This window comes from Calonectris borealis, chromosome 15 (assembly GCF_964195595.1).
Source record: "Calonectris borealis chromosome 15, bCalBor7.hap1.2, whole genome shotgun sequence".
Lineage (NCBI taxonomy): Eukaryota > Metazoa > Chordata > Aves > Procellariiformes > Procellariidae > Calonectris > Calonectris borealis.
Window position 1 is genome coordinate 18229830 of NC_134326.1, and position 121896 is coordinate 18351725.

At 45.4% G+C, this 121896-nt stretch overlaps 5 protein-coding genes across 13 annotated transcripts; 2 read left to right on the forward strand and 3 right to left on the reverse strand.

Annotated features, from left to right (window-relative positions):
- Nucleotides 1-29362: 29362 nt before the first annotated feature.
- On the forward strand, nucleotides 29363-30274 carry SPRY4 (sprouty RTK signaling antagonist 4). The gene has a single exon (XM_075163915.1). It carries the CDS (start codon nucleotides 29375-29377, stop codon nucleotides 30272-30274), a length of 900 nt encoding a protein of 299 aa, XP_075020016.1. The 5' UTR covers nucleotides 29363-29374.
- Nucleotides 30275-60117: 29843 nt separating this feature from the next.
- NDFIP1 (Nedd4 family interacting protein 1) lies at nucleotides 60118-79314 on the reverse strand. 2 transcript variants are annotated; one of them, XM_075164479.1, is made up of 8 exons: nucleotides 79129-79314; nucleotides 68774-68861; nucleotides 67456-67586; nucleotides 66380-66467; nucleotides 66084-66208; nucleotides 64161-64227; nucleotides 63450-63555; nucleotides 60118-61109 (listed from the first exon to the last, which is right to left on the reverse strand). In XM_075164479.1, exons 1-7 carry the CDS (start codon nucleotides 79171-79173, stop codon nucleotides 63452-63454), a joined length of 648 nt encoding a protein of 215 aa, XP_075020580.1. In that variant the 5' UTR covers nucleotides 79174-79314; the 3' UTR covers nucleotides 60118-61109; nucleotides 63450-63451. The 2 variants fall into 2 exon arrangements, with proteins under 2 accessions (XP_075020580.1, XP_075020581.1); XM_075164480.1 differs by having other exon boundaries at nucleotides 60118-61132; nucleotides 79129-79302.
- A 6901-nt stretch (nucleotides 79315-86215) lies between these two features.
- GNPDA1 (glucosamine-6-phosphate deaminase 1) lies at nucleotides 86216-91368 on the forward strand. Of its 2 annotated transcripts, none has more exons than XM_075164486.1 (7): nucleotides 86216-86289; nucleotides 86359-86500; nucleotides 86575-86676; nucleotides 87782-87964; nucleotides 88597-88781; nucleotides 89461-89635; nucleotides 89923-91368. In XM_075164486.1, the coding sequence occupies exons 2-7, from the start codon at nucleotides 86377-86379 to the stop codon at nucleotides 90018-90020; spliced, it is 867 nt and encodes a 288-aa protein (XP_075020587.1). In that variant the 5' UTR covers nucleotides 86216-86289; nucleotides 86359-86376; the 3' UTR covers nucleotides 90021-91368. The 2 variants fall into 2 exon arrangements, with proteins under 2 accessions (XP_075020587.1, XP_075020586.1); XM_075164485.1 differs by having other exon boundaries at nucleotides 86241-86289; nucleotides 86339-86500.
- A 1422-nt stretch (nucleotides 91369-92790) lies between these two features.
- RNF14 (ring finger protein 14) lies at nucleotides 92791-101090 on the reverse strand. Of its 4 annotated transcripts, none has more exons than XM_075164484.1 (9): nucleotides 100920-101090; nucleotides 99985-100188; nucleotides 99359-99539; nucleotides 98667-98818; nucleotides 97798-98325; nucleotides 97141-97369; nucleotides 96296-96468; nucleotides 95587-95717; nucleotides 92791-94342 (listed from the first exon to the last, which is right to left on the reverse strand). In XM_075164484.1, the coding sequence occupies exons 3-9, from the start codon at nucleotides 99510-99512 to the stop codon at nucleotides 94285-94287; spliced, it is 1425 nt and encodes a 474-aa protein (XP_075020585.1). In that variant the 5' UTR covers nucleotides 99513-99539; nucleotides 99985-100188; nucleotides 100920-101090; the 3' UTR covers nucleotides 92791-94284. The 4 variants fall into 4 exon arrangements, with proteins under 4 accessions (XP_075020585.1, XP_075020582.1, XP_075020583.1 ...); XM_075164481.1 differs by having other exon boundaries at nucleotides 99359-99521; nucleotides 100920-101089; XM_075164482.1 differs by having other exon boundaries at nucleotides 99359-99521; nucleotides 100913-101089.
- Nucleotides 101091-102577: 1487 nt separating this feature from the next.
- HSPA4 (heat shock protein family A (Hsp70) member 4) lies at nucleotides 102578-121235 on the reverse strand. Of its 4 annotated transcripts, XM_075164489.1 has the most exons (20): nucleotides 120971-121217; nucleotides 116699-116756; nucleotides 115753-115931; nucleotides 114812-114952; nucleotides 113964-114086; nucleotides 113396-113495; nucleotides 112851-112984; nucleotides 110723-110967; nucleotides 110241-110317; nucleotides 109785-109936; nucleotides 108665-108771; nucleotides 108195-108328; nucleotides 107542-107723; nucleotides 107038-107127; nucleotides 105829-105981; nucleotides 105204-105329; nucleotides 104087-104194; nucleotides 103661-103780; nucleotides 103110-103271; nucleotides 102578-102838 (listed from the first exon to the last, which is right to left on the reverse strand). In XM_075164489.1, exons 5-20 carry the CDS (start codon nucleotides 114081-114083, stop codon nucleotides 102632-102634), a joined length of 2217 nt encoding a protein of 738 aa, XP_075020590.1. In that variant the 5' UTR covers nucleotides 114084-114086; nucleotides 114812-114952; nucleotides 115753-115931; nucleotides 116699-116756; nucleotides 120971-121217; the 3' UTR covers nucleotides 102578-102631. The 4 variants fall into 4 exon arrangements, with proteins under 4 accessions (XP_075020590.1, XP_075020588.1, XP_075020589.1 ...); XM_075164487.1 differs by lacking the exon at nucleotides 115753-115931 and having other exon boundaries at nucleotides 120971-121235; XM_075164488.1 differs by lacking the exons at nucleotides 105204-105329; nucleotides 115753-115931 and having other exon boundaries at nucleotides 120971-121235.
- Nucleotides 121236-121896: the final 661 nt, after the last annotated feature.

The window sequence follows — 121896 nt, forward strand, 5'->3', positions numbered from 1 at the left end:
CTGGAGCTCTGTGCAGCTCCCCAGTAACTAAGCTCACAACTGCATAAAGCAGGGGAACACGGTTTAAGCAAGAGCAAGAAGCCTGCTCAGTGCTGGCAGTCACTAAGAAACACTTGAAAATAATGCAAGTGGGGTAGTTGCTTAACGTGGTTATTCCACTGACACGCCAGGAAGCCTGAGCACCGCATGGACACCCGGTGCATGAACATGCATCCTGGGTCACGGAATAGGAATCCCAACGGGAATGAGAGCCAAGTAACCTGCCATAGCAGGTATCAGAACCACCAAACGAGTGCTTATCCTGGGCAAAGCCCCGGACCTCGCCTGGGCAGGCCTGGCTTTGCTGCAATGAACCCTGCTGACAACACGGCCTGGCTTACAGCCATCCCAACAGCAACGAGCAGCTCTTGCACCAACTCTGCTAAAGAGCATTTCTGGGATGGGGATCTGGATGAGTATTTTTCTCAACGTATGTTGAGCTTAGCACATAAAACTATTTCTACTTTTTTCTTTTAAAAATACCATTTCAAAGGGAATCAGTATCAAGCAATCTGCAAAAAAAACGAATACAACTATTGCTGACCAAACTTCGGCTGCTACATCTTTCCCATGTTGACAAAGGAAAACAACCTGTTCTTGGGAAAACGCGATGCCACAACCCACTCGCCCTCCCGGCACCTCTGCGGGGGCTCCACCGTTCCCACCCCGATCCTCAGCAGGTGCCTGGGTACCAGCAGTCCCGTCCAAAATGCTCTACTGACTAGCTTTGAGACAAACTGTTGGCTAGATATTTGGAGACTTATGAAAATATATAGGCACAAGGAGCAGGGAGCGATCAGAGACACTCATTTCACTGCAGGTCTGAGCTCAGGGCAGGCTTTTAACGTACAGGGAGTGCACTGCAAAGCCTAATGAGCGAAGTTGTTTTGAGAGCACAAAGTGTCCTTATTCTTCGCAAAATGGAAAATTTGTAAGATGTCCGCAGGCAAGCCAAGGAAAACACAAGCTGCGTGCCTGCCGTGGCACGGGGGCACAAACGCTGTCATTGTTAATGTGACAAAGTCGCACATCTAGTCACACATACTACCAGAATGCAGAATTCACAAGTTTAAAGAAGAAAAGCAAAAGTACTGTCAAAATGAGCCACACTTGGGGCCTGGGCAAGCTTGACCGCATTCCTTCCAATAGTATGGTGCTTCCTTTCTTTTGGGAGAGGGAGGAAATGGGATCCCACTTACTCGGTATCAAGCAGTATCTATAATTTAAATGTACAACAAAAAAAACCCCACAAATGTCTGAATAGGCTCCAACTGCCCTGGATAACCCATACCTCCCTCCAGACATCCAAGGGCCCAGCCAAAAGCCACCAGCATCCAGAGCCGGCACTTGTCACCGACCCCTCACAGACGCAGCACCACGGTGGAGCACCTCTGCCATCTCCACATCCAACTGCACAGAGAGGGTCCAGAGGACATCCAGGAGATCAGAGGCTAAAGATTATTTATCTAAAAAGAGACGTATTTCTACAAAGCTTCCCCACTCAGGGCAGAGGTAATGACGTTTAAAGCACGTATAGCCCACCCAGAAGCACTGGCCTTGCTCTACTACGTCAGCAGGTAGAGTTGGGCTGTGTCTATGAACACCCATGTACATAGCCCAGCTGTGCATTGCAGCAGTATTTTGACAGCAGAGCCCTTTCAGGATTAAAGATGTCCAACTTGAGAATGCCCACATCCATGTGTATTTAGGACCAGGAGGACACAGATGCAGCAGGAATGCCGGCTGAAGAGCGATGCGGAGAGCAGAGGTCTCTCACGGTGTGTCAGCAGATGGGTTTTTTTATGCCACCCATTGTTTATTCCCATACCTTATTATTCTCTGGACCCCTCTGTTTTGCTGTCAAGAAAGAGACTACCTAGAAATACAGCTTGGCGTAGGTACGCCTGTAGCCCAATGACTCCGTTATCACAGAGCCACAGAGGTGTAGGACCCTGCTACACCAGGAGCTGCGCAGTCACAACGACAACCCTGGCTTCAAAGAGTTTATGAAGGAGAAAAACAGGAACATTGAAGATTTAGGATCCTCACATCTGGATTCTGTCATTGTAGCAGGATAAAACAAAGCTGTGATCCAACCTTCTTTGGTCAAGTGTGGATCAGAAGATGAATGTACACATCTCAGCTTGGCGTGTCATTATTTTCTAGATGTACAGTCCACTGAGAGATTGTCAGGAGCAGAGATTTCAACATGAAAACTAAGGCTCCAGGACATCAGGATCAGAAATGTGCTGGTAACTGGCAAGATATCAGAACGGTTTCCTTGGCTGGAGCCGAAAAGCAGCGATTTTGCCTTGGAACTGTTTATAAATCCCAGCTCCAGAAAAGCTTAAGAGACTCAATGTGATCATTCGCACAGTAAAACGAGCCTGCGGGTTCGCAGGACGCAGGTGTCAGTTCCGGGGACATCCAATAGCATGGTTCTTCCAGGGGAAAAATGCTCTTCCGTATGCCCGCGCACATTTAGTCATGACTGCAGCTCTCATGTTACTGGATCCCGGCTTGAACACAGTCTAAGAGCTGCTCCAGCCCAACAATTAATTACTTAATGTTTTTCAGAAAATTTCAAAAGGTAGGAACAGGGGACAGACAACATGAGGAACCTCCCCTCCCTTCCGAGAGCAACCTTTAAAGAGCAAAATGACCTTTACTTTAGGAGAATGTGCTTATGTAGGAAGAATGTTATATTTTTTTAAATGATCTCTTTTCAAACAATTAAAATACACACCCACATCATGTGCAAGTACGCAAGTCAAAAATCTCTGCTTTACATCACGCACAGCACTTTTAAATGACATCTCCTTTTTCCGGGGTGGAAAATCACAGTCAGCATTTGTATATAAATATTATTACACAGCTTGAATGTACAAGCCAGGAAACAGAGAGTGCTGCATGACAACGTGCTAAAAATTCCTTGCTGCATTTTTTTTATGTTAAGAAACCAGCACTGTTTGTACAGTAATTCCATTGTCACACACAGCGTTGTGCTTACAGCAACTGCCAGTTCACACAGCTACAGAACCAACACTTCGTCCTAAAACCGAAGTACAACAGCACATAGGAAATCGTCTCCTCATCTTGTGATACTGATGAACTGCTCTCCCGAAAATTACAGATTCATTTAACTTGTGCATACATTAAATCCCAGGCTATTGTCATGTGCTGACTACACATATGCCTATGAACAGTAACATTTTAATTAGGAGTGTGAGCATGTCCTCCAAAAAGAAACAGGTGAAGAGACCATGCTGGCACGCATTCCCTTCAAAGTAATAATAACATTTCTTGCCTTAACAATATTACTTTATTTTAATAACAAAAGTAGTTTTTATTAGACAGATTTTCAATCACAACAATCCTCTTTCATAGCCTACAGGTGACTAACAGGGCCAAAGACGAGGACTTGACTTTATTTTGGGCTAAGATCAAGCTTAGGATCAGCTTACTGTGCAATAGCTTGAGCCTGTCTGTTGAGTGGCATGAGATCCCAGTATCTCCTGGGAGATTTTAACTTGCTATTCCAGGGCTAGAGAGACAGTAGTTTAATAGTCCAGGGCTTTTCCATCTCCAAGCAACAAATGACAAAACCTGAAATTGAGATCCCCAGACTTCAGTTCATCAAATCCTAATCCCCCGTATCAAATGGTGAACTCTCTACTGCTAAAAATACACCAAACTGGCCTACGCTAGCTGTTTAAGCATCCATAAATAGTGGTTTGTTTTTTGAAAGCCACACACATCCATGTGTCCACAATGTGCTGTTTGACTTTGAAAACAAAAACACTTCCACTGGAGATACACACTGTTCCATTAAAAAAGTCTACCCAATCCCTAAGGCATGAAAACCTTAAATGGGGATAAACCACATCCAGAACACGCCTATCACAAATATCCTACTGACAAAACGTTAGGCACTTTTTGGGATACTGCAGCATTCACATTAAATAATTTGTTTATAAGCACTGAGATCACCAAATAGAGAGTCATAAAAGAAACTCCGTTACTAACGCAGATACACCGTAGGAATTAGCAGTGCAAGTGCAAGATAGTTAGGGTTGTCCTTAAACAATCTTACTAGGTTCCTGCTGGACAAAGCAAAAGTAACCTTAGCATCTTTGACAAGTCATTTCAGGCTTAATAAGAGAGCCTGGGACAAAAAAGGGACACGTGACATCCCCCTAAATTATATTTTTTTTTAGAAAAAAATGTGGCTGAGTGGTAAAGTCCTGCTTGGGATGCAGGAAACGGGAGAAGTGGAATAAGGTGGTGGTTTCCATTCACCCTCTGGTTTCTCTACTCTACAAATTTCACTATAAATTGCTGAAGAGCCACAGCAAAACTTTCCCCACACCTTTTGGAGCTCCCGACCTCAGAGCCCTTCAGCTGAGTCCACAGCAGCTGGACGAGAGCCTCCCATCTAAGATGCCCCAAGGATCTTATCAGTAGGACGAATCCACAAAATTTCATTAATCATATCACTGAATTTGTCTAGATATAACAAAAAATTATAAGGGGTCCCTGCCCCTTTGGCTGCCAAGCTCCTGTCAGGGATATCAATTAGCAGATCAAAAACCAGAATTTAACACGCCTGACAATTCTGGGGGCCAAAATTTGATTTGATTATGAAAATTCAGGGTCATTTCCAGACTGTAATCATTCCATTTCTAATGACTTTGATAATTAAGACAAGTTTTGAGGTGAAATCTCAAGTCTCTTTCAACACATACTTTAATGAAAAGGAATTCACAAAACCAATGAATAAGCAGGTCAAAATCTCTATAAATAACTTTTCCCTTCTAAGATCAATCCTTACAAAGAATATCGGACATAACTCAATAGCCTTGGAAAGTGTTAGCATACATTAGATGGATAGGAGAGTTCACTTTTAAACTGAAAAAGTGGGGGTTTAGATTGGACTGAAATACAAATCTCATCATTCCTATACCTCTGGGCCAATAAGCCCTTACATATTTTTACATCAGTTTCCCTTCTCTAGTTTTCCATTTCCCAAACATTTTCTGTTTGTCCCAGCGCTCCTACACCACACCACAACTTTTGCGAAGATGTGCACAAGGACTTCAGAGTATTTTCCCTCAGAGGAACTTGACCGTCACATCCCATTACATTTGAAATTCAGGCTATTTTTGCCCATGTGCATCACTCAGCGCTTGTCCTCATCGGCTCTCGCCTGCCAGGGCGATGACTAACTTTCTCCCTTCACTTGCTCCCTCCACCCCTGAGAACATTCACATCCATCTGGAGTTTCTCACAACAAAATATTTTTAAGCTAACCAAAACACCGTAAAACAGGATCAGCAAACTCCACTCGCTCGTCCCCACGTCCTCCCGAGTCTCGGCACACGACGGCACCGGCCGGACGGTGCCGGGCTGGAGCCGGTGCCCCAACCTGGGGCTGGTGGGGGCTCCCATTGATCCCCACGCAGCTCTGCAGGGTACCCTGGGCAAGAAACCCTCTTTGAATCAGGGTCTGTACAGGCCTTTTCTTAATCAATTAGATCCCGTTCATTGTCTACTATTTAATTTAACTTCCCATTTCAAAAGAAACGAAAGAGAAGCTCCCCTTTCCTCATGCTCCAAGCTATACAGCCTCACTGCAACTCCCCATCCCAGAGGGAAAATGAGGCTCAGGAGGACACTTTACACAAACTACCCATATTCTACCCGAAAAATAGAGAGCTAAGGAGGGACAGAAACAAAAGGATGCTATCCACTGGACATGAATTAATTATATTAATTAGCAAGCGGGAACTGAACAAGATGTAACAGCGTTAAGCTGCAGCAGAGGACACAGATTTTGAGGTGCAGGAAAATCCTGATAACTAAGAACAGTGTGGCAATGAGACCAGGGAGAAGGCAGGCCGGCCCCGTCAGGGATGCCCAAGGCTGGCCTGGAAATGCAGCTGCTGGGAAGGGCTGAGCAGTAACTGCAACCTACGGAGAGGTGATGTGGGGCCGGCAGCTCCAAAGCCCAGCAAGCCCCGAGCTGCCGGCACCCCTCACCCCAGTCCTGTGTTTTCGCCTTTCTGCACATCCTCCTCCGAACCTTAAAGTCAATATTGCATGCAAATATTTAACAGTTTTCTTTGGCAAAGAGATCCAAGGCTGACCACTTCCTACCCCCAAATGATACCAGCTTGCAAAAGGGCTTCACATACATCCCCCTCTGTCGTATGCGGGTTTCTCCGAACCCAGCCGGGTCCTGAGCTGTAATCCTCCCCCCGTCCGCCCCGGACCGATGCGGCGCTTCCCCGCCTCCCTTCTGCAAGGTCAGAAAAACAGGTCTTACAAGAGCAAAATCTTATTCATTTCAAATATTATCTGCTTTTGTTCATCAGTAGCTGGGGCTAATTACTATGCCGAGGAAATATGTCGCCTGAAATTTGTTGCCCAGACTGTTCGTCTTCAGGCTGCGAGTCTCTGACATCAATAAGATCATCGACTCGCAGGAGGAAAGAAAAACTCTGAAAAGAACCAGTAACAGCAGAAAGGAAGAACATGAAGGTGCCCAAAGAAGATCTCATGAGTAACAAAGCCAGAAAAAGAAGCTTTTTGAGATCCATTAAAGGCAAATCATTTAACATTTACTTTTCTTTCTGTCTTAAGGTTCCACATTACTGCACCATTAATTAGGCAAAACTACAGGAACTGATGGGTATTTTGACAAAGCGTAGACTGCTGGACGCGGCCCAGCAGAACTGTCATAACATTCTGATATATAACATTAGGAGTGCTGTGGGTTTGTGGTTTTGGGGTTTTTTTAAAGAAAAAAAGAAAAAAAAAAAAGAACATTAAACCCCCAGTAATTCTGTGAAAGATAACAGGTTCAGGCCACAAAGAAAAGTGGGTTTTAAGTGTTAAAAAAAAATTCCTTTGAAATCATATATTTTCCAGTCTGTAACTTTTAAATGGATGTAATCTGGGTATTTTCAAAGCAGGGACAGGAGGAAATTAGTCAGGAAAATATTTAAGTGTTAGAATATGGTAATTATATACAAATATGGGACTCTGCAGTACCCAGCAATACTTCAAAGAGGGAAGGGCTGAGTTAATTTTATTCTACTGCCGTACTCTGTAGAAGAGTAAATGCATGAGGGATGGAAAAATAGGGGGATCAGATCCTGCAAGGAGAGACAGACCCCCCCTCGCCTACGTGGGTCTGGGGGCGAGGCGCAGACCCCCCACCCCGCAGCCCCCACCAGGGCTGGGGGCTCCCCGTGCACCAGCCCATCAGGAGAAGGGAACGGAACCACCAGGTGAAAACAAAATGCCTCGGCTGCTTTATTTTGATTTCTCGTTTGTGAATACACTTGACGAGTTCAATCAGCACCTACACCGACTCGGCTCCCCCCCCGCCGTCGAAGCTCGGATGCCGAGCTAGGGAAACTCTCCCAAGGACAGCAGCGTGCTGCAAGGGCGTCATTTTATAAAGCTGCTGTGTGCTAAAGCTTGGCTGGGAGAAGTAAGATAATTTATTAGACCAACAGATACAGCTGGAAAAAGCTTTGGGGAAGGCAGTGCCTTCAGCGGGCGAGCGAGAAGCCGGACGGGCGCAGGCATCCCGCTCCCGCTCCCGCCGCTCACAGGCTGGGGAGGGAGAAGCAGGACGTCGCTTGGCTCCTCTTTGTAAGGAGCTATTTTGATTTATGCATTCTCCGAGGCTTTCCTTCAGCAGGGTGCAACAGCAAAGCTGCCCATCACCCAGCCAGGGCGATCCGGAGGGGAACACACACCCGTCAACCTGCTCGAAAGTTCACGCTAAATGTGAATTCGGAACCAACTCGCGCCAGTTGCTTGAGCAATGTTACTTTCCTGAAGGAACTTTAACTTGGAGGAATATTTCAGCTTGCAATTTATTTCAGAAGTTATAAGTCATCGATGAATGACTACATTTCATCCTTTTCTATTGTAATGTGTGTTATATATACATATCACATCAAAATCAAACCCAGTCAAAAATTACTGCATGGGGATGGAAACAGGAGCCATATCGAACCACATGAGTGTTACAGGGCCCAAAGGAGCTATGGTTAAAATATGCATATGGTTAAAATAATCATCACCAATCCTGGGGAAACAGCAAAGAGCTACAATACAGAATGGTTTTATAGTATACAAAAAAAACCCCAATTGTTTCCCATCAGCACAGGCACCTAGCTAGCCACCGCGTACAGACACCACCTCCAGTGAAGTTTTTGCATTTTAAACCTTAACATCAGAAATAACAGAAATTAGTTAACAGAAATACTGTTAACTGCTGCAGTAGCTAAGTTGGAATTCAATATATTCCTTTTTGCTACAAGTTTCATAAACTTAAGTCCAGAAACGCAACAGGAAAGAAACATTTGCAGTGCCTTGGCAATCCAACAGTTGTAAGCTCAAGTGATTTATACATTTGCATTGTAGGACTTTAGCTCTTTTTAAAGAAACAGCCCCAACATCTTACCCAACAAATCAAAACTAATTGCCCACGAAAAATATTTTAAAGCTGAAAACAGATTATTTAACTGAAGAGACCTGGGAGATCATTTTGCTGTAGACTTTTTTCAGGGAAATCTCAATTCTACAGATGGCGGGGGCGGGGGGAACATAACAGTAACTTATTTGGGTTTTTATGCTGATACAATTAATTCAGTATGGCTATTAGTGATCAGTATCCCTGTCTATATCAGGTGGGAGGTATAGATCTTATTCCTGCCAAAATAAAGATGGATTTGCTGTCTGCTTTTGATCACTTCATTGTAATATACATGCTAAAAAAAGTTGATATTTAAGTGTTTGCTTTGCTGTTCATTAATTACATCATTTATAAGTGGAGCCTTGCAGTGAAAAATTACATGGCTTTTTAGGAGAGAGTTAGAGCTTTTTTTATTCAAAATGTAGCTGGGTATAAGCGAGGGTTTCAGGGAAGGATGCAGCATTTTTTCAGGCTGCTGTCAATAATTTGTAGCTCTCTTTATGGAGTGGTGCCAGAGAAGCGAGAACAATCCCAATACTTGGATTTTTCAGGATCAAACTGGCCTGCTATAGCAATACGAACACCAGAAGGCCCTTAAAGCAGTGCTTTATAGACACTATGACTTTTAATGTCAGTACTTTTCCACAAGGTTGCTTTGTTTGCCAGGGAACACAATTTCCTCCATATGAAAATTCATTTTCTTAGTCACAAGTAAACTGATAGGGTTTTGAGAAAGGTGTGCCAGCAGGTAACAGGCTGGTAGCACCCGTCCTTCCTTTGCGTTTAAAAAAAATATATATACCAACGATCAGAAGCCTATGAATCCATTAGGAAAGCCAATCCCCAGCTGTTCCAGACCCATCAGAGACAAACAGCTGTGCCATGCTGGGGGACCACCACCTTCCTCCATCAGCGGCATCAGCCACATCTGGCAGCAGCTGGGCAGATTAGCCCAAAGGGGCAGTGACAAAAGGGACAAGAGCAAAGCCCCGGGCAGGCCCAGGGAGGGTTTACATGATTTGAGGTACTTCAGGAGAAGATTCATTAAAACTTTCTGAGCTGAATGCCACCATCACAGCCTGGGCTGCTGGGAGAGAGGAGCTGGGGTACCCCCATGGCCCCCTGCGCTCCTGCGTCCCCATCCAGCGGCCACGTAAAGCTCCACGTGTCCAGTGGGGACATGGGACAGAGAAAGCATTATGAAGTTCCAGGGTGGCCAGTGTCCCTGTGCCTGCCCTGCACAGACCAGCCATTTGATTGCAAGCCCCCCCTAGACACGGGACACCGCAGAAGGGACCTCCTCCTCCTCGTCGCGTTTCAGGAGACCCGGGGCCAGAGCTCCCAGGCACTCGGAGAGAATGCGAATAGCAACACTTCCACCGCCCTGAAAATATGTTTGCATTTGTTCACTTAGTTGCTAAAAATGCTCGAGTCACATGGGAACGCCTGGGAATGCAGCCCAGGAATTTCGTTTGTAAGCAGAATTGTGTTTCTGGAGATTATTGACCTGAACCGTAAATAAATATTCAGGAAAAAATAGAAAGATTCACAATTTATGGTCCTTGAGATGATCTATTCGATCAGAAACAGCTGGAAATATTTCCCATAGGGCCCTCACCGATCTACTATCAAGCGGCTGAGTCCTGTAGATTGGAAAATAATCCACAGCCCTTCCACGGAGGCTGAATGGATCCAGTTTCAGACCTGGAGCCTGTGATGGGAAAATCCATATCTCAGATTTACAGAGCCTCTGCCTGATAACAAGCACTGTTACTCTGCCAGCTGGGCAGCAGGAACGATCACAGCAGCTTCAGAATCCTGTTTTTTCATTACAGCCAGGCCATATCTGCTCTCCACCCCAAGGATTTCTACCTATGCAAACAGCAGTTACACAGAACAGTTAGTTTAAAATCTTTATTCTGGTAAGGTACCAACTTCAGAATTTGCATTTACCTCAATGGAATTTTTTATCACAGTGAATGGCAAATTGCTCTGATATACCGAGTTCAGATTTTGAGAGCGAGAGACAGCCAACACACAGCAATCCTTAATTAGCTTGGTATCACTTAAAGAAAGGAAACACATCAGAAAACTTCTTCAAACTGGCAAAATTTTGAAAAGCAAGTGCAAAAGACAGGTGGAATTAAAGTTGCCAGACAAGTCAGATATAATTGCAAAAAATAAAGTAGTATAATACCTGATCCTTCAAAAAAACCTTATATGCAAATCTACCCAATAATCCAAATAATTCCCAACTGGGAATTTTATTGCATCAGTGCCAGTTAACTGCAGATGTCCAGAGATTTAAATGTGCCAGCATCATCCTGTCACTTTAATACTGAGCAGTTAGATATTCTTTGGGATTAGAGGTAAAATAATGTGGTTCTCCTCAGTTCTATGGTAGACACCTAACATATCATGCTGAAGTATAAGGTAAATATTATGCTGAAGTATAAGCTAAATATTATATACAGATTTAAGTGAAGGAGAAAAAATAGTAAAATAATTCTTGCCATTGAGTGGTGGTGTCAGTCGAACAATTGCATCTTATGAAAATCCCTTTACGAGGGAAGCTGCTTAGCGAGAGGTTGTTATTCTGCCAAGCAACGCACCTGAGTGAAGAAACATCAGTTCTGATCTTGATTTTTTACTTGATAGCTGCAAGAATTACATTTTATTTCCTGCTTGTAGCAAATCTGAGTGAAAGTGAAGGAAGAAACAGGCCAGCAAGAGGCAAAGGAAGGAGCTCCTGTTGGCCTTCTCCAGAGAGAGGGCAAATCACGAGTGACTGGATGGGATGTGGAAGGACAGGAAGAGTTTTTGCCCTGAATGCTCTTCACTCATTCAGGATCTCCTTTTTTTTTCCCCTCTCCTTGAAAAATCCCATTTTTTCATCCTCCTCACATAGACCGTCTTTCCAAACTCCTCATTACCTTTCACTTTACACTTTATGCACTTTTATCCTACCTCGCTGAGCTCACGGTTTAGTTAATGGTGTAGGTTCAGTCACTACAATTGTTCATAAACACCAAATTATTCATGTAAAATCAGGTCAATAGTTATTAAAAACTGAAGTGAATAACCAAACAAAAGTCCTGGCATTATGGTTCCCACCTCAAACCCTGCTGCCAGGAGCCAGGTGCCAGTGCTAGAAATCACCCGAAAATAACTGACAGTGACACAAACGTTGGAAAACGATTCCCCTTGGTACCATCCCGACCCGCCTCGGAGCGTGTCGCACAGCTCTCCATCACCCAGCTCGGTCCCCTGAGCTGACGGAGATGAAGGACTTCCCATTTTCTGAGCACAACTTTCCAACTGCGGCAGCAATTGTTGCACAGGCTTTTGTTTAGGTTTGCTTCATTTGTTTTAAATCACTCATAAGGAACTGGTACAGAATTTCACACCGCAGACCGTGGCCACAGCACCAGTTCAAGACTAAAGAGCATCCCTTATGCCAGATTGAAATATTCTCATCTTTCATAAGCCAATGCCCCCGAAGCCAAAGCTGATTTCCACTCCTTGTGTTAAAACTCAAAAATAAGACAGAATGTTTCCATAGCCAGGTAAGGTCACAGAGCAAAACTGCGAGGGAAGGAAGGAAATGAAACACAGTTGGTGTTAATTATGCAAAACAAGATGTGACTTAAAGGATGTGAGTAATGTCTGGAGACAAGCAACAGGTGCCTGATAAAGAAAGGAGGAAACCCAGACCTTTCATCTCTGCCACAGAAGCGGACAACCGTGATAGCTTCGTTTATAACAGAGATAACGATACTTAGTCACCTCCAGGGTGGATTACAAAGTTTATGAAGTAAGCTCATCACAAGAAGAGGGGATGCGCTGCCCCCGTGTCAGGGAGCCTGGCTGCCGGGGAGAGGCCCCCGCTACCTGCTGTGGCATTTCAAGGCAGCAAGATAAAGCTCAGGAACACTTTCATGATATATCACTGCATCACGATATACCACCAGCACTCCCCTTTACCCACCAGAAATACAGGGTCTGCTTCAACACCCATCCGTCCCTTTCTGGGTTACAACAACGGTGGGCTTCTCTCTTACTTCCCATGGAGGCTGGGGCGTTGTGATTCAAAAGGGAGCCCCTGAGAAGCGGTATCTCCTGGGGAGCAATAGGCTCAATCATCTGCAATCCTCCCAGATTCTTAAAAGCTCACAAACATAGCCCTGCAAGAGCTACACCTAAGGCTAGTATCTCTGCATCTAAGCAGGCACTTCTGTTTTCTGTTTGGCATCTGTTTTGTAGCACCTGATTTCTGTTTGGCATCTCGACACTGGTTCAGGCTGTGACTGATAGCCACGATACCACTGCCAATGTGGCAGTCACCATTTTGCCAATATTTTTGTCATTCCACACCTACCGCCTCTTATTTATTTCCAGGTATGATAGACCAGCACAGTATCTGCTGTAACACACAAGGGGAGGAGAATTCCTATAGCAACATCCAAACAATTTATCTGACATATGTATGACAAATATTTGACACAATACGTCAGTAAATTTATCACTAGGTCCAATTTTTCCTACTCTGCCTTCGGCTAGAAGTATCACAAACATCAAACACATCAGAAACATATGATGCTGCCCTAGATGGATTTTGCAGCAATGCATTTCCATGCAAGGGGTATATCATTTCAGTGGATTAAAAGACAAAGATCCAGTTATCTAGGTTTTATGAACTATTTCTAAGAGTTAGGTGATAAAAAACTGAAATTCCCTTTTCTTATTTTAATAGGAAATTTTAATCTACATTTTCCATCCTTACAATGTACACAGAAATGGTTAAGTAAATAATGAGAAGGAAGAAGTTTTCGTCCTTGTATCACCAACATACGGCAAAACCACCCATAAGGGCACCCTTTGGTTTCAAGAGGTAAGGCCAATTTTAAAAACCACCTCTTCTGTGATACCTTGAACCCACTGCCAGCAAATTACAAAATTCCACATGCAATATCAGTTTAGACAGGGAATTATCTACTTCTTCACACAGGAGTGCTGCTTGCACGCTGACTTACTGTAAGCCTACAAACACCAGCCAGAAAGGATTTGGAGGTACAGGAAAACCTCAGCAGATAAAGTCTACACATGCGCTCTTGATCCAGCTTAAAGATAGTAAACTGCCAAGCGACCAAAGATTTAAGACAGAACATGGCTACACGTTCCAAACGTCTCAGAAGCACAAGTTACGCATTCCCCAGGGGGTTGCACTTTCACTTTACTAAATTGCCTGCATATTTGCCTTTTTCTGATGGTAGATTAGGAACCATGCATTTCCTTAAACCGCCAGCTTTTGGCCAAGACACACACGCCCTCCCTGGAGACCTGCCAGCCCACACTTGCAGAAGAGGCAGATCCAGAGAACCATGCTCCAATGTGAGCCCAGGAGCCGGCTGCTGGCGACTGCCAGGCACTCGCCACAGACCCAGCTCTCTCGGGCCGGGCAGGCGGGAGCGCAGTTAAAAAGAAGAAAGCTTGCCTGAGTAGCTTGACCCCTCTGAACAAGCCCCAGTGTTCAGCCTATTGCATTTTGTTAAATCTTTATGCAATAATTTTGTGACTGTGAAAAAGTGCAAATTTGAAAGCCCGGAGGAAGAAGTGCATGTTCCATTCAACATGCCTGATTGTAAGGGGAACTGCTCTTTTTTTAAAGGTAGGGAAAAAGGAATATAACCTTAAAAATATGGGTAGTAACACACATTCCTCTAAGGCAGACCCAACTTCTGAGTCTTGAAACGCCTGCGTGCTTTCAGAGGCAGGTTATATGTATGCTGCACAGAGCAGATTATATAGCCTTAGTGTGAAAGCCCCCTAAATATTCTATACCTATGGCTATCTGCTCAGTGCTCACTTACACACATGGCTTCTCCATGTAACGTCATCTCCTGCTGCTGGCAGTCGGGAAGAAAACTGCGTTCCAGCTGTCCCCAGGTGCGAGACGCTGACAAACCCCGTCCTCCAAAGTGGCCCCGTTCCCCTCTTCCAGGCACGCACACACACCTTGGATATTTGACCTGCGTCGTGCACAGTTTGGTGGGTGGGTTATGGCCTTGCGAGGCACAACACGTTTAAGGGATGTGACCAGATGGGCATCTGTCATCTGAACACGCTCGTACAGCCGGCACGGGTGACGAGCAGAAGCAACGTGCGTGCTCAGCACTGCCCGGGCGATGCCGAGATGGGCTGTCAGAAGGGGTACCTGTATCATGCTCCATTATTTTAGCAGGGTGGTAGCTGGTAAATGCCCAGGACTCTCAGGGCTTTACAAACAGTAACTAATAACATGGACTTTATGGAATCATCAGTGGTGGCACAAAATGTCCATTTCAGACGTCATCTTACTGTAGTCTGTTCATAGAATCATAGCTCTTCTGCTAATTGCAGGACATATAAAAGTTGACTGCAAAGTGTTTAGCTAGATGATGATGATGAGTATTTTCTGTCCTCATTGGGAAGGAAAAAAAGACAGGCAGATATTGGAGGTTCCAGGAACAGGCAGTATTAGCTGAACAAATATTTTGCTGCTCCATATAGTTTCAGTAAAACAAACAATATGACCTAAACCTGACAATCAAAGTAACACAAAGTCCTACAGAAGATAAGGATGTAGCCTCTATCACAAAGCACAGGCAACTTTTCAGCTTTTCCAAGGATATGCAAGAACAAGATCGAAGAACCTACTTTAGAGGCAACGCAATTGTGGCAGTGCCACAATTCACCCCAGTGAAGAAATCACATTCAAAAATCTACAGCCATTTCAGGGTTTAAATGTGCATGAAATGAATAAGCAATTAATTTCCTGCACAAGAAAGAAATGTAGAGTTCTGTATCACTGGTACTGCCAACACATATAAACATTTTACACGTCTCAGGATAAGTGGTATTTCTCTTAAAGCCTCAGCTTGCAGAATCACACGATGATAATGTGATGCTCCTCCCTGGCACTCTTTATCAACCCCACAGAGCCCTCACTACAAGGACAGTCTCGTCCTCGTAGGCAGTAGCACAATCTTCTTCTTCCAGAAGAAGAAAGAGATTTGCAAAGCAGAGTAGAGCACCAGGCGGGCAGCAGAGGTGGGGAGAGACCCCAGGCCTCCCGCGCACATCCCAGCCCAGCACGGCAGCGTGTGCATCCTCAGCTCCTCCTGTTTGCAAAGAGAAGCCAAAAAGAGCCAGGAGGTTCCAGAGTGCAGACAACCAACACACCGCCCTCGTGCTGGGGCTTTGCTTCAGTGACCCACAGCTCAGCTTCTGAATCTCGACCCAAACCAGGGCCCGCTGGTACAAACGGGAACGGCGGCTTGGAGGAATCCACACGCAGTTCCAGTCCAAAGCAGCCTTACATGCCTGAGCACAGCAAACATGATAAGCTGTAGTAAGAAACACTTCTGTCCATAGGGAAGAATGACAATTATGTTTTAAACGTGTTAGGGATAGAGGCAGAAGGAAGAAGAGATGGATTAACTCAAAGATTTACCATTTCAGAATTCTATGCTTAAAAATGTTTCATACAATTTGCAGTGATACTAGCAATATTCTGAATTTTCTCATTCCAAGTTTTCTCTCCCCAGAACCATATGGCCAGATCACATTTCCTCCTCACCCCTCCACATACACACAAATAATAATTTTTATTTCCTCTTTTCAGTTTCATTGCTAGAGCTTTTGTCAAGAGTGCACGGTCTAGCTAGGCTTTGCCTGTAACTACTGCGTAATTATAGTGCCAGCCTTCTTTGCTACTACATAGCAGTTTGCAGTTGCCACATAGGCGGCCGGGGTCTCGTGGGGAGATGCTTACTGTACTGCAACAAAGGACTGCCCCTGTCTGTATTGTACATGTGGCCCCGAAATACAGAACTCGGCATCCATATATAAAAGCCTTTAATTCTGAGATGCTTGACACTCACACTACTGCAATGTTACAGCACACTTGCAAAACTCAAATCAAGGTTCAGAATTTATGCACACACTAGTGTTGAAAAATGATGGGATCAGAGCAGGGTTTTTTGCCCAGGCATTTGAGTCTCTCAGCTTTGAGCTGGTTTCCAGCACTAAAAAGAGTGAGATGTTATTTTTTCATTTTTTCCTCTATATAAGCTTTTTTAAATTGCATTTTCTTCCATTATCTATTTATTTGCCAATTTTCAAAATCATAGACAGAATTTCTACGCTTGCCTGTCCTTCAAACAGTATTGTATTGTAAAAAACGCGACCAATAACAAAGCAACATTATTAACAACCATATTCTATTTATTCTCAAAAGCAAGCATCAGTCTTGTATATTTGAAGTCTAGTAATATTTTATGTACCACTTGGATAAGCTGTTCTTTACAGAGTCTCCTTCTTCTGTCCTTTCCTTGTTAAATTGCGTTTGCCCGTGACCCATGAACACTGCTCCCACTTGGAAAGGTCTCTGCCCTCAGAGACAAACACATACGTAACTAAACAATCAGTCTTAGAGCACACGCTCTTGGAGAGAGAAATCTTTTCTCTGGGGCGTATCTGCAATAACATACAATGGTCATATTAGCACTAAATAAATAAATAACAGACATTTTTTCAGTGCCATGCAAGCTTTTAAATATATATGCCATAAATATGACAGGAAATGAGAAGGGGCTTGGTTTGTACTCTGAAGATGACCCTTCACACATATTAAAAATACATCATTATTCTTAATGCATTTTCAGCGTAAAGTAACCTGCCCCTGAGGATCCTGGAGCACCGTGCGCACAGAGACCCAGCCTATAGCCGCTTCTGCACCAGCTGAGAACTGAGATTCTCCATTTGCTGAACGGGAGCTGAAGCACATAAGGACATTTCGGAGCTCTCAGCATGCAGTTAGGGCAAGGTTTTCAGGGGACCTCAACACCGAACAGCAGAATAGCAGTTGTTTGCTAAAGATAATTTGAAAATCTGGCCCTAAGGGCCTGCCTCGGATTGCCTGCAGAGCACTTGGGATGATGTCCAACAGGACTTACAAAAATCTAAACATGGAAAAAATTGCAACGCTCAGAACAGCACATAAGTCACCTCACTTCCATGAAGCAGGACCATCTCCTTGCTCTTGGTGGTTTTGTATAACCTGCACAGCTCTATCCTACCTCCTCTACCTTCTCAAGAGACAAGAGCCATAAAATAAATCTACATGCTGCATATATGACATGCAAACACAGCGATGGTTTTTGCTTGCATTTTCGTATAGACATTGCCAGCAAAACGCATAAGCTGTAATGCACAGTGGAAGGACGCGTGTGTGTGACGATACTGCAGTGAAAGGGACGAACCGCAGGTCTAAATACAGGGAAATGAAGCCGAACGCTAAAGGAAAATCACGAATATCTTCTCACTGCACGGTCGCACACCCCAAAACCGGGGATCGCCAAATCCTCCAACCTAACGCGCCCCCGTTCCCCCCGCGGCCGCACAAAGCCGTCCCCGCACACGGGCAGCGCGGCTGCGAGACACCCCCGGCTCCCGGCGAGAAGCGCTGCCCGAGCTGCCGCCCTTCGCCCCCGCTCCACAGCGTGATGCAACCGCCCGGGGCCGCGGAGCGGGGAGGGGGGGGCCGGCTCCGGCGGCTGGGGGGTACCGGCTCTGCCGGGGGACTGGGGGCATGCTCACGGCTGCTCCCCGCTAAGGGCCGCGCTCGGAGGGACCGGGGAGAGGGGCGGCCGGGGAGAGGAGCGGCCGGGGAGAGGAGGGGGGGCGGCCGTGCCCCCCCGGCAGCCGGGAGCGCGGTGCCCCCCGCCCCCGCTTCCCCCGCGGCGGCAGCCGCCGTTACCTCCAGCCCCGGGAGGGGGGCGCGGTGCATGCGCAGCTGCCGCCTGCCCTCCATTCATAAAAAAAAAAAAAAAAAAAAAGCGGAAAAAAAAAAAGCGCGAGCCGTATCCGTCCTCCGCAACTCGCACCAAGTTCCTCTCCAGCCCCCCATTCATAAAAGGCAGCCGAGCATGCGCGCTGGCGCCCCGGTGCCCACCCATTCATAGAGTCGGGAGGCCGCGCATGCGCGGAAGGAGCCGCTGCCCTCCCATTCATAAAATAGCCATTTTCCCAGGCAGCGGCGGTTGCACCATCGCGGCTGCCGCTGACAGCGCCGCGCTCGCAGGTCCCTTCCCGCAGCTCCAGCGGCCCCTGCCAGGATTTTCCCAGGTCCGGCCCCCCTCGTCCGTCTCGGATTTAGGATTAACTCGCCTATGGAGAGATGGTCTTAGCTGAATTATTTAAAGTAAGTACGAAATCTGTGTTTGCGAGCAAATGTTAAATATTTTTAAGTAGAAAAAATAAAGCCTGCTCCCCGAGGGAAAATCTTGTGCTCTTTCTAGATGTATTCATCTAGTCCCTTAAAGATCACTGATCATAAGCATATTTCCGACTATGACTTTTCTAACAGCAATTATCTATAATTATATATAGTGGATAGCTGCCTGGTGCTTCACAACCTAAAGGAGACTTTACATTCTGAAGAAATATCCTGTTTCTTGCAGAATTTGCATTTGTGTTCCTGTGTTTCTTATTTATACTTCTTTTTTGTGTTCTTTCATCAACATCTGCATTTGGTGTATGTATATGGCAGGCAGGTTTCACCATACTTGCGTTGGGTTTATTTGCAGGGCTTTTATAGCAGAATAAGGCTCCTCTTGCTGTTGATGGGATGTCCTCTCCTTCATCCCTTCTTGCTTCCCCAGAAAAGGAACATAAACATATGGTCACTTGGGCTGACAAATAAGAATTAGATATTTCTTGCTTTGGAATATGAAAACTGATTATACGCATTTCCTCTCTTTTCCAAAGCTCTATGTCTTGTTAGTGTCAAGTAGTTCTGAGCTGTCTCCATAATAGGACACTTCAGAGATCAGCCACTGGTGTGTCAGATCTTTCCTGCATGACCTTTGCTCTTTAGCATTTTATTTCATACAACTGTCTTTTTTCTTGTTTTTTTTTTTTTTGGCCTCAGTGCCTTATTCCATCACTGTTCTGTTCCCTGTCTTGCTGTACACTTGGTTGCTTCAGTTTTAAGTCTGGATGGATTATATATTTTAAAGGCTAGATAAGTAATAAAAATGTGTATCTAGAATCATTTCATAAAGGTATATGAAATATATTATATATGGAGGAAAAACCTGTCCTGGCTGCTCTTCTCTACCAACTGCGTAGCAGAGATAAACCAGGATTTTATTTTCTGGTACCAGTCCTGGCGTCACAGGAGAAAGCCTAGAGACGACATGTTCTGAAAATTCATTATCAGAAGGGGAATGGAAAAAACAGAAAGGGGCATATAAAAGGCACAAAGGTCTTAGAGGAAAGCAGGACTGGAAATGCAGACCTTGGAAATGGCAGTGCAAATGAATATCAGCATTAATCACAGGAGGAAAATGCTTCAGTCTTTTTCTTCAAGTGACCAAGGGTCTGATTTCTTGATTTAAATCTTTTATAGCCCCGAGTTTTTCTTTAAAGGGTGAAGGAGAGAAAGAAAGAGAAAAGGAAAAGCATCCCTGAATTATCCAGAGTAGAAAAGGCATGTTCTAGATTCTTTAAAACTTCTTCAGCTGCTATCTTTCTTCCGTGCCATGCTAAGGATACAGTATGTCAAAAATCAGCTCAGGAATTGCTGTTTAATTAGGTAAAGAGAAACTCAGCTTTCCCAATATTAAGGCTTCCCCCCCCTCTTTATTTTTGGATTAAAGACTAAAGCTACAATTTGTGCACTGAATCACAATGATCCTGATGACTAGCTTCCCCCTTCTCCATATAAAAATGAATGATTGCAGGAGGAGGGGTTGTTCTCAGTTATTGGAACCCCACTGGGGATGTCTCATTGATAAATGTGCCATTTTCCATGGGCTACTGTGTTTTCTGTTGCTAGAAGGGACTCTATATTGGCATTATAAAATTAAAAGGACCATTTCTGAATACTGCAGTCCTTTTGAAATTCTCCATGAGGTATGTGCAGGGGAGAAATTATTTGTTCTCCTCCTGAAACAGCAAAACAAAAGCTGTTTTCATGGAATCATGACTAATTCCCAAATCATACTGGGAAATGCAACATCTCAAAAAGCAATCCTCGCCCTTCCACCCCCCCACCCCCAAAAAAAGTCCTGTTATCAGAATTCAGTGAAATAAAATTCACAACCCTTGCAACACTACAGCAATAATTAATTCACAGGTCTGATAGTTTCCAAATATTAACTGTAAAAGCAAAAAATTCATTAATCATATTGCTATACAATTTTCCAAATTCAGCCCAGTACTTCAAACTGCCTTTTCATAGGCAAACAGTTGCACAAGTATTGTCTGATTTTTATTCTTTTTAAATGCAACACAATGTATTTCCCTAAGAAAATATAAAATCCTTCTAATATAGTTATCATTTAGTACCATTAGCTTAATAGATCATATCCGAGCTTAGTTTTCTGGCCTTAAAATAAATGTTCTTGTCCAATAAAAAGCCTTGACTAAGAAATTTGAGTCCCTAGAGATCTGAATGTTAGTGGTCCAAAATGTGCTTTATTCACTCGCACCACAGGAACAGACTTTAGCTGGACAGAGACAGCTTCTTGGAAGTCTACAGGTCTCATTTCCCAGCTTCTGAATTTCCATGCTCTGGCAAGAATTTAGTGTCTCGTTTTAAAAATGGCAGGTTTCCCTAACAAGCTTTCTAATTTTTTTTCCTTATTACTCGTAGAGAAAATTCTAGCTGTCCTTAGATAGATAAGGCTGCTAAAGAGGGGAACAAAAAGAATTAGTATTAATATTTTGTTAATATTAATACACACTTTATGGAAAAGAGCTTTTTTTTTTTAAAGCATTTACAGCTTGACTCAAAATTCAGACAGCCTAATTCAGTCTTAATGAACTCCCAACATTATATATTATTCTTAATCACACATTAAAAACGTGCTTACTGAAAGGTCTCCTTTAACTTCAAGTGTAGTCTTCCCTCATTAAAAGCTTTTATTGAACCTTTTGACTTCCATCAGTAGCAGCGTGGCCCTTGTCACTGCTGGGAGGTCTGGACAAGAGGATGTCCTTCGTTCCAAACAAAGGCAATGGCAGAATTTGTTGCCTTATCATCAGCTCCCCCTCCACTGGGACTCGGGGAAGCGAGTCCTTTATTGATCCCTCTCGTTTGCTCTGACGGAAGCGAGCCCCGGCCAGCAGCACCCTGCCTGGTCCCAGGTTCCTCCCCAGGTCCCTGCTCCGCCATGCCTGCCCAGCTGCCCCACCTGGTGCATATACTGCATGAAGCCCTATAGATCTTCCCTTTGCAAGTACTTTTTGATAGCAAGGATAGCTCTTATACCAGATACCCTGGCTTCGTTTTCAATGCACGTCCTGGGTATTTCCCTCTTTTTCCAAATGGCTGGAGGGAGGAGCTGCGAATTGCTGGTGAGTCCTGGCCCCCAGCACCATGCCGGAGCCAGCAAGGCAGGGTCTGTACACGTCCCCAAAGCACGGGACGCGGCTGTGATCACCGCTCTCTAGATAAGGTTTTCTAGACTGTGTAACCAATAGGAGGGAGAACAGTCATGATTGTTCTAAAAGCAGGAATAAATCAGAGGAATTTTGCACTGGTTACCATCAGTTCTGAATGGTGCTGACTTCCACAGGCCTTGGAATGTATGGCCTCCCAACAGTACACTACTACAAAGTATATTGTTTTTGATTATGATAATTTCTTTGTATTCAGATTTATCTGTAAAGATTCTATTGCTTTTTTTATTTTCTTCCTGTTGCCCTATTGTCTCAGAAATTCATGTGTCCCATATAGCAAAGAAAATAGGCAAATTTCTGCAGTAGGTTTACTGCAACTGTTACTACCCGTATGTTAATCTTAATGAGGTGAGCGTCACATCTCTTTCAGAGACTGTAATTCAGCTTTTGCATGGATAATAACAGGTCTAGTGTCATAGTAACCGAGAGGAGGTGTGATCCAGCTGTTAGGTGATTCAGAGGTCTCTGGCCTGTGCCCTCACCATCACTGACCCACAGCAAAGCTCCAGGCGAGTAGTTCAGGCCTTACCACAGCCTGCACGGCTCCCACCGGCATCAGCCAGGGCTTGGCCTTTCGTCCCTCTGTGGTAATTTTTCTATCCCTTCTTCACAAAAGCTTGTGACGCTTCAATACTTGGAAAATTCTTGGAAACCTGGGATCGAAAATTCTTATTGAAAAGTCCAGTTTGCTTTACTCTGCTTATGGTAAGAAGGCAGAAGGTGGCTCTTACCGTTACTCTCCATCCCATCTAGTACCATTATAACCATTACAGATGTCTCGGAGCCGGCCACCACCGCCACAGCGATGGGCAGCGATGGCTGCGTGTTCAGCGGCTCCGCAGCATTGCAGGGGACTGAGGTTACCTTCAGGGCGCAGGTCCAGGCTTAAGAGAGGGGGCACCAGCGACGTTACAGAACACGCACAGGACAATCCAGTGCCTGCAATCCCAGGAGCAGGCTTGGTTTGCTGAGGCAAACAGCTCTTCCTTGACACTGGTACCGTCGGGACACAACGGAAGGCACAGGCTGCTCATGAGGTGTAATTAAGGCGTAATTCATTAGAAGGAGGTAAAGTGACCCCTGATCTGGTACTTGCAGCTTACAAAGGATAGAAAGAGTTGATGGTGGCTACATTACTTCTCTGACCATACCGGTGGTCTCTCTGTTAGCAAACGCACGCCAAGCAGCACGTTTGGGGCTTTTCTTTCCTACGACATTTAAGACTGAGTTCAGACGTTTGCACATCAGCATCTGCACGATGAAATTTTCTGCATCTTTCAGAAACAAGTTGGGCAAACTGTGGTACCTTGTACCTGGTGCTGGGTGGACAGGAGGTGGGTCGTGGGAGCACGTTTCCCAATTTTCCTGTTGACTTCACAGGACCGTGAGCACTGGGAACGTGTCAGAATCACACCAGGGCCGGGATTTGCAGGATTGCTTCCACGCAGGACCTGATTCTGGACCCTTAAGTCCCTTATTCTCATTATTCTTTTGTTACTGCATACATCTAGAATGTTGTTGAACATGTGAGAAAGAACTTTTTAAAATTGTTAACTAACTAATAGGTAACTGAGACAGTTATAAACATTATTTATGTCTGCAGTCATTAGATATTTAAGTCAAGATCCATTTTGTTTTTCAGTAACTGGAAGACAAGTTATCGAACTCCACTTTGAAAATAAAGATACTAGAACCTTACTGCTTCAAAAATTGCTTTGAAGACATTAATGAGAATGAGCTTTCCTGGGGGTTTATATGACTTTCTCACGGAATTGCCTCCAGGGATGTAGCTTTCTATAAAATTATGTAGGCAAGTCCAAAATCCTATTAAAACATAAGATCACTTTTGTTTTAATTTCATGTGACTAAAGAATCTTACAAAACTTTCGAGTTTGAAATAATACCAAAACACTTTAAAATAACAGTTGGTTTCCTACAACTTTAGGACTTGTAATTATCTAGTACAATAGTAATTTTAAATTGGCAATATCTTGATGAAGAGATGAATCAAGGACAGCAGCACATTTATGAACTTGACTTTTGAATCCAATTTTACTTGGAAGGAAGTATATTTTGACTTGAAAATTGTATGTGGTGAGCAACCATAGAGCGCCTGGATGGCATGGGGGAAGAGAAATTTTCTCTACATGGGAGTTTGTTGACATTTCTGCCTTGAAAAGTACTTCATTGTTTCACCGTCCTCTAAAGAATGAATAAATCCCAATGTAAGAACATAGTCATGAATTTTTCTTCCTGTCGTCTACTTTCAGAAAATTGCTGTACAATTGCAACCAGTGAATTTGTGCCTACGTTAATGCTATGTCTGTAATTACTGATGATCAAAGATTAACTAGTTTTGTTTACAAGTATTCTGTATGGCATTTTTTCTCAATTAAAATGCAATTTACAGTCCGCTGGATTAGTGCAGTGGACAACAAAGGTACTACATAAGGTTTCGTAGCTTTTGCAAAGTCATGGTGCTTAAGTATCTTACATGTCCTATTCTGCCTTATTGTGTCTATATTATTCTATTTTTCTTTTTTTTAATCTACAATTTTCTTTAAATGACACATCTTCTTGTATTAAATCTGTTCAATCTGAGCTGTTAAATCAGTATCTGCAAGCAGTACCCAACTGCCTTTGCCAGAAAGAGAAGATCTGTTCACAACACTGGCATCACAAACTTCAGTCCTTTCTTACCACAGCAGATGAGCCCTACGAACAGAAATGTTCTTTCTTAGGGGGTTTGACATTTGCAGCTCATCTCCAGTAACCATCCCCTTCTTGGTTAGCCAGGGTGGCTGCCGCAGGCAGCTCAGGCACTCTCGGTGAAGGCGGGGGGGAAAGGGGAGGTGGACAGCTCAGCCTATTCTTTCTTGCCTTCCCTCCCAACCGAAGGGCTCACATTTGTCACCACTTCTAGCCAGGGCTGCTTCAGACACAGTGGCCAGTTCCATGTGCCGTACGCTGAATTAGGGCACTTCAACATCTGAGCCAACAGCAGCAGCTACAAGATGGAGTCGTCACTCTGAACCCCACCTTGCTCACCTGCACAGGCCTTCGGAGCCAATGCAAGAGCCCCAAGGTTACACCCCTTCAGCTCTTGTCCTTTTTCAAGGTCTAAAGTTCTGCCAGGTCACCCTGAAAACTAATTTTGATAGGAGATGTGGCTGGAACAGAAGATGCAATTTCTAAGATAGCAACGTTCCTGCTCAAGGCAATGTCACCCTTGCTGACAAGCACCCGCGTGCATGATGGGTTCCTGGTGGGGAGGCGGAAGGGGAGGTGAAGAAGGGCATGGTGTCCTGCTTCTGCAGTGGGAATGAGCTTTCCCGCTGCTGAGCGGACATCTTACCTCATGATCGTTTACAGGAGTATCTGGTATCCTTATATCTGCCTGCAAACCGACTGCATTTCAAAGGATGACTTGCTTGTATTGTTCCTGTCATCCTGGAACAGTTTCAGACTGGTTGCAGCTGCATATCTCCCTCTGGAGAACACACCAACCAAAAAGCGTCAAGTTCTGATGCCTCTGGGGGTCTTCCAGGGAAGTCACCAGGATCCATCCATGTACCCAGGCAGGCACACCCCAGCCTGCAAGACTTCAAGGGAGCAGTCTGGCTTCTTGACTTGCTTCTGATCCAGCACAAGTCCTTAACCTGAGAACTTCCCTGGATTCCTCTTCTCTACCACGAGAGATGGAGTGCTACCTAGTAACTTTTGCCGAAGTCTTTCTTTTCATGGGATGCAGACATAAAGCTTAAAGCAGAAACAGCTCAGGGAAAGATGTGCTCAAGGCAAATGCCAGTGGAAGCACGCAGACACAAAAACTGAAGCAACCACACCATAAAAAATTGTCATTGTTGTCATCTGGGCGGATCCCAATGGAGGAGAACCTCCTTGCAGAATGAACGCCACCCAGCCCGCTCTCTAGTTCAGCAGTCGAGATGTTTGACCTGGATCTGTCACCAGCCATCTTATTTCACTGCTGAAACTTCTGGCGGCAAAACCATCAGCAGCAATGTAGTCACGGTCCTCGGAAAATTCCATAAATATAAGAAATTTATGTCGCTTAAGTGTAGTTCAAAAGGTAGGAGCAGTTAACTGTGGAAACCCTCTGCTCAGGAGTGAGAAGGCAAGGCAGAAGTTAAAGGACCACGAGTAGCACTAGCACTAAAAACTGGTGGGGTGTGTATCTATGGTGTTTTAAAGGTGATCTTCAGCAAGAGAGACGTTGTGCCCAGAGCAGGGATCTGGGAATTAGGAGGGCTGGGTCTTATTTGGCTGTCTTCACTCCAGAGGTTTTATCCAAGTAGATCTTGTGCCCAAATATCTGCAGGGTCTTTGAGTTCGCCGTGCCAGGGCTTCCATTCCCCTTGCTCTGCAGTAGTGTGCTTGTTTTTGAAACAGTATTATAATGAAAATGGATGATGAATAATTTTCAACATTAACTATCCCGAAGTGTGGTGTTCAGTCCAGGGTTCATCTCCTTTCTGTGATAATTAACTCTGAAATCCTGATTAGCCTTATCACAGTTAAGCCATCTTTTAATGTCTGCCTGCGTATGGCCATGTCTGTGTACCAGGGGTTTGGGTGTTTTAAGAGTGCCTGTGGCTATAATCCTTCTCCAGATTAATCTGATGACATAATTTCCATGTGATGTCATCGCTAGTTCTGGACCATTGCAGACCGTGCAACTACAGAGTTAATATAAAGCCTAAATGCCAACTCCTGTGTGCAGCTCCTGTCCCCCGGGGTGCCGCCCTCCCGCTTGCCGCTCTCCCGTGCCGGGGCGCGGGGCTCCCGTGCGGTGCCGCCGGCGATGCGGAACCCTCAATGTGCCACCCTGGCTCAGAGCTGCCTTATCGGGGAAAATCAGCATCAGACCCGCCTCGCTGCCTCGACAGAGGCGGCGGATGCTGCCTAAGGGCTGCACAGCTCTCCTGCACACACGTGCACCTTAAAATAAATAATGATCCAGTCTAAACCTTCTGCGAATGGACCAAAGAGACTTGATAACAAGCGGGACTGAGTTCAGGCCAGAACACAGAGCCCCGTGCTAGAGCTTATTTAAAAATTTCGGAGAGGCAATGACGGCAGTGCTGCCAGTGGTACGAAGGGCCAGACAGATAGGCTTGTAACATCGCTCAGTGTGCCACCATTTCTTCCAGCTACCTTCCACCTACTATCAGCTCTGCTGCACTTACTCTTGCCAGCCAAAACAGCTGCATCTCTCTCCTTAAAAAAACAAAAAAAACCCAAAAAATTGTGAAATCAAAGTCTTCTTGCAAACATAACACCTAGCTGATACAGAACTGGGTATTTTGCTAAACTCTGGTTTGCAGCAAGTACTTTTTATATCATGACGCTGGATTCTCATGTACGAAAGAAAATCAAATTTTTTTCCCTCTGCATGCCCCATAGTTGTCAGAATCATTGCTGCTTTTTATTTTTTAAATACAGTAAATAGGAATAGATGCTTTAACAACTCTCTTGTTTCTCAAGTCAGGATGTCAATGAGCTATGAATAATGAAAAAAAAATCTTGCATGAATGGCTAAGACCCAGCAAAGAATTTTAACTAGTGAAGAGTAACAGCATAAGGACTGCATTACAATAATCATCCTTACTGCTAGATAAAGCACTTCTTCCTGCTCGTCCTGTGCAGCGGACAAAGAGCCCGGCAGGCAGGACGCGGTGCCAGCGTACAGAGGCGGCATGTGCCGTACTGACCACGCGTTGCTGCTCTGGCCCCCGTCCGGCGCCAGCCCTCTCTCCTATTGATCTCGGGAGAACTGGCAGATTTTCAACCCCTCAAATGCCAAGTGATCTATCAAAGCAACGATTTACAAATGTAATAGTGGACTCTCGTAACATTTTTCAGTGGTTAAAAATGCACTTCCCTTTCTCCTTCCAAAAATGCATAATTAGTCCATGCTCCAATTTTTGTAGCATTGTGTTCAATTTGGGGGGGGGGGCATGCTCTTGCAGGAGAAGTGCACGCATTTGCTCTCACACACGCACTTCTCGGGTGTGACTTAGTTGTAGTTGGATGCAGTTTTTTCCTGACTTTTTTTCAGACCGCTGTAATATTAAAATCTTTCATGCTATTGGAAAAGGTTAATTTGTTTGTCTGAACACAAACAACTGGCAATGCCTTAAGCTGTTCACTATTTCCTTTTTCTTGATACCAGAAGCTTCCCCCCCACGCCCCCCCGCAACTTGCTCTGAAGCTTTACTCACCGCTTCTTTAAACTGATCTCCAACATTATATTATTTATGAATAAAGGTCACCCCGTGAGGAAATGGCACATCTACTAGAAAACAATGTGCACTTTCTAAATTTGAACCAAGTCGTTTCCGTTCTTTGATTTAAGTTTAGTTACTTCCTGTGGTTTCTTGTCCTGTGCCGCTGCTGAATCTTTGGATCGACTCCAGGATAAATTGCACTCTTTCAATGAAATTAGAAACTGCGGCAATAGACGGCTTAGCTAGTTTAGCTAGTAAACAGCACTTAAACTAAATATTAGTCCACTTAGTGTTTTGAAGACGAGTGCCTAATTACCTGCGCGAGGTGACATATCAAGTCTGACCCGTGTGTGTGCTCTCTCCATAAGCTGTACCCATCCACCCTCACGCTGCTTTGCAACCAGACAAGCTGCTGAGCAAGAACTTCCACCTCCCGCAGGAGGGCTGAAAGCAGCCTTTGAAACCAGCAGCTCCCGATGGAGACGGGACACTTCCTCGCCGAAGCCGAGCCACCCTCCCACAGGCAGATTCTGGGTTAGCGAGGACAAGTGCTCAGCCCCGCGCTCCGAAGCATCTTTGTACCAGGCCAATGCTTCTGCGAGCCACAATTTTGCATCAGGTTTTTTAGGGATCAGGGTCAATAGGGGAAAACCCCCAAACCTTAGATAAGTCATTTCAGGCAGTTTGCTGTCAAAAATACATGTGGATATACACCAGTAACCCTAAGATGTGCTTTCCCTCAGTAAAAATGATGAATGGGCACTTCAGGAGCCCGCAGTAACGGTAGCCCTCCCAGGACCGGAGGAGCTATATACGGCTAAGGTTAGGGAGAGGAACACCGTAGCAAAGGAGGAGTGATGCGCTTTATACCTGGGCAAGTGCTCTGACTCCCTTGGACACAAGTTTACCTTATAAGACCTTCTGCATAATAACCAGCCTCAGTAAACAGCCCCGTTTGGGCTGGGGTTGCAGGGTAACTCAATAACGATGCGTTCTTTCTCTCCCCCGCCCCTTTTCTTTCTCCTTTCCTTCCCCCAGGATACTTAAGAACAGATTTTTCACCAGTAATCAGACTGCTTTATCAATGGAGCCCCGGATTCCCCACAACATCACCGTTGTCCCCAACTCTGTGATGGTCCAGCCCTTGCTGGACAGTCGGATCCCCTATGGGCGGCTGCAGCATCCGCTCACCATCCTGCCGATTGACCAAATGAAGACAACTCACATAGAGAACGATTACACCGACAACCCCACCGCTTCCCAGCTGGCAGCCCAGAAGCGGCCCCGAGGCCCCCATGAACTGGTCTTGACCAACCAGCACCTACAGCGCTGTGAGCAGGATGTCACCCACCCCTGGATTTCGTTCAGCGGGCGCCCCAGCTCCATCAGCAGCAGCAGCAGCACATCTTCAGACCAAAGGCTCTTGGACCACATGGCCCCGGCGCCCATGGCAGAGCAGTCCTCCCCCAGAGCGGTTCGCATTCAGCCCAAGGTGATTAACTGCAAACCCCTGGACCTGAAGGGACCTGTGTCTCAGGAACTGGACAAGCACTTTCTACTGTGCGAAGCCTGTGGGAAATGCAAGTGTAAGGAGTGCGCGCTGCCCCGGACTCTGCCTTCGTGCTGGGTGTGCAACCAAGAGTGCCTCTGCTCGGCACAGAACCTGGTCAACTACTCCACCTGCATGTGTCTCGTTAAGGGCGTCTTCTACCACTGCACCAACGAGGATGACGAGGGCACGTGTGCCGACCACCCCTGCTCCTGCTCCCACTCAAACTGCTGCGCCCGCTGGTCCTTCATGAGCGCCCTCTCCCTGGTGCTCCCTTGCTTGCTCTGCTACCTGCCAGCCACCGGCTGTGTCAAGCTGTCCCAGAGATGCTACGACCAAGTGAGCCGGCCCGGATGCAGATGCAAAAACACAAACAGTGTCATTTGCAAGGCGCTGCCGGAGAGCAAAGGAGGCAGGCCAGAAAAGCCCTTTTGACAGTTTGGGAGGACGGGGAGTGGGAGGACGCTCCACGGAGGGGGGTGGCGTTGGCTCTTTTTAATAACCTGTGTTCTGAGGATAACGTTAGCCTTTTGCCTTCGGAGAAAGCAGAAGCAACTATTTCCACGAACTGAAGCACTTCGGGTTATTCAGGGTTTTGGAACTGGTCAGAATTTAAATAGATGGGGCCAAAGGAGGAATCTTAATAATGTAGAGTGAAAGCTGAAAACCTATGTATATCATGAAGTACAGCTGCTTAAATACTCCTGGTTCGGACGGACGGCTGCTCACCATGCCTGCATACCACAAGAACCATTAACTGCTCGCTTGGCAGGCACGGCCGCACAAGCAATACCCATTCCCGGCTGCAGAAAGCTGCATTGGATTTGTCGTATTCAGGGTGGGCTTCTTGTTTTCGCTTTCCTTCCAAACTCTGATTTGCTACCAGCAGCCTGTTGAAGGTGACGGGTTAACTCCCTCCTTCCCCACCTGCACACCGTTAGAAGGGCCGGTTGCACACAAAATACAAGTTTCTCAAAAGCTTTCTGTGTCCCTCAAAGATTTTGAGCCAGAAGTAAAGATACACGTCATTTGTTTAAGGGTCCCTTAACATTTAGGCATCTTGCTTTCTTTGAACCCAGCTGACCACATTGATTTGGACCCTCCTTTTAAAAGCAAGATGGTAGCAGGATTGCTCCCTCCCCGGGAAGAATAGCGGCAGGATGTGTTCAGGCAGTTGTATAAACACGGTGTTGTTCTGCCTGTAAGCTGATCTGTAGCATCAGGTTTCGGTCAGTGGAATATTAATTCTACATCAACAGTACACACCCGCTCCAGAAGGATGTTGGCCGAATCCCCTTTCGCCAGCGCGCGTGCTTGCTCCCCCAGTGCCGGAGCGAAGGGGATCTTAACTTACACCACAAAGTTAAGACGTTCAGTGTTTGTTTCTCTAAACCTCTTAAGCTCTGTTAAGAAGTCACAAAAACCTAAGTGTAGGATACACATAGGTGTATTTTTATAGGTATATCGATCCAGTACCTCCTCTCCTGGAACAAGCTCTTCTTTGCTCGTTAAATATTAAGATTTTTTATTTTTTTTGTCTCGGGGATGAATGGCATTTTCTTGAAGTACAGCCCATTCCCCCGTCTCTATTGCTGCTGTTCGACTCTTGCCTCCTCTGTACAGAAGTGTGTCTTTTTAAAAGTAGAGAATGCTTTTAATGTTTATTTTAGTGTTAAATGCTAAGGAAAGCCAGGGGAGGGAAGAGAGCATATTTAAGAAATCTGCCCATGGTTTTCAGTAAGTGAATATCATCGGCTTTGTCCGTGCGCTCATCCTAGGGCCGGTTCTGCATTCCCTTAAGATACAGTAACCCCTTTCTCTTGACAACTACAAGGTGCTAAATAAAAAAATCTTTGTCCAAACATGCAACACTGTAATAAGTAGGTAGGTACTTGTTGCATGCAGAAAACCCATCTAGTGTCTCTCTCTCCTTTTTTTTTTTTTTCCAGAGGAAATTTCCTCAGTAAATGCACAGCAGTGACAGTGAAATGTCATCTCTAATTAGATAAGCAATAGGCAGAGCTCATGTAGCATTTCCAGGAATCCCATTTGCTTGGTTGCAATACAGTTGCTGCGTAGGGGTTGGCAGGAGGGTACTGATGGGAGTTCTGGTGTCTTTTGTTTTAAGAATTCATTTAACCTGGATGACTTGGAGTTTAGTTAAGCTTAATTGTAGATATTTATTGACTGGGGAATTTAAAAAAAAAAACCAAACTTTCTATATTTATAGCATTTGCTAGCTTGTATATGATAAATCATAGGAAAAGGGATACTATATCTGTCACCAGATACCAATTCCTATAGTTTATCCTCGTATTGACCATATGGGGACACCAGAAAGAAGGAAGCAGGTGGGGATCCAGAGCTGTATATATTATCTTGCACAAATGAGAGGGGAAAGGGTAAAAGGAAAACCAAACCCAAACTAGCTGTTGGTTGAATGTATAAGGTATTGTATTTAATAAGAGAAATCATTTTCCTAAGATACAAAAAGGCTAGAAAATGCAGCAGGAGAGGTATTTACCTGCTGCCCTCCTCTCTTGGGACCATACGTATCCAAATGGCCTCCACCTATGGTTGTTTTGCCTTTTTGACCCTCTGTCCTTGGCTGTTCCTGGGGGATCTGTGCTGAAAATCTGCAATAGCAAAGCCCATGGTTTAGACACATGGTCCTTGCAAGCAAATACAACGCTGGAGTGGTTGCCACTGTGCCAATCTACACTCATGTATATACACCCAGCAATCCCATATGGATTTCCTTTCATTGTACATAGTTGTAAACTATTTCTCTGTTGGTTTCTTTTAATATATAAATCCTGCTATGGTGTAAGCCGCTCCCATGCTGGAAGACTGTAAAGCGTTAGTGGATGTGTTAGAGCAGTGGTAAACGTAGCAGAGCCACCCTCCCTCTTCTCCTCGGCCTCTCGGCACAGGTCGGACGCTGCTCCATCATGGCCCAAGGCACGGCAAGAAAGCGCTGAGCTCTTTGCAGAGCACTCGGAAAAGCTCGGGGTCAGCCGAAGCCGGGGCTCTGCCGGCGGCCCTGCGCCACGGGGCTGGCGGAGGGTATGTCTCCAGTCAACAATGTCTTTATTCCCCTCTCATCCCAACGCCTCCATTCCCCCATCCCCTTTTAAGGTACTTGGGTCTCCTGCCACCCCTGAGACGTACCACGGGCACGGTGCCGTGTAACCTCAGCCCCGACAAGGGCACGGAGGCGGCAGCCCTGGCCATCCTCCCTGCGGGCCAGGTCCCCCCTTGCAAATTGAGGAACGGCTGCTAATTAGCACAAACCTCGGGCATGATGTTTGCTCTCCGGCCGTGTCGGTGCGGTGGGGTGGGACACGGAGGCAAGAGGGGAGATGAGGGCAGGTTCCCCCCGGACCAGCGCTGTGCCATGGCAGAGCGGCTCTGGAGGAGGAGGAGGAGATGGCAGGGCGCTCTGGACCGCTAATTGCTATTAACTGCTAAAAGCTGCCGGGTTTTGTTCTCTGCCCACACACAGAAGCAAAGGCCCAGCGAGCCAGAAGGGGGGACTTCACGGTGTGCTGGCAATGCCACGCCGTGTCCCCAGCTGGAGCTCCCCGTCAGCAGAGTGGCTCCAACAGACAAACCGTCACCGCACCCTCTGTCCCAGTGCCCGCCGGGTACAAGGAGTAGATACTAAATTCACGCTGTTGCTCCCCGGGCACTGGCTTTCCCTCCCAGATGAGCCCTCGCCCTTTTGCAGCACTGGGTATTCCCCCTCCCCTGCCACGCTCAGACACGCTGATAAAGGTTTCCCCCTTCTCCTGTTACCACCCCACCACATATACACCCTGAAAAGTTACCACAGAAGGTTTTCTTTGTATAGAATATTTATTTTGAAGCTCTATTTTAATAGTATTTATTTTAGAAAGTCTATTTAGAAAGTCTTACTATTGTAAGAGTTCTTCTGTTTGTGAAGAAAAACAAGTACTGATGAATGTACTGATCTAGAAATTATATATATATATAAAAATATATATTGTTAAATATATAAATGGCTGCTGTGGTTTTTAAAAAAAAAAATCCCAAAGAATGTTTATAGCAATTATTCTAAAAATACAAGCAGAGAGTAGCCCAAAATTGGTTATTTGATACTACCCACACCAGGAGCAATTGAGGGAATGGAGAGCCCGGGTGGGATAACTCCTAACACAGACGGCACGCTGGCCCCAGGGACGCCAGTGCATGGGTGCAGACACCCCTCACCCGAACGGGAATCACAGACCCCGGTACGCACCATTGATGGTTGGGGTATGCACTGAGCGGCTGCTGCCTCATCCGTGCAGGAAAGCCTGGCCGGGACAGTGCTTCCCGGGAGAAGGGGCACCCCCGAGCCCCCAGCACAGCGGGGACCTCCTGCACCGACAGCCAGAGCCGGGGGCTGCCGCCGGGAGCCCCAAAGGCAAGTGGCCCCTCACCGGGATGCTCTCCGGCCCCACCGACTTATTCCAGCCAAGGAACTAGGGGTGATGCCGGGGTTGTTCCGGCTGCTTATCGGGGGCACATCACTTAAATATCCCGCAATTCACCTGCGGCGCGGGAGAGCTAGCTCCTCGGCGAGGAGAATACCCTACTCTCTCCACTTGTAGGAGCAATTCTCTCCTTCCCTCTGCCTCTAAAATATGCCAGGGAGATTTGCATTGAAGTCAGGCTGCTTTTTCCACAGGGCTAGTGCTCAACTTGTATTATGAAAATTTGGCTGGAGATTAAAAAAAAACCCAAAGTCAGCGGTAACCACCACGTAGAGGGATTTTGCCAAGAGGCACGTCCTACAGAGCCTCCCTCAACATTTCAGACCCGCTCCCTGCTGTCGTGCTTCTCATTTCTAGGAGCAGAGCCCATGCTTTTTGTACACCGAGCAGTTAGAGACGGGATCTGCTCGCCACAGCCACACCGACGGGGTGAGCACGGACAGACCGCGCGGGACAGGGATGGAGGTCAGAGGAAAAGGCCAGGAGGGCTCTCCCCTCCCATCGCCTCGTCTTGCATTCATCCAAACATTAATAAAAAAATAAGTACCTGGCCTCAGGCAGGTGTAATTTCCATAATTTATGAGTCTCCGGGACAGGAGGGGAGCTCCAGGCTCTATCATGTTTGCACGCTTGATGGCGTTTCGGCTGTCTGTGGGGTGTTCTGCGGGGCTCCGCATCCCCCAGCGGCGCGTCCCCCCATTGCTCACCCACGCCTGCCGCCCTTGGGCGCCCATAATTAGGGGTATCTCTGCACGCAGGGAGCAGGAGGGGACTGAACACCCCCCAAGCCATTAGAAAAGACTTCCCGCGTTGACACCGATAGCAGCTCTCCGCAGCTACAGCCCTGACCCAAACTCCTCCCGAGGGAGGGCAACGCGGGGCAGGATGCGAACCCCAGCCCCGTTTACCGGCGGCGCGCAGGGTAGGACGCAGCAGCCGGCACCGAGCACACAGCGCGCCGAGGACACCGAGTCGCTCACGTGTGAGTGCGAACGGCCGCTCGCTTACAGCCGCCTCGCCAAAGAGCGGGGCATTGTTTCCTTCACAGCTATTTATTTTTAGAGAGAAAAAGTCGGAGCTGCTCCTACGGCGTGATTTACCCAGGCGGGGCTGTGCTGCCGACACCGGCAACGGGCACCGCCGGGGCCCCGGCTGGACTTGGAGCATCCCCGGCTCCCATCCACCGGTACACACCTCCCCGCCTCCCCCCGGCTTCGGCTGCTGCCTCGTGTGTCACCAGCGTCACGTTAGACTGCTAAAAATAAACTATCCAGGTTATTTTTCACCATTCCTGTTATTTATTTGCACGCACTATGGAGCTGTGACTCATTAAAAGACATGCCATGTTCGGTGTCATCCGCAAAGGTAACCCGAGTGCTTTACCTGGCCTGAAATAATATTATTGAAACAATAATGCTGAGTTAGTCACTGGATCAGATAAAGAGACAATAACTACACTGTACAGATCATGACATCTAATGCCAAAAAATTTGCAATAAGGAAAAGATGCTGAATTTGTTATGCTGGTGGTGGTGTTTTTTTTTTTTAAAACAAACAGGCTGAGCCAGGATGTATAAATCTAAATCAGAGTTTGGCAACACTGACTGATGTCTTGCACATAAAGCTTTAAAAATATCAACTCGGCATTCACGTCTCTCTGCTGGAAGCAAACCAAAGCACTCTTGTTGATTTGACTAGTACATGTTAAAGTAATATTTTTTCAATCAGAATTACCACCTTTTAAAAATCATTTCTTACACCATTTTCAATAGTTGACCATTGAAGGAAACCAATTCCAACACCACGAGCACAGGTTATACGATGGCAAAGAGATATACAGAGCTAAAAGTGTAACAGACTTCCCAGGTCACTGTCGGGTCCAAAGCAACCACAGCTCTTGGAGGTCAGACCAGAAAAAGAATTTCTAGTGAATCAAAGCATCCCAAATACCCATTAAGCAATGCATTAATTCTGAGTGAATGGGCTGAAACTTACAGAAATGAGATAAAAAGCTAATTTTGAAATTTCCTTTAAAACTGTTTTGCTAAAATATGTACTTAATAAACATGCCGAGATTTTTCCAAGGGTTTAAAAAACACCCTCGATGAGATGTGAGATTTGTCAGCGTTGCCAGCAGTGGGAGGAGGGGACAGGGAGAGCAAACAAGCAACGTTGGGCAAAAGTTACATCCATCCTCGAAGACAAACACAGCGATAATATGGCTTCACACCAAAAACTAAATAAAGCCCCTGAAAATGGGGCTTTTTATTCACTGGCAGCTCTGAGGTGGGGTTTTTTGTGGCTGGGGAGCACGATGCATTCTTCCGTGGTGAGACGCTTCTGCAAGAGCGAGGGGAACAATAGACACGACGTGATCCAGCAAAAGGCAGTAACTGCAGCGGGCATCGGATGCCCAATTCAAAAGCTGGGGCTCAGGCGGTGCAGGGCTTGCTCAGCACCCTGCCATGGTGGACCCAGCAGGATCTGGCCCTCCCAGGCCATGTGCACAGCACCGCTTGCTCTCAGCCCCGCGACCAAGGCAGAACCTGTCCCTGACGCGCGGCTCATCAGGGGCCGTAACACCAACCTGCCCAAGCTTCTCCAGTAAAGGATTTTTTTTAATTCTTTGCAATTACAGAAATGTTTTCCCACCATGTGTACACACGCAGGTGCAGAGATACACACGCACACACACACAGCGCCAGGGGATTATTTGGTGCCGTTCCCCTTAGTGAGCACCTCTGCTCTGTTTACTTGGAAACTAGATACGGGATTCAAGGCCTGGTCTGTATTTTAAAAAAAAAAAAAAGTTATTAAAAGTCAGCAGATCCACATCCATGATCATGCTGCTGATACAGGAGATTTTCTTTCATTTCTTGAATTTGCAGGTGTGATGCTGGGGCAAGCGTGGCAAGCAGGAGCCCAGCGGCAGCACGGGAGGGCTGGGCTGCTCCCACGCGGGTACCACCTCCCACAGCGCTTCTTTCCCAGTAATAAATAATTTCCATCACTGGAATCGGATGCCAGTGGTGTGTGAATGGGCACGATGGCAGCTGTGCCAGGATGGAGAGCCCCGTGCCCCGGCCAGAGGAGGAGCTGGCTCCTCACAGGGGATCCACAGACCAGCATGTCACCCACAGATGAAGTTTGGCCTTTTGTGAGCAGCAGACAAATGGCCTGATAAAGATAAATTGCCTTCACATTTTGTTTTACTTCCTAATGACAATAACCTCCTGTGTGAGACAGTGAATCACCGGGCTGCCCGCTCCGACCCCCGCCGAGCGCCGTAAAACTTTAGGGATCTCCTCAAAGAGCCGAGAACAACCACGACCCTTCAGAGGGCACCTGCGCTCCCACACAAAGCGGATGCTTCCCTTTCAGGGAAATAAGGAGATGGCTGGAAAGGTCAAGGCAAAGCCTTGCAGCAGGGAGACACAGGTCTCGCCCATCCTCTTGCACCCCACGCTCGCTCGGGGCTCAGCCTCGACAGGCTTTGGGGTGGAGGGGCACGGAGCCACCCACGCCCTGAACGCCCAAGCTGGATGCCGGGTGCTGGGTTTTGAGGCGAAGGGGAGTGAAGGGGGTTCACAGAAGCTGCTGGTCATGCCCAGGCCACCGGAGCTCATCATGGCCCCGGGGAAAGCAGCCCTGGGCACCCAGCCCGAGCACACCACGGCTTCTGCTGCTTCCTCAGGGATTGTTATTACAGGGAAAAAAATAACCAGCAAGCTGAGAAACAGCACTCAAAGGCATGACTGGAGGAGGTATTCTTCATAAGATTTTTTTTTTTTTTAAATAGATTTTTAAAAACTCACCAGGGTCTCCCTGGTGCGTCTATGTCAGACAGGCTCAACAGCCACCCAGCAGCAGCTGGGGCTGAATGACGGCTCAGAGCTCACCCCCACCACCCATTAAACCCAGAAAATAGCAAAGGAGATTGTGGAGAGTTTCTGAATGAACCAGCCAGGATTTCAAGTCTCTACGGTTTCTGTTTGCTTCTACCAGACCATCGCCCCACCAACCTACGCAGGCGGTGGGGCAGCATCCCTGGGGTGCAGCCCCAGAGAGGGACCGGGCAGGGCGGGCGTCCCCCCAGCATCTTCCGCTCGCTTCCCAGCCCGGCTGGGCTCTGCAAACCCAAGCGGGAGCTCTGCTCCCAAGCACAAAGATCCAGGAATTTCTCAATAAAAAGCCTGAAAAAATTTACTTTTCAGTATACCCGAATAGAGGGAAGATCGAAATGCGTGCTACCCGTTTGCTCCATAGCACTGCAGCTTTCATTGACATTTTTCTCCCCTTACAACAGGGAACAAATAGAAGATTATGCATGAAGAAATTCTTATGAATAAATCATAAAACCAAGTTCTGCTCGATGCCAGGTATGTTTGTGATTATGTGATGCAGTTATGTAACTGGGTTTTCCTAATCAGAAACATAATATTCTCGGAGCATGAAACTGGGACGTTCTGCACCACGTCCCTTCGCTCCAGTTACTGCACTGGAGCATCTGACCGTGTGCGGAGCAGCAAAATCCTCCACTAAGAAACGTCCTGCTCTGAGCTGGGAAGGAAACGGTTCACGTTGCCTCTTCAGTGGAGCCGTCTTGTCCAAACAGATGCTAAAGCATGAATGTAGGAATAAAGAATCCATTATTGTATTTAACTGCCTTTCATGAAAAGGGTGAGCTATTAGCACAGATTCTCCACTTTAGACCCTACAGGGGTCTATGGTCTAAAGTGCCTAGGGCCCCACCAAAACCAAATTTTTATCATCTCTCATGTTTGAGGACGAGGAGTTACGATTCTGTTTTCACCAGCTGCCCCTTCCCTCCGCAGCAACCTCATCACACCGCTGCACTATTGCAAATAGGGCATGAACCAGCTCCTCTGATATTCCTGTAAATAATCCTTATAAAGACAACTACCAAATTTATTTTTTCCTTTACATGGGTGTCTGTATCCACTGCTAAGAAACCTCCAGTCCGTATTTCAGAGTGACTGAAGCGCAGCAAAGGACTCGCGCCTAACCGAGTGGGATTCAGTTAGTGTGAATTACGGACAGGATAAATCCCAGCTCACCAGCACAGATCTGCCTAAAGCTCTGACAAAAGCAATGGCACCTCCGCAGCCGCGGTGCCCCCGGCAAGGTCCCTGCCGCCCCCGGCACCTCTCCTCGCCGGAGCCAGGGGAGCATCGGGAAGCGGCACCCACCCGCTCTCAGCCGGGAGAGAGAGTTTTGGCCGCACAGTTTCTGAGTGAATAGCAGGTGGGGGTGTAAAATAAGGCCCGAGAGTGCTCGCTGAGGTCCAGAGATTAAAAAAAATGAATTGGAAAGACCCCATGCTGCTGGGAAGCGATGGCCTTTTCTGCCGGTCCCAAAGAAGTGGGTGGAAAATGCGGGTTAGGACTCCAGCAAGGCAGCAATATATCTTAACGATCCCTCGGCCGGCTCCTTTTCAGGGTTAGCCTGGCTAAACGCTGTAAACTGCAAAGGAAACCCAGAATGACAAACAATTGTAGGAACCTGAAAAACCAAGTTCCTCTGGATTTCATGGGAAGTGCGATTTTAAATACTCCGACCTGTCTGTCTGAGGGGAAGTGGGCAATAAATAGCAGCCTGGTTGTTATCAAGAGGATGTGAGCTATTTATAAAAAATTCTTGGGCTTTTTGAACTCTGTTTAAAGAGGCAATATCCTTCACTTGGGTAATTGGGGGACTAAAATGCTAAAGCAAACAAGATTACTCAGCCACCTTGGGAAAGTTTAGTGCTTACTTGTGTGTTTCTGAAATTTCGGGCATATTTAAACAGCTGCGCTGTTATTGTCCCCAAATCCAGAGGAGAGCATGAAAAGGTCTTTCAGACCGCTGCGTACGCAGGGACGCGCCAACAGCCGGGAGCTGCTCCTAACACACGGGGATTTGACCATCGCAGTTCAGCGATCCCGACAGCTGACAGCTATGTCGCTTAATTAAATAATATCTTACATCAGTGAAATGCCTCGTCTGAAAAGGGGCTTCTACATGCCTTATAACACGCTGGCTTCCCAGCAGGATTAAACTATCTCCAGCTCTGAGACAAAGTGCGGGTATCAACTCATGCACATTGCAATAGCAGAAGAGGGGGAGATTTTGGTGGGAGGGCAAGGGGAAGAGGAAAATGGGCACCCTGTGTAAGGCAGGACGCACCCGACAACACAGACATCCACACAAAGCAATAAAGACCACCTTGCTCAAGGGAAACTCATCCCACCCCTCTGACAAGTAATTGTTTTTAAATAAATTAGGAAACTCTGCCGCCTTTGCTAGGGCAACCACCTCCCCATCCAGCCTCTGGCAGCACACGGGATGCACCCAACCTTTAGGTGCTTTCAGAGAGCTGACAGCCCACGGCGCCGAGAGCCACCGTAGGGCACGGCCATCCTAGAAGGGATGGCTAAACGCCCAGGTCGCGTTGGCCACCTTGCCCTTACCCCCCCAGTGCCATGTGAATGACCAAGGAGTGATGGATTCAGGGTTGTTCAACTGGGGAGCTTTGAGTCCAAGCCTCTGAGCTGCTCCCATTTGTGAGGTTCTGACCTCCTCGGTGCAAAGCAACAGCTGACGCACGCCAGGGAAACATCCCTCCCGCTCCTTCTCACTGTCCCGTGATCCGCGTGTCAGGATGTGGCACCAAATGGAGCCCTCAAGGGTTTCCACTGGCTGCTTTTTTTATTTTTCTGAACACAGCCATCAGGCAGACAACATTGCTCCTGTGTGGGAACCACACACAAAGTGTCCTGACAAAATGATGGCATCGTCTAAAATATACAAACATGCTCAAAAGAAGGAAAACCATGAAATTAAGGATAACAAACAACAAAGAGAAACTCATACACAGAATCTGTTAGTGTTTATGAGTCACTAAGGCCTTCCTGTCTCCTCTTATAAATTGTGGGAATCCGCTGTGGTCCATCCTCTCCTTGAAAACCACCGAGGTGCTATTTTCCTCACAGCCCCAGCGCCCGGGGCGGGGGGAGCCCGCTGCACAAATGAAAGATTTTTTCCCTTTTTTTTTTTTCCTTCAAAGTAAGAAACCAAATCTGAGGAGCAAACGCTGCAAGGCGCGTAAACAGAGGCAACTGCAGAAGCCTTTGCGATGAGATCACCGAGCGCCTTGGCCCGGCGCTGTTTTCCAACGGCGGAGGGCTTAACAATGGAATGGATGGGAAATGCCAGGAAAAGTTAAAGAGCTTTGGACACGAGGGCTTTGTAAAAGCTTATTCTTTATTATTAACAAACAACTTCTCCCCATCCTCCTTCCTTTCTCCCTTCAACAAGTGAGGATTTTCTTTCCTGAATATATTTTTTTTTAATTCTTAGCGTTTTTAACCTGTCCCGACATACCTGTTCTACTCAACCAGGGTGCCCCGCCATGCCGGGATGTTGGGAAGCCAACCGCTGCATCCACACACCACCACCATCACCCCGAGTTGTGCTCTGACTTCAGAGCCAAGGTTTCCCCTCCCCGTTGCTGGTGGGTTTGCAGGATGGCGCAGTCCCTCCCCTCCAGCAGGACAGAGGCTGCTCAAGCACCCAGGTTCTCCCGGGAGCAAAGACCATCACCCCTTGGTCAGGCAGAGCCTGTGCAAACGCCTTCTTCCATGCTCAGCCCATGCTTCCTGGCTAAAACTGGAATACGCAAACTAGAACCAGGAACAGCAAGCTTTTTTGGGTTTTTATGTGAAAGCCTCACACAACAGAGGATCTCAGATGGCTTCAAGAGAAGCCGCCCAGACTCACTCAAACCAGGGCCAGCCTTGAACAGCTCATCCAAGCTGCAAGTAAAACACTGGCTAAACACATTTGTATATTTAGGGACTTTCAGTACCAACTTTGTGTGCAGAGATAAAAATACAAATAAGGATTGTAAGATGCTTTAAAGTGGCATTTGATAGCAGAACGTGATACCCAACCTTTGGGAGAACGGTACATAACCCTACGCAGCACCTCAATGTGAGAGTGTCAAGCACTGCCAAAAGCTCAAGGGAGACTAAATTTTGTGTGTTTACAATCAAAATTCTCTCATTGCCTTTTTTCTGTGGAAAAACCACTGGCCACTGACGGGTTATGTAGTTTCTAGAGCTTTAATGGAAGGACAGATGGGAGCAGGAGCTGTGCTGCTTCCTCAGCCTGGAGCAGGTCCCGCGAGTCGGGAGCTCTCAGCAGCTCACCTCCACCGAAATTTCTGTTCAGTTCACACGATTCATTCTGTCAGTTCACAAAACGGTTTTCCTGCTCCCTCTGGATTTCTTGGTTTCCACGCCACAAGCACTGGAAATAAAATTATTATAATAATGATTATGCTACAACAAAAAGGCTACCCCCAAAATTACATACTTTGGAAGAAACAAGGGAGTTAAAAACCCTGAAACGTCAACCATAAGTGTTATAATTTTATGTTTGCGCTAACTGGAGGACATGCTTCAGCAGCCCCTTTCATCACCAATAACATCTCCCTCGCCTCCCTGCCGAAGGAGCCCGGTGCCCAGGACAGCGGGTGGGGGGAGAGGCAGGGACCCTGCTGCCGACAAGGCTAAAAGCACCGACAGAAAAAGATTTCAGTACTAACAGTGTGAGGTATGGAGTGGAACCAAAAACGGATCTTTACAGCTATTTTGTACCAGTACAGACGGCTGCAGAAGGAGCAGAGCATCTCAAGGGCACCGAACCCGCTGACCCAAAGCGAGGACAGTGCCTCCATGAGCCGGGTGCCTGGAGCTGAAGTTTTCATTCAGATTGAATCATTCAGAAAGTTGTACCCTTTGTGTCAAGAAAGTCTCTTTCACTCATATGTGCACTGTAAAAATCTATACCATCGCTCAAGAACTCCTAGGTGGGTACAATTTACTGCAAAAACCAGCCTTAGCATCCAGCCTGGCGCCTACAGAAAGTGAGCGGTGGTGGAGCTGCAGGCGCACGTTCAGCAAAGAGTCAGCAGCACCACTTGAAACTTTCAGCTTTATACAGACCGTCAGTTATTGGGAAATGTTACAGAAACCATCCCCTGAGGTTATTTAAAATGAAATCAAAATAATGTAATTTTTTTCAGCATCCCCACAAGTTGCAATTTCTTTCAATATATGATCACTTGTGTATAATTGAGAATAGAACCAGGGAGCCCAATCCCGTAACCCTCCCCACAACCCGAAATGCCTCCAAAGTGTTTGGTGCAACCCACGTCTGCGGGGAGCCGCCACGCTCACGAGCCCCGTGTCTGGCAACGAGCAGAGATGTGGGCACGGCCCTGGGGCAGGGGCTGTCCTGCCTGGCACCGAGCATCAGCCTCGCCGGCAGCTCCTGCCACCTCCACCTACTTTTAAGCTGTGGGAACAAAATAATTCCCTTTTCCACCTCTCAGCCTCAGCCAGAGGCAGGGGAGCTGAAGCACCACTCGCACACAAAAAGCCCTCCTCCTCCTCTTCTAGTTTTTATTTGCTTTTTTCCTATTTCCTACAAAGCTGATCAGGCGTTAGTCCCACAGCAAAAGTGCCAGGAAACTTGCCCACGCGAAAACGCATCTCCTGCTTCCTTGGAAAGCAAGAGGACGGCATTGCCCACGCGACGCAGACACAAGGGTGGCATTGCTGGAGACTCTCACTCAAGGCGCTGAGCTTGTGCCGCTTGCCCCATCCCTGGGCCAGCCTGAAATCAAAGCCAGGGCCGTGCCCACAGGCTGTGCTGGCCGTGCCCGCGCTGGCCCTGCCAAACTGGCTTCTAAGTCCCAGATTTATATATAACCCCATGGAAAAAAAAAAACCTGGTCTGGGTCCCCTGGGATCTGCCCGTGTCTCAAAGCCCCTCTCACACGCGGCATCAGACACATCCCAATTTCAGTACCTCGGTAACGCAGAGCATGTGGCAGGCACTGGGAAAGGCAGGGCTGACGGAGAGCATGAATAAAACAATAGGTACCACTCATCGCCCTGAGGGCTTCCCCATACCGGGACTTAATTTCCCTGAAAAACAAAGAACAATTCCCTGCATCGTGTATTGATGGGTCTTGGGTTTGGTCCCCAGTACGAACACACACACACACACAATTTTTTCTTTTACATTTTTGCGTGATGACTTGCATGACAAGCCTAATAAAAGCCTAGACAAATAACCCAAAACACACAAAAATGTAATACTGTTTCATATTAACTTCCAAAGCGCTTCACTGGCTGTAGGAAGAAGCTGCATTAAAACATCAGAACAAAAAATCAACCATGTATGGAAAAAATATATACATAAAAATGTCCACTTAAAAATCATCCACTGTTACGGAGTGGACAATGAGCAAACGTATCACGGTGGGCAGAGCTGCTCTTGGGGCACCTTTGTGCGGGGGTGGCTTTGATCTGGAAACACAGACTCAGGCAGCTGCAACGCTGCCGCCCTCCCGCAGAGCCCACGGGCACGAGACATTTAGGGAAAAAAAAAAAAAAAAATCCATCAAGAGCTCTGCTGCACCCGGGGCCTGTATTTGGACAGCGGGTTCATGCTCTTGGGCCACTTCTGCTTCGCTCGGCTGCAGGCGGCGGCTGGAAGGTCGGGCTGCGGAGCCGGGGCGGGAGATGCTCTGGGGAGCACACGGGGACGGGGATGGAGGAGCCCCCGTGGGTCTTGGCACAGCGGTACAGCCACGCCGACACCCTGCCTGGTCTGGGGGAAGCCACCCCGAGTACAGGGGTGAGGTGGGAATCACGTTCAGCCCCGATGCAGGACACAGAGTCTGCGTGCAGGGAAGGATAACGTGGTGCCGGCCAGGGCTGCTCTGTGCACGGTGCCGGATGCTGCAGCTTCAGCCCCAGCCAGCTCAGCAGAGCCAAGATCCGTCCCTGCCTCCAAAGCCACCGCGATAGGACCCTAAGGAAGGCACCCGGTCCCCACAATGGGACCAGGGACCATCCCTCCCCATCCCGGGGTGCCCATGCGGTACTCGGCAGCAAAGGCAGCGATGCTGAGATGGGCCCTTCCACCACAGCCCTGCACATCCCATTGCCACCCCCTGCAGCTCATCCCCTCCTGCCCCACGGCCGGTCGCTGTCACCCATCCAGGGAGATCACTTTTCGGGAGCTGCTCCCCAGGGCATCACCCCACTCATTGCCAGCAGCAAGAGGCAACAGCTATAAACCCCCCAACACAAGCAGCAGCGTGGCCCTGGGGGGCAGGAGCCGTCCCCGTCCCTGACTTGGGAACAGCCCTCGTGGGAAAATAACACCCGTCCCGTGGGGGAGAGCGGGGCCACGGCAGAGTGAAAATCAGCCGGTCTCAGCAGAGCAGAGAGGACGTTCTGGAGAGGTTTTTCTTGGCAGGAGCCGATGGGGCTCTCGTTTCCTGCCCGGCGGGGGGACCTCCCCCCCCGGGGGACCCCCAGGCAGCGGGGACACCACATCCCATTTCACGTCCTGCCTCCCAGCCTTGCTCAACTCCAGCCCCGCCGGTGGAGAACAGGCTCTGCCCTCCAGCTGCATAGGTGTGCTGTCCAAAAAAGCCAAAAAACTACCAAAACACCACCAACAAAACATCCACACTGTAACAGGGAAAACAAACAGCATGCATGCTTTAAACGGGGATCTCCCTTCTCTTCCTCCCCCCAATATATTTATAATCTGCCTGGGGGTCTTGTAGGCTTTTTTGTTATCTAATGACCCTAATGGCTTTGGGAAACAGGCAGTAAAAATTTAAAAGCGTGATCTGTATCTACATGAACAGCTTCGTATAGAAATGGGAAAAGTTTTTCGAGAAGCTGATAGTGGACTGAAAACAACCTTTTCCAACTCTGATTGTGCCAAGCAGCTGCAAGAAAGAAATACCAGCAGGAACGGAAAAATGTTTCCACTTATTTTCCTAGGCCGCCTGCCATCACACAGCCCCCGGAGCGGGTGGGGGGCACGGCAAGACCCCCCCCAGGTGTTTGCACAATTGCCTTGGTCGGGAGGTAAACGTTTACAGCATCTTGCTGCAAAGCAGCAGGCAGCCGCTCGCAGCCTTGCCAGCCAAGCCAGGGGCAACCTGAGTTGGGTAAATGGAAACCAGCCCCTGCTTTGCAATGCAGAAACCAGTAGCTAAACTTTAAACCACTTCCTCTACCTCCTAACAATGCACAGAGGAATTTCCACAAATCCCAAGGCTGCCCTGACTTCCATTTCTAAACTTGGAAAAAGAAATACCAGGACATTCCTTTGTTGTTCCAGCTCACTCACTGTTTGATCTGGGGTTTTTTCTCCAGCTGAGCCAATTAAAGAATCCCAATTTCCCCTGGAAAAAAAGCATAAACTGGTAACAAACAATGCACTTGCTTCTTTGATTTTTAACTAATTTTTTTCGAGTTGGATCAAAACCTGCCACCTCATTCTGGCCAGCATGGTTTAATGCTTAAATAGTATTTTGGCCAGAGAGAGGAGAGCGATAGAGGCATTTATATTGCATTCCTGCCCTCTGGAAAGAAATGGTCTAGTGCTGCATTTATTGAACAGTGGCTATTTTCAATCACAGAAGCAGCTTGAAACACATTCCCCCCCCCCCCAAAACCACAGCCAGCCCCCCGCCGGTGCCCAGCACAGTCCTACAGTCCCGCACCGGCTGCAGGGGCAAAAACTCCTCAACGCTTATACACGCTCCTGGGAAACATTTCTATCCTTTGCTTTTATTTTCAGGGACTTCATCCTTTTGTTCCACCTGCTGTGCCGCCCACTCTGATCCCTCGCACCCCCGGGCACATTCTCTGCCCATTCATCCCCCAGTACCATCCCTGTCCCCACTATCCGACAGCTCCTCTCCCCGCTGTCTGTGGGCAGCGTCCCAGCCGTCCCCTGCCCCGCAGGGGCAGCCTCCTCCACTGGTGTCTGTGACCATCTGCCGTGGAAGCTCTGGGCACCAGCAGAAGGAGCTGGGAAGGAGAGCAGCGACGCTCAGCCAGGCAGCGGTCCCTGCCCGCCCCGCGGGGACACGATGTGCCCACGCGTGGTCAGCTCCCGCGTGGCCCCGGCGTTCGTGTCCTCCACTGGCCCCAGTGGTGTTTGCATGGGAAAATGCCATTTCCTTGAACTTACAAATAGTCTGTCGGTATAAATCACTGCGCTGAAAAACAAGATACACTCTCAGCTGTGAAGCGCGAGCCTTCGGTTTGCACCAGGAGTTTTTAAAGAGTCGTTAGGTAAAGTCAAGGGAGTTTTAGAAGCACTGAGGGTCAGATCTGGGTGCCTAAGCCGAGCAGAGATGAACACCTTGACTTGCAGCGAGTGTAACTGCTGATCAGAAACCCTACAACCAAAAATAATCCAAGCAGCCGCCTAACCACAAATAAATAGCAAAGCTGGTAGGGCGACTCTTGCCTCAAGTGTAAGGAAGCATCTATTCTTCTGCCAGGAAGAAAGAGAGACGCGAACCTTGAACTTGAGGAGGAAGGACCGGGATCCTGTTGTTCAGCTGGAGTAATTAATTGCATATGTATCGAGAGAGGCCAAAAGGGGAAACACGTGCTGTTCGTGGAAAGCCAGCACGGAGCCAGTGCCACCGGCTGGCGCTGGCGGGACGGGCTCGGGGAAGATGCGGCTCCTCCGCCATCCCAGCCGTAGCTCTGCCACGAGGCTCCGGGGGCCTGGCCCGGCAGAGCTGGTGGCTGAAGACCATCGCCATGGCCTGAATCCAGCTGTGGGCCCTGTGTGGCTGGAACGAGCCTCCGAGTGCGGGTCCGGTGCAGACAACAGACGATTGTGTCCTCAGCAGGCTGGAGCCCGAGCAGACCGTAAGAGAGATATGCTGCAGCACAGCATCAGAGTGGTGTTGGGTATCATTAGTGAAATTTTCTTCTCATGATACGACAGAGCTGAAGCGCAGACCTCTGTCTCTTTTTTTTTTTTTTTTTTTTGGTGGTATCTTATCATCCAAGAGCTCATTAGCCAGGAATTCCTCATGCTGTTTATTTTCCATTTGTCCATATGCTCCCCACAAACTCAGCCTAGTCTCTGTTTTAAGTTTATACTTAGAAGCAGTAATTGGAAGGGATGAACAAAGGCACGAAGGAAGGCAACACAAGCACAAACAAACTTACCAGATGTTTTGGATTCCTGCATTTCCCCAAGAAGCAGGATCCTTAATGTTTTGATCATGTCATCACAGTACAGAGCTGTTGCAGTCCAGAATACAACTGGCTCCTCTCTTCTGACTACTGGCCACAGAGACAGTAATTCAAGTCACCATAAGCAAGCCAAATCTGCTCTTACCGTGAGCAAAAGCAAAATCCTGGGACGTGCCTATTCGGCACCCATGCCTACAGCAGGATTGTCCCAGGGATCGATTCGGCTTTAGACTTTGAAACCGCGGGACAAAACTGAACTCCTCAATTCACACAACCTGCTTGTAAGGTGGACCAAGGGCTCACCTGGCCCCGCAAGCGCCGAGCCGAGAGCTGGAGGAGAGCCACAAAGCCAGCGCTGGCCACAGAACGGACCCCAGCCCAGCAACCCCCCCTGCCCCTTTTCTAAATTCCCCTACCCACTGAAGAGTAAATGCTCCGGGAAGAGCTGCCCGCAGGACAGACGGCTGACTGCCTGCCGCTTACCGGATCGGCGCGTGGCCACGTCCCCCCGCCGGCAGCCATATCCGCATCCCCTGTGGTTTTGGAGATGCTGTCACGCGCACCCTTCAGCCCCCCAGCACTATTAATTGAACTGATGCTGCCCAGAGACGCGGTGAGGCGTCCCCCCGTGCCGAGCCGTGCCACCGGGGCGGCCGAGGGCTCGGGCAGGCTCCGCGGCGTTTGGGCAGGCTGAGCCCTGCCCAGGGCACAGGCACGACCCAAGCCGCCCTGCTCGTGTTTACCATGTTTTAAATACACTTTATTGTTGGTTTATTTGCTGCTAGTGCAAACCCCTGTAACCACGCCGACCCCCCGGTGTCCCACCGCCCGGGCTGGGGCACCGTCCCCTCCACGGCTTTGTCTCGCTGCTCCCCCAGGGACACTTCACCCCGCCGAGTCCATCGGCATCGGGGATTTGCACCCTCAGAGACTGACACCGCTTTATCTTAAGAAGCGGAAGCAACCGGTTTAGTTGTGTAGGTGTGAAGTCTTTTGTGCGTTTTCTTATTTCAGTTCAAGAGTGCTTTTTTCCTTTAAGTTTTATGCCAATTCAAAATCGATTTAAACTTAACCAAAATAAAACAGTATTAATCTGAAACGGGGCTTTGCACTAGTTAAATTAAAATGGTATATGTTTGCTTGTAGATAAGGCCTTGTTTTTCAACACAGCTATTGCAAAACACTTGGGACAACATCACTGAGATACTCCACAGAATGGAAAGAATTAAAAAAAAAAAAATAAGGATACTGGCAATTGTGCACGGCCCGAGGAGCAGCAGACGAGAGCTGCTGGACCGGGGAGACGGCATTTACATTATGGTTAGCAGTCTTCTCCCCCATTCAGAGTGCAGCAGTGAAAACAGGCCATAAGATTAATGAGAGGAAAAACTGTGACCACAGCAAATAGAATGACTCATGCCTACTTGATGGTCTTAATTTCTAATCTGGAATAGTAATTTTCTGCTGGACCAGATTAAAAATATTTGCCCTCCTGCTGAGCCCATAGCCCGTAGGGAGCCAGCAGCCCACACTCGGAGCACCGGCCACTGCTTGGGTTTAATGGCTGAACGGAGCCAGCCTCAAAATTACCCCAGCTCTACCTCAGCGATGCACCACGGAACACAGGCTGGGGGACGAGAAAAAGCAACGCAAGGCAAGAAATCCCTCCTGTCTCCCTTCTCTTCTAAAAAGCAACAGAGCCCTTCAAACCCCACCACTGCAGGCTCCCAGAGATCGACTGAATACATGAAATTAATTAAAGGGAGAACACTAAAAGCAGACTAAATACTGGAAATCATGTACTAAAGCACAACTCGCATCATGATCGGAAGGGCAACTTCCCAATTTGATTGCAGAAAGCAATTTACTTCAATTAACAGGGACATAAACAGAGCGCTTGCTTAATAGAAGTATTGCATCTCCAAAAAAAGCAAACTCCCCTCGTTGCCTCCCTCCTCTTGGCACTTGCTGAACTTTCAAAGCCTGTTTTAAGAGAGAGGGGTTGAAATAACCCTTTGGTTGTCGGTCAGCCCTGCCTGCTGCGCAAACGCACCTCCAGCGGAGCAACACGTTCCTGTTGGGAGATTTAAGAGGAGACTGCCGAGGGGAAAGGTGGCAGGCAGAGCCTTCCTCTGCCTCCTCCTCCTCCTCCCGGCAGAGCCCTGCCTCGCTGCTCTCGCCTGCTGTCAGCTGGCTCAGGCTCTGCTTAACGTATGGATGAGGTCATGCCCAGCAGCTTTGGGAAGTTTGGGCCTGTAAAGTGCTTCATCCTCTTGTTTCCAGCTGGAAAGTTTGGGGTAATAGATCCGGATTGTCTGATAAAAGCCTTTCTATAAAACCGGTAATGAGGTAGGACCAACGGGCAAGGAGCTGCTGGTACCTGATCCATCTGCTCTCCACCTCACTGCCCTGCACCAGAACCCAGCACTGGATTTATCCCGAGTGCTTTGGAGCTGCTTTATGTCCTTTGAGCTGCAGATTGAGAGGGCAGTAAAATTCCTCCAAGAATTTAAGAGCTTTTGCTCCAAGCAAAGTAAAACCAGCAAGAGACGAGGACACCGACATGAACACTCAGGTAAACTGCAGGAATTAGGCATAAGCAGCTCATCCTGAAGTCCGGGTACAGGGCTCTGCATCCCACATCACAGGAAAACCATTCCCTAGGAACCATTTAAAATTGAAACTCCTGTCCATGCTGGACAAGGCAGCCAGGCAGCCCCTGCCCCGCCACCGAACCACCCTGGCACCGGGAAACAGCACTGAGACCTTTGCTTTTCGACCCTGATGCCCTGCGGGTCCTGGGCTGAGGAAGCAGCGGCTGGACAAGGCGATGGGGACTGTCCCTGCCTGCCTGTGCCAGCACCTCTGCTTGTGCCTCGGCTTCTCGCCCTGGGAACGGAGATGATACAATTTACCTGAATGTGCTTCTCAGTTCCCTGATAAAAGTGCTCCGCTATAACGGACAAAAGCGCTTTACCTAATCGGGAATATTTAGGTCTGAACTCGTGCTACCAGCCACGACGGAGCAGAGAAATGGATTTTCACAAAGGGCAGCTCAGAGCTGCAGACACCAGGTCCCGCACCCGACTAGAAATCGGGGATCCATCACTGCGCCTGAGGAGCCGGCTCTCACTCGCTCCGGGCACTCGCAAAGTGCTGCAGGGTCTGCAGCTCCACTTTTCTCAGACCCCAGCCCTAAAGCCAAGCCTGATTTGCCTCGGTGTAGGCGTTAGCAGAGACAGCTGCTTGTATGAACCGGACATTTAGGTCCCCCCGCATCGGTGCTGTGCTCACCTCCACCAGCTCAGCAGGATTTGGCAAAGCCAGGCAGGTCTGCAGCCCCCACCGCCGGGACCTGGCCCATCACCTCGCACGGGGCCACGGAGACACCTGAAAATGAAGAATTAGTGAAATCGCTGGTAGCATCCTTCAGCGACCTCACTGGGAAGAGCAAGAGGAGGCTGTCAGGAGCCGCAGCTCTGCGCTGGTGGCCCAAACCAAGCACTGGCCAGTGCAAGATCCCACCCCTCATCTCTCTCCTCTGGCACCTGGAAGAGGATTTACCCCTCCAGGCTCCTGGGTCCCCCTTGCCCAGCCCCTGGCCAGATCCTGAAACCAAGGGCTAGTCTGAGGAGAGACCAGTCCTGGCTACAACCCAGAGCGTTGGCACAAAGAGCTCCTGGCCGAACTCAGGAGAGCCAGCTCATATCTACATGGCTAATTATTCCAAAGTGAACCCCAGCTCTATCAACATCGCTGCAGTCACTGTCCTGTACTTTATATTTTAACCTACAGCTGTTTCAATGGTTTCAATTTACTTTTCTTTTGGGAGATTTAAAACATCATCTTGTCAAAGCCCAGCTCTGTGTTATTCTTTGCATTACTGATTGCACCTGCAGACTTCAAGCAATCTTTAGATTTGCTGGGCATTAGTGGGTTGGGTTTTTAGGGGTTTTGGTTTTAGGTTTTTTTGCAAAGTCAGGGTTAGGGCTTTGGTTAGAGTTAAGTTAACGTATTTCTGCTGCCCTTCTCCTGAGCTGCAGCGTGCTGCCACCAGTCGCTCCCCCCAGCAGTAACCCAGCCCCATCGACAGCTTCACCACCCAAACCAGCTCCCACAGAGGAACAAATCCTAACAACGCTCCATGTTAGCAGTAAGGTTTTGTGCTGGTCCCGCTTACCTCTATGCGACTTGGAGAAATAAAGCAGTAACTCAAGCATGCCCTTGCACAAATAAGGAGCACACCCTATGGCAAAGCATGGTGCTGCTGCAGGTTATAGCCTATTTGGGGGCCCCAGAGCCGGACCAGGGCATAGGGGAGCTGGCTTTCCCCCAGGCAGGGCTCCCCATCCTGCAGGCACGGAAGCCCCAGGGCAAGTAACACCTAGGTGTGGCCTGGGCTTTTGGGCACTCCCGCCCCAGTCGCAGCTGTGGGAGGGAGTGGGTAGCGATTGCAGCTGTGTTGCAGCCTTCCGTGGGGCCCGGGCGGCTCCCGCCAGAGCTGCTGCCCCAGCAGCGCTTCGGGGCTCAGCCGGGGCGGCTGCAGTTGCTGCCTCCCAGCCACGGCGCTGCTCGGCCTCGCACGGCACCCTGCAGCACGGCACGGCCCTGCACAGCACCCTGCAGCGCTGCACGTGACACTGCATGGCACGGCACCGCATGGCCTCGTATGGCAGCACTGCTCTCACACTGTTTCCATTTTTTGGCTGCTCCATGCACCCGTCAGAAGCGGTAAAGCCAGCGGCAGGAGTCGCGTGTGCAGTTGCAGCACTGCCCACCAGCCCCAGCCCTGGCACCGCACCACACCGTGCTCCTTTTGGCACCGGAGCCTCTCGCAAGGTGGCAGCGGGAGGGCGGCCTCAGCGTCTCCATCCCCTGACACCCGCAGCAGGAACGGGTGGTTTTGGGGCAGAATGGTGCTGCACGGGGGAGCCACGTGCTGCAACCCCAACGGAGCAGCCGGGGCAGCCACTGCCCTGCTCCCGGCCCAGGACTTGTGTTTCCATCCCATGCAGAGTGTGTTTGGTAAACGGCCGCTGCGGCAAGCTTGGGGCAGCCCCGGCTTTCAGCCGGCTGCAGCGCAGGGTCTGTCTTTGCATGGAAAGTAAACCCTCCAAATTAAACCTAGGGCAGCAACTCACCACCAGATCCCTTTAACCGAGCCAGTACAATGCGTGTGCGTGGGCTGGCAGAGCGGGGAGCAGCAACAAAGACCCCAAAAACATTAAGAGGATGCAATCTGTAGGCAAAAGTTACTGGAGGCATCCCAGCGAGGACGGGCAGACCTGCAGCAGGGAGGGATGGCCCCGTGCACGCCCGGCTGCATCCCGGCCCTGCGGTGCTTGACCGTTGCACATCTGCAACCCCTTTTCTTTTCTTTTTTTCTTTTTTTTTCTCCTCCCAGATCACTTTAAAGGTCCAGATTAGGGCATAATTAGAAAAGCAGTTAAAGTGGCGACCTGGCGAGCGCAGTGACCTTCGGCGGTGGCAGGAAGCGGCAGCGGTGGGTGGGCTGGGGGTGCAGCCCCGCACCCGCTCTGCGCACAACACCCGCCGGGCGCCCAGGAATTAGCACTCGGTTGCAAATGCTCCTTCTCCAACCCCCACCACAGCCTCAGTTTCTTCATCTGCTCAAAGAAAACAGGCATTTTGGTGAAACAGCTGTGCTGACCGATGCTGAGTGTCCCATGCACCATCCCATGCGCTGCACTGGCACTGCTCGCTCACGCACAAGATGCCCCATCCTCTCCCCATCCCCCAGCCCGGCAGCGCCGTGTCCGACCCATCGCAGGCGGACAGGGACTGCCCCGCTGTCACTCGTCCCCCGGCACCAACACACGGTCGTCGAACCGTCTCCCCGGTTCGCTGCGCCCCTCGGCGCTTGGCCGTCGGACCCGCCGGAGCCGGTGTTTCCACGCAGGGCTGTTTGCGGCCGCTGCGCTCCCTTATCGCCGCCGCGACCTTTGCTGGTTGCAGATTAGTGGCTGGAGCCAGTTGGATTTGTTTGATTTCTGTTGATGGTTATTAGGCAGAGGAAGTGCCAGAAGGGATTTTGACCTCGAGTTTAAACCTATTCCAATTAGAGCCACTGAGCCTTTAATTACCGCGCTCCAGCCTCTTCGGTTAAAGCAACAACAAAAACAAACACAAAATCTGGTCGAAGATGGGCTTTTCTTCTCATCAGCTCTTCAATCTGTCGCCTGCTTTGTCCATGTGCTGTGTGATGGCAGGCATTTTGCCCCACGAAGCCCCTCGTGCTGCCTCCGGACCCGGCAGCTGCCGCAGGTGACATCACTCCGGGGTGATTCCCGTGGGCAGGAGGCACGCTGCCCTCGCCCGCCGCCCCGGCACACACCCACCGCTGCCCGAAGGATGCTCCAAGGACCATCCCCTGGTGCCCAGATGGCTCCAGGTGACAAACACCCGAGGTTACGGTCCAGGGTCCCATTAGAGCTCGCTGAGAGATGATGGGTATTTTGGAAACACTGATTTCTTACTTAGCGTAACTTCTAGTGAGTAATTCAATTTTTAAAAAAAGCAGTCCAGAGCGCTCTTGTACGTCGCTCCACTTGGCCCTGGGACACAGAGGGTGTTTTACTTGCCCCCGGGGACTACAGCAGCTTTTGGCTCCCAGCACAGACCCCTTCTGATGCTCCAGACCCTGGACAGATATCCCCACCTTTTGCGTTATTTCTTATATCCATTGCTATTAGGTTTTATTAACATATTTTAAGCTTAGCAAAATAAGGCTTGTGTCTGTGTAGGTCCTACAATTTAAAAATAGTTTCTAGGATAAATCCTGTGATTGATTTTTTACATTAAACAGTGACTAAGCCCTGATATCTCCCTCCCCTGACTGGCTTTTGTCCTTTCCTCAAACATTTCAGAAAAAAAAGCAAAATGGAAATCCTCGTCCTGAGCATCGCAGCAGCGCAGGCGCAAGCAGCCGAAGTGGGGTGACAGCCCGGCTGAGCGCGGGGTCCCACGGGGGTCCCATGGGGACTGCTCCCCTCCCCACCTCTCCCGGGACCGGCTCGTCCTTGCAGGGTCGGAGCGGCCGTGGCCCCGCGGGGCCCCTCTCCGGCAGCACCGGTGTCACGGCGCTTCTCTGGAAACCTCTGACGTCTTTCCCAAAGGCGCTTTCTTTTACCCCAGCGTCTCCCTTACCTGGGGATGCCCAAAAGCAGCTCGACCTGCTGCAGCCCTTCCCTGCTCCCTGGGAGTTTCAATTCAGCGAGGTGGAGAAAAACCCAAAGCACAAACACACGGAGACTGGGTTATTTAGATATTTATGGATTAAGTCTACATTTTGGCACCTCATTTCTCCTCCCCAGCTGCTGTCGCAGGAACTTTATTGCAGAGACGGAGCAGGGAAGGGGAGTCCCATCGCGGGACAGGCTCCGTGTCCCCACCCTTGGCTGTGGGATGGGTGTAATCAAACCAGAGGCTGGGGCAGGACTACTCCAACGACAGCCACATCGTGTAGTGCTTTTATAAGCCTTACATTTTACTGTAAACCTCAGCAAAATCTGACCATTTTGATCACGTGGATTGTCTCTGGTAGTCGCACAATGCGAACGCTGTCGTATGGGGAAGCCTCTGAGTGATCATTTCCTGCACCTCTTTTCCTCTCCCCAAACTCCGTAAGCCTAATTCCGTGTCCGGAGCCAGGTCCTCGCAGCCAGCTCACTGTAATTTTGCATTGGGCGAAGCCCAGGCGCAGACGCGCAGCGGTTGTTGCACACACACGACCCTGCGAGGCGACCGAGGCGTTGCAGGAAGCTGTACCGGCCCCGAGCTGCTTCTCCTGGGAACGCCGGGATCGACTGGAAGTCGCTCTGCCTTCCCCATGGGAACACTGACGGACACGTCCGTGCCGGAGCTCGACATGCCCAGGTCCTCATGTGAATGGGAACTTCCTACAGAGATCCAACAGTTAATGGAAAAAAGAGAAACCCATGGACTTTCCTATTAATTGCTCTTGCATTTTCATACATTTATGAGACTCGTGAAGGTAAAGCGAGCCTAGGATGTTAATTAATGTGTTTCTTCATAGAGCACACGGACCAGAGGACACGCGGGCCTGAGGCTGAGACACTGGTACGCGGTCAGCACGCCCTGCTGCAGAGACAAAGTTGATGCACTCTCCTTGCGCCGGAGGAGCTCCGCTGCTCTACAGCAAACATACCCGACTGGATAAATCGCGAAAATAAGACACCCAGCTGATACTTTGAGCGTGACTTTTGTTGGTTTGAATTTAAAAATAATACACCAAAGTGTTCATTGGTGTTTACACGCAAGAGATTATCTAAAAAATGATAAACAATTATTTTGCAAGGAAACCAGCTAAGAACTATTTGCAGGAGAGAGAAACTCCTCATTGTCCAAGGTCACGGCAACTCTCAGCATAATATTTTCTCAGCAATACACATGATAAGAATGACTGCTAATACAACACTTTGGACAAAGGAGATACCTAAAATGAAAATATATGCAACTTTACTGACCTACTGTTGAGAAACAGATGCTGAATTGATGTAAACTTACCAGCTGGAGCACTGAATGGACTCAGGCGTTAACAGGACCGGGCTGGATGAGCTTAATGACCCTGCCGGTACCGTGAAACGTTTTTATGTGATGAGTAATAAGTATCACCACTAAAATGGCCTTGTAAATGTTCTGCATTCAAGGAGCTTTTAAAAAGGTTCATTAATCCAACTGCTACCAGGTTTGGCTTATCATATGTATTTTTGCAACACATTTGTTTCTCTTTCCTTCCAATTAAAGCTGTGCCATCTTTTAAACATGAGGCAATGAAAACAACAGTAGGCACTATGAAAACTTACTTCATCATGTAAAAAGACGGCAGCAAGTCCCACAGCCCCTCCAGAGAGAGTCTGGCTACACGGAGGCACTGCAGCCTTCCGCTGGCGTGGGCTGGGCTGGAGCTTTGGGCTGAATTTTGCTTTCTGACCCTTTCAGGTGCTTCCTACCACCCTCTGCTTCAGGGTCTCCGGGCCATCCCCTCCGCCATCACAAGTATCTTAAGAGAGGAGAGCGCACCAGCCTGGAGAAGAGGTCATGGTAATCCAGCTCGTGAATCATTTCCACTAACGAAGCCACCAAAAATGAGTCAGTCCTTGGCTTTGTGTGGCCAAAACACAAAGCAATGAATTCATTGTAGCGTTTTTCTTGTAAGAAAGGACTTTTGCAGTAAAGCAAAAAGGTTTATAGAAATCATTCCTAAATCTAGCAGTATTTATCAACTTCTTGGAAATATAATTGCGCATCAGCTAGAGCAAGAAGAATGGGGGAAAAGTCTTTTTTAGGTAAGTGGGAGGTCTCCCGATTAGTGTTTTATTCCCCAGCTTAATCCTCTATTTCACATGGATGCCACGGACAATTAGCACCAATCTTTTCACTGGAGGCCGAGCTCCCACCGGAGCAGGCGGAAGAGCATGGACAATGGACAGATCCCATTCGTTTCCTCCGCAGCGGTCCTACCTTCTCCACAGGCAGATTTGATTTCCTCCAGGACGTGCTGTTCTCCCTTTATCTGATCCTTCTCCCCTCAGGTTGCTTTTCCTTCTTCCATGGGAACTGGAAATAAGATCTCAAGGTGTGCTTCCTACAATACCTGGAAAAATAACCTTAGAGCAACTTTCAAATGATTGCAAAATATTTGGAAAAATCAATTGTACAAACAATTCTGCTATTTGGACAAAAAAAACTCCTCTGAGAGCTTTTCTGCATAAGACCATTACTGATGCCAAACAGTTTTTAACCATTTTGAGACTTACCATGGAATAACCCGCGCCAGCAGCCACGACGTCCCAGCCGGCAGCTCCCCCTCCTCGCACACGCCAACCTCTGCCTTCATCGGGAACAACCGGCACGTTTGCAGGGGAGTCTGCCCACCCCAGCGTCCGGCACAAGGATGGCTGCAAAGACCCCACCACCGCAGGAGAGACCTGGAAGCCCCCAAAGCGTCTCAGTGCCCGTTTCAGAAAGGAACGGCGAGCGCTGGGCCAGGGGCAAGTGCAAGCCCTAATGCAGGCAGCAGGGAGCAAGGTCTGTGTCTGTCGGAGCTCTCTTCCCTCCACGGGCAGCGTGCCCTCAACAGCACACACAGCCTCCATCCCTCTTCCAGGCACAGTTACCTAAAAGGAATACTAAAGAGCTTGATGCTTCTTGCATAGAAATGGTGAGATTATTCGATTTAGGGTGATTTGCTGCAGAATTTCAACCTCTATTAGCATTTCTTGTTATCCCCTCCAAGGGCAATGGCCAAAGGAGAGGTCCCGCGTTTGTTGGGATCACTCCCTCGCTCAGCGGCTGCATCGCAGCATTTCAATGCGCTAATCACAGCCTGGCCTGAGTAAGATTCAGATAGATGGTCAAAGTCCAAGAAATCCTGGGGTTATCAAAAGGTAAGCAAATCTAAAATGGGGGGGTGAGGGGGAGCAGTGATGCGATGCTGAAGTTTCAGAGATGCCATTTCAGGCGCACGCAGTACAAAAGGTGCGATGCAAACCCTCCCACCCAAGCAAGCTTCAGGAAAATCACATTGCCGTGTCTTCCGCAAAGGTCACCGGGTGAGGCAGCACATTTTAGAACCTCCATGGAAATCACAAGTATTGCCCATCGTAAGGGCCAAGCCAACACAGCCACCTCCCCTCTCCGGAGAAGGACGGAGCACGCTGTTTTCCCCAATCAAAAGCTGAAATCCATTTCTGGGAGATTAAGTCTGAATCCTGTCTGAACCTGCTCAGAGGTTCACAATGCTGGAAGGAGAAAACAACCTGGCTGACAAGATGCAGGCGGGAAGGCCAAAGGTATTTATTTGGTCACTGCAGATGACCACAGACCTGCCACTTACGTGGTATGAAGTGGCTGAGCTGTCACAGACCCAAAATAATTATTTGAGCTTGGAGTCAGTGTTAACCCACGCCGAACACAAACGTGGGTTTCTTCATCCCATCACCCACCCGCTTTCGGGAGCACATCCCTCCCCTGCGCTCCCAGAACCGCTGTCTGCAGAGGAATGATTGAGCTCTAGGTGTCTGCAGCTTCGGGCCACCGAATGAAGAGAAACAGGAATGCCAAATATTCCAGTTCTCTGAATATACAAGACCAAATAAGGCCCAGATGCCAAGAGAGTAAACACAAGGCTGATCTACCAAGTTTGGGTAAATGTGATTCAGAGTTCCCTAATGCTACAGATTTTGCCTTGCAGGATAAACTTAATAATTCTCTCTGTGTACACTTAGTCTTGTTTAAAAAGGAAGTCTCTGTGTAGCCTCCACCTATCTTTGTCAGCCCCACTGCTTGTTTGCGAGGACTATACAGTTGAGAAGTTCAGCCATGAACCAAAACCACGAACAAACCATTTCACGAGGCAGGTAAGTTATATGTGTGAGACTATGAAAAAACCCAACACACCCCCAAAAACGTATGGAATCGCTGTTTCCTGACCTGCCAGGCTGGCATTGAAGACTGTCTCAGGGCTTGAAAACCCGGTTACAAAAAGGAAGACAGACACCTTGAAGTGGAGGTTTGTGTTACACCTTCTGTGGAAAAGTAATGAAATTCCCACAGACAATCTGCATTTGTAATCAATAACCAGGTGCAATAAAGCATAGAAACTAAATTAAACACTGTTCTACAGCAAAAATTGCTACATAAGTGACATTTATTAATGTTCTGCTATATTTACAGTTTTAACATAGTAAAACTCCAAAGTGAATTACCACTTGGCAGAAAGCACAAAAGTGCACATTAAATCTACATTTATAACGCATCATAGTCTCTGCTAACACAAATTATAAAAGCAAGAATTACAGGTATGTTAGGAATTGTCTCAAAAGTCCCAAGCCAAAGAAAAAAAAGGCCTTTGTTTTGCAAGGTAATTTTTTATACAAAGTTGCAACTTGATCTTTCGTTTTTACACTACCAATGTGTACTGTGAAAATCCCTATATAGTCCAAAAAGTAGGTAGTATGAAAGTAAAGTATACTACAACATTGAGAATATAGACTATTAAAAAAATTAATACTTGTGCCACCTTCAAAATAGTACTCTCTCCCAATTACACCTCAAGAATCTGGACCGCACAGACCCATCTTTTCTTTCAGCCACCGACGGCACAGGTGCTGTTGGATTTATGCAGCAGAAAGGTGTGTGACATAGCAATGCCATCACTTCAACTTTTGAGATCATCCCTTCGGGCCGTCAGCACTATGCACGCTGTCCAGGACAGACCAGAGTCCAAACCCGCTCCCAGGATGGAGGAGGAAATAAAGCAAGCCTGTCCCCTGCTGGCTCCGGGGGCAGGGCTCATGCTACCGAAATCACTACAGAAACTATCTATATAAGGCTTTATTAGCACGTCACAGACTCGACTGCAATAGCTTTTTCAAACATTAGCCACTAATGATTCAATGATTACAGAATTCTGCATTAATTATTAAAATTTTACACCTAGAAACAAATAGAAAGAAATGCTTCTCCTTTTTTTTTTTTCCCCAACAGTACTTTTATTTATTTATTTTAAAGCAGGTGATTATTTTTTCTTCTGCTCCAGAGTCTTGATTCACTTCCTGCAGGTGTCCTGTTGCGTCTTGAGGGAGAATTCACTAACGCAGGAAGACATTTGCCAGAAAACATCTGTCAGAGAAGGATATTGAATACTGAAACTATAGTTAGACTGTTATTTTGGATAACAGAAGGATGTAGTTCACAAAGAGCGCAGGATGTCTACAGGCTTATAAAGTACCTCAGTACACAATGACATGACTCTAGCAAAACGCTCAGTACTTTTGAGTGTATTTTACAGTTCTGAAGAGTTAAAATTCCTTAGGGGAAAACAGACACTAGAGCAGACAATGCTCTTAGAAACACGGGCATAAAAACACATAGGTGTATGAAACTACACTGCATTTGCACTAGGAGAATAAAATTTTACTCGGTCTTTAGTTGCTGCATCCACCCAGGATTATGACTTTTGTGTCTTTTTATCAAGTGTTCTGGTACGAAAGAGACAGCAGCTCTCACAAATTGTCTATTCCAGCCATGTTGGCCAGAACTGTTTAAACCTGAGATCCAACACAAACCACTTGCACTTGTCATACAGCTCGTGTACTCTGCTGAGATACTGCCAAGGATAATGTCCACTACTAGCACACGCAGATTGAATAGCAAACACCAAGCTTTCGCCTCGATTCATTTTCACCGGTTATTATTTTCTGGTTTGCACTAATTATTCCTCTCCTCCTCCCCTCCTAATTTTCTAAAAATCCTCTCTGCCCTAAAATGAAAACGATCGTTCACCATGCCCTTTTCATTATGCCCTACAGAGGAAATCTAATCTTAAGAACAATAATACACTGAAAATCCAAGTCTTTTGTGGTTCCTTGCTCAGAATTTAGGATTAAAGATTTATTTTCAGGGGAAGTGTCAAAGTTGTAATATTTAGAAATTATTCTGGACATTTATCTCAATATATCTAAAAGAGAGAGTGATTTTTCAAAGTTCTAAAATGACCAAAAAAACCCCAAACAAATAAATAAAAATTTTTTTAAAAACTCTACACCTCCATCCTCACAAGCAATGAGTCAAGCAAGGTCTCTAAAATTGTAATTTCAAATTCCTAACACAGGAGAAGCCTGTGCAAGAAGAAACCACACAGTTCCTTTAATAAATGGAAAATTAAGTTCCAGTAAAGAAGCAAAATTTTAAAAAATTGTTCAGTGAGAACAAACTACAGATAATAAAGCTGATGCTTAAACGCTCACACTACGTGACCATGCAACTGGGGGAAATAAATCTTCTGGTGATCCAGCAGGAATTTGAGAGGATATTACAAATCCTGGAGGAGGTCATAAACCATAACTTTGTTAAACAGAACTGAAACACTTAAATAAATTGACTGAACTATTTTTTTTTTTTTTTACACACAATCACCAGTGGAAAACTCAAGCTGGAAAACACTGCACAATGCCCATTTTGTGCAGCACGTTCTCACTACAGACTAGAAAGGAAGCAGAATCTTACGCAATTTGCAGTTTCTAATAAAAGGAAAGTGCATTTGGAAAAATCAAGCCTCGGTTTTAAAATCTGAACAATTTAATGACCCCCAGTTTAAAGCTGGGGTTTGGTTTCTTTATACCACTGTCCCAGCTACAGTTGCTTCAACCCTGTCTTGGGGAAATCTAGTGTTATTATGATATTTCTAAAGGGAGCATCATGTTGCACTCACCATCTGGGAAGCAACCTATTACAGGATTTCCTTCCCCTCAGGGAGGGACATTTAATGTGAGGCCATTATCTGCTGTAAGCAGGAAATTATGCTAGAAGGATTCAACTACTTAAGCCTACTTCTTTAAAGTCCCATTAAGAAGGCAGCAACTTTAAGGTTTAGCCTTAAAGCGAAAGACTTTTAGGCATTAAGGTTTTTGAAAGATGTTCAGGCAGGACAGTATGTTCAAGTATGTGGGAGGGGTTTTCAAAGAGCAAAGATGTGCACGAGTTTAATTTCTTCAGGAACTTGGCAGAAAATTCAAACGGCATGCAAAATTCAGACAAATTATTCTTTCTGGGACATAAGCCAAAGACACTGGCACGATCTTCTAACAACATTTTGTGACCTTTACTCATGTTTAGGACATACCACGTGTTTCAGGCATGCTATCTATTCTGAAAGACACACCTGCTAAAGACAGTGCAATACTGAGGGCCAAAGATTTGTTCTTACAATTCAAGCTATGCAATCTAATGAATATACCATTCCTCAAAGCAAAAACTCAGGAAGAAATGTCAAGTATCTCTCTGCTCCCCACCAAGTCAGTCTGGACTCTGTAGAAACAGGAGCTGTGTATGGGATACCAAGAAACAACTGTTTTCTGCTGCCTTGTGTTTTAAAAATATTCAAGCAAAGTCTAGCCTAAAAGAGTCACTAAATAGAGTTAAAAACAAAACAGAACAAATTCAGGAAAGCAGAAAGTTTACCTTTAGTAAATAAAGAGAACTCTGGTTCTGGGGAGAGTGGAAAAAGTATCTGGCATCTTCCTAACCTTTGCATAATTAATAAATCCTCTGAGAAACAGCAGAAAACCTAGATGGAAGAAACACATTTGTCCAGTTAACACAGGTGTTGCTTCTTCAATTAGAGAGGGAGCAGTTCAACTCACCCTTACCAGTATGGAGGGACCTAAGTTGCTGGGATGCACAATAGCTGATTTAATACAAGAAATTTGTTTTTATCAATGACATCTAATCTTTCAATTTCGGGCAATCTCAAAAACAAACTTTCCTTAGCCAATCACAAAACTTTTGACTCCAAATGAGATCTAGTCACTCCCAAAGAAGGAGGGAAAAAAAAAAAAAAGACAGACCACAACCCACTCTTTCATTTAAGATATAAGAACAGATACAACATCAGTCACTATGAAGACAACCATTGTTCTCTTCTTTACTCCTCCTGGATGATAAATAGGATGCTGCCACCAAGAAATGACAACCAAACGACAGTGTTTATGTATACCTTTAAAACGTAGAAGGCATTCAGTAAAAGGAGTACTCCTCTGACGGTTACATTTCAGTTTTACATCTACATGCATGTATTTTAATAGCCTGTATAGCAATGCTCACAAAAGCCCTAATCGCACTTTACAGAGTTTTAAGCATGCATTCCCTGTTCTCCTCAGAACAAACACTCACCTAGTACAAGGAAGACCCACCAAAGCCAATACTGGCCATCAAAGTAACCAGGAAAATAGGTGGAGAACTAAAAAAAAAAAAAAAAAGAAACAAGTTAGAGCACATGGGATTTTCTGAATCCAAATCTCTTCTCACCAATTCCAGCAGTAACCAGATCAAGCCCGCTGCATACAAGACAGCTTACAGAATGCTACATTTCGTTAACTGCACAGACTGCAGGGAACCCGCTACCTCCACGAACTTTCATTTCAGGTTGTTCTGCAGCTATCAGACCAACTCTAACCAAGGGGAATGGAACAGATTCAATACCCAGCCATAAACTCCTGCAATCAGTGGAGCAGAAAGACACTACTGAGCAAATACTCCTATTTTCCCTGACGTCTTTGATGCTTATAAACCACAGTTGCAGTTTCTGAAAGGGAAGACCAGGTTTGAAACTAATTACACTGTAAGGCTGGATAGTATAGCAAACAAAAGTATGGTTGACAAAGAAATCCCAGATCTATGTAACCCTCCAACAAGATTTTCTATTGGGAAAATTACTGCCTATTGAATAAAAGGCACTGACACTATTAGAGCACTGAAGTTCACTACGTCAGTGGTAAATACAGTGTAATTTTTTTCCTTTCATTCTATTCAGGTTTAAAAACCTAACAAAAGGTAAGCTTGTTATCAAAGTTTAAATCAAATCCACAGTTAAGGTCACCTGTTTCTGTCACACCTCTTAATCCAGCAAATAGTTCTTAACACCACTGTTACAGGATGACCCCAAAAATCTTAACTTTCTACAGAAAAAGTTGACAGATGCTGCATTTACAAATTACAATTTCTAACCCAAAGAGATAAGGTATGAAGTGACAGCCCTAACACTAATGCTGCCCTAACTACTTATGCACAGCTAATGAGATTTTTTGCTTGAAATTCAAAATTGGGCCTGGGATCTCTGCGTGCCATTTTCACAGATACTTTCTTTTCATGGGCTCCAAATAAAGCTTTTCTGGTATTTTCTCACAGTCACTCCAAAAAATAGTTTGACTTTTTTTTTCCATTCCTTCCAGCATCAGCACATCTATAACCTTTTTTTTTTTCCCCCCCAGAAAGGTTTCTCTTTCTCCCCCTCCAAGTTTTAAAAATATTACGTCAGCCTTACTTGCTTCTGTAGGCAAGGTCTGTGCCCAGCAGGGGCATGCAGGCTCCCATAATACAAACCAGTTCTCATCAGTCACCTCCTTCCTCTCCCTGTGTGATCTGGTGGAGGGGAGCCCAGTGGATGTTTTAACAGCCTGGATATGCCCAGCGTTTATATGGAAATAAAACAAAACAAAAGCGTGCGTCCTCCTGATCCCCTGCTGCTTGTGCCGCAGGCATGTCACACCAGAGGGCACCAGCGGGCTTCTCCCATCTATGTGACAAAGCGGCGGCTGCCTCTTCTTCTTCCAGTGAAAAGCAAACCCCGCACTTCTCCATTTTCAAGTCCCTATTTCCCTCTCTTCATCAGTCATGTTCACGGTTATCCCACATTTTAGAGAATTGTTTTTTTTCAGAGGAGCACCTAAGGAACATCATACTGGAGAGAAACATCCCTATGCTGAAGGGCTTGCTTTATCTGAATAAATATTTTACAAAGATCAGATCATTGTTACTGCTCAACACACAAACACATTTTGATCCAATACAGAGGCTCTGTCAGGGAGAACCATACTTGGGTGTGCAATCTTTATTCTCTTTTGTTGAAGTAATAATTCCAGCACATAAACAGGACAGAATGATGAAAAAGCTCCGTTCTCAGTGAATAAGGGGCTCAAAATCTATTTTGTTATAAAAAGCTAAATTTGTAACTAACTTCAGCGTAAGTGAGATAAAAACAAGCTAGGGAAAAAGAGTACCAGTGTCTACGCACTGTTTTTGCACTACACAACTTACCCTGACAATAAGAATCCACTTAATAAGAGACAGACCGAACCCAGAAATGGCCCCATATCGTCCTGCAGCTGAAGTAGTCAGACAGAAAGACAGGAAAAATCCAATCCAGTTGAAGAGGAATGCCACTGAGAAAGCGGGAGAAAAGCAGCAGGTCAAGCCCTCTTTATATTCCAAGGAAAAAAAAAAAAACATAAAACCCTTGCACACAGGTTTTTCCTGGTGCGACATAAACATAAGTGAGAAAATAACTAGCTATTTTGGGTCGCTGCCTGAAAAAAGTTCCATCATGTACTTACTGAAGAAAGTTAGCATGAAAATGCCATCATTTCCTATCCTCAGCTGGTCGGTGTCGTCAAAGTCATCCCGTGTCACAAAGTCGTCATCCTGCAAATCAAAGGGAGACAAAAATGTGGGTGGATTTAAGTCATTCCAGTCCATACAGCGATCCCAATTCTGCGTGAGGCTCTTCAAAAAAAGGCCAGCAAATTGTATAGCCCTCAAAAAGCAGCGTCCAATGGAGGGATACAAAATGCTTCGTTTACATTCAAGGAAAGCCCCCCATGGGGGCAGGGGAGGATCCTAAATCTCAAAAGGCTCCAAATGCAAGCAGGAAAAATTCCTGCTTCTCATCCTGAGGTGATACAGGGCATGAAATATTATGTCACTAGCTGTATTTTATTTTTTTAAGATAGTCAAGATTGGGCATGTTCTTGTTCTCACTGTAAAGAATTCTCTTACTCGTCACAAAAATTAAACTTATCATCTCAGCAAGGAATGTGGCTTTTATGAAGAAGTATAATGAGCAGTAAATATCTAATGCTAGCAGGGGTGGAGGAAAAGGCTAACAAGAGATAATGTTGAAAAAAACAAAAAGAAATAAAAAATGAAAAAATAATTATTCTGACAGAATGGTTTTATCATCCTTTTATCAGCTACACTGACCTCTGGAAAAGTCAACTAAGTAAGCAGCAGGAGTATCAAGGATAGATATGCTAGATGGCTGAACAATTAATCCTAAATCTTTTTTTTTTGAAAAAAAAACAAACCAAACCAAAACACAAAAAACAACAAACAGTGACAGTGCACACAGATACAGTACAGTTCCTCTGTCAGCTTGCCAAATGAATCTGGATAGCACATGCTGGCATTACTGAGATGTCTTACATCATCATAGCCGCCCGGAGGAAAATTAAAAAAAAACAACAAAGTTAGCCACAGAAGTCTTGGGAGTGTGTAATATCACCACACCAGAAAGCTTTTTTTTTTTTTTTTAAAAAAAAAAAAAGAAGGCATGACACTTGATCATCAGGAGTTAAACCAGAAATTCTACAGAAGAAACGCGAAGGACATGCAGCCAGCCAGGCGTACTCACCCTTCCAGGAACCAAGGGAATTGTGGCTTCAGCCTTGGTTCTCTCTGCCTCATCATAACTAGGCAGTGTTGTGGCCACGTTGTAAGATGGAGGCTTAGGAAATCCTGACTCATCCTTGTAGTCAAAATAAGCTGCAAAAAAAAAGTTATACAGAAGGTAACTTGTCAGTTCCTTAAGAACACCGTGTTGGGAATGAGAAGCGTTTCAGATGACTTCAAAAGACCCCAGTATCCCGGACTGTTGAAGCCTGCCCCCCCTGTCCCCTCCCCACCCTTCTAGCCTCTTGCCATTCCAAAACAGAAAGTGAAAACCACGGGAGCATCTTATCTAATATAAAGTAATAAACAGAACACTACTTTAACATGCCTGGCTGTACTTATTTTTAAAACAACGATGCATGCCGTGTCTCTCCTGACTTCAATAAACAGAAGTAGTCATATGTTCAAGTCCAAGTGGTTTGAGTGAGTCAAAGAAGGATCACTGCAAGCCTCAGGCCACTGGTGACCAATTTTTCCACAGAGACTCCAAATTGTTTTCTGATGGAGGGGAAAGGAATTGGAATAAAAAACAAACATAGCATTTCTGAGCCCCAGTCGCTGAGACACACTAAGGAACCAGAACTAATGGGACATCTTTACAGTTAGTGTGCCAAGGCAGGACACTCAATAAGCAGCCGGAGAAACACAATATTCAAACTTCTATCCAAAGCTGGCCAGCTGTTTCAGAGACTGACAGTATGTTGCATTTGATTCACAAACCTTATTTGAACATCTGACTATGAAAGTTCTGGAGGGAAAAAAAAAAGAGATGATTTACCTAAGCCAAAATACTCTGATATATAACCAACACAAAGCCAGCTGTTTTGATAAAAGCTGTAAGTGTGCTACATGACAGTATGATGATTCCGAAGAAGTATAACCCTTATGACCAAGTCCTTAGTTTACTGAAAACTACAGAAAGAGTGAATTCTTTAATCCCTTTTAAGTAACAAGTCCTTTTTGGAAAGAGCACAGCATCACCCAAATGCCAAATAATAAGAGGGGAACCACAAATCTTCACAGCACTTTGATTTTAACTGTCTTCAATCTACTAAGAACACTGTGAAATGTAACTTGAACACCACTTGATGGGATGACATCAGATGAATGTAGCCAAAATGCATCTTCTAAACCACAAGTAACAATAGTCTCTTTGGATCAATTCTCATCCCTTGCAGCCTTAGTAAGGATGCTGCAATGCCATCCATCAATAAGGAGCACAATTAAGGAGGTAAGAAAGAACAGAGGAAACCTAGCTACTTCCTTTCAGTTAAATTTACCTGTGTTCTCTGCAGAAATGCTGCTGTAAGGCGGAGGGGCATCGTTCACCACTGGTGCAGTCTCGCCTGGCTCCTCTTCATTCTGCAGCTGAACAGACCCACACGCAAGAGAGGTTAATGGGGTTTCTCAAATTCTGTGAAATTACCCCTGTAGTTTTAATTGCACACGACAGACTCTTCTGGAAGAAGACTGCTCTGTGGCACCATGGGAGGTTCAAGCAGCTGCTCAGCTTCCCTCAGAAGCACTCCCACTTGAAATGATCAATATGCCATCTCAGTTTTAATGTGTTTTTAAATCATATCCTCACACACCTGGACTTCAGCAAAGCACAGCATACATCTTTCCAGTACCTTTCCATTTCCCTGGCACTTCCTCAGATTCCTCAGCTCACACTGCTTAGGAGCTGGAGTTGCATCTATTTTAGTCAAGGAAATAGCAGCAGATACGCAACAAAAGACTCCATTGCTGCCTGTGGCTTTGCTAAGGAAGGGGGTTTTTCATGGATACATTACATAATGATACATATAAGTATGAATCTTGCCATTTCCCTTCAACTTTTCACACTGTATGACTGAAAAGGAGACAGTTTATTTTGTGCACTGTGCTTCCCACAGGCTCTGTATAAATAACCATACAGCTTATCAAATATACAGTGTCACTTGCATGAAGCAGGTATGCAAAGGCAGGCTTTGATCAGAGAAGCTGACAATACCAGGCCAGAAGCGTTCGAGGCAGAACGCACCAGAAAGGAATTTACAAATCAGTTGCCATCTAATTTTTTTCCTCCTTCCATTTCTCATCTTCTCATCAACAAAGAGGTTTTCTGCAGCAAGACAACTCATTTCAAAAAAGCAAAAAAGCACCTCGGGACAGAACCACATGCCTGAATGGAGAGGTATTACCCTCTTTTGTAATCACCACTAAACAATAGCAACCCTGCAACTTCTTCCTTAACATCTTCTTGAACTATCCTTCCTGCACACCCCTACTAATACTGCCATCCATGACATTTTGCTTTGTTTTCTTTGGAGAGACATGTTGCCAGTCAAGTCCTTCCCAAGATTTAATGCAAGGGCGGGTGGGGATATATTCTTATTTTACTTGTGTGTCGTATCAGGAAAGAAAAAAAAAAAATCAGCTCACACTTCTAAATGAAGGTCTTATTTTATACGTAACTGTTCTGTGTCTTGGGGCTTTTCTGCCTAAGATCAAAGATCAGACTACATCCATGTTCTGTGTGAAAGTCAAAGCCAAAACTTTTTCAGACATTTTAGGTGCAATTCATTGGACGTTTGCATCCAAACCACAGCTGCATGTCTGAACTGTGAGACATCCGAGTCCTACAAGCTTGCTGAGAAGAGCGTGGATTGTTTTATTTTCTCTGCCATTAACCGGACAGCTGCACACCTCCATCAGCTGCACAACCGCGAGCACGCACAGAACGAGTAACCGCCAGTCAGTGGTTCATCGCACCGCAGCCAGACACAACGTCCCCGCTGGCTTCCCACCTCCTCGGCGCAGAGGCGGCCGTCCTCCCCACCCTGCCAGCACAGCCGATGTGTCACAGCTCCCTACGCCAGTTATGTCAAACAGACTTTAAACACACCTGCCGTTAAAGGAGTTTAACCTAGTCAGGTTTAAATGACTTGGGTTAGCAGGCGACGACACGAGCAGTTCTGCTGGCAGGTCCAAGGGGTCGGCCAAGAGGCGGAAAGGCAAAGAAATGACACTGGGAAGCACTGGAAAAAATTCAGCAGCGCTGTCACCCGCTCCAGCTGCTCCAAAACAACAGACCATCACAGAAACGGGACTCTTTCACCACCAGATGAAGACCACCTTGCTACTCTAACAGCAAGCCTCCATCCTCTCCCCATTCATATTTTCTAGACAGAAGAGGTGGAAAAAAGAGGGAGCTGGTCAGCCCCAAGCTTTCTGGGTAAGAACTCCCCGCACGGCACAAAGCTGAACCACTTCCTTGAAGAAGGAGAAATTAATTAAGTGATCCGGATGAAAATTTAATCCGTATTACACCAAGAGCACCTCCCAGCACAGATGCTGTGGCTGCCAGCAGGTGACATCTAAAACGCTGGATGCCGGCCAGCTGTGAATCCACACCAAATTGATCCCTTTCTGCGCCCCAGGAGCGAGGCCGCGCACTACACAGGGTGGAGGTGGCAGGTACCTGCCTCGATGGCTGCAGCTTTAATTAGCCTCAGGGCACCAGGCAATTAACATGATGAGCTGCAGCAATTCTACAACAGCAATGCATCTTAGAATCATAGAATCCTTTAGGTTGGAAAAGACTTTTAAGATCATCGAGTCCAACCGTTAACCTAGCACTGCCAAGTCCACAACTAAACCATGTCCCTAAGCACCATATCTATATGTCTTTTAAATACCTCCAGGGATGGTGACTCAACCACTTCCCTGGGCAGCCTGTTCCAACACTTGACAACCCGTTCGGTGAAGAAATTTTTCCTAATATCCAATCTAAACCTCCCCTGGCACAACTTGAGGCTTTTTTGAAACCAGCTAACTCAGCATGAGCCCTTACCAAGAAACAAAAATGCCTTATTTTATAAACCCCATGGACTTCAGTCATTAGAAGAAAATGCAAACTAATTTATGAAGTAATTGCCTATTAAAATAAGCTTTAAAAAAAAAAAATCTAAAAAGAGAGCACTGCTGCAGAAATTCAAGAGCAGCCTGCACACAGCACGAGAGGGGCAACCTAAAGGATAACCCGTAAAACGCAGAGAGTCAAACTAGTTGATTCAGTCTCTCCCAGCTCTGGAGTCTATGAATTCTCAGAAAATACTCCACCGTGCTTATTTTCAGTCTATCCATGAAAATTCAATATTTCACCCCTTTTTTTCCTTCTGCCTATACAATCCTAGTCTACTAAGGAAGGAGGAAAGGCTCCGATACCCTAGGGACACTCTCTGGATACCGCATGCCCTGCGTTACCTGCTCTCCTAGCGAGGGGGGTGGCAGAAATTAAAACCCTGATGTTCATAAGAAAGACGACATACACAACCCAAAAGTACAATCATCAAGCAGGAGGAAAGGAAAGCACGAGATGTGACAACACTGCAAGAGATGAAATCAAAAAGGACACAGATAGTTGAGTGTACTATTAATTCCTACCACTGGAATTCTTACCATGTTCTTCTTTCAATAGTAAAAAGAAATACATATTCTTACAACTACCTTGTGTGGGAGAAAGCAAGCTGAACTTACTGCTAGCTTCAAACCATTACAATTCAGGTAATGACACAAAAAACGTAGTTGCTTTTTAAAGCTGAACTAGAGGCTGTAGGAGGTATACAGTTATAGAAAACAGATTCTTCTTCTAATGGACAAGGTACACAAATGCCTTCCAGCCTTTTTAATGATTCCAGGCATCTAAAATTCAACTAAGTGCTTATTAGCAAAGCAGGAAGGGTTCATGTGACAGGAAGAATGAGTCATCAGGTCTCGCATGGCCCAGCACCGCTGCACTGCCCTCGCCCTGCGTGCTCCATCATCTGCCCCGTGCAGCGCCGGGTACGCACCACGAGGAAGGCTGCGCTACTCGGGTTTGCAGGCAGTTCCCCCTCGGGCCGCTGACGAGAGTCTTCAGAACCCGGAGAACCTGACGAAAGCAGCGTTTGGCTGAAGTCTATTTTGCTGAGGCTGTGGGGTATTCTTTCTTTGAGTCACTGATGGATTTTAGCTTTTAAAGCATGAGTCTTGTATTTGTGGCATTAAAAAACAGACAGTCTTTACAGTTACTAAAACAAAAGTTTGGCTATGATTTTTTCAACGGATTGCTAAAACAACGGAAAATTGCCTGACAGAACAGGGTAAGGGACATTTATTTTCCAAAAAACACCATCAGAAGCTTGGGTCTGAGCACGACTGCCTCTGTCTGCCACTTCCCCCTGCTTGAGACATATCACGTGTAAATACACGCAGCACAGCAGCATTGAAGTTCAAAACTTACAAAACATTTTGAAGTATTTCCACATAAACTTTGAAGAAAGTATTTCCAATAAATATATTTGTTAATTCTTCCAAATTTTCTAAACTTAGCACATGGGCTGCTGACACAGTTTTGGATCTTTCTTTTTAACCTCTCCTTGCCCCAAGTCCTTAGGCTACATGCAAATATTCTTTATAACTAAATCAGGATTACTACAAGCTTCACCTTAGCAATATATCATCAGTAATATATTAACTCAGCAGTATATCATGAATGTTTACTGCATTTCAGTTCTTATTTTATGTCCTGGCACACAAGGCAGAACTGCACAGAAATCCCAGAGCAATCCTAGAATGAAGATAACCCTAATCAGATCTCATTTTTGTTGTTGCTATGGTTTCTGTGAGATTTCAGAAAGGCAGATATTTAGGCTAATGACAGAAAGAGAATCAATATTTTTTAAAAAGGTGACATGACTGATTTTTTCAGAACAATGAAATCATAACCTTTGCAAGCCAAATGTTAAAATAAAAAAAAAAAATGTATATTACTACTAAATTTGAGAGTACCCCAGAAAGGCAATAGCCTGCCCACAAAACGGTTACACTGCACTCCCATTGCAACACCCCTTATTTTTCTCCTTCCATATATTTGGCCTTTTGGAAGCAAAGTAAAGTTTCTGCCAACTCTGAAGGAGAAGAGAATTATGTTTATAACTTACATTTCACTTTAAACGTACCCTGATTTGAAATCCTGACTTTTGCCCAATGCTGTCGCAGATTCTTATAACTTAATATCAGCTTATTAATCAGCAGGAATAATGATAAGCTATTAGACAAGTCAACCCACGTACATCAGCCCTCTCCTTGATGAGCAAATAACTGTTTTCTCCCATAGGCACTTCCAGTTCATTTCACCGAAGGAGAGTGACAGCCCTGAACAGCGCGTCTACCCCAGCTACCTGTGCTCAGGCACGGCACGGTGACACGCTTGGCAGTCGCGCTGTCTAAGCAAACCCTCCCTCCGGCTTCTCCCTGCACCGGGAGATGCCGATGCTCCTGCCCAAGCCTCACGCTGGGGAACCGATTCTCGCCAGGGCCCTGAGCGCAGCCCAGCTCTGGGGAGCGACCTCCCGAGGTCTCTACCAACCTGAGCTACTCCTTCATTCTGATAAAGACTGAAAACCGTGCCTCCACTCCCCCTCCCCCAAAACGCTTTTCCTTTTCCAGCCGGACCAGCTCCGTGCCACGCAGCGAGCACACAGCTGCACCCATGCAGCGGGATGCATGGGGCAAAGACCAGAAACCAGTGGGAGCACCCGCCTGAAGGGTACGTTTGCAACCGCCCTCCCAGCTACCAAGGTAAAAACACAAATCAACACATCTTTTCTGTCCATCAAAACACAACCCGTGCTCACGAGGATGTTGTTCTTCACTGACTCACTGCAGTTAATGGCCTGACAACATGGAAATACACCTTAGTCCTGGGAAACACGCTGATCTAATTCCCTCGCCTCTGTTCAAACGGGGAATTATACTGGTCTGGCTAGACAGTAAACAAGCACTTGGGCCAGCACAAACCTGTGCCTAGAGACTGTCCTTAGGTTTGAGTGTTCAAGGTCTTAATACAGAAGAAGTAGGTTTTAATCTTAGATAGCTGTAATTAAATTCCAAACACTTAACAAAGCCTAAGGCTTTACCGTAATATTTAGGATCACATTAACCTTTCTTCTGGACATTAAGACATCACAGAAAGAATTCCAGATCTTTTAAGCATTTTAAAAATCACATTTTTTTAAATTGTCATATGAAGAATGTTAAGTACGTTCAATGAAAAAAAAATCCCATTGTGCCACCAGATTTGGATATCTCACAAGAAGAGGTAGAAACCGAATAAACGGATACATCTTAATATTGAATTTTTCTTATTAGTCCCAATGACGAAGAATCAGAATTCACACACAAAACTTTTGCTACTTGCTTTTGGTATGGCTCCTTTTAAAACGCAATGCCAAGCTCACATAAACAGGTACCACATCTCCTGTGAGCCACTTAACAACCAAAGGCCTGAGGGACTGTTCCTACATCTGCTTCCCAGACGGGGTTACTGAGCCCCACTGAATTTCAGTGACGAGAGAAAAGTCACCAAAGAAGCCCAAGGGAGAGTCCAACACAATCCTGACACCCAAGATAATATTTTTTTTAAAGTTTGCATGCAAGGCTATTTTCTGCTGTTACACAAGCTACGTGACGATACTTGACTACTACTGTTTCACAGCATTTCCCAAGTCCTTTGAGGTTTAGAGATGGCATCTATTTTCATTCTATAATTACTTTTTCACATAGAAACACTAAAACCTTGCAAACTCACCTGACAGGTACTGTTGCCTACAGAAGTGGGTGTTTCAGAACAAAACAGTGAGACTTCAATCACCTGAACACGGACTGGGCTGGACATCGGGCAGCTTCAAACAAAGCGTGTGGCCCCCATCAGCTGCAGCAGAACCTAAGAGTGGTGGCCATGCAAGAGACGTGACTTTACTCTGCAACTTTTTTTAAAATCTTCACTGTCATGTCAATGGACACATCCTATTCTACTTATACAAAAAAGAAAAAAACATGAAAACAACCTACCCTTAGAAATTTCCTTACTGTTCCTATCAGTTGCACGTATCTTTAGCAAGCACATCTTCTGCACACTACCAGTACCTCACCAAAGAAACAAATAGCCACTACTATCACTAATTCTAACTGCTGACATTAGAAAATACAGTATATTCTCATCTTTTAGTTTCAAGCTGCGTGCCCATTTCAACTGAAAAACACAAGCTTAAGGTAAGCACAAGGTGACAACTGACATCTGCCTCCCTATTTCACTCTAGCCTTCCCACATATTAAGTAAGCACTGTGGTCCTTCGTGGACGTAAACTGTATTCACGTTATATCTTCAGCAACATTCGTCTACAATTTCACTGAAAGAAAACCAAACAAATGGAAAAATCTTTCTGCCTTATGTTTCTTATAGACACCTCCTCTTACAAAATGATTCATGATCCATGTAAGCCTTCAACAAGCAGAACAGGAAGAAATATCACTTAAAAAGGAGTATGTCTTCATTGTTTAACACACCCACCATTTTCTAGGTGGGTTTACATTACTCATATATATCACATATTTTCAAATGCCTCAAGTAAAAAGCATGCCTCAGTTAACATACAGTGTAAATAAACCTATTAAAAGCCTGGCTATTTTTTCCAGGATGGAGGCTAGTTTCTATTCCAAAGACAAAATACAGTTCTGCCACTGAACTCACATTCCAGGGGTTATACTCAAAAGGCCTCAAGCCACCTAATCCTAACAACATCCAGTATAACTTTCCCAAAGGCAATGGGAATGGCAAGAGCCATTCCAAATGGAATGACAACAGCCTCCCAGTGTCTCCTTCTGGGACACAGCACCGCCCAGAATAACGATACCAGGGCATGCTGCAGCCTTCCCTCCTCCCAAACACCTCCCATTCCCACTTCCAGCAAGCACAGCCCGGTCACCCGGCCCGCAGAGGAGGAACCGAAACCAGCGGTCTGCCCTGGTCACCCTGCCCGGCTCCTGCACGCTGCCCCAGCCCGTGCTCCCGACAGAAAGGGGCCGGGGGAAACCGAGATCCTTTTTCGGGAGTTTTAGCTTTATTCTTCATCGAGCGGCACTTCCTCAGTATGTTAGATCAGACTGCCACATCATCCAAAGGCGTCATCGCAGGCTATTTTTTATCAGATTATCTAATGCCTGAACAAAGCGCAGCGGCTAGAAAGTTAGCTTTAGAAAATAAATCATATGCCATTGTACATCTCTTTAACACTGCACGTATCAGTGAACGGACACAGGTTGTGAGTGTGCAGCGAAGGAGGCTGCTGGGGGTGCACGGCCCACCGCCCCCATCTGCAGGGCAGCACGGGCTGAGGAACAGGGCGGAAGAAGAAACACAGAAACACACAGGTTTCAAACTCAGTTATCAATTTCTGTTGTCCTCAGATTATCCTCATTAACTATCACCTTTACTCCTGCAAATACACACACTCAGGGAATCCTACAAATATTTTACACGTTCAAATAGTGCCCACACTTCAACAGGACTGCTCCTACCCACAGGTCAATACACCAGTAACACTCTCAGGAGCACGGGTTACACGACCCTGGCATGCTTGGATGGTATATCACAGTTAGCTTTACAGGAACCACCTAGTTATGTGACAAACTCCACTAACACATTACCCCTCTCCCCCCCCAAAAAAACATTATCAAGTTTTAAAATTCTCAGTTCTCCGCCACTGCCTCATAATCCAGTAATCTAAAGATTAAATGAGCTTGTTCTGAATTTCTACAGGCTACCTCTACTTACTGGATCCTGTATTCAGCTCTAGCCCTTATAGTTATCAATTCACTGCAAGTCTTCCTTCACTGGCACATGATCTGTTCATTAATTGTACATTCATGCACACAATAAGTTTCAATGTATGGAAAAAAATTGACATATTCAATGCTAGAGAGAGTCTCCCACCCTCTCATCTCCTCTTCATCTAAATACCAACTCTGCCTCTTTAGATCCACAGCTTGCAGGGTTTTTTTGAGCAACACAAGCATTAGGAGCCAGTTCAGCAGTAACACACTTCACAACAATGTGAATACCGGGGCTCTGGCAGAGGGCAAGGGGAAAAAAGCAATTTCTAAGTAGCTACACAGAAGTAGATATATTTATAACTGAGCTTCTGATTCTGCACTCCAGTTACAGCAGTCCTTTCACAGGGCCTCCATTATCTGTTTGTCTTTAGCAGCATAAATCCTTCGGGGCACTGCCTGCCTCCCTAATCTCTGCAGTACCATGCAGTTATGCTCTACAGCAATAGCCGTGTCTGCTCTGTGTCTGTTGGATGTTAGCAGGACCTGGCGAAACGACAGTTTTACACATTTCTCTTTAAGGAAACCAGGATTGTGCTTATCGGTCAGGTATAGAGTCACTGAAGAGCAACGCAATCGTGTCCTTCAGCACATTCTGTCACCTATCTCCACGGGCTCAAGGCAAACGAAGCTAGATCCCTTTGTAAGAGACATTTGTGAAGACGTTTGTCGGGGTCAACACCAACGGCAGGACTCTGATGGGAAAGGCGATTAGTGAAGAGACCTGGTTATCTGTACCTACCATTTCCAAGAACAACAGTAAAGAGATTTGTCTTCACAAGTGAACACATATGCTTTTCACAGAACGAAAAAAAAGCCTAAGTTTTACTTAACTTTTACATTTCTAGTATGTAAAAAACAGAGATCTCCAGCTGTCATGATAAGACTAATATCCCATCCCAATGGGAAGGTGCATCTCGTATTCTGAAGAGAGGGAACCTACCCACGCTGAAACCACTACCAAGGCAAAGTCATTACACTGATTTCTTGCAAGAGCCTCAGTTAAGCAGGAGAATATTGTATACCGTCTTCAGGGATTTCTCTCCCTTACTTTAAATAATGAAGTCTCCACATCTGCATGTCAGAAACACACGTGAGCAGGAGCCAGGTACACTGCCAGGCCCAACTGACCCCGAACCCTTTCTGTGAGGTTGATGCTCCTGACAAAACACGTCCTCTCCTTCAGGAGGTAGGGAAGGAAGAACAACCCCAAATTCACGAGGGAGCTCTTTCAGGACAGTCTCTGCCCTACAGGGATTTCAATCTGAGCCAGAGGGGACCACATGTAAAAGACGAAATAAAATTAACGCTAATTTCAAGACAATGCAGAACAAGTTCGCTCCTCGGAACGAACGCCAAGCTCGCTGACCTGCAGGCTGGAACCGAGAGGCCACGGAGCGCCGCAGGGGGCCAGAGAGGAACACGACCGGCGGGGACAGCACCCTGCGCACAAGGTCGCTCCGGCCCCTCCGCCGCGCTCTGCCTGGCGCTGCGCGCCGAGGGCGGCCCCGGGAGCGGGCAGACGCCCGACCCCGGGGAGAGGCTTGGGCAGCTCCGCAGCCCGAGCCCGGCCCGGCCGCCGTGGGGCCTACCGCGCCTCAGCGGGCAGCCGAGGCCTCCGCCCCGGGCGCTGCTGCCGTCGGAGGCCGCGGGCCCAGTCACCGCCCCGCTCTCCCCTTTCCCCCGCAGCGGGACAGCGGCACCCGCGCCCGCAGGCCCGGCCCAGGCCCAGGCCCGCCCGCCGCCCCGGGAGACGCCCGGCCTCGGGCCAGGGCCGCGGCGCCGCCCGGCTCCCCGGGGCACGGCCGCGGGGGGAGGTGGCGGCAGCGCCCCCGGCCCCGTAGCGCGGGGGCGGTGGCTCCCCGCCCGGCCCCGGGCTCCGTCCTCCCCGGCGCGGCCTACGGAGCCGCGGCGCTCGCGTGCCCGCCGCCTCCCTCACCTGCTGGTACCGGCCGCTGCTGGGCTCGGCAGCCGCGGCCGCCATGGCGCTCGGCGGGGCGAGGGCGAGCGGGCGGCGGGGCGCGGGGTGGGGAGAGCTCGGCGGCGGCGCTGCCCGGCCGCCTCCCGACGGGCGCTGCGGAGGCGGCGGCAGCCGGGTCGCTCCTCGCTGCGGGCTCCGCTCCCGCCCTCCGCCCGTCACGCTCGGTCGCGCCCGCCTCCCGCCCCGCCCGCACCGCGGGGATGGGCCGGGGGCCGTGTCCTAGCGAGAGCCGCCCCGGAGCTGAGGGCTCCCGGAGGGCGACCACAGCCAGCCCCAAAGGCAGCCCCGAGCCAGCCGCGTGTGCCCAGCTCCGGACCGAGAGGCGGAGCAGGGCGCGGGTGGGTGCGTGGGGGGGACCCGGTGCACCTCTGCCCACGGGGACGGTGTGGGCCGGCAGCATGTTCCCTGGCATTTTGTGGGAGCTGAAAAAGTAACCCCACAAGCTCTGTGCACCACATACATATTATGAAACTTCATGTATAATTATTCAGAGTGAAAGCTTCCATAAAAGTGTTAAAAAAGCCCAGGGAGTCAAAAAATTGATGTAAACCCATGTTGAAAAACAATGCCGCTTCAGCGAGGACCCGCCGGGGCCAGCACTCAGAAACCAGCGCTGTCCCGAGCCACGTTAACCCAGCCTTGGTCATATACGCCCATCGCCTATCCCGTCACCAACACCGCATCCTCGCGCCAGCACGTGCCCGCGCGGGCAGAGAAGAGGCCTGCGACGTGCTGCACTGCAGCTGAAGCAAACACGAGATGTTGGCCAACTCCTTCGAAAGCACCGTCAGATCTTTAATATCCGCATAAAGCAGATGGCGTGGCAGATGCGAAATCTCATTCCAAAAGAAGCGCGCATAGGAAACCACGCAGAGACAGAAGTTTGTTTATTCAGAGAGTTTTTGCGTTGAATGTTACATTGGTTAAGAGACTTTCCAGCTTGCGTAACCTTTATTTTCTACATGCACAGTTCAGCTATAGTCAGGCTTGTACAAAACTACCCACATCAATCCCTAAGATTGATTATAAGTGAGCTTCTGATTCTGCACTCCAGTTCCAGCAGTCCTTTCACAGGGCCTCCATTATCTGTTATCTCATCAATCCCTAAGATTGATGAGACTTAAATATATTAGCTTTAGGATGAGGAAGGCTGAATCAGCCCCTCTGGGATTCCAAGCTGCAAATTCAGAGAGTCGGAAGTGTTTAAACTTGAGGGCATGGTTTTGAACTGCATACTGTCATAAATACATGCTTTAATGCTCATTATTCAGCACTATAATCAGGTTGGATTTTTTTTCTGTATTCTGTCTTTGCAGGAGTAGATAGTTCACCGATGTCTTAGTGGGATGAATGAACATCACAGTCCTCATGCTGAAGGAGAGGCAGGAATAAGCTTAAAGAGTGACTCCTGAGAAATGCTGGAGACGTGAGGAGAATGCAGGTTTCTTGCATCACAGATAACTTTGAAGGAGCTGGAATGAGAGCTGCAGGCACTGACAGACTCTCTGGTTTCACCTTTCCGCAAGATTCACAATTTGCACAGCAGTAAGAAGCTGTCCTGATGACTTCTGCGGATTTACTTGCCATTGAGGTGGGATTATATCCCTAAGTAAGGCTATAGCCACAGTGGTAATTAGCTGTACACTGATTGACTTGGACATCACAGAGACTAAAATAAGAAGCAACCTGTACGTGTCCTCAGAAAAGATGCTGGAATGTATCCTGAAGAAATGGTGAAACAGTTTGCGTCGCAGCCATTTTGGGGCCAGCTGGAGACAAATCACTGCCTAATTAGGCCATCTAGTCTGAGCAAGACTAATTCAGGAGGGCTAATGGCAATTTTTTGCAGCTGCTTTCTGTGTATTTATTTTATTTTCTTAGGTGGGGAAGCTCTGTGGAAAGATGATACTGTGGTTACAGTGCATGACTGGTTCTGCTTTTATTTCCCATGTGGTTTTAGGCAAATCACTTCATGCCTCTGTTTTTTTTTTATTTTTTCTCCAATGCAAAATGTCTTTTCTCCCAAGAGACGTTCTGAAGCTTGAAGTCATTGCTTTTTAGTGACTTCCGCACGGGATGTGCTGTGAAAGTATTTGAAAGTAATTAAAAGTATTACAGAATTGCAGTACAGTGAGTCTTCTGAGATCCTAGCGCTGTACAAGTGTTCCTTTAATTATTGTGTATGAGCAATGAAGGGAACACTTTTAATCTACACTTCGTAGTAAATATTGAACTCTAAAAGCTAAATAATAAACCTCAAAGGCAGGGCATTTTAAAGCTATACTAATAAGAAATAAGCAGGACATTTAAACTAGATCTTTCTTCTAATCTTTTAGTGATAAATGACCCAATTAAGAAAAAAGCAAAGACAAAACGTTCACATAAGCTAATGGGTCAAATTGTACCTGTGAAGCTCTCCGGTTTAATAGCTTAATCATGTGCAAGCAGACTGCAACTGGTAAGAAAAAGTAAAAGTGACAGTGAAGTGTTGTTCACGAAAAGGCTGGATTATCCACCCATTCGCAATGCTGGGCTCAAGGAAGACAGAAACTTTATTATGAGTCTGATCCAAAGACGACTGGTTTCAACAGAAACCTCACCGTGCAGCCCACAAAACCTCGACGGAGTGCTGTGAGCCTGGCTGGGAGCTGAGCTGCCGCTGTCCGCTTGGTTCCTGCGGTCCCAGTAGCTGTTTGTAGTGTTCACTGGTTGGTTGTACATTTACACTTCTATTGAAAAAACTTTTTTGTCATCAACTATAAATAATAAAGTGAGTGGTATTCCTGTGCCCCCAGAGGCATACATACTCAATATGCAAGAAGTGGAATCATAGGGTTTTGATATACATATAGGTCGTGTCTTGTTTTCACACTGTGGAATAACATCCTGAGTTATAGTTGCATAATTAGGCTAAAGAGATTTGTTAAGGATTAATAAATGCTGTCTAACAGATGTTCCTCCCCAAAACATCATGAAAGATTTCTGCAACTGTGAAAATGTAAAGAAAGGAGAAGCAGCAGGAGATGGGTCTCTCATATGTTAGTTAACTTTGATATAGCTGTCAATTGTTTCTAGGAATTTACTGATACGAAATTAGTTTTACTTTGAGACACCACTATATACCTTGATGCTCTTCAGTTTCTTGGTATTTTTTACTTTTCAAAGCTTTATCGACACAATATAGTAGTATTCCCATCTCAGTTTGGTTTAAAACCATATTACTGATGTATCTACAGTCGGTCAGGGCCTCACCAGGTCTTTCTGGTTTTGCTGCCTCTTCAGAGAAACAGAATGAGCGATGACCACAGTCTGTGCAAGCAGGAACTCCAGCCATTTCACAGGCAGCACGGCTTCACACCTCTGGATGTGCCTGCCTTTCTGCTGCCCGGTCAAACATGCTCTGACATGGCCTCGAAAAGCACACGGGGGACCCTGGCCCGAAGCCCCACGACAGCCCCCGGCCAAGCAAGCTGCACCACACCTCATGCAGCCTCGGCAGAGGTCAGGTTCCCCGGTATGGCAGATGCAGGCGTGGATCTCTGTATGCAGCTTTGAACACGCACACAGCTGCAATTTTCCATGACTGTTTGTTGTAACAACAAAAGCTGCTCGGTCACGTCGGGTCTGCTGTAACGAGGAGTACGTACACAGCAAGCACAACTGCACACGCTCTTACAGCCCAGGCAGAGCTACTCGTAAGCAGTGCCTTGTTTACTGGTGCACAAAATTACGCCCCAATAAGCCACAAGTATTGTAAGAAAGGGGAATGAAGATAGCAGCAGCATTGAGATGGAAGACTTTCCCAATGGGACTCCTCTTCTCCTGAAATTCAACAGCAGAACTGAGGTTCAGACTATCGAGGGATGAAGACGAGTTCGTGCTGACTGTGAACAGGGCAAGGCAGGCAGCTGAGCTCCCAATTGCCTTCATCTAGCATAGCTAACTCTGTTAGAGCTGGGTTTTTGGAGCCCTAACTCACTGATTTCACCAGTGACCTTTGTCGCTCCATTATTTCTTCAGCCTACAGGAGAAATCACAATTAGCCAATGGTTAATTTAATCTTGCTATCTAGATTAAATCCCTTCCTGCATAGACTAGCAGTTTTTAACCTGGTGAGGAGTGAAGCTCTGCCAGTTTTCCCATGGGAGCCTTGTCTGCAAAAATGGGAAGGGACTGGCATGTGTACTCTCCAGAGCTGCCTGCTTGTGCACCACCCTAGTGCACTGGCTTGCTGTGACCCCCCAAAAAAATCCTAACTGGGATTTGGGTGCTACTGGGAGAGCTAAGCAGTGAGCAGGGCTTCCAGAAAAAAAGCACCTCCCTTCCAGATCTATCCAATGTGGAATCTTGTTTCTCCTTTTTTTATAAATAGGGGTGAGAAGGTAAGTGGAACATGCTGGAGCAGGAAGAGGTGACAGATGGTGGATATTAAAAGGACTCTGTAATTACAGGATTTGGAGAAAGGGTCCTTTATAGAGATAATTTTTTAATTGTTGCTGTTTTTAGGAAAAAAATCCCAGTGCTCCCAAGCAGTTCCTGGTAGCGAAAGCCCTGGTCTCTGAGTGCTGTTGACTTTAATCACTTCAACACAGAGAAAAAGAAAATGCTGTGCTTGTTAGAACTCCTTGGTTAAACTTCAACTTCTTCTGCAGAGAAGCGTTTGTTTCGTTCCATCTGCTGCCTTTGCAAGGAAGAAAAATCAGCCTGTTCAGATACCAGGAAGTTCTTCAACATTTGAACAGCTAGCTGTAAACGCAGAAACAATAACATGCATAAATTATCATACCTAAAAATACCCTGCATGCTAGTCACATATATAACGCAGCTCTGGAGCAATTCCTAAGTAACATAAGACTGCGTAAAGTATGCAGATACGCGGGATGTGGGCAGAAGAGGGCAGCTGTTGCGGCAGATGCACGTGCCTGGCTCTCTTGCACCGTTGTAGTTTTTTCCTCTCATCAAAACATATTTTGCTTTCCCTGGGAGCTGCCAGCTGCCTCCTACGTCTTTGTGCACCGTATCTGCCAAAGCCACTTGCACAGGAGATTAAAACGAGAGCCAGACCCTTTGCAATCAACAGAGACCCACCGCATTTGAATTTAAACCAAATCCATCCTGACGTTGGGGCTGTGTAAGCCGCGTGGTAGGATGCTGTAAGGCTGATCCTTAAATGCAGCAGCTCTCCGTACCTCCGAGGGGACAAGGTGCAGTAAAGAAGGCAAGGCAGGCGGCAGGGGATGGGGTGATGGCTGTGCACGGGCCACTCAGATGGCAGAGAAACCCGACAACCTACAAGTCACCCCAGGGGGGGACATGGTTGTTGCCCTACAGCTCACCGCTGTGGGAAGTCCATGGTGTCTCTTGCAATCAATTCCTATGCGGTCTGTGCCTCCAGTATTTGCTTTTCAGAAATCTCTGAGCCCTCGCCACGTTTCCGTGGTAACGCTGAGCGATCCGATGTGGGTTATTTGCAGAATCGAGGTGCTGGTGCACTCTCCCTTCCGAGCCCTGCAGCAGTTTTGGCTTTGCACGCCAGAAGCTGCAGGTGTGCTGCAGTAATGGTGATGTGTTCTTCACCGCAACTCCCACGTCAGCGTGCAGGTCAGGAAGTACGCTCACCAGATTCCCTTCATGCCGGCAGTACCTGGCAAATGGACCGAAGCGGCTCCAGGATGGGAAGTGTTCAGACCTCAGCCAGGTCCCCGCTGCCCCTCCATCCCAGCGGAGGCACAGCCCCCCGTTTAGTCAGCACCTCTGTCCTGTGCGTATGAACCCACAGGCGCTGTAATTCCTGTCAGCGTCCACAGGACCGATGGGTCTATCACACCGATACGACCCCAATGGGAAAAGTGGAAAAGCTGTTTCACACAGAGCCAAAGCCCAGCTTGCCCTGCACTGCAGGAGAGCAGAGGATGCCGCTGCTGTCAGCTCTTCACCCACCACTACAGCTGCCAAAATACTTTCCTGCCTGCTGGCTAACCACTGCTGATGGAAACGCATGGCGCTTTCAATTTATTTCGTCTCTGTGGCCTAAAACTCTTCCCGTGTCCGACCACAGCCGTCTGGCTACGGCCCGTCACACCCATCATTTGTCATCCAAATGCAAACCAAGCCAGGACTTCTCAGTATCCACGATGAGACAGTATCAGGAGAACTCAGTATACCCAGGTCGTTTAAATTATTAAAATAAGAAGGAACTGCACGGGCTGGATCCTAGCAAATCAATTTCTGTATTATTCTTTCTTCTAATGAAAGTGAAAAGCTGTCTAACTTTGAAGTAAGAGCTTTGCATCTCAAAAACGAACCAAGACTTTGCAAGGAGAGGTCGGGCACGTTTCCATCACAACTTGAAGGCAGCCGGAGCAAGAGCAGAAAGGTCTTTTTGGGATCTCAGGAGCAGCACAAACATCCGCAGGTCACGGTCTGTTCACTGGAGACGGGCCCTGCCCCTGCAGCCAGAACGACCCCGAAGCAGCTGCCTACAAAATGCTTCAAGTGCGAGAGCTGCTCGTTCCTGCCCGGGACATGGCTCGTGGCTTCGCTTTAGGGATCGTGGGTGGCTGTGAGACACCCAGAGCGGCTGAAGGGCCGAGTCGGGCGGATCCCTGCAGCGATGGGGACACCCCAGGAGAAGCAAGAAGGAATAAGGACATTTAAAGGTCTAATTGCCTTTTTAATGCACCATTTAATGGTTCCCAAAAGCTTTGTCCAGGCATAAAGCACATTTCCAGTGTTCATAACTTCGACTCATTGGAACGGATCGCTAGCAGCCCCAGCACTTCATTACTGGGTGTATTTAACCGCTTCTTTGAATTCTAACCCTAAATTCTGACCCTACGATCCCCCCGGCGCCCCGGCCGCGGGGGCGGGCACGGCGGGGCCCGCTCCCCCCGTCCCGCGGGGCTGCAAGGGCTTGGGCCGCGCCCGGAGCCGCCCGCGGGGCGCCTGCGGCCAGCGGCCGCCGTGAAGGGCCGGGCCCGGCGCTCACCGCCCACCAGCAGGGCGGGCGCGGAGGGCGGCCCGGGCAGCGCTGCTGCCTCGGCCCCGCCCGCTGAGAGGATCCCCGGGCGGCGGCAGCGGGAGCGCGGCGGTGGCGGGCAGGCGGGCAGGCAGGTACAGGTAGGTGAGGGGGGCGGCGGTAAGATGGCGGCGTAGCGGCGCTCCTCAGCTCGGCTCCCGCCCTGCCAGCCGGCGCCCGGCCCCGCCATGAAGCTCGTCATCCTGGAGACGTACGCGCAGGCCAGCGAGTGGGCCGCCAAGTACATCCGCAACCGCATCGTGCACTTCGGGCCCGGCCCCGGGCGCTTCTTCACGCTGGGGCTGCCCACAGGTGGGTGCCGGGGCCGGGAGCGGGGCCGGGACCGGGCGCCCGTCCCCGGGGCTGAGGTGGCGGCTTCCCCGCAGGCAGCACGCCGCTGGGCTGCTACAGGAAGCTGGTGGAGTACTGCCGGAACGGGGACCTCTCCTTCAAGTACGTGAAGACCTTCAACATGGACGAGTACGTGGGTGAGTGCCCGCACACAAGAAGTGTTTGGCTGTCGTTATCTATTTTGCTGTATATTATATATCTCTCTCTGTATAGTGAGAATGTCCGGTTACTGAGGCAGGGCCGCCAGCCTGCTGGAGGGGCTGATGTGCCCCCTGCACTCGGTACCGCAGCCGGACAGTCTCGTTAGTGCATGGTGGGTGCAGAAAATCCCACCTGCAGAAGATTTAACGTAGGAAGGGTAAAATCTGCATTAGCCACGGGAGTTAACAGGGACAATTTTAAAAGCTATGTAAGAAATATTGAAGAGTATCGGGTGTTGCCTGGTATTATACGCACTAGACACTGCTGTATTTTACCTGAACTTAGGTATTGATCAGCTAAGGATCCATCTTATCATTGCAATCTGAGATAGTGTGCGGTATTAACTACCACCTTTGCTATGGGATTATAAAGGTCACTTTAGCTCCAGGTCTCTTATAAAGACCAATGTGTTACCTGTCCGAGTGCCCTTCCGTAACCAATGCGCACTCCTGTTAAGACAGCAGAGGACCGTTTCAGTTACGAAACTGTGATGAAACAGCCTCTTCAGAAGAAAGAGTACAGAGAGATTAGTGGGCAAGCCTAAAGCTCCAAAGGTGAAAAAAGTACAGGCTAAATATTTGCTAATGCTAATTTTACTCCGGCCAAGAAGTTTTTCTGTGAACAATCTTAATCAAGCAGCATTAGGGAATAGGCAGTCCAGTGTGGGTTTATAGCATTCAAGGGGAAAAAAATTATGCAGTAAGTTATTTCCCAGGCTTCTGCAGAGTTTTTTAATTGTTCTTGCTAATACAAATTGGTAGGAATGCTGAAAAGGTAGTAACAGATGAGGCACAGTGCATGCCTGCTTTTCTGGAACATCCGTTGCATGTTTGTATGAGCATGTGTCTTATAGAAGCTATTGTGATTGATTTAATTTTGCTATTTAGGGAAATAAAAACAACTTATGAAAGTTGAGGAAGTCAAAAATGACAGAGAAAGCAGTGCTCTATTACCAAAGCCACTGCAAGGGCGTATAGGTGGTTTATGTTATGTGTGATATTCTTTCAGTTGGTCTTAGTCCCGTGCATGCTCTGTTACCAGGTCTCCCAAGGGATCACCCGGAAAGTTACCATTCCTTCATGTGGAATAACTTCTTTAAGCATATTGACATCTCGGCAGAAAACGTTCACATTTTGGATGGAAATGCACCTGATCTACAGGCAGAGTGTGATGCATTTGAGGATAAAATCAAAGCAGCTGGAGGAATTGAACTCTTTGTTGGAGGTGAAAACCCAAAGGACTAGCAGTCTCTAAACACTGGCAGGAAGCACTCCCTTTCCTCCACCAGCTATCTCACTTATTATCAGGAGAGTTTGTTTTCAATGCAGTTCAGTGGATTTGCAGTGAAAGCCAACCCATACACCATCGCTCTGGGCGCTCGTGTGCTGGCAATGTACCGCTTGGTACATTGGAAGACATTGGAATGTCTTCCAATGTACCGCTCCCCCAGTTTTAAGTATTTCAATCCAGTAAGTGAATTGTTCAGGAGAAACAGGCAGGGCTAGAATTGTACTGAATACAAAATGTATTACAATTGCCAGTGCTAACAGGAAAGTAGTAGCCAGAGTCCTCTGAGCCAACAGGAGCTTAACGCAAGCTTTTCCCATCAGTTTGCCTTAAGATTCTGCCATCTACTTGTTGTCTTGTTGTCCCAGCACAATTAGGGAAGAGTCTTCGTTGACTTCAGCGGGGGCTTTTTCTATCATTCCTACCAGAAGCAAATTTAAGCAAGTGTTTTTCTCAGATCTGTTTCTATTCCTGAAGCACTGAATGTCCTTCTAATAGTGCTGCTGGTTCTGCTTCCTACAATAACCATTGCAGCCACTGACCTACTTCTCATACTGTCTCTGTCACAGGTATTGGCCCTGACGGTCACATTGCCTTCAATGAGCCTGGATCAAGTTTGGTATCCAGGACGCGAGTGAAGACCTTGGCTATGGACACTATATTGGCTAACGCCAGGTTCTTTGACGGTGACCTCTCCAAAGTCCCCACAATGGCTTTGACGGTCGGAGTAGGCACTGTCATGGATGCCAGAGAGGTTAGGAGAAAAGCAGTGACTTCATACAGTAGCTCTTGAGCAGGGCTTCCTGAAGTAGCTCAAGATTATCCAGTCTTGGAGCAGCATTGCACCCTGCTGGCGTAGGCCAGCTTGTGCTTTTCCTGCCACAGGCAGCAGAATACCTGATCCTCCTGTTCTCTTGCATCCTGCAACACTATGGAAAGGCTCTTGCTCTGTTTTCCGCTTTTGCTTTACTAACACTTACGTTTGTGTAACCCTGCAGTGCAGTTGTGATCCACAGGGAGCTAAAAGGTTTGGGAGGGTGTCTTTGGTTGAGAATCTCATCTGGGGAAATAACTGCAAGAATCACTGGTTGACTTGATGTTACACCAGCAGATCATGAAAACTGTATGGGATAACTTTTAATTGAGTCTATACCTTGATTTATACTTGATAAGTCTCAGCGTATAGGTGTCTAACAGGGGAGCTCAAAGGATCTGAATCATTACAATGACCCACCAGGCTATGATTTAATTGACAAATAAAATGCAGCCAGAGCAAACAGAATTGTGATACAGTGAAATGCCTCTACGGAGGATGACAGAGATGTCCCCCTGTTCGGGACCGGGGCAGCGCTCTCAGTTCAGCAGAGTGTGGGTGTGCTTTTTGAACGTGACTTCTAGACCCTAACTGCCATCCTCTGTGTCTTGGAGTCCAGGTGATGATTCTTATCACAGGAGCCCACAAAGCCTTTGCTTTGTACAAAGCCATTGAGGAAGGTGTCAACCACATGTGGACAGTATCTGCTTTCCAGCAACACCCCAATACTGTGTTTGTGTGCGATGAGGATGCCACGTTGGAACTCAAAGTTAAGACGGTGAAATACTTTAAAGGTGAGTGTTTGACCAGACAAAGCAGCTGTTGCACTTAGTTTTTAAGTGGCAAAAGCCATGTTTTGCATTGTATGTTTCTGTTTAATCAACTGCCAAAGGAGTACATTCCTTAAATATAACAGCTGAGATGTACAGCCATAATAAAAGCGTAAATGTAATGCTTAACTGTGTGGGCATGGGAGCAAAGGAACAAGGACTCTAGCAATGCCTAATTTCATTAGCATCCAATGAATGAGAATTTTGCTTTATTATGTCTACTTAAGTCATCTTTTTACTTGCTACATTAGGTTTAATGCTGGTTCACAACAAGCTTGTGGAACCCTTATACAGCATGAAGGAGGCAGGAGCAGAAAGAAGCCAGTCTAAGAAGCCATACAGCGATTAATCTCTCGCTGTTCGGAGTAATGCTGAACCAGCTTTTCTGTTGAAAACCAGCTGTGAGGAAAGGGAATTGCTGCAGAAACTCATCTCATATTTTTTCTTAAATTAACAAAATAATTATGTGCTTGCTTCTCTCCATTAAAAAGACAGGTGCAACACCTGCCTTAATTAACCAAATGAGGATGGGATCCAGTATACTGGATACCACAAACTTCTGCCACTAGCTTATTCTCTGAAGGTAAAGTCAATGGAGAATGAGTTGTTTAATCTATGAAGTAACTGTAATCATTGTGGACTGAAGGCCCCAAAACTTAAATGTGAACATACGTGAAAGTACAATGTTGCAGAAACCAAATGGGTAATCACTTTGGGATGTATTCCTTGCAATTATGACAAGTACCTTTTTGTGTCATTCCCCCTCCACAATACACTCTTGCATTATAGACATTTAAAATGGGAACTGAGCTTGTTCAGCCTGGAGAAGGGAAAGCTTCAGCATGACCCAGTAGCAGCGTGCATCACAGCTACAAGGAGGTCATCAAGAAGATGAAGCCAGGCTCTCCTGGGCACTGTGTGGGGGGAGGATGAGAAGAAACAATGGGGCTTGAGTTCACACAAGATGCTCAGACTGCCCATGAGGACAGTCAAGCAGTGGGGCAGGTTCCCCATAGAGGTTGTGCAGTCTCTGTCCTTAAGAGGTTTTCAAGACCGGACTGGATAAAGTCCTGGCTGAACCCCGCTTTGAGCCAGATATTGGACTTGAGACCATCTTGGCAAAAGGGAGGGTACAAACAGTATTCATCAGTGCTGTATTAATAATGCAGTACCATTAATGCAGTTAATGGTTAGTTTATGCATCTGTATGATTTTATTTGTTGTCACACAAGAAGCCTTACATGTTCAGTTTCAGGGTATAATTTTCTATGCCCTGGTGCTTTATGATGTACTACAGGAGGATAGGTTTGTTCAAATTAAACATAAATGACTTCTCTCTGTGCTGCTCAGCACTCGGTTATTGTGTTAGTGCAAAGCCTGAAGCAGTAAGTCCTCTCTCCCTCCTTCCCATGCTTTACATTGCAACAAGAAAATGCCAAATAAGTCTCAAAGGAAACACTCTGTTCCCTCTCGCCTCAGCCTATGTTTAATTACAGAAGCCGCACACAGGTGGACAACAGCCTTAGTGGCAAGACCCCACCAATTCTGAAACTTGATTCCTGGGTTTCCTATCAAATGCTATCAAGTGAGGGGCAAGACAAACTGGGGAGCATTTATTTTCTTTATGCAGAAATTTTGTAAGCTGTTGATCTGTAATGTAACTTTCTACAGTAAAGTCTTAATTTTTTCTAAATTGACTGTATCTGCTGCTCAGTCTCACTGTGCTAGTGAAACATGGAAGAGTTTATGTGACTGAACAGGACTCGTAACACCATCTTTCAACAGCAACACCACAACCTTCAAAGCATGAGAAAGACCTGTGATTTTGCACAAGATTTCTCTATCACCTAGAACCAAAGGTGTATGGAAAGCAATTTGGTAGAAATACCTACTGCTACTCCCTACTTAAGAGCTCCCTGCCTTGTCCAGTGTTTGCTGGCAGGTCTCCACCAAACACCTGCTACGGTTCTGTTCTGCCAGGAAGCAGCCATTTCATTAAAAAAAGTGGGGATCTTTAAAGGAGAAAAGAGGAGGTCACAGCTCTCTATTTTTTACCACAAAAAGTCTACAAATAATCTAACACTCATTCTGTGCATGCACAGAAATGGAGAAAGTGAGGAGGTCTGCAAGAGGAAAAAGTACACCCTGAGGAAGAAACTCTGCGCCACGTTACCAGAGTTGCCTGCCTTGCTCTCTGTCGATGAAGTCGGGTTCTGGTTTTAGCTGTCCCCCCTTTGCAATACCAGCTGATTGTCCTCAGAGCGTCTGTCCTCCTCTGCCTCACTGCAGAATATGGGAGCTCCAGCCCAGGGGTCCCCGAGTGCCCAGAATTCATAGACACAGTGGTGACTACATCACTGTTCTTCCTCTCTCCACACAAAGTTCTTGAAAGCAGAGGTAGTTCATTGCAAGATCTTCAAATACTTCACCATAGCACTTGAGCTGTGGTAGCTCTGGCAGACATTCCCAGTCACGGCTTTTCATCCCAATGTACCCTTTGGCATCCAGGCCCTGCCCTCAGCCCACCTCTGTTCTGGCAGAAGGGACCTGCCCAGCCTCCGGTAGGTTTAAGAGATCCAAAACATCTCCTCCATCCAGGTAGGAAAACAGGGTTTAAGCACGTGCTTCTCCTTGTCACAAACATTCCCCATCTGCCTACATACGCAGCTTAGTTGGAAGAAAACACCCTCCAAAAGCAGCTAGCTTTTGGACTCAGCCTGTAGAGTTAAAAACTGTGGCCAGAGTGGAAACTACTGTGGGGATTGCAGCTAAAAGCTGGCTCCATCCAACGCAGCGTTCCCACAGTAGTGTCACAATAGCCACCACGTATCAGTTAGGGGCTTGCATCTCCCAGGGAAAACCACGGCTCTTTGGGTGTGAGGGCACTCTGCGTACATAAACCTCCAAAATTCTATCAGCAGCTTCACTTGAAAGCTTTGCGCGAGCCCAGCTCTGGTCTATGTCATTCTACGGATGATGCACGCGAGCGAGCGCCTCGGCCCCGTGGCACGCAAGCACCGGAGGCGATCACCACCGACGCAGAACAGAGCTCTGTCCCACACACTGACCTGTGCAGCCATTTACATGCCATAATGAAGACAAACAGGGAGACGACTATGTTTACTGTCTTAAAGTGAATTTAGTGCATGTGAAAGGTGCAGGAAATACAATTTAAACCATACACAATGTAAACTTTCCCTACACACTGTCCTATAGCCTAAACCAAGACAAGAGATCTGCTCTTACCATCTCATCTTTTTAATCACTGCCAATTCTAATAGTACAGACTTTCATCCTCTGCGAAAGGAACTAAATCAGCACTCATTTTGGCCAGATATCAGAGTATAAATTTATTTACTATCAGTCAAAACTGAATGAGAGGTGTTCACCTTGAGTTTCTGAAGAGTGTTCCAGCTCCTGAGCTATACATCCGGACCCTGCTATTTGTTTTGAACACAGCACATGCAGTTTTAATTTCAAAATAAGTTTTTAGACCATTCTGCAAGTGGAAAAACTTCCTAAAAATTAGTGGTTCCCTAATTACTTTCATGCTCACAAAACTACTTACTGAGCTTTTCAGGGAAACAATTTGGTTTTTGAAATAATCTGAAGTGCAAGAACAGTGGAAGTAAGGGATCTAGTCCATAAGCAAAACTATCAACTAATCAAATTTCTATCAAGAATTAGTAAAAAATAAATTATTTCATCATCTGAGAAGACAAGGTAATTTTCAATATCTTGAAGAATTCAAGTTAACCTCAACCATGTATCCATAAAAATGTGTTTCAATATCTGACTGATACTTTTCACCCTCTCACTGGCCACATACTCAGTTCATTGCCTTCGCACTCATCACTATCAAAATAAGGAGAAGCAATGTGAGTGAATACAACAGCAACACTGAGATAAGTCATCAAACTGATTCAAATTTCTGGAAATGGTTGTTGGTCATTTTCTGCCAAAGCATTCAATAATGCAAAGACCCAGGCACTACAGCCAGTAAGAAGGGGGTTAGGGATAATCAACTTTAACATCGTTAGAAAGTATCAGTGACAGAGCAATGAGCTGCTTTTCAGAGAAACAGGTCAGAAGCAACAGGCTCAGTTGCTGAATACAGAAGAAATGTTCTGTATTGTATCAGAAAACGTTCCCTGTCCAAGCAGCATCACTAAACAGCTCCAGAAAGAGCACTACAGCTATAATAAAACTGCCCTAAAACCCACAATGGATACGAGCCAAGATCCTCAAAAGGTCAGTCTCCCTAAAGGAAACCCCCAAATATTTCTATGATTTGGGACTTCAGTTTTGTCTACTTTTGAAAAAGAGGCACCTCTTAGTATATATTTTCCAGTAATTTTCCAACTTCTGACTGGTTGTATTTGTCCTTAACAATCGATATGATTATTAGGACCTTCAACGGTGACCCTGACCACAGGATACGTAAAATGGTCTCCTTTGGTTTTGGCAACAGCCTCTGAAGTGTGAGTATCCTGCAGTGCAAGGTAGTTATCATTTTTCTATCACATAATGGAAGTGAAAAGCAAACAAACTTGACACAAAAATAGAAAGCATCTGTCTCTGGTTTGTTCAGCTTTTGTTGCTAGAGAAAGCTACTAGTCTTCATCTTCAACTTCCCAGAACTCACCATCAATATGCATAGCTTGAAACAATCTGCAAGACAGCCAATAATTTACATCAGGATGTAAAAAAAGTAAAGTATGTACAAAAAAAAAAAAAATCTCAATCTAAATGTGACAAAAAAATACAAAAGCAGCAAATTTCACTATTTTTTTCAGTATCATAAATCACTCATGCTGCCATGCTCAAAGTCAATTAAAATAAGCTACTCTGCACTTCTACAGCACATTATGCTAGAAGGCTTTACACTACCTTACAAACATGATGTCTCCAGAAATCCCGGAAAATATTAATAATCCAAAACGTATTAAAAGTTACCTAGCATGCTGCCGTTCCTAGTTGGTCTTTAGGCAGTATATAATCAGCAGCCAAGCCTGCCTGCTCCAAACAGCTTACAATCTAATCGGACAATACAGAGCTGGGCAAACAACTATAACATATAAGCAGGGAGGGGGGAACAAAAGGGAAGAAAATGGTTTTTTTTATAAAACAGATGAGCTTAGTCAAGATAGGTAGAGGTTAAGCTAAGCTAAAAGAAAAAAAAAAACACCAGAAGAAAAATAGAAAGGAAAATAGGGTACGAAGTTAAATAATTACTGTTGGGAGAAGAAGGAATGCTGAAAAAGAATGACTAAGAACAGGAAAAAAATAAATCCTGTCAGCCACATCTATTACAGCAGAATGGATGGTGCAGGATTGAGTAAACTATTGGTATTTTGACTTTTGTATCCAGGCACTGTATGTCACAGCAATGGGCTCATACCCCAATGGAATACACACAAGCTTAGAGGCTGCCATCATCACACCTCTCTGACCTGCCTGCCCTTTCATTTGTCCAGACAGCAGTGGCATCCTTTGTCTCTTGATACATCCCTAATAGTGACGATGTAAGCCAAGTTCGCAGCTTTTTAGAAGCAGCTTTTTTACACAAAACCTTGTGTTGCGCTATCATATACCTGAGCATCCACAAGGAAACATTTCACTACAGGCTGTCTCTCAATCAGAGGCAGCAAGTAAAGCATCAGGAATAGGCCCAGAAGACTTCTCCAGAATTTTAAACCAAAAGTTCTTAGAAAGCAAAACCGTATTCCAAATCACTCCTGATTTTTTTTTATTGTTAGTGTCGGGTCCTTGTAAGTGTAAATCTTTGAGAGAAGAAACTGTGTCTTAAACTGTATAGCTAAAAATTTCAAGTTAAGAATAACCTGGGAGAGACTGTAAGAAAAAGTAGAAAAATAAGTGATACGGCACTAGAATAAATACATGTAAATACATACCTATTAAAGCATGGGGAAGATGGATCATTGAAGTGCCTGTATGGGTTCACCCTTGACAGAGAACCCATACAAAGCCAGCAGAAATACTGCATGCAGCCAGTACACGTCATTTTGTTACAACCATCTAGTTTCTGAGAGGAAGAGAACAAGAAATAGCAGTAACAAAATCTTACCATGTCAGTCTTCAGGCCTGTGTCTATATGATAAGAGTCCTCAAAAATGCGTCAACTAATGAATACGTTTTACCCCGACTCTATCATAACACTGATATTTTTTCCACTGTTCAAAAGAACTAGAAGCTAGAATCACAGAACTGTAAATTGGCTATAATATTAATAATACTGGCAATTAATATTTTTCTGAAGCTAGTTTTATTTCCTGGCTGTAGTCAGAAACAGCAGTAGCCTGAGGAAAACAAAGGAATTCATATGGATCCATAGTCAACCTGGATCTTTTTAGTACTGCAGTCTGAACAATACCAGTTGCTGTATTTACTCAAGTCCCTAAGCTCCAGAACCATCACCTCCTTTTCTATGTAAGACAGACAGAAATGGAAAGTTCTCTCCATTTCCTAGAAATTTACCTTCCCTGGTGAACTTGGAGGCTACAGACAAACCTCTGTTCCAGTCTAAATGCAGAACTGACTGAATTTATGTTAGTTTCTCTTAGGAGTTACTATGATTCTTCAGCCTTTCCCCTCCATGCTTACCTCTATATGAGTACCACAGCAAGGACAAGACTTTGAGTTCTTTTCTAGCCACTCTTTACTTTCCATCTCCTCAAGGGCTTTCTGAATCACTCGTTTGCCATAGCGTTGTTCCAAAAATCTTTTAGTTGCCTCATCTGCTTCTAAATACTCATTTCGCAAATCCATTAATTTCTCTGGGGAATAAAACAAAACAAAAAACCAAACAAAACGAAACAGCTTTTGTAATATATTATATAAAGAAGTCCACCTAATAACAGCATAAAGTATTCTCAAAGGAAACTAACATCATTAATTAAAAAGCAAGTAAACCATTAGAATACATAAGAAAAAGATGAGAATGTTAAAACCTCTCTACCTCAAAATTCAACGGTTTTACACTATTTCATTATAAAAGAGACCAGTCGATGGAATTAGAACAAGTCTACAATGTAAAATAAACTGAAGAATGGAAATACTTTTTCCGAACATACATTTCATGAAACTTTGTCACAGGATTTTGAGGCCAAACAGAGCGAGGCGCATCCACCTGATTCCAATACCAACTCTGACAACAGAAAGTAGTGGATTCACAGGAAAGGGTAAAAAAAGGCACATACAAAATTGTTCTTCCCCTGCTATGGCTTCTCAGTATTTGGCAATCAGCAGTTTAGGGACCTCCTGCACTGTGGAGTGTCATCAAAGGAATAATTTTTAATTGCCAGCAACAGACCTACTCCAAATGAATCTGTCTAATCTTCTAGAAAGCTCACGTGGTGATGAGTTTCCTTGCTTAATTTCTGAATTTCAGTCTTTTTCACACAAGACTTAATTGTTTCTTGATCCATTTCTGAAATACAATGACTCACCCGCAGTAACTTTACATGGAGAGACCCCGTGGTAAGTCATTTTACAGAGAGTACAAAAAGCATAGTTGCAACGGGAACATATGCCCATGGTGCAACCTGGTTCTTGCATGACTGGTGTCTGGCAGCCCAGGCGAGGGCAATACACTACATCCGCCATCAGGTCCAAGCTAGACTGCAGAAGCAGGCGGTCATAACGTGCAAACAACTGCTCTCCAACCAACTCTTTAACCTAAACAAAGATCAAAGAGAGATTACATGCATCTGAAATTCTGAGCCTGCTAGCTTCAGCAAAAAACAGTAAGCCAATGAAAAAGTACCTACAGCTGGGATGAATCCACTTTATGTTCTCCAACAGGTCAGGAAAATACTCCTAGAACTGCTATTTTAATAGTAATTAATCAAATTAAAAGCATGCGGTGTCAAATGCAATGGGACATTAATTCAAGCTTCTGACCAATGCCAGTACTAATAGAGTGGGCAAAACAGGTGCCATATGATCCAGCTTTAACTCTGATGCCTCTGCGCGGCTCAGAGTATGAAATAAAAAATTTCCCCACATATATTCACAATGCTCACCATGAAAAGCCATACCTTGTCTTCTGTAATTATTGGTAAGTTAGCAGAACTCTACCATCACTGCTTGCACACTTCTATTACCTGGCCAGGGGTAGCAACAGAAGAACACTTCGGTTCTGGACAGTTGAGACAGTGGACCTGACCATCCCTGATCTGTATTTCAAAGTAGTCCTTCAGGCATGCTTTGCAGTATACGTGGCTGCACTCGGTGAAGTACATACATTCACTGCCCAGCTTCTCACAGAAGCAGATATTGCACAAGTACATCTTACTGTTAAAGCACTTCCTCCTCTGAGCCTGATCAAAGTCCAAGATCTCCCTAATCAGACTCGACAACGATTCCACATCCTGCACAGCTCTTGCATCGACGATTTCTTCTTCAGCTGCTGCAGAGCCTGCTGCACCACCACAATCCTTCTCAGCGTCGAGAGGGACCAAAGGTGTCCTACTCTGCCCATTCCCTTGATGGCACATCTTCAGCTCATATGGGGAGGAAATATTCAGGTAACTCAGTGTTTCTTCCTTCAGAAACTGCATCCAGGCAAATAAGACCACGCAGCCTCGATTCTCTTCCCATACGTTGTCTAAGTGTTTGCAAAGAGCGCTGAGCTAGAAAAGAAAAAACAATTCCAGATTTCAGTAAGTTCTGACAAGTCGTTACTGTTTCCTTCTCCCATGGTCCCCCTTCGTGCATATTTAGATTTCAGATTCTGGATTTTTATATATACATAAAATACATATAAAAATAATGCTCGTAGATGCAAGCTTTCATTCCTCACAATGGTGACCAAATAAAAACAAGTAGGAAACAAAAGAAGAGTCCACTGAAAAAGCAATGTAATCGTTTATGTCTTAACTTTACTTTTATCTATTACATTAACATCCCCCAGAGCACTGTTAATTATGAACTTACTCATGATCTGTTAAAATGTTAAAACTATTTTGCAAACCTGGGCTTGGGAGAGCCATTTTCCACTGAGGGTAAACACCGGTGGGGAGGTTGATGGGTAGTCTGGGGGGAGTTCAAAATTCAGCACAAGGGGAGGCAGAAAGCAAACGGTGTATTCAAACCCGTTGTTCTGGAGGCTTTCTGTGGAATTGCCTGAATCAAACAGAATTGAGACAGTTTGAGAAATAACAAGAAAATGAAAATTAGTGAACTGTAACTGTTTATGATAGGTATCTCTTTTCATTTATTAAATTCCTGGGTTTAAAACGATTTATTTAACCCTAAATAATAAAACTTCTCAGTACAGTAAAATTTCCTGAGGTTGTATGCATATGGTTAAATCAGTAAACACCAGCACTGTGAAATATCAGATCCTGCACAAACCAAGAACCTGGAAAGACGTATCCTCAAAGGAAAAAAAAAAAAAGAACTTAATTATTCCAAAGAAATACTATTACTCATCTCTAATTTTAAAGTTCACTAAAGAGGTTATATGTATGAGGATGAAATCACCCACTCAGATATAAACCCCAACAATACCACAAGCACAGCATAGGGTCAGTCACGGCTTTCTCTGGTCAGTGCTCCTATAGGTCCCTGGAGCAGCAACCATCTAAGCATGTACCAGAAAATTAATTTCTGTAATTACTGGTAAAAACTAATTTTGGGATAACACAAAACATCTCAACTCACCACTCACAAAAATTTTGAAGTTTTGGGGCAACTCCAGACAAATTCTTGTTTCTCCTCCTTGGGCAGACTCAGCTCTCTTAAACTCATCTTCGTCGTAAATGCTAGCCAAAGCCAGCAGCTCATCCTCCTGAGCTTCTTTGTCTTCTGAAGACATTTAAATTTTCTGTGGAGTTAACGCATCCTATTCAAATTATTAATCTGGGGTATCTATTTTATACTAATATAGTAAGATTTAGAAACCCAAGTAACTGATATAAAGCAATGTAAAATATAATAAAGCTTTTTTACAGGTTGAGAAAATATTGGCAGCTTTATAAAATAAAAAAACACCTTAACAGAGCATTGAAAAGTCAAAAAGCAAAGTGTTCGTGGCTAAAGACAGCTGCAAGGAGGAAAAATAGTGAAATACACTGATGGCAAGTAACATTGCATTAATGTTTGAAAGAGAAAATAGACTGAAAAACAAGAAAAAGGAATTAGTATCTCTTGTCCACTGTTCTAAAACAAACAAACAAAAAGCCCCATTTATGATTAAAGTTATTAAAGATATCAACAAGAAGCTTCAAATCCTACACAGGCATTTCGGTTCTAGATTTGGGGAAATAAAGCCATGTGTGATGGATTACCTTTTTATTCACAACTGCGCAGTGGCAAAGTTGTAGGTACCGGTTACTGACCAAGGGCATCCACGTTGGTAGGGCCAGAGCAGAGCCCCTGATCATTCCTCTGGGAGAACTGGAGGTCATAAACTTTTTCTCACATAAGGCATGAAAAATGTCGACTTTGTCGTCAAGGTGCATACGGTTACGGCACCGGTACTTCTGAGCTGCCTGCAATCAAACAAACAAATGCTCAGAGGGATTAAAGTCCCTTCAGCATTTTCATTATAAATGCTAACAAACATTTCATTTGAGCAGACACACTCAGTAATTCAGAATAATCTTTTTACAGCTCTAATAGCAGTAACTCGTTTACATGTATAAGCTGTGATCACTGCTTATACCTGGACTAACTCGGGAGCCTGGTAAGGGCCCCACTGAAGTAAACAGAAATGCTGAGGAGCTGCTTCCCCCCTCACCATTCAGGGAGATTATTCGCTGCTAAATAGCACAGAAGAGCCCTTCCAAACAAGCAGCACGGGGAAGAAAAAACATAACCAAAAATGTACAGGGAGCAGTGGAAAGAATTAAAGAAAAAGCCAAATTCTCAGGCCGAGCTCCCCCACACAAGCAGCTGTACAATTGTTACACCAGTTTCAACCATTCCCCATCTCGCGCTGGCACGCCCGCCTAACACATGACCTAAAGCCGGCGGCTCTGCTCAGGCGACGGGGAGCAGCACCCGCACCCCAGCCCGCCATCCCGTCACCCCGCCCGGGGCTCTCGGGCCCGCCGGGGCGAGGCCGCGCCGGGCGGAGGGAGGCTCGGGCCGCGCCGGGCGCTCCGCAGCCCACACGCCCAGCGCTGCCGGCCACCACCCCGCGTCCCTGCGGCACAGTACGGCCCGCTCCTCGGCCCGGCACCCCGCGGCCCAGCGCGGCCTGCCCCGCCTCACCGGTTACCTCAGCCGCGGGGCAGGCGTGCGGCCCGCGGGACGGCGAGGCGGGGCACGGCCGGGCCCGGCCCAGCCCCTCACGGAACGGCCCGGCCGGCGCCCCGGCGGAGCGGACGTGGGAAGGAGGGAGGAGGAGGGGAACGCCTGCCGGGCGGAGGCGCCGGCCCGCCCCCGGACCCGCCGCGCTCCTGACAGCACAGGCCGCCCCGCGCCGCCGCAGCGCCCCCGGCGGCCCGGAGGGACGGGCGCGCCTGGCCGAGGGCTTGGGCCGCGGCCCAGCCCGGGGAGCGCTGCGCAGCCCGGCCTGGGCGCGGGTTTCTGGCGGAAGGGCTGTCCAGTGCTGCCCGAGCCACGGAGACGCTCAGAAGACGCCGCCAAGCTCAGGGCTGCCGCCAGCCCCCGCCGTGCCCTTCCCTGACACGTGCTTAGCCCGTACAGAGCCCGCCAATATTTATTAGCTCTACTTCATTAGCGTGGGTTTAAACTGACGTCTGTCAAGCACAACTTCACCCTCGTCAGCAAGAAAAGCATTAAAGCAGCAGGGCAGAGCTCTTTGCACACCTCCAACAACCCTTACGTCCACCCCGAGAGAGTTTTCTCTTCATTGCAATCAACAGCTGGAGAAGGCGATCCAGTAGAATCCAGTGCATTTATTTCTTGCAGTATCTGAACGGGTGTTTCAGCTTTGGATTTTAACACATACAAATTAATGGTTGCAAGTTTAATGACAATCAATACTAGAAGCAAATCATTGAATAAAACTCATAGAAAAAAAATACTAAATCGGTCAGGTCTTTTTCCTGGGGGGAAAAAAAAAAACAGAACAAAACCCCAAGCATTCCAAATGAAGGCCTTGTAGAAGCAAGCACAACCCCTTCAGAAAAAGCTATGAACAAGTCAGAATCAACTATCAGTGTAGGCAGCTGAAAGACAAGTATTCATTCTTTCTACAAGCAGCTAATTTAAATAGAGACAAAAAGTTCACATGGCCTAATTAGCCTGGGAGTTTGCCAGGAATACACTTTCATATCTAAGAGCACATTCATAGCCTGAGCCGCAAGAGCTGCTACTCTATGTATCAGGTAAATGAATCTGAGCCTGGGCTGACCATCCGTGATGTGAGGGAATAAACATACCGATACTACCACCCGCTGCTTTGCAAACTCTGTTTAACTATGAACTGTTCAAGTGCAAATCGAAGTAAACCTAGAGTAGTACATTAACACTAAAACAAGCACTAGATTAAGATGAGCAAGTGAAAGACTATGCTCCTTCTAGAAGGAGCACCCCCCCCTCCCCCATTACCTTCTTGCAGTCCTAGTGTTAATGGGCACTTTATATAAATGCTGTTGCTGTAACCCGCAAGAGAAAGTGAACAAAGAGTGTGCCAAGTTAGACTTCAGAGGTTGCCTTCTCACTACTTTAAAATAAGATTGACTTACCCTGGATACTAAAAATGGAGAATCAGCTTATGGCTGTTCCTGTAGGTCTAATAAGAATAGCAAAACTTCTATATACAATCATAATGGCAAGAAATACTGCTTATTTGACTGAGTAGTTAGCTACCTAAGTGTTCTGACTTGATGCATTGACCAAACCTCTCCAAAAATGCCTAAGAGCGCTGTGGTATTCACTTGCTTCAATTCGTATTCAGAACATACAAAGTTCACAACTTAAAGCTTTATTGTAGTTTGCAATAATATAAACAAGTGCTGAAATTCAGTCAATGTCCATTTCGGGAAGCTTCTTCTCCGTGGCTGGTGGGGCAGCGGCAGCAGCGCTCTGTTCGGCAGCCTGCGACCCGCTGTTGGCTTCTCCCTGGCCTTCTACTGGTCCGTTCGGTTCAGCTGGTTTCTGTTCCTCCTTCGGGAGTTCAACTTTGGGTTTTGGTTTTGTGACTATAGGATTACAAATACTTGTCAATTCCTAGAAAACGTAGAAATAAAACACTGTTAGAAATGCTTTTGTCTACCAACAGTTGTACTTTAACCTGTTGCTCAAATTAACTTTTGACATCACCAGATGGATATTCAAGTTGACAGTTGATGTTCTCCAATACATATTTAACAGATTAATACCCAATCACATGCCTTCTACTACAGATTTCTCACCTCAGAGTTTTCATCTCAGCACAAACAACTAGACCAAGAAACAGAAAGATTCATGGAAATACAGCAAATTAAGTAGAAAGACTTACTTTAGTTTTAGCTTGTATGTCTTTAGCTTTTATAACTGGGTCCAAAGTAAGACTTCTCTTGTTTTGAAGATTAAGTTTATTGTTCATCCACTCCATAGCTTCATTTGCACTCTTCTCCACTTTTGCTACATCTGCTTCATCTAGATGGTCATACTGTTCATCCTGAAACAGCCAAAAGAGTAGTAGCTGTGCAAATATTTGTTCTGAACATCTAAATTGCATGCTTATTTCTTCAAATTTTTAGCTTCAAAATACTAAAAAGGCCATTTAGCCAGAAGGCTGTTCTAGTTAGCAGAGCAATTAAGCTGATCACCCACAGCTCTGTAACTACAGAACTGAAGTTCTACTGCTGCTGGCTTTTTCCCTCCATGAGGAAGTCAACACCCGATTAAAAAAGACTGTCAGATTTTCAAGCCAACATCCACTTCTAAAAATATGGTAAATACCAAGAACTCAGAAGCTAGCCAGCAGGCTGCACCAGTTTTTTAAGGAGCTTACTTAAGATTCAGTACCACTTCCTTGCATTTGCCAGAAATTAAGTATGGAAATACCTTTGCTTTGAATGCATGAACAGTTTTCATGTACTGTTGAATTTGCTTCCCTAAGTCCTCAAATGCTTTTGGTCTTTCCTCCGATTCTTGAAATCTTGCCTGAATAGGTTGACCCAGAGTCTGAAACAAAGTACAACAGATATCAAAAACCATGCAGCATCACAATATGATCCTGCAAGATTTGACAGAATACATCAACATTTCTGAACTCCTTTACTCTTCCCTCTCTTACAGGAGGGACTGTCTCCCCCTCAACCCTGTATTGTTACAGGTCTGTTGGAGATCTGCTCCTCATATACTTGATAAGCAAACTAAGTAGTTTGCTACCAGTGCTAGTCTCTGAATCAGTAGACCCAAGACAGCTCCCTGCTTGAACAAATTCCTCTAGATCCAGTAAATTCCAATGGGAATGCAAGAACCACTTACCTTCAATTCCGCCAATTTATCAATGTAAATTTGTTTGGGTTGGTCTTCACCGTCTTCATAAAGCCAATTTTCTGTATCTTCCAGCTTCAATGTGAAACTATTTCGATCCTGAAACAATCCATACAAAACAGGTAGGTGAGATAGTTCTATTAGATGGCAGATGGTATTAAACAATACTTGGAACCTTTCTGGAAGGGTTACATTTTTAGAAGGTAAAGAACTCTCTCTAAACTCTTTATCCTATTTTAGTGAAAAATAGGAAATAAAATATTCTTCAGTATGGCTTCGTGGTGGAGACTAGGCTAAGGAAGAACCATCTACGACATCCACAGTTTAGACCAATACTGTCACATAAAAACCTATTTTTCCTTTTTTTTTTTCTTCCCCCCTTCACATTTTCATCATCACTATATGACCAAGTCTGAAAACAGAGCAAAACTTATCTTTAGCAAAGGTGCCGAGAATATCACTTGACTTGTCCCAATTTTAGCTCTGATGTAGGTACCTAGGCTCCGCAGACACCTTGCTGGCAAGGCTCCCATTATAATCAATGGAGATCTAGTCAAGAGTGTGGAGTGCAGTCATCTAACTTAGAATTATATTAGTTACACACCAAGCTCCTTTAGTACACCAGGGAAAGCTAATTAATAATACCAAGAGATTTTCACCTGTTCAGATACAGGTGCCCGCATTTAGTCAGACTAATCCCACTTTGTAGGTAGGGCTGTTCTTTGATTTTTTTCTTTTTTTTTTTTAAATCTGAAACTATTCCTAAATACTGACAAAGAGCCAAAATAGAACAGGTTGCCTTAAAATGGTTGTGCAAGTGCTCCTAGTCTGTTTCAGTCTGAAAACACATGCTCTGATAGTATCTTAATTACTGCAACTGTTTTGGAAAAGAACACACAATATATCCTGGGTACCATCTGCTTGTACTTGGGACACATCTAGAAGGTTATCTTCAAAGCCAGAAAGGTTAAAAGCTATTTCTCCAAATTTGAAGTCTGAAAATACAGTCTAAGTAAATATAGGATCTGATACAGGTCTAAGTTTAGTAAAATACAACTGTTCATTGCAACAAAATATATTAGAAGACAATCAAGCTAGAAATACTTACATCTTCACTAACGAATTTCTCATAAATACCGCAGAGTTTATCTCTCATATCATACACATATTCTTCCACTGCATTCTTGGCATCATTCCTCTCCTTCTCTAGCTTATCCTGCATTATCATTTTACCCTGTGAACAAGTTGTCAAATTAGTTGGCTAAAAAGCCAGGATACCTTGTTAGCAAAGGCTTAAGTTTGACTAAAGATTTTTAAATACTGTGGTTTACAGAACTGTTCTAAACACAAGCACATGAATAAAAACTAATTTCAGTTTTGGTAGGATATCCAATACAGTACCGAACAACCTTGCTCCAGTTGAGGAACCTTCACCCTGGTGGCAGCAGCCATCGAGTACTTTGTAACTGCAACTGATTTTGAACCTAAACCACCTTGTGAACTAGCTTTCCCGCAGACCACCTCTTCAGTAAAAGTTACAGCATTCAATTAACAAGAATAATATGTTTTGGCTCCATGAGGCACTGTTCACCTCAGAAGAAACTGCATGGGGTTTTTTTTCCTTCCTTTTCTTCTTTCCTTGATTACCCTTGAACATTAACCATGTTTAATGAACAGAAAAATTTCTGGAGATCAACTAGTGATATTTTTAGCTTGGGCAAGTAAGAGTTTACCTCATTCTCAATGAATAAGTTCAGCATATCTTTCCCTATCTGCCACACCAACTGATTCTCAATGGGAAGGTCCACTGTAGTAGTCTTTACTTTAGCCTTCTTGGCTTGAGGCGGCTGATCCACTTTCTTGTCTTTTGAGTCAGCCTGAGAAGTCTGCATTGAAGAAATATATTCAAAGTAAAAACAGCATCACCAGTCAGTTCAAGTTGAGTATTCAAGACTTATAATAGAAAAAGTATTATTGAATTAGTAGACCTCAACATCAGAACTACATACTACTATCTGTCATTCTGACACTTCAGCTCCGAAGAAGTCAGTGATAATTAATGCAACCACTGATCTTTTCTGGACACACTGGCTACATTCATGGGGGTGATGGTGCTTATAGTAGAACACTCTTCTAGTACTTAAGTTATTGAAATCTAAATGATTATTTCTTCCATGAACAGGAGAGTTCACCCATTTTTATCAGTACTAGGTCACTAGACAGGCCTGCTATTATTCATGCCATTTATGTACTTCTACAGCTCTAATCACAATACAGACTACCAATATATTCAAATAAAAGTTTAGCTTCCAGAGTGTCCTAGTTTCGGCTGGGATAGGGTTAAATTTCTTCCTAGTGCTGTGTTTTGGATTTAGTATGAGGAGAATGTTGATAACACAGAGATGTTTTCAGTTGTTGCTAAGTGCTCTCCTAGTCCAAGGACAGCTCCCGTGCCTACTGACTGAGCTAGGTACATGAGATGGGAGGGAACATAATCAGGACAGCCAGCCCAGCTGGCCAATGGGGTATTCCATACCATGTGACGTCATGCTCAGTATATGAACGGTAGGCGTGATCCAGGAAGTACCGATCGCTACTTGGTTATCGGTCAGCACGGGTGGTGAGCAATTGCATTTTGCATCACTCATTTTGTATATTCTATCATTATTTATTATCATTATTCTCCCTTTTCTGTTTTATTAAACTGTCTTTATCTCAACCCACGAGTTTTTCTCACTCTTACCCTTCTGATTCTCTCCCCGTCCCACTGGGGGGGCGGGGGGAGTGAGTGAGCGGCTGCGTGGTATTTGGCTGCCTGTCAGGTTAAACCACGACACAGAGCTATGACAAAGGCAGCAGATAGGCTCAAACACTACATATTCTTACGAATCTTCCAGAAGTATCCTCTAAGAAAACAGAAATCTCTCAGATGTTCATGTTACCTCCATTTCTTCAGACTCTGCCTTATTTTCAGGTTGAGCCGGCTGTTGTTCTTCAGTCTTTTGTTGCTCTTCCTGGTCTACTTGCATCTTCTGAAATTCATAGAGAGATCCAATTTGACATATTGAACAATGCATATGCAGATCATTACTTCAGTTCTTAGGCTGATCACTTCACTTAAATCTAATGCTCTTTAGACAAAAGAAGAAACAGAATGAAAACTGAAGTAGAGTCTCAAAGCATAAATTATAAGCTTCTAGTCTTTGCTTAAGCAAGTAACAGCTCACTCCTAGCATGATTAAGAATTTCATCTATACCTCCCATTCCTGTTTCAAGAGATCTGTCACTGGCATGACATACTTCAATTAGTACTTAATCACATCTTGATATTTTAGTTGCTGGACACATCTACTAAATTCTTACACAAGTTTTAGAACCTTCCCAGAACTTGGCCAATTGTGCTTCATCAGTTTTCTTAAGTAACTAAGAGCAATGAAGTCTATTACCTCTTCCTCCTTTGCATGCTGATCTGTTTCCATAGGCTCTTCATTCTCATCGGATTTATGAACCTCCACTAAAGATGCACTTGAAACGCTGAAGATACCATGGATATTTACTCTAACTTTGACCTTCACTTTTGAACTGGATCCATCTGTTTGAGGAGTGACCTTTTGAACCAAGAAGTGAGCTGAACAATCCCAGAGAGAAAAAACATATCATTTGGTTAACTTAATCAGTGAATGTAAAGTAAAATCTGACTGTTGCTGACAACAGATCACTGCAATGCGCTCAGAGGATATCAAATCCTATTCAAGTCAAAACAATTCAATTTTTTACTCAGCAATGCTAGGATACACGGCTATTAGAAAGTCTCTACAGTACACTGTAAAAGCTGGTGTTACTTGTATCATAGTAAAAGACTACACAATTCTAAGTATGCCCCTTTCATATACCCCAATATTAGGATGCTCTTCATCTAGCCTATTTGTCCATAAACTTCATGTTACTCCACTCATTTTACTGTAGATCCATGATTTCGGAAACCTGTCCCTACAGCATTTGTAGTAGGTTGCACTTTCCAGACTATATAATTAGACAAAAAGTCCTGAAACATGTACAAGACGATTAATACAGCTTAAAGCTACAGAATGGTCTTAACCTATAGCAGGATCTGGGTAAGGCAGCTCCTTGGGAGAACTGTAGTATGCCTCAAGAGTAAAAGGCTCCTTTCTGTAGAATGTGAGGACTTTAGAAAATGGAGCAGCATGGTTCTTGGGAAAGACCTCACAGTCACTGGAAGAGAAAACAGAGCATTTGTTCACTATGTGGGATAATGCATCTGATGAAGTTAACAAAACTTTTCTAGATACTCTTATACCTTAAGGAAAAGCTTCTTTAAGAAGTGACAAAAGAGCCTCCTAACCTTTTAGGTTAAAATAAGACCAACAGAAGTGCTAAACTGCCATCCATCCTTGGTTTTGTTTTCTACTGTCATTAACTTCAGAAAACGTATCAAAATTTAATTGTTAAATAAGCACTGACCTAAAAGTGTTATTTACTCTAGTTGTCATCAGTTAGTTTTAAGTTGTATGTAATCATGCAAGAAGATTGAACATCTTTTTTTTTTACCTTAACCCTTCCTCTGCAGGTGAATTCCATCGTAAAGAAATAGGATATGGTATCAGATCTGTGATAGAAAATTCTCTCACTTTGAAAGCCGGGGATAAAATAGCACACTGAAAGAGCACAAGAGTCATATTACAAACAGTCAAACTTCAGGTGAATAGTAATTCAACTCGGCAAGTAGCTATTTACACTGCTTAATATGCAGATTTACTCTAAGTTAAGGGAGACTAATACTGATGGACTTGGGACCTGCATAAGCACTGGAAACTCATATGTACCCTTCCTTTTCAGGAAGCTGTCACAATCTGTTCACTCTGAAAATGGAAATACACAAGTCTTAATTTAGAGCCATCATGTTTCGTTTGCTATGGTTAGGCTACTGAATTGTTTTTAGTGCCAACATAAGAATTCAGAAAACCTCAATTAAAGTTAATTTTTAGAGTGACATAGTACTAGGGGGTTTTTTTGCATACTATAACAAAATCCGCTTTTTAAGCGGATTCCAATAGTTCATACCACTGATGGAACAGAGGTCTAAGCACATATTAAACATTTGAAGAGAGAAATTAGGTGAGAGAGATGAGGTGATCAGCGCAAAATTAAGGTGCATGCAAGAGATGGTAGCACCAGTAACTAGAGAGTATTTACTACTGCTTAAGCCATTCAATAGTGACTGATTCCAGCTCAGGACACACATTTCCATTAGCAAGAACCTAAGTTTTCATTTCCATCCATGTTATTAAGCAATTGCCATATCACAAGTTTATCAGTAGTCCTGTAAAAAACTTTTTTCCCCCAATATAACCCAGGCCCCGGGAAGAGCCCGGAGGGGAAAACATCATCATATGAGCTTTATCAGAGTACCAGTTTCCAGCCATAGCAGAAGCAGAGTACATGTTTTATTTCAACAAGCTACACTGATCCACTGATTTGGCTTAGACAAACAGCACAAAGGAATCACTTAAAGCTGCTATTCTCATTCTTCCAACCACTTTCCTGAAGCCTATTTGAATCCATTCTGTGATACACATGAAATATCTTTCATGTTACCCGGGGACTCTGGCTCAAACATTTATGGATTTCAATAAAAACATTCACAGCTACAACACACAGCACTTTTTACCTGCAGAGCACAACCTCGTGCAACAGCCTCATCTGCATTCAAAGTTGTACTGACTTCTTTGCCAAAAAATTTACTGATCTTCTCTTTTACAGCAGGGATTCTTGTGGTACCACCAACTATCTCTACTGCATAAATATCCTCCTTCTTTAACTCTAGAAAGGAGTCAGACATTAGTTTTTATAGATTAAGTGTTTCTGTTTTAAGTAGATATGCTGACATTGTCAACTGCAAGTTTTACGAGACCAACCATTATTTTAAGCTTGTTCTCTAAGTTTCTAAGCAATAAGAATTTCAGATCTTAGCTTGTGTGAAAAAGTTTTAAAAAGCTTGTAACTGCTAAGCAAGAAGTTGTTAGCCATGCTAAATCCATCTGTCCAAGTTCTGTCAACGCCCAAAGGAAGCTTGTATTATGGATCGCTTTTCTGTATGGAGAATACAGAATGCGCATACACTTACTGGCTTGCTCCAGCACACTGCGAAGGGGTAGTTCTACTCTTGCAAGGAGTCCATCACACATCTCTAAAAATTTGCTTCTGTTGGAAGAAGCCATAAATAAAGCTATAGCATTCCATAAGCAAGTTAATACTGCAAATACAACAGGATGCCAAAAGTGAAAGATGCCATTTTAACTATGTACTGCAAGGTTTTCCCTCTTCCCAATCTTAGTTTTCTACTTATTTAGTATATCCTCCCAGACAAACTCGGTTCTAGTAATCTAGGCACACTTGCAACATTCACAGCCCTTCCTCCTAACTCAAGGCCACCAACCACTCTCCCAACATTACCATTTTGAGCAGCACCCTGCACATATTGTTCTTACACTTCCCACCTCCCTCCAGTCCTAAGAACTGGTACTTTATACTAAGTTTCTTTCCTGACTGAAGCGATTTGAATGAAGGGCATTCTAAAGCTTACCTTTGTAAAAGTATTAACGTTACCTGTTCATTGTTCCAGAGACATCTATGTCATTCATGAAGCATTCTATGTTCATCGGGAGATCAGAGGCATTAGCGCTCATCAATTTTTTCAGTTTTTCACATTCCTGGTGTAGCCTCAACAACGCACGAATCTTTGACTTTATGTCTAGTTTATATTTCTTTCCGAATTCTTCACAAAAGTATTCAACTAACTTCTCATCAAACTTCCTGCCTCCAAGTGTTGTATCAAATGATGTAGCAAGAACCTTAAAAAAATTGAACTCTTCAGTAATAGTACAATTTGTCATTACTTCAGCGAAACCAATTAGCAGTTAATGTCAAAGCATTTCTCTGTTTCAAATGCAGTCCAACTTTAAATCAAAGTAAGTATCACAACAATACTACAGAGGAAGAATTATACTGGTGCAGCCACAACAGGAAAAATCCAGTACAGTTCATTTTTATTCTGCCCTTGCCATCACCAGTGAGGAGTTTCTTTTGATAAGCCTCATCTACAAGTCTAACCTATACTCATCTTTCATGGACACTGCTGGCAACAATTAAGCTATTCTCTTATATTTCAGGGCAATCTAAGTAGCAATTGCATCACTAATAGTTTATGTGGATTGCAACTACAGTAATAGTCATACACATCTTAAGAGATGCTTTTTTTTTTTTTAAAGTCTACCAAGTCTAAACCATTATTATCCTATGCCATTTGTAGCTGATACTAGATACGATATGTTCAAAATGCTGTCAGAGAAAGAACCACCATTACCATGGGCAAATTCTGGCAGCTACACAAACATTAGACCTCTTTGTGAATGGTAATTCTCACAAGAATTGCAGTGCATACATACAGCAGCTACAAGCTCCAGGAGAAAACAAACATCTGCTATCTCAAATGCCAAAAACCAGCCTCGGACACCCAGCCTTCCTATAATAAGGTGACAACTTTTAAAAGAAATTCAGCAAGCTAAGGCAAGGCTTAGCAACACAATCTGTTCAGTAACTTGTACTGTAATCAGACCATCGGAGTTTCCAAACTCTGCTCAGCCACTGTCAATTTGAATCATATCCCAGTTTAGTATTTGATGCCTCATAAGGGTGGAACATGCTTACACCAAGCTAAAAATAAAGCACGAAGAGAATAAATATTATTAACTCTTGCAAATAGGTGTGCATTTTTGATGAAGGAATTACCTGCAAAAAACATCTGTAGCCCATCCACCTCAGCTGATTCTACTCTTTTAACATATTGTGAACTTGATTTTTTTTTTTTAAGGAATAGAAATCAGTGAAGTATCATATTATTCTCAATACTCTTTCAGACTACGTTTGGTCTCTACACTGTATTAACTGCCTTGAGGTCCAGCTCTCCATACCCAAAAGCATGCCTCCAATACTTCTATGGTTTCAAAGTTTAAAAGACAAATCTGAGAGAAACACAAAGTAGGTTACGTTTCCTCACAAGAGGAAACAGAACTACAACAAAACGGATGTTTTCAGAACTCTTGCCTTCTCTTCATTTCACTACCCATGCTTTAAAATTTGTGTTTGTTTCTTTAGCCGATTAAGAGAAAGGTATTGGAACTACAAAAATCCAGACTGTAACTGTAAAAGAGCCAACTAAGAAATGTTAGTATTTGCTGGAAAACAGCAATGCTTTGGCAACTTACACTTAGAAGTACACTGTAACTTGCTTAGCTTCCATTTGCAGCTTCAAATAATTAAGAATGTTTTTACTCTTTCACATGAGCACCACAGTGAGTGTTAAAAAAGTGTTTGTAACTTACACCATTCTAGGAATTCCTGGTTTAATGCTAGATCTCATGACTGAACTAGAGTATTTTTTGAAAGCAGCATCCAGTCAGATATGATAATTTCTGAAAAGTAATTTAATCCAGGTTTTTTATTCTTTGCCAAAGTCTGCTGATTAAGGCATGTTTGCTTCCTCCACATATCACTCAAAAGCTCTCTAGTTCCCTGCCCTACTTTTAACTCCAGACAAAGTGCAATTCTAAGAATATGAATTGAGCTGTCTGGACGTGCTTATGTAAAGACAGCCAAGCTTGCCTGTCACAGTCCATGTATGTACTAATGAATATTTCTACTGGTGATTAAAATGGATGCATAACAGATTGTTTACTTTCAGTTTTCCTTTGTTGAATGCACAAACAGAAACTTGATATGCAGAATGCCCCATATCCACAAAAACAACATTCCGTGGCTTCTCTTCCAAGGCAGGCAGGTCTTGCTTATAGATTCCATATGCAAGGGCAACTACACAGAAAGAAAAGTCAAAGAATATAGTTAGGACATTCAGTTTTGTAATTCCCCAAGAAATAAATGGTACATCAGTAAACAGCATTAGTATTTCATCTTACTTTTCAAGCTACAGGAATTGGTATCTCGTTAAACAAAATTCCCAATGCTAAAGGAACATGGAAGAACATTAAACAGCATTAGCCCCTCCTAGTAGCCTCATTGAAACAGCTATTCAAGAAATATCTTTATGCCTCTAAAGCAATTAAAAAAAAAAAATCAGAGCTTAAGAAACTTTATGATCAACTAATCTATTTTAAGTTTACAAAACAGCAGTAATTCCAGAGGGCATGGATCAGTGACAGATTAAAAGCCCTTTTACCTAACAAAGCTATACTATTAAGTGAGGGAGAGAAAGGAAGATATTACCTGCAGTTGTTTCATTTATTAGTCTCAGACAGTTGAGACCAGCGATCTGTGTAGCATCCATCACAGATCTCCTTTCTGCATCTGTGTAGAAACAAGGAACCTGCAAGATCAGATAGCTAATATTAATATTTAAAAGAGCCATCTTTAGCAAATAGTTACAACAAGTGTGTATAGGGATTCAGTATAGAGAACAGCTGAGGTATCCTTCAATTTTAATGTTCACTTCAGTTGCAATAGAGAAAAAGCAAAGAAAACATTACGTGAAGACAAATTTACTTTTTGCGAACCTTCTTCCATTCCTTCTCACAAGCCACTCATTTTAGGAGCAAAGAACCAGAAACAGGTATCAAATATTATTTATGCTGCTAATTAGCAGCAATTTAACACATTTAACCATTAATGAAGTAAGTCAAATTCTGGAGAAGAGATGCAAGTAAGATTCACTTTTAAATAGAAAAGACAAAGACCTGAATATTCAGGTTTAATGGGCAATTTAATGCTATTACCAGCAATCTCTTCAGTTTATGATACTAACCAAATATTTACTTATTTACCATCACATACTTACAGAAACAACACAGTCAACTACAGGCTTCTTAAGCGCATTCTCAGCAGTCTCTTTTAATTTGGTGAGAAGCATTCCTGTCACCTGTTCAATAGTAAAGTTTCTTTCTTCTTCCATATACATGGCCTTCAAATAAAAATTGTGTACACACATATTACACTACAGTAAAAACCATGCACTACAAACATGTGTGCAAAGGAACACATGCAAGAAACAGTCTTTACTAAAATCAGGCTTAAAAAGCAATGCAGCTCTATGCACTCTTCTCTCTGATAGCCTCGCTTGTGCACAGCAAGTGCAAGAAGATAATACATAAGCACTGGAACACACATTTAAGAATTCTCATACACAAGGCTGCTCTGGACACAGATTTTTTTTTTTTAATCCCGACTGCTAGACAATACCTAGGATGCCTTCCTCTCTAATGTTTTGGAGTAAGTTAATTAGTTATTGCTACAATCCAAATCAGAAGTTCAGCCATTGTTGAAAAAGACAAATTTTTACCATTTCACCTGAAGTACTAAGCTGACATCTTACACCCTTGCAGTATCTGGACAGCGGCTAAATAAGTACACTAGTCAAGTAGCCTGTCTTCCATGGAGTGAAGGAAAAAAGCACCGCTAAAACAGTTTGTGTGGGACTGGCTTTGCAAGACAGAAATTGTGTAACGGTAAAATCAGTCTCACCTAACACCTGGAGAGACCATCTGCATTATTAGTCTTTTATTCCCTATTTAAGACTCTCCATTCACAAGAGAAGAGAAACTACAGCAAGCAGTTTCAAAATAAAGAGATAAAAGGAAACTTTATTAGTTTCCTCTTTTGGCTCTTTTTCAAATATGCCAGACTTACCTTGATGCCAGTTGAGCCTGTTGGCAGCTGGACAAGTTCATACGCAAGGCTTGCTTTTTCAGCTTGAACAAAGGGATCTGAGAATGCACGACCATGAAATCTTTTAAAACTTTGTACTGTATTCTTTGCATTTGAAATAACCTAGAGGAAAAGAAATCTTTAATACAACATGTCAGGGGAACATCTGAATTTCAAACAGAAGACAAGAGTTCTGTTCTCATGCTTGCCTCGCCAGAATATTTTTGTCATTTGTCTCTTAATAATATCAGGGCAGTTGCTGGAAGGCAACTTCCTTCTGATTGTTCAGGCAACCTAAAGGAATCTGAGATTTAAAATAAGATGTATGCTAGAAAACTGAGCCAAGATTCTATCAAAAATTGATTAAAATAGCACTCAATTTTCATAGTGTATGTGTAGGACAATTTAAAAGTGTTAGCCAAGTGTCTTTCCCATTTACCCGTTTCCTACCACTCTACCTTTCTACTGTGTTACGGCAAGTAATTTAGCAAACGTAACAAGCATATTGATGTAAACTCCAGTTCAGGTTCATCACATGCATGTGACAGTCAACACACAGATAGTCTCACAAAACAGCTCAAGGACCTTGTCATGAAGCTTTAAGAAGTCAGGAGGACCCCAAGATGATACTGTCAACTTGATTTAACTGACAAAAGGTAGATTGTCTTTTATTAATAGCAGAGATCAGTGCAAATGGAGAAGTGAACAATCATTATAGCTTGTTTTCATGTAGTGCAAGTAAACTCGTTTAATTCTTTCATTTATATTAGAGCAAGACACATACTGAAAAAAGCACAGTCATTGACAAAGCAGACAAGCACTGTACCATGTAACATTTACCTGTGATTCAGTTTCAGTCAAGTGTCTATTTCCTAATTAACCTGGTTTTGATTTTCTGCAAGTTTAATTTCTGCAGGACATACCTCATCTCTACTGGATCTCTGTATCAATGAATTTCTTTAAGCTAAGTAGACACTCAATTCCAGAAAAAACATCTGTATTTAGTTCTAGCACAGTTCTTCTGTTCTTGAATAACATGCTTGTGTCCAATCATTTTTGTATTCTAGATAATGAATCTTCACACATCTCTAGGTATTTTAGGCTAAGAAAAACCAAGTGTTTGAATAGTCACTTCCTGTAGAGGACTTCAAAAAAAGAATCATGTTTTATAGGGGTTTCACAGCAACACAAGATACGATACAGCACGACCCAAGTGTCACGAGCAGGACAAATCAGCTTAACTACTTCTCAGCCCTTAAGTCGTATTTACCTACCTACACCAACAGAAACTCAAAAGTATGAGCAAGAACACCTAAGATAGAGATTTAGATTGTAATTCAGCCACAAAGAGTCAAGAAAGCAATATACATTTACACTCAAGTATGTCCCCTTTCTGCCAAAATTATGCACTTAATGGAATTCTATAGAATGCAGCCATGTAATTAAAAGCTATCATAATGCACACAAACTGGAACAAGCTAAGGTAGAATGAAACACTACTGCTTAGCTTTAGAATTTACATTTGCAACCTAAAAAAAAAAATTAGTATTTATCAGAATTTCTTACGAGGCAAAGTTTTTTCGTGGTTTTTGGTTTTCTGTTTTGGTTTGGTTTTGTTTCATTTGGATTTTTTTGTTTGTGTTTTTTTTACATTTCATTAAGTGCAACTATCAACCCTTTGATTTCTACCCAAGATGACAAAGCAGCATTACATGCTGAACAGCTGGATTAAGCTAAGCTGTTCATTACAGTTATGGAGACACTAGGCACCAGCTCAGAGACATTTGTAATCTTCAATGATAAAAAAATACATTCTGCTAATCGGATTTTTGACTACTAAAGTTGCTTCTACTCAAGCTATACGCTCACCTGGCTTTTAGCTGCAGCACCAATTGAGCGATTCTTGGGTCCAAAGGCTATACATGATCTATAATGAGAAGAAAGATTTCCTGTTAATAAGTGATTGGTAGAACTGCACTGCATATCTTTTTGTTAAAAAGTATTGATAATATTAATTAGACTGGAGATATTTTAAACAGTATTTGGTCCATTAAGAAAGCTGGTCACTCACTGCAATATATGCATGGAATGTTCAGTGAATTCTGGAAAAAAACAGGCACTCTAAGTTAAAACAGTAATGTTCCTTACTGCAGAACAGCACTAAAACCAAACTTACTCATGCTACTTCAAGTTTTAAATCTAAGTAATAATTGGGTAGACACCCTTTATCTCAATAATTACCCATGTATCTAAGCCACTCAAAGACAAGTTGTTTGCTAATAATACAGGAAACATTCAATTGTTCAGAAGAAATACACAGGTAAATCAGATATTAAGAAAATCATTCCTACATGTCTGTACCAAATGCTAACTAAGCTTTTCAGTTTTAAAGCCAATCCTTCAGGAGCAGGAAGAAAAAACCTGCAGAGAAAGATTGGTGTTTATGAGTTTCATCTGTACTCACTGAAATAGTGTAGATCACAGAAAGAAAAATCATACTTTACTCTAAACTACTTTGTGACAACTTGCAGTTCTGAAAAAGCTAGAATAAAAATTCCTCCTTTTTGGAGAAATTCCTAGACCTATTAAGCCTCTTGATTTACATATTTAACAAACTGTAGAAGCCCTAACAAAATTAAATCCAGCTCTCTAATCCAATATCCTCATACCATTGAGGTAAACTTACTGGGGAAAAAAAAAATGCTATTAGTCAAGCAGATCTTTACTATTCACACAACACGCTAACAGTATCATTAAACTGCTCTCTATGCAGCAGGTCAAGAAACTGCTTTACAGCAGGTTATGGCATAGGGCTGCCACAAGAAACAGATTCCATTTCAGCCTGAGGTTTAGAATTGGTCTTCCAAACAGAAACTGCCAAAAACAGAATTGAAGACTAGAGTGATATTACTGCATTGGTTTTATATCTTCCTCCAATTTATTAATTAACAAATGAAACAAGGCCCACCCAAAAGCATATGCTGCAACAGAATTAACACTTCTGAATGCATCTGTTATTATTTGAAACAACTCTTCAAGGGATTAGTTAACAGAAAGTGAGGAAGTTCTGTGCTATGCAGACCCTAAGGCCCATACTAAGGGAAACAGGAGCTGCAGAGCATACCGCTAAAAATCTAACGAGCCCCAAGCAGGAAGCTAGTTATTCATTTACTCTGGTCTCCAGAAAGGAATTAAGACATGAATATGAATTGTTGCTTTTCTCCTGGACAAAAAAAAAAAACACCACACAGCTATTTCACTGCTAAATTTACAAGCCATCAGTCTCCAATCACCACAGATCCACTAACTTAGATTATAGAACTTTTTAAACCTGCCAGTCTCAACAGAAAGATACAGCACCATAATCAAAAATATGGGCTTCCATATTATACACTGGGAAAAAACCCTTAGGTGTATACATTCTTCTTAAACACGCTTGCCTCCTGCTTGACTTTATAAACAGGCAAGCTTCTCTGAGGAGCTGCAGCTGGACAGACAGGATGGTTCTACTTGGCTCCACTCCTTCCCTTTCTACCCATCCCAAACCTTCTCCTGAGTTAACCCTGGCTCTCAACTGAGCCTTGGGGATCCATACATGGATCCAGCACAGAGATAAGTTCAACTGGGAAGAGGAAGTGAAGAATTTTCAGCCAGTCTCATTCCCCAGATCAGTTCACCAGAGGAACCAGGGTTAGCTCATTAAGTACAAATTATACTATTACATGATTTACAGGAAGTTGACTAACTAACCATAGCATTTTAAGTAGAAACATACAATCACAGCAAAGGTCATCAGAGATCTAATGAAGCAGAGCTTTGAACTTCCTTAAAACACGTGCAGTCACTTTCACCCTTACCCTCCCACACGCTTTCACTTCCTTGGAAGACATCCCCTGACAGCACGTTTCCTCTACACTAAAAAACAGCGCTAGCTTCACAAGATCAGTTACAACTATATCACTTAATCCAAGTCCCTTCATCCTTACGGAGATAAGGGAACTACCTTGAATTTTTCTCCTCTCATTTTTTACTAGCTTTCTCTACCACTTTTCCATTTTAAGAATACCATATTCAAAAGACAAATGTGTTTTGCACTGCTTTTGGATATACAAGTTCAAGTATCACAGGATTCTGGAAGAATCCAAGTACAGAGCTGAAAGCAGACTCAGTGAGTATGTCATCTGTGCCACTCAACTAAGTACAATTTGTTCAGTAGGGTTTACTTTAATACAAACAATAAACCATATCTGCTAACCCCTTCCCAAAACTTGGATGTCATCTAAAAAACATAAAATAGCATTTAACCTTGACCATGAGCTGATTCCCGAGGAAACCTGTCACAACACCTTGCATGACTTCCCCCAGAGCTCACCGTAAAGAAGTGCTAAGCACTGAGTTTTTGAATCAGGCTTTCTACTTCCAAGACAGACACTTAAAAGTCATTAAGAATTACTTTTAATAGATGTGTTTGCTTATAGAATGGTTTTCTGCATTCCCTGAGAACAGTACTTGGAGATTAAGTCTTGTTAAAAACTCTATCATTTTCATTATGCCAATTTTTTCCAATTTCACCTCAGCCTTTCATAACTGAATTATCTCCTGAAAGATGCATTGTGTCAGATATTTTATGTAGCTCATCTGCTTCAATGAGCGAGTTTTGTGTTCATATATCAAATACATATAAGCAGAACCTCAACTCCCTGAGGGCCAGATGCCTAGAGCTATTAGAAGATTGCTTTGAAATTCTTTACATTTAATATTTTCCTAGTACATCTAACCTTTAAAATTCCATGTTATTGAGAATACTTAAGAGACTAGTCCTTACCCTAGCACATGTACCAAATTAAGAATGTCCTTCTACATTTATTAATGGAGATAGTAACAGGCAAACAGAGCTAAGGTATTGTCTATGAAAAGTCAGGTCATTTTATGCTTCTGGTCTTTTTAAACAGATATGAGGGATCTGGGGGAAAAAAAACCACCCAAAACAATGCAATTGTCTCACCAAGACAGCTATTTATTTTAGTATGTGTTTAAAATAAAGCTACACTATGATATACAGTAAGCTGTAGAAACACTTTTAAGACAGCTTTCCAAACAGTTCCCCTCCAGGTTTGATGCACTCAAGTTCCTTTTCCACCTTTATTTTGCAACTCATTCTTAGAAGAGTTTTATCCCAGTTCTCCCTCTCCTTCTTAGAAAGTTTCTTATTAAAAATAAACAACGCACACTCTCCTTAAGAGCTGTGTTGGGAAACCTATTTATAAGTAGAGCTAGAATATACGATAAACATTGTAAAGTGTAACGTGCTGCAAGACCAAGTTCACCAGCAAATTGCACTGTTAGTCAGCCACCTTCCAGGAAAGCAGATGTCTGACAGTGCACTGTCTATTCACACTCCACTTCCCCACCCCAATAATTTGTCAACCTGCTGGCTAGCTTCAAGTGAGAGTTTGAAAGACCCAATACTCAAAACAAGTGCAAATTTTTTGAGGATCCTTGCTGAACAAAGAAATACACAGACTGAAGGGAAGGCTACTAAGAAGCTTTTCTAAGCTTTGACCCAAGGGCAGGCCAACGAGCTCGCACAGAGCTAAGCACCAGCTCAGCATTCACCTCCACGGTCCGGCGGCACTGGGGGAAACAGGACTCGAACTGCAGGAGGACAAACAGGTATGCCAGCTGGTATGTCAAAACACGGCGTGTAAGTTTATAGGAAATTAAGCTTTGTTACTTCCAGCAAAGATACGGTTGCTTTTTGTTATATTCACGGACCCTATCCTTTTAATCGTAAGAACACAGCCCTGCCTCAGGGAGGACAAACTGGTCACACCACACAAAAAGAGGAGCGCAGAGGGTCATCCGGAACATCTCTCCATGTTTGCCGCATGGCATCTGTTCTTCCTCTAAGCACTTACTAAAGAAGTCCACTTCTCCCGACCCGCCGCGGTGGGAAGCACAGCACACCCCTCGACCCCGGCTCGCTTCCCTCCCCGGCAGCGCCCCGCCACGGCCCCGCCACGGTCGGCGGGGCCCAGCGAGCGCCTTCCTTCCCTTCAGCGGGAGGCCGCCGCCTCTGCACCGCTCCTCAGCCCGCCAGCGGCGGGAAGGCGGCGCGGCCCGCCCCGAAGCCCCACTCACGGCGTGCTGCGGTCGCTGTACTCATTAGCGATGGTCTCGATGCCGCCGGCGCGGGCCACGGCCACATAGCAGCTCTGGAAACCCAAATCGATGCCCACCACCGACATAGCTGCGACTGGGAAAGGGGCTGAGGCGCCTGAGGAGCAGCGGCTCGGCCCGTTTAAATGCGCGGCGGCGGCGGGCGCTGCCTCCTCGGGGCGGGGGGACTTCTCGAAAGATCCCGTCGGGCCGCCGCCGAGCGGAGCGCTTGAGGGGGGGGAAGAAGCTCTCGCGAGACTGTCGCCTGGCGCTGGCGCGCAGGCGCGGGAGCGCACGGGGGGGCGGGGTTAGTGGTGGCCACGCCCCGCAGCGGGAGGTTGTGCCCGCCCCTTTTCCTTGGCGAAAAGTTGTTTTTCTTGCATAATCTTAGAAGAATTGGAGAAAAATGCGATAAAGTCAGAACTTGGCAGCACTGCAGAGGTCTTTGTGTTATTGTTTCCTTTTGGGTTTGAGGCTTTAAGGCGGCGTCCGTGGCTTTCAGTGCAAATAGAAAGTCCATTTATTTATTGTTTTTCCCTATGATGTAATCACCTGAGTGTTACAAATGGGGTTTGAAGGAAAAGAGCATGCCGTGAGATTTTAAAAAAAAACAAAAATTCACAATGTCTGGAAACACAGGTTTTGCAGAAAAGGACCTAAACACCTCCTGAGCGGTTACATTTGCTGTTAGGATATTGTCATTTTGTGTCATATCAATTCAAAAGGACCACACTGGTGATTCTACCTTGACGCTCCCAAAATTACAATGAAATCTCTTTCATCTTTTTCTATTTTAACCACCTCGAGGACCAAAAAAAATTAATTGAAGCCTTGTTGATGATGTTTCGTAAAGGGTATATTGATAGCGTCTGTATGTCATTCATATCTGTATCTCATTGCACATCTCA

Bases quoted from the DNA above. Each gene is read 5' to 3' on its own strand.
- RNF14 (XM_075164484.1), bottom strand. From the start codon at position 99,512: ATGTCTTCAGAAGACAAAGAAGCTCAGGAGGATGAGCTGCTGGCTTTG. The intron at 98,326-98,666 runs GTTTGCAAAATA...TTTCTTTTCTAG, and splicing joins AATGGCTCTCCCAAGCCCAG to CTCAGCGCTCTTTGCAAACA. The intron at 94,343-95,586 runs GTATGTATTTAC...GCTGTCTTGCAG, and splicing joins TCTTCCCCATGCTTTAATAG to ATTGTTTCAAGCTATGCATA.
- SPRY4 (XM_075163915.1), top strand. From the start codon at position 29,375: ATGGAGCCCCGGATTCCCCACAACATCACCGTTGTCCCCAACTCTGTG.
- HSPA4 (XM_075164487.1), bottom strand. From the start codon at position 121,077: ATGTCGGTGGTGGGCATCGATTTGGGTTTCCAGAGCTGCTATGTGGCC. The intron at 108,772-109,784 runs GTAAAAAGTGCT...GTGCTCTTTCAG, and splicing joins CACGAGGTTGTGCTCTGCAG to TGTGCTATTTTATCCCCGGC. The intron at 105,982-107,037 runs GTAACATGAACA...TCTTCAATGCAG, and splicing joins CAGAGTCTGAAGAAATGGAG to ACTTCTCAGGCTGACTCAAA.
- GNPDA1 (XM_075164486.1), top strand. From the start codon at position 86,377: ATGAAGCTCGTCATCCTGGAGACGTACGCGCAGGCCAGCGAGTGGGCC. The intron at 86,677-87,781 runs GTGAGTGCCCGC...CTCTGTTACCAG, and splicing joins CAACATGGACGAGTACGTGG to GTCTCCCAAGGGATCACCCG. The intron at 89,636-89,922 runs GTGAGTGTTTGA...TTGCTACATTAG, and splicing joins GACGGTGAAATACTTTAAAG to GTTTAATGCTGGTTCACAAC.
- NDFIP1 (XM_075164479.1), bottom strand. From the start codon at position 79,173: ATGGCGGCCGCGGCTGCCGAGCCCAGCAGCGGCCGGTACCAGCAG. The intron at 66,468-67,455 runs GTGAGTACGCCT...TTTGATTTGCAG, and splicing joins TTCCCTTGGTTCCTGGAAGG to GATGACGACTTTGTGACACG. The intron at 63,556-64,160 runs GTGAGTGTTTGT...TCTTCCATCTAG, and splicing joins GTGGGTCTTCCTTGTACTAG to GTTTTCTGCTGTTTCTCAGA.